At 38.7% G+C, this 144,179-nt stretch overlaps 1 protein-coding gene and 1 long non-coding RNA gene across 5 annotated transcripts; one reads left to right on the top strand and one right to left on the bottom strand.

Moving 5' to 3' along the window:
• Positions 1-25,978: 25,978 nt before the first annotated feature.
• On the bottom strand, positions 25,979-78,946 carry LOC125282944 (uncharacterized). The gene is made up of 3 exons (XR_007190411.2): positions 78,861-78,946; positions 60,606-60,739; positions 25,979-28,049 (listed from the first exon to the last, which is right to left on the bottom strand). It is a non-coding gene; the product is annotated as an uncharacterized LOC125282944 (long non-coding RNA).
• A 15,561-nt stretch (positions 78,947-94,507) lies between these two features.
• On the top strand, positions 94,508-115,527 carry MBIP (MAP3K12 binding inhibitory protein 1). Of its 4 annotated transcripts, none has more exons than XM_026513615.4 (9): positions 94,508-94,728; positions 98,415-98,534; positions 100,318-100,542; positions 100,628-100,724; positions 103,233-103,298; positions 103,537-103,689; positions 107,655-107,752; positions 113,410-113,448; positions 114,918-115,527. In XM_026513615.4, exons 1-9 carry the CDS (start codon positions 94,600-94,602, stop codon positions 115,023-115,025), a joined length of 1,035 nt encoding a protein of 344 aa, XP_026369400.1. In that variant the 5' UTR covers positions 94,508-94,599; the 3' UTR covers positions 115,026-115,527. The 4 variants fall into 4 exon arrangements, with proteins under 4 accessions (XP_026369400.1, XP_026369401.1, XP_026369404.1 ...); XM_026513616.4 differs by having other exon boundaries at positions 94,519-94,728; positions 114,921-115,527; XM_026513619.4 differs by lacking the exon at positions 107,655-107,752 and having other exon boundaries at positions 94,519-94,728.
• Positions 115,528-144,179: the final 28,652 nt, after the last annotated feature.

The raw sequence follows: 144,179 nt of genomic DNA, 5'->3' as shown, positions 1-144,179 counted from the left end.
ACACGTATCGCCAGGTTAGTTCAGATCTATTTTAAAAGTAATATAAAGTAGTTACAGAGACTGGGAAAAGCAGGCCACTCAAGTTTTCTGTCTTACGACTCAGAGACCCAAGGTTACCATAAGGAAGTGAGACAGTCATCCAAGTCAGTGGGAATCCCTATCCTGGGCAATGAGAAACTGCAGGTGGGGAGAGCTGCTGGTGGCATGCCGACCTACTCTGGGAGTGCTGGGAAACATGGTCCTTTACACCAACAACTCCGTGTGGGGCTTCAGCCTAGGAGAATATGGACCGAATTGCAGCCCTTAATGTAGATAGAAGCTGGGGGACAAGGCTTATTCACAGTCTCCACAAGCAAAGAAGAAGACTCATGTGACACTTAAAAGAAGGCAAGGAGATTGTAGTAGTCAGGGTTCTCCAGAGGAAAAGAATCAATAGGAACGAATATAGATATTATATATAGTCATATAGATATTATATATATACACACACATATATAATATATATATTACTGAAAGTACAAAATATTCTCAAGTTAAATTGCTTTAAAACTTTTAAAGAAGGTAATTAATTTAAAAAACCTATATGATTAATCTTTTTTAACATGGGTCATCACCATAATATAATCACGCTTTATTGTGAATGTCTCAAAAATCTTATCTTTTGGCTTCAAGTTGCAAGAGAAGGACATACATACATATTCCAGTTGAGAACCCTAACATGGGGTTGGAGGGATACCTAATGAGTTTCTGCACATCGAAAGCACACGAGGCACATTATAATTCCTTTTTTTAAAAATGATGAACTTTTTCTTAAAGTTTATGCAGTTTGAAGAACTTTGGGTTTATGGGTTGATAAGATATTTCAAAGGAAATTTTAGCATGTTTGAAAATATACTAATTCTCTTTAGTAAACAGAGAAATCAGAAAGTTCAGCACAGGAGTGAAGTATTAGGTTTTTTTATATGTACAGACACGCACACTTTCACTTTTGTTTTTAGATGTAAATTACTGGGAGAAGGGATCTTCTCATGCTCAAAAAACTAAGAGCTTCGATTTTTTAAAAAAGCCATTAATTTTAGTTTCTTTCAAGGTCCAGAGGATATTTTACAGACTGCCGTTGAGATCAGATAGTCTCCAAAGAAATCAATCCAATTTCAATAGAAGAGCTATGCTGTGTTGGGATTTTTCATATAATCCAATTGCTAAATGATATCAGGGCGACTTTGATTTAAAAGGAGAAACAGAGACAACTCACTGTTCTCAATCCTCCACATTCTCGCAAGATCAGCTGACCAAAAATGCTTCCCTAAAGAAAAAGAATGCATTTTTCCAAACTAAAGGAAAATCACCATTAATGAAATAACATCTATACTGATCTAGGATGCTATTTATTTGATAACATCAAACACAGTGCTAATGCCGTAAGTGAAAACCACAAGAGTAAGGATGAAGCATACGAAACTTATTTCTGCATTGTTCCTGAAATGTGACTCAACTCCTGAGACCTACACGTGCTTCTTCAGCCTCTTTTTTTTTTTTTAATGATTTTATTTATTTACTTGACAGAGAGAGAGACAGCCAGCGAGAGAGGGAATACAAGCAGGGGGAGTGGGAGAGGAAGAATCAGGCTCCCAGCGGAGCAAGGAGCCCAATGCGGGGCTCCATGCAGAGCTTGATCCCAGGACTCTGGGATCACGCTCTGGGTCTAAGGCAGATGCTTAATGACTGAGCCACCCAGGCGCCCCCAACTTCTCCAGCCTCTTGACTTAGAGGAACCCATAACGATACTCTCCAGATTCGGCAGGTAGCAAGAGAACCACAGTCATGATTAGAGAGGGCCATCAGTAAATTTAAATCTAAGAATGTGCTTCTATTGCAAAGGCAGGGGAAGTGCAATCTTATTATTACAAATCCTCCTAAACAAAAAGTTTAGAGTTCAATCTAGCAGATGCAACCAAATCTTTTATTGACAAGTTACACTGGTTTACAAGATACACAAGAAAAAAAAAGAAATGGGTTTCTATTCTCAAGTTTCTCACTTGTAATTTCCATTAAATATTCTTCACCTCCTTCACCTACCTGTCCTTCCTTGCCCACTCCAATGTATTTTATCAGTCGTCATGAAAAAGCACTTTCTAGAAGCCTCTTAATGATGGCTGTGATTTGTAATTTTGAAAATGTCTAGATCGGGTGTCACAAATTGGATTTTCTGGAACACCAGTCCTTTATGATGTTAATTGGTGTTCCATGAGAAAGGGTTCAATGTGAGACCCAGGATGGGCAAAAGGCATCTCTCAAAATCCTGACAGATGCGGTAGCTGAAGGAACGACTTGGAAGGGTCTCATGCTGCCTTTTGCTTAAACCCATCTTGCCCATGGACCAAAGCTAGGATGTAACTACCTGGTGTAAAAAGTAAATTTGCCATATTTTTGTCTCCTTTAATTTGTGTGTCAGTAGTAAAAACTATATAAACAACATATGTTAATTATACACAATAGAAAATATAGGTACATTCTTAGAATAAAACCCCTATATTTAACACCTAGAAATAACTACTTAAAAATTTTTTGTCTATGTTATTCTTGTTTTTTCCTAAGCACATATTCACACATGTGCACACACACGTGCACACACATGCATTTTTAAAAATGTAATCATGTCAGGTCTGTGATTTTACAATTTAAATTTGATCATTCATTTGTTCAAACATTCGTAAACATTTTACAATATCTTCAATGACTATATAGTATTCCATCTACAACTGTCCCATAATATATAAACTTATCTCTGATCGTTAGATATTTATGACCTTTGAAAGTTTCAGTAGCTTGAAAAAAAGTCATCAAGTTAATGAATCTAAGAAATAGGTTATAGAAAAGTTCAAAATTAAAAAGAGGAAAACTGTTTTCTCCCTCTTTTCTGCCCTGTGATACCAAAAATATGTAACTAAAAAATCAGAAATACAGGACATTATTATTTATAACTTATGCCCCATCTGGGTGCAGAAAGAAGTATAATAAAAGATCTATATCTTCCATTATTACTTTTAAAGTAAAAGCAATCAACGTACACTCTGCCTATCAATACCACGGTGTTCCCCCCCTCCCCCTTCATTTTTCCTTTTTTTAAATTTTAAATTCAATTAATTAACATATAATGTATTGTTAATTTCAGAGGTAGAGGTCAGTGATTCATCAGTCTTACATAATACCCATTGCTCTCCTTAATTAATGTCCATCACCCAGTTACCCCATCCCCCCCCTCCACCTCCTCTCCAACAACCCTTAGTTTGTTTCCTATGATTAAGAGTCTCTTATGGTTTGTCTCCCTCTCTGGTTTCGTTTGTTTCATTTTTTCCTCTCTTCCCTTATGATCCTCTGTTTTGTTTCTTAAATTCCACATATCAGTGAGATCATATGATAATTGTCTTTCTCTGATTGACTTACTTTGCTTAGCATAATCCCCTCTAGTTCCATGGTATTATGGATACCATGTTTTGAAAGCACCTATATACTAGACAAATAGCATTTAGTAAGTGTTGGCACAATTTCCACTTGAACATTAAGTCAAGTTTTCATCAATAACCAGTGGTTATCAGGTTTGCATAATAATATAAATAATAATCTACGATGTGAAAAAGCAATGAAGTTAAGAAAGTATAGTTAAGCACTGTTTGTTACCAGGTATCCATAATTGTGTTTGCCACACAGTCACAGGTCCCTGTGAAATACACTCTCTGCAGTGACTGCCCAGCCTGTAGGTCTGATAACACATCCAAATGGCCCAATCACTTACCAGAAATGCCTACGTTGCCAGTGACAGTCAAGCCAACCTTCTTATCAATCTGATCTAACTAAGGTTTCCAAAAGGAAAAAGTGCTTTGTAATACTTACCAAAAGCAAAGAAGCTTAATATTTTAAACTTTCTGAAACAGTGAATATAGCTCATAGACTGAAACTAGTCACCATTTCCCATCCTCCTTTACTTCCTTTGTGGATGATAAGAAATCCTGGATCCCAATTTGGAGGAACCCACTACTACGTCAACCCACTGCTTGGCATTCCAGATCTTTTACAAACTGGCTCTGCACCACCTTCTGAGCCTATGTCTTACTCTCTTCCCTTCTACTCTTGATCTTGACCTGGTCGGTCTATTCAAAACACAGCGGTTAGAGAGATCCCTATTGGATATGTAAGTTAAACTGCCATTCTTCTGTTCAACACCCACCAGTGGCCCCCTCATCTGACTTGCAGTAAAAGCCAAAGGCCTTACAACCCCCTTTAAGGCACAGCTCCCCATTATCACTTTGAACTCATCTGCTCCTACTCTCTACATTGCTCATTCCACGTTAGCCACGCTAGCCTCCTCCCTCCTGCTTCCTAAGTTTCTGGCTTCTTCTGCCTCAGGATCTTTAGAAGTATTCCCTCTGTTTGGATTGTTCTTCTCCCAGGTGTACACATGGCTTGCTCCCTCAGCCCCTCAGGTCTCTACATAGAGAATATCTTTTCAATGAGGCCTTCTCTGGCCACCCTTCCTATAGTAGATGGAAAAAATAAGGCCACAGTAGTTTGTAGCTCCTCACATCAAGAGCTGGAATCTGTCTCCCCATGCCTTGAATCTGAGTTGGCCTTGTGACTAACCTGGAACCACAGGATGTTGAGGAACTGATGCTGGTGAGTTTCAGAGCCTAGGCCTCCACAAACTTTGCAGGCCCAGCTTCTCTGTCTTGGGAGGCCCCCACTGCCATGTATAGAAGCCCAGGCTAAACAGTGAAGGATGAGAGCCCACGTCAAGGGAGAGGGCTGACAGGCAGCCTGCATCACAGCCCAGACACGTGAGCGAGACAATTTTAGACATTCTAGCCCCAGATAAGCTGCCAGAGAACCCTGTCACATGAGTGACCCCGGGCAAGATCAGCAGAAGAACCTCCCAGTTGAGCTCAGACCTGATGGTTGACCCACTGAATTGTGAAAAATAACAAATGCTTCTTGTTTTAAGCCACTAAGTTGGGGGGGGGGTTGTTATATAATAATAATAAATAAGTGAAGTACTACTTAAGATTTTAATACCTTCCCAGATACTACTTGTAATTATTTGTATGTCTGCCTCTATTAACTAGAATATAGGCTGTATGAAGGCAGGGTTTGGTTTTTTTTTTCTATTTGTTCACTTTTGTATCTCCACTGCCTAGTACAGTGCCAGTCAATAGTCTCTCCCTAAATATTTGTTGTTGTTTTTTTTTTTTAAGATTTTATTTATTTATTTAACACAGATAGAGACAGCCAACGAGAGAGGGAACACAAGCAGGGGAAGTGGGAGAGGAAGAAGCAGGCTCATAGCGGAGGAGCCTGATGTGGGGCTCCATCCCATAACACCGGGATCACGCCCTGAGCCAAAGGCAGACGCTTAACCGCTGTGCCACCCAGGCGCCCCACTCTCCCTAAATATTTGTTAAATGAATGAATGAATAATTGGATAAATGGATGAATTAAATATAGATTTGGAAAGGGCCTTACATATCCTCCAATAGAGTTTTGTTTTGGTTTGTTTTTCTAAAATAAGAAATCTGAAGCCTAGAGATTCAGTGACAATGTCAGGACTGGAATCTGGAATCTAGTATGAAAAATAAAGCTCTATTTTTTTCACTACATTTTTGTGTATTAAGCTCCTCTGTGTATTAAGTGGAACTACTAGGACTGCAAGTGACAGAAACCAGCTCAATCTAGCTTTTTTATTTTTAAAGGATAGATTTATGAATTCATGAAACTAGCAAGCCCAGAGGTATATCTAACTTCAGATGTAGCTGGATCCAGGGGCTCCAATGACATCTTCGAAGCTCTGTCATTTTCTCTCCACTTCTTGGGCAGAGTCTACCTGCTACCAGATTAATAACTCCAGAGGGGAAAGATGGTCTTCCCTGACAGTGATTCCAGACAACTCCCAAGGTCATGTCTGGGACCCATTCCTGAACTGATCACTGGACCTGGGGCATGGCTAACCTCTTTACAGGCCAGGCCTGGGTTATGGGCCTATCCCTTTGGATGGAGTTGAAAGTAGGGTCAACCCTATCTTCATCAGATGGAATGGGTTTCCCTGGGCAAGAAGGGTTCTGTGACCAGGAGAGTGGAGGTAATGTGTTCCAAACATGATTAAACTCTACATGTCCACTTACATTCTATTAGTAGTTATACGTAACTAACGCTAGAGAAATCCTCCCAGATAATAGAAAAGACAGATCCCATTGATTTTCCCTTATAAAGAAGGACTTCCTTTAAAAAGACATAGATATTATTGATTTTCCCTTATGAAGCAAGAGACATTTCACGTTGGATGGGAAAGCAGATAGAAGCGATTGCCAAGCTTGCTTTGGTTCTCTTGCCTGGCTCCAACCGGTTTTCTGCATGGCACATTTAGAATTTAAAGACGGGGGTGGGGAGGAGGCCACCGTGTTTGCACTCCACATCAAATAAGCCTCCATAGCAACATCTACAACCTGGAATCAAAGTGAAGTGTTTCAGAAAACCTTGCCTTGAGGAGAGAAATGGTGGGGAAAGGCACTCCATTTTATCAGGAAAAATCATCATGTTTAACAAAGATTTTGAGAACAAGCTAAAATGAGCATATACAATGTCCATTATAGGGCAGAACTGAGATGAGAGAAGGGAATCAATATGCCTCAGCAATGCTTAAGAGATGTTTTTCATCTGGAAAATGATCTTAGGACCACTTTTGCTATTTTGAAATCCAGCCCAAGCACTTGTGAGAAGATGACCTTTTATATATTGCATTTTGCAGAGAACTATATATAGTTGGATACAATATCTTGACCTAAAGGGGAAAAATGAAATAGAGAGAAAAATGGTGTTTCCGGGTTTTCAACCAAAAAGCAGTGCATAGCAGAAGAGAGGGAGCAGAGGCTGCAAACTTCGCCCTGAAGAGCACGCTGGCTGAAATGTCATTATCTGAAGGATTCTAGACATCTGCATTATTTTGCATGAGCCTCGCTCAGCAAGTAACTTAGGGCAGGGAATGGAAAGCATTGTTTTTTCATTTCTTAAAACCATCTTGTCTCCAATTCTTGGCTTCGCACATTTTTGGGTGGGGGCGGGGAGGTGCTACAGAGGAGAAAAGGTCACTGATTTCCAAAAGGTTAAAGATTCATTTTTTCCTTTAAAGAATAACATTTCAGCTTGATATTATTTTAGTATTTACCACTCTGTATTGTCTTAGACCTCATCTTGGCAAAGGGCTCCTAAACAACCGCCACTTTCAGCATTGCTGCCAAAAGGCGCCTTTTCACAATAAAGCATGCTGTGCTTTGGCAGGAAATCAATAAAGTGAAAATCTGTTCTCATCATCCATACATTTACCATCACAATCAACAATCAAAGGCAAGACCTGGGTTCTTTATCCACAGGCTCCAGCCTCCCAATTTTCTGCTATGAAAGGCAGCATAAATTAGAACCCTTGGTTCCTGTTAGCTGGGCTTAATGGGTATGATTTATGAACCATTAAATGAGGTTATGTAAATTGATCCTTAGCAAAATGCTAGCGCCCAGGTGACAGGTGCAGCGTGCTCGTCCACAAGGGTTCTGCACAAATCAGATTTCAGTGACATTCAGTTTGAGGAAAGAGAAATATGTTGTCAACAAGGAAGTGATTTAAATAGTGCCCTGGGTTTGTCAGCAATTATGCCTTTCTTCTTAATTGCTGCAAACTATATAAATTCTAATAGGAAATAAATTAGTAATTTACCAGTTAATGACAAGGGGTATAAAGGAGAAGAGCTTATATTTTAAAAGCCATATTACCAGTGAGGCCATACACTTGGGTGATTTCACTTATGCTGTTAAAGTTGAAGAGATGCTCTAGAGCAGGAGTATAAACTTTGACACATGACAACTAAAATTACATTCATTGCAACAGAAAAGAAAACAGGATCCACATATAAAATGCCCTTGCAGAGCTGCTTCATGTGTTCCATAGAAATGGAGATGTCACCAGGGTTTCTCTTTTTCATCATTAACGCTCTAACTTGAAACTAATGGCCTTTTTAACCCAGGTGCAAAAAAAACTTGCTTTATCTTTAAAAACTTTCTGGAAACCTGGCATCTGATCAACTAACTCAAAAACACACAACTATCACTGTATTATGAGAGTGAAGGTGAGTGACGTGGCTCGCGTGGCAGGGCTTTTAGCTCGTCTGCCTTGTTTAGACAATAGGTAGCAGTAACATACTTTCCGCTCTACTCTGCAGTGAAAGATACAGGCTTGGTGTGTAACGATGATCCCCTTGCTGTGAGTCTGCAAACTGACGGCCTGGTTAAAAAAAAAAAAAAAAAAAAAAAAAGAGCCCAGGGGAGCATATACAAATTAATTTCACTAGCTTTGAAAATGAAAAAAAAAAAAAATCTCAAATCCATTCCTCCTCTTGGGCTTGCTGCCCGTCATCAAGCATGTGGTGGCCTCTGAGAAAGGTTTCTCCCGGGAAAGTGAGTTCAATATTATCCCCGGCTTTTGTCTGGGGCTATTATTGTGCCTGTTTCCGTGAGGCTGACCTCGTAAGAGGACACATATGGACGTGATAGTAATGTTCCCTGGTCTTTGGCTGAGCCTATTAGAGGTCCCAACAGGGAGTCTCTACCACTCTTTTTGATAGTCATTTCTGCTTCACGAGTGCAGTTGTTTATGGACAGGGGAGATGATTTGAACCACTGTGTGCCAAATGAGAGAGTGACGACGGGGCAAAGGTCACACTTTTAAAGGGGGCTGTAACTGTGGCCCTCTAGGAGAGGCTCTCCCTAGTAAAGAATAATATCAAGACGTCCTTTGTGAACTTGGAAAAGAGGTCTGACAGGCCACAAGTGAAGAATTACATGACCATTGATGCCTGCAGATGACTTTAGTGCTGCTGGGTAAAAATAATTTGGGGATGGGGAAGGGTTATGAAAAGTAGTTTTATACCTAGCACAGGAGAAAACACTTGGTGACCCATGCGGCAGTAAAGGCCCGCCAGCTGTTTCAAATACTCACACCACAATTTAAGCACGTGGCTATGAGCAAGTTCCTTTGGCTTCTAAGGTTTCGGATAACAACGCTTTCTCATAGGATTCTGTTGTGAAGATGAAATACAATAATGCACAGAAAGTACCTAGAGTAAGTCAGTAAGTGCTCGACATATGATAGTTTGGGACTGATGGTGTATGTATAGACATGGAGGTGGAGGGAGAGAGAGAGAGAGAGAGAGAATATTCTTTCAGATTTCTCTGCTCTAGAGCCTTGAGCTACCCACTCTCTAAATGTCTGACCATGTAAACATGCCCTTCAATGCCAGGTCACATGTTCCTCTCACCAACACCAACCAAGCCTCCCCTACCATATCCCCCATTTGGTCCTCCCTTGCCTCCTATCCTGCACGTTTGCAGAAATGGCATGTTGATTCAAAGAATTGCTTCTGAATCAGGTAGTTGGTGTTTACCTCCCAACTTCCCTACTCAGCTCTGTGACCTCAGACAAGTTATTTCATCAGTCTGGACCTCAGATTTCTTCCCTGTAAAATGGAGATAAAAAAATAGTACCTACCAGGGCGCCTGGGTGGCACAGCGGTTAAGCGTCTGCCTTTGGCTCAGGGCGTGATCCTGGCGTTATGGGATCGAGCCCCACATCAGGCTCTTCTGCTGTGAGCCTGCTTCTTCCTCTCCCACTCCCCATGCTTGTGTTCCCTCTCTCGCTGGCTGTCTCTATCTCTGTCGAATAAATAAATAAAAATCTTTAAAAAAAAAAATAGTACCTACCGCATGGGGTCGTTCTGAAGATTGAGCGAGTTAATATACGTGATGTGCCAAGCACAGAACGTGCCACATAAGTGCCAAGTGCAATTATTATTATTACTATTATTATGATGGTGTCCTCTGCTTCTCTTGTCTCTATTTTCAAATATTCAGTTGCCTGCACAGAAGAGAGCACTAAAATATACTGAGACCAAAACAAATGCCAGGCACTTTCCATGCACTGCTAAGATCTAAAATGTGCATCTTACTACCATTCAATAAAGTGGAAGCTTGGTGAGGCTAAATCACTTGTCAGGAATGGAAGGAAAAAAAGTAGGGAGCTGCATTCAGACCCAGGTTCATCTGACCCCAAGCTCATGCTCTTTTCACCGTCCCTTACAGGTCCAAGACAAAACACCCACATGGGATGCATGGGAACAAATGGGCAGGAATACCGCTAGCAGGACTTTGCCTTGTTACATGAAAGAGCACGTGGCTCTGTCTGCCACCCCCTTTGAGTTTTAGTTTTCTCACCTATAAGAACAGGTGCTACACTGGAGGGTTCCGAACCATGCTCCCCCAAGCCCTTGAATTTCTTCGAGATTGCTTAGGCGCTATTGCATAGGGACGGCGTCGCAATTCGAACTGCACCCTTCATGAGCCGCTCATCCCATCTAAACAGAGTAAGCACCGAGACTCTGGAGAAGATGTAAGACAATATCAAGATCCTTTTCAGCTCTGCTATTCTGAGTATCTTTTCAATTTATAAAGAGTGAAAAATACCCCCCATCTGTACTGAAATAACATTCATTTCAATTAACATTCTCTGGTTCTATGACATGCAAAACACCGGGTTGGATGTTGAATAAACAACCTCCCTTTCCCCCCCAAATTGTCTTCTAAGAACTCCTGGCTCTAGGTTGAGTGCACTCTCAAGAGGCATTTCTTTCACGAATTGTGTTTTCAATTCACTTAAAATCCAGAATGTGAAATGTTCCCCTAAATATGTTAACCCTTGTATTTTAGACCCCCATTTCCCTCAAGAATATTTTTATCCCTTCCCTTCCTCTGTGTTTTATCGGTGTACTTTACCTGGGGGAACACAGCCCTGTGTCCTGAAGAGCCTAACACGTTGCTAATTTTTCAGTAATGATGATAATAAAATGAACAACCACTGATCTTTGGGTGGCAGACTCCAAGCATTGCCAATATTTTTTCTGTTTGCAGTCAGGCACCAGTCCTTGGAGGTCCCCCCACCCTTACTAGTCCCAAAAGGTTATTCTACAAGGCATCACTTGCTAATTGAATTAGCCTCCCCCTTTGTGTTTTGATTCAATGGAGATTACCTCAGGGAATTCAGCCAGCTCCTCTGTGACTTTGTTCCTTGGAGGCTAATTCTTCCCCAGTGGCTCCAGAAACTATTACCCCCACCAGCCCCAGTTATTTTTTGGAAGGGATCAACAAGGAATGTGGATTGCAGCAAATACTGCTGCAGGGAGGACAGAAGGCAAATGAAGAGCTGGCTTTAAAATGATGACCGCAAGAAAAAGTTTCCAGTTATCCCACAAGGCCGTGAGTGAGGCTCATCTTCTCTTAGGAAAACTTCTTTTTAAGAATGCCACGGTATTTGGGAAAAGTGTTATATTGCATTAGTACTCAGCTTTAAGAAAACCCAGGAGACTTATCTTATTATGGATTAAAGAATTTAGGGATTCTGAAAGAGCCTGATAATCCCAGAATATCAGTGAACACTTCTGTCTGTAAGAAAAAAAATGGGCAACCTTGACTGGCTATTGCAGAAATGTGTGTGTGTGTGTGTATGTGTGTGTGCGTGTGCGTGTGTGCACCTGTTTTGTGTGAGACCATTTCGGCCTTCCCATCTAAGCCAGGGGCTCACAGCTCCAGCTATGTGCCGAAGCATCTGGGGAACCTTAAAAAAAAGGTGACTTCGGTATAGATAAATTCAGGCTGCCTTCTTCAAGATTTGGATTCTGGCGAGAGCCCTGGCAGCCCCTATCTTTGGGAAGCTCCCCAGCAGATTAGGAAGCCCAACTGGGCTCAGAATCACTAGTCGAAACAAAAACAGGTCCTGGAGGCCATCACCATGATATCTCTGGCTCCACTCGTGGTCTTGTGCCCTGCTAAGCGTCAGTCTGCCCCGTGCCACACGGTAGTGACCAGGTGCCAGACAGACTGACTGCATGTATAGAATACGGTCATCACTTCCTTGGGTCTGTAAATTCACTGCTCGGGGTTTATTTCTAAAATAATGTTATTTTTGGCTGAAACACTGCTAACTCCAGCAAAGGGAGAGCACTGACTTAATTAATGCAATTGATCTCTTTATTGAGGTCATTTATCCCCTCTGGATAAATGTCCTGCTTTTGCAGGGTTACAGACTACCAGCAGTCATCTTCAGCAAACCTCAGGCCCTATAAAAACATTTTATCTGACCTAATGGATGACACTGAGAAGCCACAGTGTTTTGTTTTGTTTTTAAATCATGAACTATTTTTTTAAAAGCTTTTATTTATTTGTTTGAGAGAGAGAGAGCATAAGTGGGGAGCAGAGGGAGAGGGAGAAACAGACTCCCTCCTGAGCAGGAGGCAGATCCCAGGACACTGAGATCATGACCTGAGCTGGAGGCAGATGCTTAACCAACTGAGCCACCCAGGTGCCCCAATCATGAACTATTTTTTGAGGCAAGAGATCAATAGACTGCATCAAAAAAAATTTTTTTTTTACTTCACCAGTTGATGCCTACTATAACAGACCACAAAGCTAATCCTGTAGTTTAGTCCCAAATCAGCCAACTCGTTTTAGGGTCAGACAACAAAGCTTCTGGGCTACAGATGCAACCCCTAAACTGGTGCTCTCCCATAAACACACAGTCTTTCAAAGCTCTTCGACTCTTTGGGCATGGTTATCAGAATAGGTTTCTTTAAACCCTTTGCATAATGCCGCTTCTCTCTCAAGACCTTCCAGGGCCTTCCTGGCGTCAATCAAGTTAAATCTAGACTAGTCATCCAGCCAGGCCAGATTCTAACCCCACGGTGCCTGCCGTGTGTTTATTGCTCCTCAACACAGATCTCTCCTGTTCCTCACCGGGACAAGAAGAGCTACAGAACTCTTATTCATGCTTAATGTTGGACGATACCCGCCCCCCCACACACACCGGGGCCTTTCTGCCTTGAAACTGGGTGGTTGTGGCCCGCAGTGTATCTGTGCAGCGTATTTCCAGAGTCTGTTTTGACTCCAACCCAGAAACAGCTGCTCTGTGCCATGACAGCATGAACCTCCACCCCCGCCTCTTCCCACTTTGACCTTGGCAATGTCCATTTTGGCCCGAAGAAGTCCCCTGCCCCCATTTGAGCCCTCCTCTAAAGCATGGCTCAAACTCCTACCTTTGAGGAAACGTCTCTATGATTAACTTCGTTCCTGCCTACAACCGTTCACATTAACTTTACGTGGCCCTAGATGGTGGTCTGTCCCATCTTCCCATCACTAATTGGATTGTCACTCCTACAGAGCAAGCATTTTGTTTTGTAACTTCTATATCCCTCTAAGTCCCTCTGAAGTTTGATGAAAATAAGCCAGAAGAGCTGGTGCTCTTGTGAGGGAAGTGGCCCACAAGCCCTGAGTAGGATGAGCAATTGGATGCTTTCTGTCAGCTTCTGGATGCTCTCGGGAGCTGTGAGAACGTAGCCCTGTCCCTCTCTGCAACGGAGCAGAGAAAGACAAGGCACATGGGTCCGATGCTGGTGGTGGTGGAAGGGCCTTCAGCTGCATGGCTCCGGCTCTTCCCCTCCTTGGGCCTCACTTCAGGGAGGCTCCATCCACTCTTTCCCCTCCCTGACTTCCTTGTAGCCTCTTTGGTTACTTAACCAAATGTACTTACCATATTTGGAAAGAGAAAGAAAGAAGACCCCCCCCCCCCCAGGGGCATACATACAAAGTGAGCTTCATTGGACTTGGGATCTCAGCTCATTTGACTTGTCACACCCCTGAATTTGACAGGATTCAGGCTTCTCTCATTCAGCACAGGTTTCATAGCAGCTTTTTATAGGATCAGACTTTTCCATAAGCCCCGGCTAAAAACCTACTTCGGTTGGCTTGGGAATCCTGTTTACACCAGCCACAATTTTTAATCCTCTCTACTGCCTTCTCGGAAAAGAGAGGTATATTGCTCCCTACCCCAACCCTTCATGCTGAGCTTGCAGGACCTTGGGGTCTTAGTAATGTTAACACTACTTTCCCCAAGGAGCTTGCTCACACTGCTATTTACGAGTATTCCAAACTCAATAAACCTTCATGGTACTGTGGAAAGTGGGTACGTGATTCCCTCGTTTTACAGAAGGGAAAGGGAGGAATGAATGACCATCGGACACTTGCTGGGGCCAGAGGGGAAAGTAATAATATGCCTTTTGGCTCTCATACCTTCTACATCTCAGCCTTGATTTTAAAACCAAATTAATCTGTGAAATCATCTCAAACCAATATTCAAATACCCTACTACATGCACTCCACTCATTATATGCTAAAAAATAAGAGGATTGTGTTCCATTTTTGTGACTTGACTTAAAAAACATTTTTAATAAACGAGGTCCACTTTTCTGTCATTTCGAATTCAATCAGGAACATTGGGAAGCTGTGACTTTTAAGGAAATCATCAACAGCTCTCAGTAAGTTACAAAAATTTTTGATGCGAACATTTCTCAACCTTGCCATCCTTTCTCTATTAACTCTCCCTCCTTGTCCCCCTTTTTAAACGTGTAGGCCGTTAATGTAAATGTAAATGTTACTGTTAATGTAAAAAAAGTCAGGATATAGAGCAGGACGTGGGGAAAATGCCTGTCTTCCAAGCCACTCAGACAAGGCTTCCCTAGGCTGGGTGTTAAACACCCCCAAATGAAGTCCATGGAGCCTCATAAGGCCCCCTTAGCTCATGGAACCAATCATATAGTCCAACAGTTCCCCTGAGACCTGGCTGCTGCCTCACAGCTCTTAATGTTGGTACGGAAGGGGATGAAAGAGAGGGCAACATCTTTCTTTTCTCCTTCCTGATAATGAAGAATAACTACTTTCATGACTTCCCCTTGTTCTGTCTTCATATTTCTACGTAATACTATTCACATCAGACACCATTCTCAAACACACTGCAAATATCCTCATGCAATTTTCCATGGTTTCTGAGATACTGCTTCCTAGTTACAGGGCCATAAGGACCCTGCCTTTGCGGGTCACACACAGACTCCCTGCCGGTCTTTACCCCAACTGACCCTCCTCACCACAGTTCCTGCCCACAAGAAATAGATCTGCGTAAATACATTTGCTCTTTCGGGGTAACTGGTGTGAGAATGTACCAATGTGCCCTTTCAAGCAAGTCTCTTTGTAAGAGAAAACAACAACAAGCGTATCTAGAAGATGCAACGACAAAAAATCTGAACAAATACTTCATTTAAATCTCTTGTACACTGGAGGGGATGGCTGAGGCTGAGAGAACAAAGGTCTTGTGAATTAAGGGGAAAAAAATCCCTTTTGCCCAGTAGTTTCCTAGGATATTGCCATTATGGTGTTTTAAACCTGGCCACAATTTTGAGCCTGGGCTGGCTGGGAAGTGTAGCGGGCAAAGCCACACGTGGGCGGCACAGAGACATTTCTTCCCCAGAAAGCCAATGCCCACTTGTCAGGAATTGTGAGCTGGAGCGTTTTGTTGGGAGAATCAAACTCTTTGACTGACAGTATCACATTACTTTCAGCCTTCCCAGGGAATGCCATTCAGGTCACTGAGAACACTATCAATGTTAAATTTATTGATTATATTTATTAAATGTAGGAGAATTTAAAAGGATATTGACTTCTAATGGACCGAATGCTGGTAGAATCAGCTAGGGTTTACTTTTAGGAGCTTATAAACAAAATCAGGGAAAAATATGGATAAGTTCTAGAAAAAAGTTTTGTTTTGTTTTCTTTTTAAATGAGGATATACATAGTGTGGAAATAGTAACAAGTCTTCCTAATGCACATAAAAATTGCCTTCTGGCAAACCACATTGCAACCGAAGACTCTGGAAACAATGTAATCTCTCACTCCCAGCTTCATCTGACTTTTCTACCTTCTGTTACCCGTTTTCCTCTGCTTCCATATTTTCCTTTTGATCTGATTGCACTGTATACATATATCACCTCAAATTCTTTCTTGTAACAAGTAGGGTGTACATGAAATAAACAGAGTTCATACCGTTGATGACTTTAGGACGAGCCTAAGAGGCTTTAAGAATATTTCAGTAGGGGGGCGCCTGGGTGGCTCAGTCGTTAAGCGTCTGCCTTCAGTTCAGGGCGTGATCCTGGAGTCCTGGGATCGAGCCCCGCATCCGGCTCCTCTGCTGGGAGCCTGTTTCTTCCTCTCCCACTTCCCCTGCTTGTGTTCCCTCTCTCCCTGGCTGTCTGTCTCTCTGTCAAATAAATAAATAAATAAAATCTTAAAAAAAAAAAAAAGAATATTTCAGTAGGAATATCTCTTACAAGCCCCTCTGGAATTTAACAGTGAAGTGGTTTCCCACCTCAGTGAAGAGAAGCAGGCTTCTCAGATCATGTGAGTAAACCCAAGGCAGCTACTATATTACATTCTGCTTTGGTCTTTTCTGCATATGCTAAACAGCAAAGTGTCAGGCATGAGGTACTTGTGGACAAATGAATCACTAATTTGCATTTGATTACTTCATGACATTTCTGCTCAGAACTATAAACATTTCTTATTATTTTAAGGTTTGGTCTCAAGAAATCTACAGGCATATGAGTTAAAAAAAAAACATATGTGAGTATACAAATATGTTGTCATGTTGCTGCAAACCAGTTGCTTTAGGAGGGGCCTGGTTACATACAAATTTTAGTGGAAGGAAGAGGATAGAAAGCATTATTTCACTGTAGCAGCATTTTAAGCATCTTCGATCCATTTCCCCACCTTTGGATCCTCTCTTGTAAAAGGTTGTCATCAAAGGCGAACGTCATCCATTTTTTTTCTCTGTGCTTAGCTTGGAAATGGGATCTTAGGAAGCTGGATTTATTTCTCTTCCTTATACTGCCTGCAAACTCCAAGCAGACTTTGCTAATGGTAAGACATTCTAGGCATACTATTATTCTGTCTTGGGGTTTACTTAAGGAGGGTGGTCTTCTGATACATCTGTAACCACCTTGAATAAGCGCCTAGACAGAGCCATCATTCTGAATATTCTAATGGCAAGTTACGCAGTACTCTATCCATGCATGCAAAAAGAGTTTTAAAAGATGAGTCCATTATAGGACAGTTTGAGATCCTCAGCCAAAAAATAGTTGATGATGATGTCGACCACACCAACAGCAGTCATCAAAGGCACCCGAACTGCCTTCCTGGAGGTCTGAAGTAAGAGCAGTGACTGGAATTAGGCACACAGTGCCTAAGGAGCATGTGCATGACAGAGAAGTTCTCAGACACAGGCTTTGAGAGGCTTCATCACAGGAACTGACGTTTAAGCTGAGGCTTCAAAGGTGAGGGAGGACTGACTGAGGAATGGGGAGGGGAAGGATGTTCCAGTTAGCAGGACAGAGAGAGAAGTCTTGGACACAAAAAAGCGTGGGGCATTCAAGGAACCACAAAAGAGTCAGTGCAGAATGAGAAGAACAGTGGGAGCAGGGGATGCGGGTAGAGGCCTCAGTGTGGAGGTTCTTGTAAATTGTGTACGAATTAAGATGTTTGAACACTGAAGGATAATGGGAAATCATGAAGCTCTTTAATGACTGAATCGTATTTATATTGTAGAAAGGGCATTCATCCACCTAGATGGGGTGTCTTGTTCTTACTTCCACACATTTGCTGTATGTCCTTGAGGGTAGAGGGGCGCTGACTCTGCCGGTGGTTTTGGGGAATGACTCAGCTACACTGGCATTCTAGATTCTCAGAAATCCTCTCCATCTGCCCAGCCTGCTCTTCCTCCTCTCTTGGTTGGCTCATTCTTATCTTTGCAGTCTTAGCTTGGCCGTCACCTCCTCAAAGGGGTCCTCCCTGACAACCTCTTATACTTAAAAAGCTCCTTCCGCTCTATTCTCTAGTTTAGGTTTTTGCTTGCTTCTCTATATATCTCATCACAATTTGCAAATTGGGGTTATCTTGAGGATTTTTTTTTTTTGCCTTTATCCCACTAATTTAAAAACTCCATAGCACTGGAATATTATACCTTGCCTGTGTTATCACTGAGGTATCCACAGCACCTCCCTGGGAACTGGAGTGCAGGGAGACTAGTCAGGGAGCTGCTGCAGGCATTCAGGTGAGAGATACCGGTGGTCTGGACTAGGATAAGGGCACGGACTAACTCTAGCAATATTTATGAAATAGACAAAACAAGTCAACAATTGATTGGAGAGTTTGAAAGAAAAAGATTAAGAATGATGCCCAGGTTTCAGGGACTCTGAGAGTTCTAGGTGCCCAAAAGGATTTAAAAAAAAAAAATCAATGGTTACTAATGGAAATCATATAATAAACAATCTCAGGAAAATGCTCCATAGCTATATAAGGGTTTTACAGCTATTATTTATAGCCAAACTAAAACAGCGGGTAGTACACAGGGAAAAAGCATTGATTTATAGCCTGCAGAAGGATTTCAAAGTGTTGTGATAAAAAGTGAGTGATAAATGGTTTTTAGAAGTATAGTGATCCCTTAGTGACTAAGATTGCTGAACTTAAATGATAATCTTCAGTTACAAAATAGTGTAAAAGTAGGTTTATGATTTCAGTAATACTGTATCAGTAGAATTGAGTAAAGTTTTAGAATAATACTAATGAATATGATATATCTATGTGTACAACTATAAACACCAATAAAAATGTCTCTGTAAATGGTGCCTGGGTGACATAGTCGGTTGAGCATCGGGCTCTTGGTTTCAACCCAGATTGTGATCTCAGGGTCGTGAGATCAAGCCCCGTGTCAGGCTCTGCACTGGGCATGGAGCCTGCTTGGGATTCTCCCTCTCCCTCTGCCCTTCCTCCCCCCACATACTCGCTCTCTCTCTCTCTAAAATAAGTAAATAAATTTTTAAAAAATGCCTTCTGTGATATTTTCAAGTCTTGGAAAAGGAAATAATAATAACTTAATAGATATATATGGCAACAATCAGTTTACAAACCACTTACTACATACATTATCTACTCTGACTATTGCATCCTCTTTATAGTAATTTGTGTAATGGGTTTTACTGACCCTATTTTAAAATTGGGGAACTAGGTTCATAGAGATGAAATGACTTGCATAATGTCATACAATTAATGAATCATTCAGTAGGACTTCAGGCAGGGCAGATACTAAAACATTTTACAGATGAGGAAAAGTGCTCCAGAAACACTTGCTATAGGGACTGTGATCAGTGGAAGCAAAGCTAGGAAACAGCTTTTCCCTTCAGCCTGCTCCTTCCTCTGTGGGTCAATACAGTGCAAAAAAGCAAGATCTGTCACATTGGGAGGCTCTCTGGAGGCAGGTCAGAGCCAAGTATTGCCTCGGACCCTGCTTTCTCTCTGTTCTTCTTCTCAGGGGTCCCCCGATACTATTACCAGTGCTGCTGAGGACTGGTGGGATAATGATGGAGAGGAGTCCAGGCCATGTGCTACCTGGGTGATGCCTCTGATCTCCCCATCTCTCTCATGTCCACACAGACTTTGACTCATCTCCTTTTCCTTGTGGCATCTCTACCCTATGACCTTTCAGCAATAGCAGCTCCTGACAAATGGCTCATTCTATTTGTATTTCTTATTCTAAATGAGAGAAACAGAGAATCTAATGAGCCTAATTCATCTTTTTTTTTTTTTTAAGATTTTATTTATTTACTTGAGAGGGAGTGAGAGGGAGAGAGAGAGCACAAGCAGGGGGAGGGGCAGAGGGAGAGGGAGAAGCAGACTCCATGCTGAGCAGGGAGCTGGAGCCAGACAGCACCCAGGACTCTGGGATCAAGACCTGAACCAAAGGCAGATGCTTAACTGACTGAGCCACCCAGGAGCCCCCTAATTCACCTTTTTAAATGAGGACATACATGGATTACTGGTCTGCGGGTGGGCTGCCCGTGTACCACGTGCTGCCCCTGGGCCATCAGCTGTGAGGTGATCACAGGATCTATGAATGGCAGAGCTTTGGGGAGGGCAGTTTTCCTCAAAGTGGGATGTAGGCATGGCAGGTATTTTGAGGCTTGGTCAGCCTAGAATTGTCCAAAGGGGAGATACTTACAGTAAGTACCACCTAACTTTACAGGGATGAAGGGTCACTGTGGTTGGCAGAGGCTAGGAAACTTCAGAGGGAGAAAGGAGTTTGAGTTGGATCTTGAGGTGTAGACTTTTGACTGGCCTAGTAAGGAGAGGGCTGAAGGGAGGGTGCTGTGGACGGAGGAAATAGCAAGTGCAAAGGCAGAGGTCTGGCTTGAGAGAACACAGCACGCACAGGGCGAGCAAATCATTCCGTACGGCTGCAAGGCCAAGTCTGTGGAGGAGCATCATGGGAGATGGGGCTGGAAAGGAAGGTACGGTGGGACCTGTGATTCTCAGCTAAATGCCGTATTACTCCATCAGGAGCGTTAGGAGATGTGAAGGGTCTTTTTTTGTTTTTGGGTTTTGGTTGTCAGGTGACTAGAGATTGCTACTGGCTTTTAGTGGGTGGGACTAGGAAGAAGAAGGGCAATTCTGCACAGAAGAGAAAACTCTTGTGCCCTGCTGTCAACAGGCTCTACTGGGAAACACGAGGCTAGACTGTGAAGACCCTTCAAAGCCATGCCACTGAATTTAGATTTTAGTTTCGTTTAGAAAGTTGGTGATGAGAATAAGAAGCTGGAGTGCCTTCCAGGTTGAGCATTTGGGTGGGAGGTGGTTCCAACAATTGAGGCTGGGATTGTGGGGAGAGGGGTGCAGCTGTGAAACATGGTAGCAGAGATGAGCTCTCACACCGTACATGTCACATATGGAGTCAGCTGAGATGCACTGTGTAGCTCGGGAGAGAGGCTGGAGGAGAAATGTTGATTTGGAAGTCCTCAGAGGAGTAGGGGTAGGTGACATCCTGGGCACGGGTGAGGTCATTCCAGAGTAAGCGTGAATTTTGGATTGTTCAAGGTCAATTTTTAATTTCAGGCAGATTTTTCTGCTTCTTATTCAGTGTGTTCACAGGAAATACCAATTAAAATTAATTTCAACCTAAGTAAAACATAATTAGGAAGATAAATTTGCTGCCAAAAGTATAATGAACTCCAGAATGAAATGTAAAATTGATTTTAGCTCACTTATCTGATATGTTTAAATGATGCTTTATCTTTCTTGATTGTACAAAACCTAGTAAGTTAGGGCAGGAAATACTTTAGAAATTTCAAGGAGATTAGGAACAGAAAGAAACAAAACAAAACAGAAGTGAGGTGTTGCTCTTCCTTCTTAGGGCTCTCTTCCATTTTGCCTGGGTGATTTGCACCGTCAGTGTCTTTGGTCCCTCATTTAGCTGATGGTCTTCTGACATACTACAGAGGGAAGTCTCCACTTGGTTAGAAGTCGGGAGTATACCAGGACACAAACTTCATTTCTCCTTCCTCTGGCCATGAAGCATGGCTGCTCAGATAGAAGGGGCTGCATTGTATCATTTTTTAATGATCTAGTGATTTAAATCTTAGGTTTCAGTAAAGAAAATCAAGTGGCCTGAATTACTGGCACATTAACCTATAAAGAATAGTCATTGGTTAAGATCATCGAGAGATGTTATTTTCAATAACAGCAGCCGTGTGTTTCTCACCACTCTAGAAGCACTTAGAAGTTCTTGGGAAGAAATCCATTACTGCAGTTCAGACTAACTTAGATTTTCAGATTGATTTCCACTGAATTGATTCAGATTGTATCCACTGGGTTTAACTAGACTGGAGCCATGACCGTTTCCTAGGACAATATTTGGCCTGCCTTTGGGTCCTCCTTGCAGAAGGTGTGGGCACAAGACTGATTAGGAGCTTTTACTTTCCTTAGATGATCTGTTATTCAACTGACTATCACAGCAAAAGGTCCATTTTTAATTGACAGCACAGAATATTTGCACTCCCAAATTCTCGCCAGAGGGAATAAAATGGAACACTCTGTGGATAGATTCTTATCAAGAACTTGGTTCTCAGAAACAATTTTCACATAGGGTTGCCTCAAGACACACAGTCCATAATTTTCCCGGATGACTATTTCCTAAAGTGTTAGTTTAAAATTTCCCTGAAATGTAAACAGATACTAATTTAAGGGGATTGAATTATTTTGGTAAAACTCTGAATTAGACAAAGTTTCTTTACTCAAGGACTTCTTAGAGCATTTACTATATGTCAATGTGCATGCAAATATCCTAAAAGACAAATCTGATATGAATATGCAACAGTTCCCAAATACACTTGGCCACACAAATCTTTGTTTTAGATCATATCATAGGGAATAGTCATGTTCCTCAGAACACCTCTTGTTTTAGATATTCTAAATTTTATCCTTGGATCAAGCCAGGTCATCAGAATTCTGGGCACTTAGTTAAATTACCCTGGTCTCCCCGTCATAGAATTACTTTAAATTTAAGGTATGTGGTTAACCTATATTGAAGGACATTATAAAAAGAGCCCTACAGCATTCACTATTACATCTAATATAGAGATACCCTGGGACACATTGTCTATAACCCAGGCAGTAATTCTTTGTGAGAATCCATGGAGACATTTCTCTAAGTCAACACAGGAATAAGCTGGGTTTTACCTGAGCAACTTTTCTTTTTAAATTCAATAGGCACTATAAATTTTGTAACCGATTTTTTTTCTTTGCTTTGACTGCTAGGAAGCTCATGACGCAACCTGCAGCCCACCTCTAACAGGGCTACACCACTATATGGTAGGCACTTGGTACAAATTTCATCTTGGTTGACATATGATTCCTTTCTCATACTTTCCACTTATTTGCTTTCCAAATTTAAAAACCTGGTTTATTCATTCTTTCAACTAATTTCTTTAGCCTCTTCTGTGGGACAAGCCTGGGTCTTGGTTCTGGAAATTAAATGGTAAAAAAGATATATATGGTCTTTACTCTCCAAATCTTATAGCCTAGAGTTGAATACAGACTAGCAAATATACAACATGCCATATCCAGGGTGATAAGGACTTGATGAGGAAGTACAAAGGGATACCTAAACCCTGGGGAGAGGGGTGCCTGGGTAGTGCAGTCGGTTAAGCGGTTGACTTTTGGTTTCGGCTCAGGTCGTGATCTCAGGGTTGCGGGATCAAGCCCTGTTTTGAGCTCCATGCTCAGCCCCAAGTCTGCTTAAGGCTCTCTCTCCCTCTGCCCCTCCCTGCTCTCTCTCTCAAATAAATAAAAATAAATCTTAAAAAAATAAAAATAAACCCTGTGGAGAAATCAGGAACACTATTAAAACTGCTATCTAAAGCCATCAGAAATAAGTTTCTTCAAGCGCATTGGCCTACAGATTGCTTTGGACCTCTCCCCTTTATCTTCCTGTTTAGCACCTTGGTGGTCATCCCATAACCTGTGCCACAGTCAAGCTTGGCATTGCTATGTTGGTTCCTCCTGTTTGGGTGCTTGGGCTCTCATTTTCTGGTAGAAGAGTCCACAAAGTTCCACAGTTAAACATACCTGGCCTTGGACATTCTGTGTTTCCCACAACACACCATCTTATCCAATTAACTAGACAGGGAGAGGGCATAAGGAGGGAGGAGAAGGGCAAGAGGACACACACTTTGGGCATACCTGCATTCAGGGGGAAGAAAGAAGAATAGCTAAAGAAGGATCAAGATGATTTGCTGTCAGAGAGACAGGAAGCCTAGAGGGGTTCAGGGTCCTGGAAGCCTTGGGAGGAGAGGATTTTTAATGCTTCCATTGCTAGAGAGAAGTCGGAAATGTTAAAGACTGCTATGTAGCCTTGGATTTGGTGATGCAACAGGTAATGACAACCCCCAAAGAACAATTTAGGCTACATGGTAAAGGACTCAAAGAGTAAGGATTATATAACCCAATGTGACTGTGAGTGGTGAGGCAATGAAAACAAGTACAGACTTGCTTCTGGACAATTTGGGGAGTAGAGGGAAAGTGAGAGATAGGGTGGTACCTTAAGGGAATAGCAGGGTCAGGAGAAGGTTGATGCTTTTTGAATGACCGAATGCTTCACTTATATACATCTCTCATCACAAAAGACTGATGAATGTAGCTATGCCACGGTTGCTGGGCACTGGGATAATGCATACAGTCAACATTCTGAAATGCTTCTTAAAAGAGCACTTGAATCATAACCTAAATTTTTAGGAGGGGCAGTGATTTCTTATCCACCATATCTTGATCAAACGTCAGATAGCCTTAACCTAATATTTGAAAAGTGAATAGTTTAAACTCATTCGTTGAGTTGTTCTTTTGCAGTGGGGTAATAGCCAAACAGCGACAACCAAACAGAGGATTTTGCAAGCAGAGCACTTCTGCTGGCAGGAGAGCCCAGGGTGGCAGCTGTTCTGGATGAAAGACATGGGTTTGAGATTGAGAGAACAGAGGGAAGGCTTGAAGGGTGAGGATGAAGATGGTCCCCAAAGTCTCCTCAGATGAAGTATATAACATAGACTAGTACTTTAGGTAAAAGGACAGTGGAGCAAAAAACACCCTGTGACTTACACACACACACACACACACACACACACACACGCACGCACACACACACACACATACACAAACACCTCTGTACTACTGGTCTACCTCCATGTGTGCCTGCTGAGCCTCAAGCTTGCCCACACTCTGAGATCATTCTTCTTCCGGGGAGAAAGCAGACAAGAAGCCCCTGAACTGTTTCCCCAGATTATTTGTCTCAGTCTAAGGGTCTGCTGCCCAGATGGTTCCTGAACCTTTTTGCCTTCTCATTTAGTCCTTCATTTCTGAGTCCGGGCTTCCTCTCATTCCCCACTATTGATGCTTGCCCTACAGGGACTTGTTTCCTTCACTACTCATCCTTGGGGCCTCTCCTCACCCTGCCTACTTCACCCATCACCCCTGTCCTACCTGCCTTTCCAAGAACCAGTGCTGGCTCATTGGGCCAGCAATAAATCAATAATAATGTCAGCTGACTAGTGTTTACTATGTGCCAGGCATAGTTCTAAATACTTCATATGAATTATTTCATTTTATCATCTTAACAACTCTTTGAGGTGATAGGTTTGCAGATGAGGAAACAGAAACACCAAGTTTAAGCAATTTGTCCAGGTCACACATCTAGGAAGTTTCAGAGTGGAGAGTCTGGCTTCAGAGCCCATGTTCTTAACCATTATATTACATTGCCTCATCCATAAGATTAGATGAAAAGGACCAGAAACACAGACAATTTTTCTATACCATGAGAGATGAGAAGCCTAGGCAGATGCTGGGTATCAGAAACATAGAAATCCAGACCTAGAATCTGGGTAGCAGGTCCAAAGCTTCACTAGACAGAAAGAAGCTCCACACCATCATAGGTCAAAAGGAACCTTCCTTCAGAAAAGCCCTGCCCAGATATGGCTGAATGAGGCAGGGGAGGAATGGAGAATGGAAGAATGGGGAATGGGGAGGAATGAAGAATGAGGCAACATCTCAAGGGGTAGGAAAACAGTGATTACGGCTGTATCTGCCTGGTCCAGTGGTTCCCAGTGTCTTTCTTGGATACACATTAGAAGCTCTGTTGTGGATTGAATGATGTCCTTCCCAAAAGATGTTAAAGTCCTAGCCCCCCGTACCTGTGCATATGACCTTATTTGGAAATAGGGTTTTTGCATATCAGACAGACACGTGAACAGGAAGAACTCCATGTGAAGATGAAGGCAGAGGTTGGGCTGATGCATCTACAAGCCAAGGAAAACCAAAGATGGCCAGAAGTACACCAGAAGCTAAGAGAGGCATGGAACAGTTTCTCCTTCATAGCCCTCAGAAGGAACCAATCCTGCTGACACCTTAATATTGGACTTCTAGCCTCACGAACTGTAAGACAATAACTTGCAGTTATTTGAGCCATCCCGCATGTGATACTTTGTTATGATAGCCTTAGTTAACTAATGCCAAGATCTCAATTTCATGGAACTTTCCATGAGATATCTGGGCTATGGTTCACGCTTATAAGTCATAAGGCTCTCTCAGGGACCCCTCTTTCCCATGACAGAAACCCTGTAATAAGGGCGCCTGGGTGGCACAGCGGTTAAGCGTCTGCCTTCGGCTCAGGGCGTGATCCCGGCGTTCTGGGATCGAGCCCCACATCAGGCTCCTCCGCTATGAGCCTGCTTCCTCCTCTCCTACTCCCCCTGCTTGTGTTCCCTCTCTCGCTGGCTGTCTCTATCTCTGTCAAATAAATAAATAAAATCTTAAAAAAAAAAAAAAGAAACCCTGTAATAAACGAGAAGGGAAGGGAGAAGGAAGGAGATTTGTAAGGAACTGAAGCCTTCCAGAAGACAGGTGCACATTAAGGCAGTAATTTAAGGCTTAACGTGAACTCAACTGGTACTCTGCCCAGTTTCAGCTGGTAGATCCTGTCATCTGTCCCCAGCAACACACACCTGCAACACCCTCATCTGAAGAAATAAACACACACTGCTTACAAATCAGCATGTATCCACATCCTGCCCTGCAGAGTAGGATGGGCTGTGTATCATTCTAGAGAACATGCCTTATCTTCATGTATACCTCCACCTCCCAAACTGGACTTTTCAAGACATACAGAGAAGTGGAAAGTACATTTACATCTCTAGGAATTAGCAGCCATGGAAAAACCCCGTGAAATAAAAGTAAGAAAGGCCAGTGCTTTATTTTAAAAATCTCTACGCCACTTGCATGGCTACGCTTGTAAAGATGGGAGATTTTTTTATACAAGTGACTTGCATTCTGACCTCTCTAGTTCCACACTCTTCTAGGACATTGAAGTATGCTAACCCCTACAGGGTTAGCCTTAGCAGAACACAATTCAACTCTTCTTAGTAGAAAAATGTATCCATGCCATCGGTGTGTGAGTGTGTGCCATTATGTGGGAATCTGAGAAAGAAAAAAAAAAAAGGGGACATCGGGATCTATAAGCATATTGGTATCCTTTAAGAGTTTTAGAAGTCTTTGGATGCCTGGGTGGCTTGGTTGGTTAAGCGTCTGCTTTCAGCTCAGGTCATGATCCCAGGGTCCTGGGATGTAGTCCCGAATCAGGCTCTCTGCTCAGCAGGGAGTCTGCTTCGCCCTCTCCCTCTGCTGCTCCCCCCGCTGGTGTTCTTGTTCTTGCTCTCTGTCTCTCCCTCTCGAATAATAAAATCTTTTTAAAAAATCTTTTTAAAAAAGAAGTCTCACTGGGTGCTGCTGTCATAACCACTTTCTGAGGTCTGTGTGGATTCTGGGCACAATGATGTGAAAGCCAGCAATGCTGAAACTCCCAGCCTGTGCGGTCACACGCTGATAAGCTTCGTCAGAGTCCAGGTTAAGTCATCAGCTGTGCCTGACAGTCAAATTAAGCTGGAGTCTGGTTTTCTCTGGGACATAAGAAATAATCCTGGATATGGTCTAGTCAAAAGGTATCTAGACTTTCCTTTCTTTTAGTCAAAAAAAAAAAGTGCCACCAACATATATGGACAATATTAATATTCAGAACCTGTGTTTCTTCTAGTGGAAAGAAGACTGCTAGAAAATCAGGAGGCCTGAATCCTTGTCCTGGATGTAATGCCATGGGCAATTCCAGTTCTCTGGGACTCTTTCTTCATTTGTAAAACTTGGACTTGTACCCAGTAACTTCAAAAGTAATCTCCAATTTTAAAATCCCACAGTTTTGTCTCTAATTCCAAAATATTCATATGATTGAACAAATAATGTGTGATTTTTTTTAGCACATCCTCAAGTATCATTTCAGAAATCAGAAAGAACAAAATTATTGTTGTCACAATGGAAAACACTCCACTTCTTCCTATCATCACTTTGTGACTTAATTTAGATCATGAACATCTTATTATAAATTATCTAAGTGACTAAAATATTGAATAAAAATTCTAATAACAGTAATACAATGACAAAACATTTTTCAATATCCATACTAATCAAATAAACATCTGTTTGGCAGCTATCAGTGGATGTGAATTGGGAGTAGAAGGAGAGGGGAGAGAGCTTACTTACCCGGGTTGGGGTCAATTCTTTGTTTCAATTGTTCTTATAATTTCAGTAGAACTTTTGTAATATTCCTGTCCAGAACTGCTATGTCATTTTCTTGGGTATTGCCAAAATGGCTGCCTTGCTCCATCCTGGAAGAGAAAATGTTTTACCAAAGTTCAAAATATCCATTTTTATCTGCAAAGTCTATGGCAGTATCTTCTCTACCATCATCATCACGATTAATACTGAAAATTAAATGTGCAACATTCAATATTTTCAGTGCTGTAAGCTATAGAAGTTTTACCTTATTACAAAGAGGGGAACACAATATGGCTCTGATTACCTGCTTCCTGCATGGGAGAGCCAAGGCTTTCAGTGAATGGACTTTGTGCTGACGAGCTCTTAAAAGGTTGTATGCTTGGCCCTCAGCCTTTGAGCATGGTGAACATTTGCCATGGATAGCAGCCCTGAAAATCCGAGGGCCCACAACAAAAGGATATTTCCCCCTTCTACAGGGTCGAACTAGGCTGCATACTTCCCGATCAGCCCTGACACCACACACGAGTTCCTTTCATAGTATGGCATGCATAAAGCCTATCATTATCAGCGGCAGGTAGTGGCCACCTGCTCATGGAATACACAGAACTGGAAAAAAATGTGGAAGAATCTGTAGCAAGAATTCTCTTTTTGAATTAGCCCTGAGAGGCCCTGACTCCGAGAGTTTGAGAATAGATATGGCTTTTAATCAGCCTCCTTGCGCTTACTGAACTGTCAATTTCAGAGTCAGAAGGTAATCATACACAGACAATTATGGCTTCAAGAACTTTCCCGACACATTCAGCCAGAGCGTAGCTCCATCGGATTTCATACTACCGTATTCTCTGGGCTAACCGCATTCTCCTTTCAGAGCTATGATGCATGTGTTGATATTCAGTTAGGTGTCTGATTATGTAGCAGATGCTATTGTGTGCTGCCCAGATCCCCTTTGTAAATCAAAGTTTTCTCTCAGCTACCAAGAGTGTTTTCTGCTGAAGACCCATAACAGAGTCCCTCCCCAGGAATTGCCTTTAGCCCAGGGGAGCTGTCTCACACAGGTTGCACCCCCTTCCTGTGGTAGCCCAAATCCAAAGATGGGTCTAGGCAGGAAGAGAAGACCCACTCCTTTATCTCAATTCTGGAAAGCTCAGAAAAGCCACCTCAGCTCAACTGAAGTCTCTGTTGTGACTGAATTAAATTCAGCCTCTCCTTTTGCCCCATCCTGCCTCCCTCATTCCCTTAAATCTTAAAATACTTTCTGGATGAAATCACATCTGCTACAAGAGTGATATGACAGAAACCAAACTGCCATTTATCCTTTTTTCAGGATGCTAGGGAGATGGATCTGAATACAGAGAAGGCCTAATGTCATGGCCAATCCACTCCCATCTTGGGGTGAGGGGTTAGGGGTGTCAACCCTCGGTCATCTCCAAGCCAAAGAAAACTGAGGAAACCAGTCACTTCTAGAGATAGCCTTGGGGATTTATTCTACCTTAGGACATGCTCAAGAATATTTGGAACGTAACAAATTAAGGTCAGCAGAGTTCTCAGATTCCCTGAGAACCGATCCTAGCTTCCTTAAGTCACTTGTATTACGAACTATGTGGGAGTAGGCTAGGGTAGGTTATCCATTCTCCAAGACTTGGGTTAGGAACGTGAATGAGGGCACAGCTGCTTACTTAACTGACCTCTATTTTATGCTATTAAGTAGAGATTGAGTTGATGTCAACTAAACTGTGCCCCAAAAGGTTCTGTTGTCTTTTCAGGACTCAACAAATCACACTGAAATGGCTTCTTGCTCCTCTTAGAGTTAAAGGGATTCTGTATGGCAATCTTTTCCTATTACTACTAAACATCTATTGAGTTTTAGTTGTATGAGAGAGAAAGTCCCTGACCCCTAGCATGTGTAGTGCAAGAAACAGGACATATAAAGCTCTATCAGTACTTTCCGCTACCAGCTGATTGCTTTCAGACCATTGCCAAATTGCCCGTAATGCTGGGTGTTTTGGATTACCAGATTTATGTGAAATACTCATTGACCTGAACATTCCTCTGGAACAGGTCCTTTGTCTTTCTGTTCTTTCTCAAAACTATTTTATTCATTTATTATGTTTTATGATTGTTTACCAACTATTATTGCAAAACACCCTCTCCTGCCCATCAGGAAGGTTACTTGTATTTCTTTTTTAAAAGTCACTCATCTATTTTTTAAATTGGTTATATAGTAATATGGGTCAAACATCAAAAAGTACAAAAAATATATAGTAAAATCTCCTGCCCCTATTTCTTAGCTGCCCAGTCAAAATCTTCATTTCACCTCAAAACTACCAAAACGAGTCAGTTCTTCTATCCTTTTGACATGGTAACATATCATATCCACTTCTCTGCACTTTGCCTTTTTCATCTAATAATACAACATAGAGCTCTTTCCTGAGTTACTGAACATTTGATAAAAATTATGTTCTTTAAGAGTAAGACTATGTACTGAGGGACCTTCAGGAATTACTGGGACCTTTCAAAGATGGCATAGTAAGGAAAAATTAGGAAGTTTCTTGGGTTTGCGTCAGATGCAAATGCAGTTTGGCATCTTACTTAGTAGAGATTGAGTAGGAATACTGAAGAGGAAGAAAAAAGATAACAGCGAATCAGCCAAGGACACAGCATGAAAAAAAAAAAAAAAGGAAATGAGGCATCCAGAGTGAACTGTGCCCATGGCTAGTATGGAAGCCACATAGTTTGAGTTAAGAGCAAGATACTTGACCAGGGCCTAGTTGGCCTATAGGGCAAAGGTAAGGTCACAGCCTCTGTGTAGCTCTAGACCAACACGAGACAGAAAGGAAGAAGGGAATGTTCAGATTACCCCAGATGCAAGGAGTTAGTAATGCTGGATCTCTACTCAGAGAGGGTGGGATCAAAGCACATACATAAACTTGGAAATCAGAGTTAAGCACTTTTAGGCAAATTACTTGATTTCCCCTAATCTAAGTTTTCTTATCTGTGAAATGAGAATAAGAATAATAACCATTTACAGGGTTATCCTAGAGCTGAAACAGGGTAATGTGGCACTGTTTGAAATGTAAATTATTCTTAGAACATTTTCAGTGGGAGTTGCATTGCCCCTTTAGTGCTTTAATTTGAAAGAATTATTTCACTGCCATGACTAAATATAGAAATTTCTAAAGAACATATTTTCTTTCTTTTTTTTTTAAATTTATTCATTTGAGAGACAGAGAGTGCATGAACAGGGAAAGGGCAGAGGGAGAGGGAGAGAGAGAATCTCAAACAGACTCCCCACTGAGCGTGGAGCCTGCCTCGGGGCTTGATCTCATGACCCGGAGATCCCGATGTGAGCTGAAACCAAGAGTCAGACATTCAACCAACTGAGCCACCCAGGTGCTCCCCAAAGAACGTATTTTCAAAAAATTATGTGTTAGGGTTTTTCATTGATAATTGTTTTAATTTACAATATTCGAGGTCTGTTGAACTTTCATAAAGTGAGTACAATATTTGCATTAAACTATCTGCTACAATAATGAATGACTATAAAATTCTGTAAACTATGAAGATTACATCAACATAAAAGAAAACCATGGCAACACATCTATGATGTTTTTCAGTTAACATAGGAATTACCAGATAAATATGTTAAACTCTTGTGCAATAGCAAGAGTTGATTCCTATGGGCAGTATGATTTATTGTTTATTTTTTTAACAAATTCCTCCTCAGTAATTTATAATGGCTTTGAATAATGTGTATCAAACAAGAAGCATTGGAAACTGAGTCGTCTCTAGGATGATACACATGTTTCAAGTGGCACTGAAAGCCGCACTGACGGATATGTGATAATAAACATATGTGTTATGAATATGCTAATGACTCTGTGTTCATTTAATGAGAAATAAAAGTAATTTATGGATGGATACCTTTAAAAAAACTAAAATAAACAGGGTGATGTATAAAAAGTGCTTAGCACAGTGCCTGGCTCACAGTAATGGGTCAATAAATTTGCACTTGTATTATAAGTATTAAGGTGAAAAAGGGAGAAGACAATTTCCTGGAAGCCAGAGAGGAGACACCGACCGTCAGGTGAAAAAAGTTTCTGCCTCAGCTGGTGTGGTGACGTCAGGGCCTTGGGTGAGGAGGCCCCTTCTTCAAGGGCTAAAAACCAGGAGGCACCACGAGGTGATGGAGTGAGCACAGCCTGAGGGCCAGGCACAAAGGATCTTACTTGACCCGTGAGATGGAGGTCACCAACAAGAGACAACCAGGTCTTCCTTGGACTGAGAGGTAGAGGATAACTTTAAAAATGGGATGCCTGGAAGAAGCAAGATTTTTTGCTTACACTAGACTGCTTAAAGCTGTTTGAAAATCTAATTTAAGAACTAATAGATGCAAATACTGATGTAATAGGGAAAAATGCTATTTTTAATACACACCCCCACTATCTCCGAAAGGCAGGTATCTGCTGTGGGCTTTAATAGGTGTGGGCATGGAAGTCTGGAGAAAGAAGCAGAGGGAGGACTGAACCGTTCTGTACAATAAAGGGAGGAAGCTTATGATGTTAAGGCACATGGGGAAGAAAGGACCTCAGGGAACAAATGAGTCTGATCAAGACTTATAAGTAAGTTTACCCTTCCCTAATAGCCCTACAAAATCTTCCATGAAATCAACATTGTTCATTGTTCCCCCTTTCGTGCTCTCTCTCTCTCAAATAAATAAATAAAATCTTTAAAAAAAAAACACCTGGAAATATACACCCTAAACTATTAACAGTATTTGGTGGGGGGAGGGAGGTGATTGTGGGAGACTTTCACTTTTTAAACTATATATTTGTGTAATACTCAATCGTTTAGCCTGAGTATGTACATGTATTACTTTTGTAATTAGAAAACGAGAAAAAAAGAGGAGGGAAATACTACCTCTGCATTCTGAAGAAAATGTCAATAAAAGGGGATTATAAAATGTTTTTTTTTTTTTAAGATTTTATTTATTTATTTGACAGAGATAGAGACAGCCAGAGAGAGAGGGAACACAAGTAGGGGGAGTGGGAGAGGAAGAAGCAGGCTCATAGCGGAGGAGCCTGATGTGGGGCTCGATCCCAGATCGCCGGGATCACGCCCTGAGCCGAAGGCAGACGCTTAACCGCTGTGCCACCCAGGCGCCCCGGATTATAAAATGTTTTAGGCAGGGGCTACATTCAGAAGTAGTTAGTGTACACTGGGAGTCTAATGCTCCTTTGGAGAGCATACGGATCCTGGCATATTGTGAAAGAATCAGGCCTGTCAGTTTAGAGCCATACCCATGTTATGACTACTCCACAAACTCTGGTTTCATACTGTACCTATATATGCAATCCACACATATTACAGACAGACTACAGGTATTCCTTCCAGTTAGGACACAGCCAGTGGTATGTGATTTAGGGATCCCTGGGAAGGCCTCCCTGCAACAGCTGCCTTACTAGCTTGTCAGGATACCAGAAATTTCATTATTAAGGAGTTTCATTTCTTTAGATTAAGGAATTCTCTGATATTAAAATTCTGCACTAAGGGTCCCTCTTATGTGTTCCTTCAGCACGCTGGATGCCTCTGCAAGAGAGTGTATATAGATTTTAATTGTCTGTTTTCTATTCCCACAAGACTCAGCTCCTCCCAGAAAGAACTGTTTTGATAGCTCTGTTCCCCACTGCATTCCACAAGGCCAGACACACAGAGGGTCTCAGTACATTCACCAACTGAATGAACGCTTCTAGAGAGATTCACATGAATACTGAATACTAGGAATATTCATATGAATACCGAACCTGTCGTTCCTACTCCAACTATTGTGAAGTTAAATTGAGGAGATAAATGTGAAGGCATTTTGTAAACTATGAACCATTATACAAAATGCACATCACCATCATCATCATCATTACTACTATTATTATCGGAATGTAAGGGTTTTTTCACAGAAAATTTCCAGGGGGTGTACTGCTATGGGTGGAGGGATAATATGGAGTCTTCTCCACCTGCCAATGGCAAAAATTCCTGACCCGTCCTCCATCTGCTTGCGTTCCGAAGAGTTCAACTTCTTGCAGGAAGGAGGACTGCAGTGAAAAGTAACTAAAAAGGAAATGTTTCACTTCTGTAAAAATAGGCAAGAGTGAATGGAGGGCAAGGGTTATATGGGAGTAAGATACAGGAAAATACATAAAGCATGCTCGGAGAGCCTCAGATAGCACTTTTCATCTCTTCCAGAATCTTTGGTCAATGATACATTTTGACATGAGATGGAGTTCTTTGGCCCAGGGCTTTCACCCTTGTGAAAGGCATGGCTTTGCTCTCTAGGTTGCAAAGAAAATGTTTTAAAACTGGGATTTTTTTCACGAGTTTCCCAGGAAACCATTTTGGTTCTGATGCTAATTTGGGTACCTGACTGTTTAATTGAAAATGAGTTGGGGGAAAGCAGGGAGCAGAGGGAAAGACTGCTTTGGGTTCCTGCCCAGCAAGAGGGGGCCAGGCAGGGAGTGCCAAGTCAATGGCTGGCCCCACCCCACACTTAGTGCCAGGCTTCTTAACTGAGGTCACCACAGTATGGGGCAAGGAGGTGGAGATTCATTTTCTTTTCTTAGTGCTGACCTGAGAGACTGAGTAGAGGTTGAGCCCAGCACTCACTGAGGTTGAGTTAGAGGGAGCCAGCAGACAGGCCCGAGCAAGACAAACAGCTCATGTCTTGGAAGTGTTCTAAGTTTCCTGCTTAAGACATTTTTTAAATCTCCTCCCTCAGATGGAATGATGTCCCTAGAGGGTGTGGATACCTGGAGCTTACCTCTACCAAGGCATCTACAAATGAACTGTATTTACATTTCTGCGGCTTTTTCTTTTGGTGACTAGAGCCTCCGTAATGATGGCATTAGAGGGTGTGGCTTTGCACACCAAAGAATGCAGCCTTCTTACTTAATGCCTTTAATGTTCCCTAGAGAAGTAGTGTATCTGGACACTTCAGCTCCAAATGCCTGGTAGAGAAGGAGGCTTGTTAGCTGCTGACAGTCTTGAAGCTTCTTTGCTGGCTGTGTACAGCCAGCATGCCAGACCTTCATAGTCAGACCTGCACTCACAGCTCTGTGCAGTGATTGAGGCCAAGGTTAACAGTCTTGGTAAAAACCATTCCAGTGCCATGTAACCACCAAGGATGAACCCTGACCTAGACTGCATCTTTTCTCATGGGCAAAAATGCTCACATACACCTCTCATCTTGAATCGTGCTGTCCAATACAGTAACCACTAGGCACATGTGGCTATGGAGCACTGGAGATATGCTAGTCTGGTTTGTGACGTGTTAAGCGTAAAATACACACTGGAATTTTGAAGACTTTGTATGAGAAAAGAATATAAACCATCTCAATAGTTTTTGATGTGGATTATATGTTGACACGACAATATTTTGGATAGACTGCGTTCAATAAAAATAAGTCAGAATTAATTTCGCTTGTTTCTTGTTACTCTTTTTACTATGGCTAATAGAAAAATTCAAATTACATAACGCTCACATTATATCTTGATTGGACAGTGCTGGTCAGAGTGAGTACCGTTAACACTCATTCATTCCCTCCGTCAATGCTTACTGAGCACTCTAATGTGCTGAAATAAATAAGACCCAGGCTTTGCTCTCAGCAGCTCCCATATGGGACAAGGGCCGGTATTTACAAAGCAATAGCCTGGGGCGAGTGCTAGAACAGACTACCATGCACCATACTGTGGGAGCCCCAAGGAAAGACAGACACTCTCATGGGGAGCATAATCAAGGAAGGCTTCAAGGAGGAGGTGAGTTTTAGGATACACAGGGGTTTTAGCAGTTGGAGGAAAAGAAGGCAATGATGTATCAAGAGGCACAGATATGGGACATGCCTGGCATGTTTCAACAAAACACAAGTCGTTCTTTTGGGTGCAGCTTTTAGGACACATGGGGAGTGACTGGTGGAGACAAGGCTGAGAAAAAAGGCCAAGGTTCCAGGTTCTGAAGGATCTCTCGTGCCACAAGGAGTTTGCACTGATACTAGATCAGGGGTTGTCTAACTGTAATGTGCCAAAGAATCACCTGGAGAGCTTTTTAAAGTTCCACACACCCAGAGACTTTGATCTTGATGAGTTAGGCCTCAGAATTAGCATTTTAAAATCAGCCTTCCAGATGATTCTAATTCAGACCCCACTTTGGAAAATGCTATTGCAGATAAGGGGGTCTAGTTAAGGAGTGACATCATCATGCCTGCATTGAAGGAAGATACTCTGAGAACAGAAGGCACATGAGTGGGGAAATTTCTCCTAGGGCTGTTTCAATTATCTAGGTAACAAGTGACCAGGGTGGGTAATGTAAATTCAAATGGAATGGGAGATGACTGCCAGAGACACTTAGATAGTCAAATTGTCAAGTCTTATTGACTAACTTGGTCCTTGCTTATACCCTTGTTTCTATCCCCTGTATCACACTGGAGCACTGGTTTTCTTGTTTGTTTATTCTCCCCCAAACATTTAAGAGCACAAATATCTTCTTAGGGAGACCTTCCAAAGCAAAGTTGATAAAGGATTCAGTTTCTGAGAGGGCCCTTGCTATTATAAAGGCATTTTTAGGGGATCTAAAGTAAACCTGCCTCTGACACCTTTTCTAAGTTTCCCCTGCTATTCCTGACCACAGCTGCAAGAAACAGATAGAACCAGAGTAGAGGTGTCCCCACCTTCCCACAGCTTCTTGGCTGCCTTGATTTTTTTTAAATGTTTTTTTATTATATTATGTTAGTCACCATACGTACATCCCTGTTTTCTGATGTAAATAAAGTTCCATGATTCATTAGTTGCGTATAACACCCAGTGCACTACCCATCACCAGTCCATCCCATTCCCCCACCCCTCTCCCCTCTGAAGCCCTCAGTTTGTTTCTCAGAGTCCATAATCTCTCATGCTTCATTCCCCCTTCTGATTACCCCCCTTTCTTTATCCCTTTCTTTCCTTACCGATCTTCCTAGTTCTTATGTTCCATAGATGAGAGAAATCATATGATAATTGTCTTTCTCTGCTTGACTTATTTCACTTAGCATTATCTCCTCCAGTGCCGTCCATGTTGCAGCAAATGTTGAGAAATCGTTCTTTCTGGAAGCTGAGTAATATTCCATTGTATATATGGACCACAACTTCTTAATCCAGTCATCTGTTGAAGGGCATCTCGGTTCCTTCCACGATTTAGCTATTGTAGACAATGTTGCTATGAACATTGGGGGGCATATGGCCCTTCTCTTCACTACGTCTGTATCTTTGGAGTAAACACCCAGTAGTGCAATGGCTGGGTCATAGGGTAGCTCAACTTTTAACTTTTTAAGGGACCTCCACACTGTTTTCCAGAGTGGCTGTACCAACTTGCATTCCCACCAACAATGTAGGAGGGATCCCCTTTCTCCACATCCTCTCCAGCAATTGTTGTTTCTTGCCTTGCCAATTTTTGCCATTCTAACTGGCGTAAGGTGGTATCTCAGTGTGGTTTTGATTTGAACTTCCCTGATGGCTAATGATTTTGAACATTTTTTCATGTGTCTGTTAGCCATTTGTATGTCATCATTGGAAAAGTGTCTGTTCATATCTTCTGCCCACTTTATGATTTGTTTATTTGTTTCTCACGTATTGAGTTTGAGAAGTTCTTTGTAGATCTTGGATACCAGTCTTTTATGTGTAGCATCATTTGCAAATATATTCTCCCATTCCATGGGCTGCCTCTTCAGTTTTTTTGAGTGTTTCCTTGGCTGTGCAGAAGCTTTTTATCTTGATGAAGTCCCACAAGTTCATTTTATCTTTTGTTTCTCTTGCCTTTGGAGATGTGTCATGAAAAAGGTTGCTTTGGCCGATGTCGTAGAGGTTGCTGCCTATGTTCTCCTCTAGGATTTTGATGGATTCCTGTCTCACATCGAGGTCTTCCATCCATTTGGAGTTTATCTTTGTGTATGGTGTGAGAGAGTGGTCAAGTTTCATTCTTTTGCATGTAGCTGTCCAATTTTCCCAGCACCATTTATTGAAGAGACTTTTTTCCACCGGATGTTTTTTCCTGCTTTATCAAAGATTAGCTGCCCAAAGAGCTGAGGGTCCATTTCTGGGCTCTCTATTCTGTTCCATTGGTCTATGTGTCTGTTTTTGTGCCAGTACCATGCTGTTTTTGTGATCACAGCTTTGTAGTACAGCTCGAAATCCGGCATTGTGATGCCCCAGCTCTGTTTTTCCCTTTCAACAGTTCCTTGGCGATTCGGGGCCTTTTCTGGTTCCATACAAATTTAAGGACTATTTGTTCCTGTTCTTTGAAAAATGTCCTCGGTATTTTGATCGGGATAGCATTGAAAGTGTAGATTGCTCTGGGTAGCATGGACATTTTAACTATGTTAATTCTTCCAATCCATGAGCATGGAATATTTTTCCATCTTTTTGTGTCTTCCTCAATGTCTTTCAAGAGTGATTTATAGTTTCTAGAATATAGGTCCTTTACGTCTCTGGTTAAGTTAATTCCAAGGTAACGTATGGTTTTTGGTGCTATTGTAAATGGGATGGATTCCCTAATTTCTCTTTCTTTGGTCTCATTATTCGTGTATAGAAATGCAACTAATTTCTGAGCATTGATTTTGTATCTCGCCACATTATTGAATTGCTCTATAACTTCTAATAGTTTGGGAGTGGATTCTTTTGGGTTTTCCATATAGAGTATCATGTCATCTGTGAAGAGAGACAGTTTGACTTCTTCTTTGCCGATTTGGATACCTTTTATCCCTTTTTGTTGTCTGATTGCTGTTGCAAGGACTTCTAGTACTATGTTGAATAACAATGGCGAGAGTGGGCATCCTTGTCGTGTTCCTGATCTTAAGGGAAAGGCTTCCAGCTTTTCCCCATTGAGAATGATATTTGCTGTAGGCTTTTCATAGATGGTTTTTATGAGACTGAGGAATGCACCCTCTATTCCTACACTCTGAAGGGTTTTAATCAGGAAAGGATGCTGTATTTTGTCAAATGTTTTTTCTGCATCTATTGAGAGAATCATATGATTTTTGAATTTTTCTTTCTGGATAAAATCTAAGACACTGATAGATTTGCGAATGTTGAACCACCCTTGCATCCCAGGGATTAATCCCACTTGGTCATGATGGATAATCCTTTTAATGTACTGTTGGATTCTATTAGCCAGGATCTTGTTGAGGATTTTGGCATCCATATTCATTAGGGAAATTGGTCTGTAATTCTCCTTTTTGATGGGGTCTTTGCCTGGTTTGGGGATCAAGGTAATATTGGCCTCATAGAATGAGTTTGGTAGCTTTCCTTCTGTTTCTATTTTTTGAAATAGCTTTAGGAGAATAGGTATTATTTCTTCTTTGAATGTTTGGTAGAATTCCCTAGGAAAACCATCCGGGCCTGGAGTTTTGTTTTTTGGAAGGTTGTTTATCACTGACTCAATCTCTTCATAATTGGCCTGTTTAAAAAATCAATTTCTTCCTGTTTCAGTCTTGGTAGTTTATAGGTTTCCAGGAAGGGCTCCATCTCTTCCAGATTGCTTAATTTATTGGCATAAAGCTGTTGATAAAAGTTTCTAATAATCCTTCCAATTTCATTGGTGTTGGTTGTGACCTCTCCTTTTTCATTCATAATTTTATTAATTTGGGTCCTTTCTCTATTCTTTTGGATAAGTCTTGCCAGTGGTCTGTCAATTTTATTAATTCTGTCAAAGAACTAGCTTCTAGTTCTGTTGATCTGCTCTACTGTACTCCTGGTTTCTAATTCATTGATTTCTGCTTTAATCTTGGTCAACTGCTTCCTCGTGCGTGGATTAGGCCTGTCCCTCTGTTGCTGTTCCAGCTTCTTGAGGTGAGAATATAAAAACTGCATTTTAGATTTTTCTATTCTTTTGAGTGAGGCTTGGATGGCTATGTATTTCCCCCTTAGGACTGCCTTTACAGTATCCCATAGGTTTTGGACCGTTGTGTTTTCATTCTCGTTGGTCTCCATAATTTGGTTAAATTGATTTTTGATTTCCTGGTTTATCAAATCATTCCTGAGCAGAATGGTTCTTAGTCTCCAAGTGTTTGAGTTTCTTCCAAATTTTTCCTTGTGGTTGAGTTCCAATTTCAGAGCGTTGTGGTCTGAGAATATGCAGGGAATAATTTCAGTCTTTTGGTATCAGTTGAGACCTGTTTTGTGACCCAGAACATGGTCTATTCTTGAGAATGTTCCATGGGCATTAGAATAGAATGAGTATTCTTTGGTTCTGGGGTGTAGTGTTCTATATATATCTATGAGGTCCAACTCGTCGAGTATGGCATTCAAAGCTCTTGTTTCTTTGCTGATTGCTTGCTTAGGTGGTCTGTCTATTGCTGATAGTGGAATGTTGAGGTACCCTACTATCAGTGTATTTTTATCTATATGTCTCTTTATTGTGGTTAAGAGTTGGCTTGTGTATCTTGCTGCTCCCCTGTTGGGGGCATATATAATTGTCATATCCACTTGTTGGATACATCCTTTAAGAATATTATAGTGCCCTTCTGTGTCTCTAACTATAGTCTTTAGTTTAAATCCAATCTGTCTGATATGAGAATTGCTACCACAGCTTTCTTTTGAGGTCCATTGGTGTGAAAGATGGTATTGCATCCCTTTACTTTCAGTCTGAATGTATCTTTAGGTTCAAAATGAGTCTCTTGTAGACAGCAAACGGATGGGTCCTGTCTTTTTATCCAATCTGCAACCCTGTGGCGTTTTATGGGAGCATTTAGGCCATTTACATTGAGACTGATTATTGAGAGATATGATTTTAATGATGCCATGTTGCCAGTAAAGTCTTTGTTTCTATAGATTGTGACTTTCTGTTCTGTATCACTCTTGGGGCCTTTTTACTTTTATAGAACCCCCCTTAATATCTCCTGTAGGGCTGGTTTCGTGGTTATGAAATTGGTCAATGGCGATTCTGGAAGGTCTTTATTTCTCCATCAATTCTGAATGACAGCCTTGCTGGATAAAGGATCCTTGGCTGCATGTTTTTCTCTGAAAGAGCTTTAAAAATGCCCCCCCCCCCAACCCTTTCTTTCATTCCAGGTCTGTGTAGACAGGTCTGACGTAATTCTGATACCTTTGCCTTGGTACGTGAGAAATTTCTTTGCCCTGGCCACTTTCAATACTGTATCCTTGGATCTAATATTTGCGAATTGCACTATGATGTGACGCGGTGTAGGTTTGTCGTGGTTGAGCTTGGGAGGGGTCCTCTCTGCCTCTTGGACATGAATGTTTGTTTCCCTTGCTAGATTAGGGAAGTTTTCAGCTACAATTTGTTCAAATATCTCTTCTAGACCTCTGTTTTTCTCCACCCCCTCAGGGATGCCGATGATTCTGACATTGGAACGTTTCATTGAGTCAGTAATTTCCCGTGACCTACATTCCTGAGCATGGATTTTTTTGAGTCCAGATTCCATTTTAGCTTCCTCTTCTACTAACCCATCCTCCAATTTGCTGATACGTTCTTCTGCCTCATTCACCCTGGCTGTCAGAGCCTCTAGTTTTGACTGCATTTGACTCATAGAATTTTTTTTTTTTTTTTATTTATTTATTTGACAGAGAGAGAGACAGCCAGCGAGAGAGGGAACACAAGCAGGGGGAGTGGGAGAGGAAGAAGCAGGCTCATAGCGGAGGAGCCTGATGTGGGACTCGATCCCGGAACGCCGGGATCACGCCCTGAGCCGAAGGCAGGCGCTTAACCGCTGTGCCACCCAGGCGCCCCGACTCATAGAATTTTTAATTTCTTCCAGATTCACTCTCATTTCCGCCCTTAGAGATTCTAAATTCTCATTAACATTTTCGTTAATACTTTTTTCAAGTCTACACATCATCTTGACCATTGTTACTCTGAATTCCATTTCTGATAATTTGGTTATATCCATATCCATTAGTTCTGTGGCAGAGGCCACAGACTCATTGTCTTTTCTTTGCTGGGGGGGATTTCTCCTTCTCGTCATTCTGATGAGGAGAGGTTGCAGGGTTGTCCAGAGCCCAAATTATTGACTGGGACCCAGGCCGTGTGCCCTTGTTTTATAGGGATCTTATGGATGTGGGCTTCTTGATTTTTCAGCCTGCCTTCTGGGGGAGGGGCCTGCCGCGCTGATACTCAGGCAACCCTGTTTGGGTAGAGTCTCCCTGTCCCCTGCGAGGGGGGATGGGGATGGGCACACTGTGAGCTGGTCTTTTCAGGCTTTTGTTCTCCGGCGGCTTTCCCTGGCAGTTTGCTGTGCCTCTTCTGAGAGTCAGAGCAGCAGTGGCCGAATCTCAGCCTCTGTCACAGAACAGAGGGATCGCGGACCATTCTCCACTGATGTTCTGGCCACTTTAACTCTGTTTCTGTTCATGCTGCTCAACCCTGCAGCATCCAGGGATGTGCGCCCCACACCCGGCGTCCCAGCCCTCACTTCCAGGGCCGGTGCTTCTCTGTCCTTTGTGTTTCTAACACCGCCAGCTGCCCCCGCGCGCTCCTGGAGCTCCTGGTCTCAGTCTGGATCCAATGAGCGCACCGGAGCTCCGGTTTTCAGTCTGGTGGCACGCGTTCCCCGGCTCACGGTCTCAGTCTTCCGATATCTGTGGGCGGTTTCACGGCTCCCCGCTTCGTACCTCAATACTCATCGCTGGAGATGTTCATTTGTAGAGATCCAGATGTATCTTCCTGCGTCTCAGCTGATTCCGTGGGTGTTCAGGATGGTCTGGTACCTATCCAACTCGACTCAGGGGACTGGCTGAAAAAGGGGTCCCCTACTCCTCTGCCATCTTAACTCCCTCCCCTTGATTCTTTTATATATATATATATATATATATATATATATATATATATATATATATATATATATATATGTTTTTAAAGATTTATTTATTTGACAGCCAGCCAGCAAGGGAGGGAACACAAGCAGGGGGAGTGGGAAAGGAAGAAGCAGGGTCCCAGCAGAAGAGCCCGATGTGGGGCTCGATGCCAGGACTCCAGGATCACGCCCTGAGCTGAAGGCAGACGCTTAATGACTGAGCCACCCTGGCGCCCCTGCCTTGATTCTTACCAAGTGAAAGAAAAGACCTGACCGACTTACATTTTTAATACAAGACGGAATAAAGACGATTGCCTACCCTATAAACGTAACAGCTTTTAATGTTTGTTCGTTTGTTTTGGAAACTCTGTATAACCCAATCATAGAAAGAGACAAGCTTATTAAGTGCTGGCATACAATATAAACGGCAAATGGACTATTATCAAGATAATATAACCTGAGTTTCAATGGGCTTCAACTAAGGATGGGCTGGTAATGCCCACACAAATCTTACCTGTTTTGTTTACCTGAAAATATACTTTTTATTCAGTATTTCCTTGAGAGGGCTGTCTTTAATCTCAATTTCTAAGAGAGTTGATTTTCTCCAAGCAATGGGCTCTAAGAATAAGGACATGAATTGGAGTTTTGAAGCTTAGTTATTTGGGGAGTTAAACTACATGTGTCTACTGTAAGTGATGCATCATTTAATGCCCTGATAAGCACAGTGAGGTCCACTTTCTCTGGTGCCCCTTTTTTGGCCCAGGAACCCAGTGTAGTTGGAACTTGCTTTTTTTCTGTATCTCTGGCTGCAGCAATTCCTGTCTGCATCTCTTGGAGTTTCTTTGCCCTCAAACAGGAATATAGTGGATTTCTCTATCCCTCCCAAGCGTGTGTTCTTGCTAGCATTCAGGCTGGAGTGCATGTACTCTCATACTGGGGAGTTTCTACCTAGTAGGCATTTGCAAAAGACAGAAAGGTAATTAATTTCCCAAAATAATGCTCAGTATACTTCTGTCCTCAGATTACTGGCACTCTGCCAGCTACCTTCTAGTCAATAATTAATTAATATCTCAGTGGCAACTGATGAAATTCAATATTCATTCTTATTAAAAACCCTAATAAACAAGTAAACCTTTAATAAGCTAGAAACAGAAGATGGGGTGCCTGGCTGGCTCAGTCAGTAGAGCATGAGACTCTTGATGTCAGGGTAATGAGTTCCAGCCCCATACTGGGCGTAGAGCTCACGAAAAAAAGACGAAGAAGAAAATGTTTATAAAATAATACAAAGCATTTATCTGAAAAGAACCGCACACATCAAACTTGGTAAAAAACATCGGAGGCCTTCCTTTTAAAAGGCACTCTTCTTTTTTTGCCATTCTAACTGGCGTAAGGCGGTATCTCAATGTGGTTTTGATTTGAATTTCCCTGATGGCTAATGATTTTGAACATTTTTTCATGTGTCAGTTAGCCATTTGTATGTCTTCATTGGAAAAGTGTCTGTTTATATCTTCTGCCCATTTTTTGATTTGATTATTTGTTTCCCGTCTATTGAGTTTGAGAAGTTTTTTGTAGATCTTGGAGACTAATCTTTTATCTGTAGTGTCATTTGCAAATATCTTCTCCCATTCCGTGGCCTGCCTCTTCATTTTTTTGACTGTTTCCTTGGCTGTGCAGAAGCTTTTTATCTTGACAAGGCAGGAAACAACAAATGTTGGAAAGGATGTGGAGAAAGGGTATGCCTCTTACATTGTTGGTGGGAATGCAAGTTGGTACAGCCACTTTGGAAAACAGTGTGGAGGTCCCTTAAAAAGTTAAAAATTGAGCTACCTTATGATCCAGCAATTGCACTACTGGGTATTTACCCCAAAGATACAGATGTAGTGAAGAGAAGGGCCATATGCACCCCAATGTTCATAGCAGCATTGTCCACAATAGCTAAATTGTGGAAGGAGCCAAGATGCCCTTCAACAGATGACTGGATTAAGAAGATGTGGTCCATATATACAATGGAATATTACTTAGCCATCAAAAAGAACGATTTCACAACATTTGCAGCAACATGGACAGGACTGGAGGAGATAATGCTAAGCAAAATAAGGCAAGCAGAGAAAGAGAATTATCATATAGTTTCACTCATTTATGGAACATAAGAAGTAGTAGGAAGATTGGTAGGAGAAGAAAGGGAAGAAGGAAGGGGGGGTTAACAGAAGGGGGAATGAACCATGAGAGACTATGGACTGTGGGAAACAAACTGAGGGCTTTAGAGGGGGGGGGGATTGGGATAGGCCCATGATGGGTATTAAGGAGGGCATGTATTGCATGGTGCACTGGGTGTTATACGCAAGTAATCAATCATGGAACTTTACATCAAAAACTTGGGATGTACTCTATGGTGACTAATGTAACATAATAAAAAATTATTATAAAAAATAAAAAAATAAAAAATAAAAGGCACTCTTCTGGGGTGCCTGGGTGGCTCCATTAGTTAAGCACCCGACTCTTGATTTCGGCTCAGGTCATCTCAGGGTCGTAAGAGCTAGCCCTGAGTCCGGCTCTGCACTGGGCATGGGGCCACCTTAAGTTTCTCCCTCTCCCTGTGCCCCTCCCAATCTCCCTCTCTAAGAAAATTAATTAATTAACTAAAAAAAGCAATCAGACTAGTAAAATTGAGTAAAAGTAACAGATAAACAATAAAGACATAAAATCAATCATTTTCTAGTAAAATTTCAAAAATATAATAGAGAAAAACTCATACACAATAGCCTTCCTCCCACATGTGTAAATGTACATCACAATCTATATCAAAGAAAACTACAGAATGTTACTGAAGTACACAAAATGAAAATTTGGATAATTGGAGAGAAATATCAGGTTTCTAGAGAGGAAAACTTCATGTTGTAAAGATATCACCACTCTGTAAATTACCCTATAAGTTTAATGCAATTTTAATAAACATTCAAATCATCATTTTTGGAGATTAGGGGATTTATAAGTTCACTTTGAATTTTATCTGGAAGAATAAATGGGTGATAATCATCAAGTAGTTCTAAGGAAGAATAATACCTACATTGAAAAAGAACAATAACTTCATAGTTTCACAATAGCAGGGTATGGATACCAAAAGAGACACGTGGATCTTCAGCACTGAATGGGAAGTCCAAAAACAGACTCATGTGTGGGTGCCTGGTTGGCTCAGTACGTTAAGGGTCTGCCTTCAGCTCAGGTCATGATCCCGGGGTCCTGGGATCGAGCCCCACATCGAGCCCCTTGCTCAGGGGGGAGTCTGTTTGTCCCTCTGCTCTTCCCTCTTGCTTGCTCTCTCTTGCTCTCTCCCAAATAAACAAAGAAAATCTTAAACTACAACAGACCCATGTGTATACTGGTATACTAGAAATTATAGTATGACCAGAGGCATTTCAAGTTAGCAAGGAAATGATGGCCTATTCGATTAAAAATACTAGATAATTAATTGTAACTTTTGAAAAAATGAAATTAGAGTCCAACTTCATATCATCCCTAAAATAAATGCCAAATGGATTAAAGATTCCAGTATAAAAGTACTGAAAGCTTGCATTATTTGAAGTATATATGTTTTCCTCCTCCATTTATTTAGTAACTGACATCACAGATGGCATGTGCTAGATGCTGCAGCGTACTGCCTGGATTCCTCCTTCTAGGGCCCAGGCACTGTTCCCTCCGCTTTCAGAGGTGTTGACTGCTAATGGCTCTCAGCTACATTCTTTGTGTGAAATGCCCTCAGCTCAGTAGCTCTCAACTGGGGACATAATTGTCCCCAGGAGATATTTGGCAATTTGGGAGGCATCTTGATTGGGGGGTGGGTGAGGAGGAATTTAGTAGGGAGAGGCCAAGGATGCTTGCTAACTGTCCTAAAATACAGGACAGCCTCTCTCTCCCAGCAAGGAATTATCCAGTCCAAAATCGCAATAGAACCACGGTGGAGAAATCCCGACTTAGCCAGAGGAAGCTGTCTTGTCCAATGTGACACCGCCTCCCAAGTGCAGTGGTACAAAAACCTGGCCCCTGTGCCTCAATTTGGGATCACTCAGAAGGACCATCCCAGAAACAGCACTTTCTATGGGACTGCCTGAGGTTTCAACTGCAACTATATTCATGGCAGTTCAATTTGTCCTTCTGCCTATTTCTGCTTCCTGAACTTTTTACGGGTGTTATTTCAAGAAATTCCTCCAGTAAACATCTTGCAAGCAAATCTATGTCTCGGTTTGGTTCTCAGGAACCTGACCTAAGACAGGTGGCATAGGAATGATCCTAGGAAATGGATTATAAAATAGGACTGTGAAGCTGGCTTCTGCACTGCCCAACTGGTGGACCCCACAACTGGTGGTAAGGGGAGAACGGATAAGCCCCGGCACGCCATGTCAATGCAGTTATTAGAACTCTTACAGGTAGTGAACCAGACGAGACGCCAGTAGAAGGGAACGTACTGACTCGTACAATACCTCAGGTGTTTGAGATGACCAGGAAAAGTACTCATAAGGACTAGGGAACTGATTGACTGTTGATGGGTATTATCAATATGTATTTGACAAAGACAATGAAAGGCAAAGGGATAACTAACCAGCAATTTAAGGTGAAGTGTGAAAGTCACAGGGCCTCCATGGCTGTATACAGTTTTTCACTTCCTACAGCTACGGGGTCTCACATAACACTGCCTTGGACCAAGACTGTCTACAGTGAAGGAGAGATATCAGTAAGCAAATACCACACCATCCGTAAGATGCTGTCCTTAGAGAGTACAATAAAACAATAGGCAGAGCAGCCTTCTCACGGCTGGCTGAAGTCAGTTTCTTTTGAGGCCAGCGTAGCCTCGATGCCCTGCAACTATGGGGCAGCATCCCCTAGGACATGGTATATACCAGAAATCAATCATCATCATGTAGTTTTATGTCCTTAATGGATAGAAAATATTGAACTGGGAATGAAGAAATAAAACTAGGGGGTGGTTCTGCTGCCCAACACTCCCAGTGATCTGCTCTGGTTCTATGAAAATACGAGTCCTAATTCCTAGAGGGGAAATACTTCTACCAGGGGACACAATAAGAGCCGCTTCAAACTTGAAGCAATAGCTTCTGCTTGGTCACTTTAGGCATCTCATGCCAAGAGACCAGTAAGCAAAGAAAATCACCATCCTAACAAAGACAATTGACCTTAGCCATTAGGAGAACAGAGCTGCTATTATACAATGGGATTAGAGGTTTGTTACTCAGATGAGCCAACAGAGTTTGTTTTTGTATTCTCCTGCCCAATTTGGACAATAAGAAGACATATGCAGTAGCCATGGTCTAAAAAGTGCATGGTGACCAGAAGCTCATACCCCTCAGGGCTGAGGGTCTAAATTAACCTGCCATTAAAGTGATTAGACCAGCAGAGGTGCTACCCAAGGGTAAAGGAAATCTAGAATGGGTAATACAGGAGGAAGAGACGAGTATCAGATATGGTCCTTGAGACCAGTGACAGCAGCAAGGGTTGTCATTTTTTTCTACTAATATTCCCCTTGGAAGTATAGCCAAGAAGCAACACCAACCAGAAACCTGGAGAAGCTGTTTCCAGATGGAGTGAACTTATTGTAAAAAGCAAATGGCTCCAAGAAGCACACAGCTGAGACTACTATGGATGTCCTAGTGTATTACTGAGATTTCTCCCTTCAGGACCAAGATACTCATTCCCCACCTCCCCCCACCTCACCCTCAGCTGCTGGGAGTGTTGCCTGGCGAAGGCTCAAGGCTGAGTCTCTTTCTGGAAGTTTCCCTGGGCCAAAGATAGCTGCCTCATCCAAGGCTATGCTCCCTCCATGGGGGGAGCCTGCATCCAATGACTAGTCAATGCAGGGACTAAAAGCCAGATTCCCTTGCTTCAATTTGGGACAACTCTTAAAGATTATCCTCATCCCAGAGCATCCCAGAGGATTAGCCGAGACCTCTATTACAATTGCATTCACAGCTCAACTTCCTCCTCTGCCAAGCCTTGCTTCTCTCACTTCCTCATACTCCCCCCCAAAAGTCTCTTGCATACAATCTCCAATTCAGAGTCTGTTTCTAGAGAAACTGACTTTAGGCAGCATTGAAGGCACTTACATGATAACAGGGTGTTTTCTTCCAGACTTAGACTTGCCGACTATATGTTCCAAGATTACAGTATTTTACTTTCCATTTATTTAGTTAAGCTTCTCATCACCCACCACATTATGTTACACTCAACAGGTACTGAACAGATGATACACAATGAGTTAGCTACCTCATTAGTCAACTCTGTTTGGTTCTCAATGGGATGTATGGAATCTATGCATTTTCCTGGAATATTTCTGGAAATCTCCATTTTCCTTCAAATAACTCTAAAAGTTTCAGTTTTATAGAAGCTTTCAAAAGTTAGACAGAAAGCACTGTTAACATGAAGGGAAGGAGAAGAGGATACTTCTTTTTTTCCTCTTCTTCCAGCTTAACCACTTACAAGAAAGCTTTAAAGAAAGCAGAGAGTCAATCTCATAACTGAGAAAACAATTGTAAATGAAAAGGTAAGCATATTTGTTATCTGGAACAGAGAAAGAGTAGGTATTTTATAATCCTTCCTACCACACTTATTAAACCATGGAAATTATTGAGATACCTCAAATTTGACAGACATATCTCTCCAAAATTTATTCTGACCCATAATCAAGACTGATTTAAGTTTCCTCACAGATATGGTATCGTGCTGAGGGCTGAACTATGTGAGTCAAGCAAGTCTAAGTGTAGTTACCAGGAAAATCCAAGGGTAAAAATGCAGTCAGTGAAAATCGCTCCTTCCTATTTACTCACACCAGACTTGCATCTAGGCTCGGGTCTAGACTAGCACTGTGTATCAGCCCTGCCAAAAGCCAGCGGCTGGCCCCGCTGCTGCCCTCACCAAGTCTGCAAATCAGCGACAGGTGATCTCCACAGGCTTCTAACAGGATATCAGGTCACACACAGTACTTTACTCAGAAAAACTCACTTATGTATCTCATCGCTGATCAAATTCAAGTACTTCATATTTACAGTTTAAAAGCCTAAAATGGGTTAGTTTATCATAGCCAAGCTTCATGACACTGATGCATGTGCTTGTACCGAGTGGCTATGAGCTTGGTGCTCTTTGATTTAGGTGCAGGAAGCTTTTATTTTTGAATCTCTGCCTACTCATGGCAATACATCAAACAATCAGTTTTAATATCTTTAGGGTTAAGTGCACTCATGTAATTTAGAATTAAATGATTTTTATTAAGCACTTTTATAGACTATCTACATGCTATACAACTACACTGATTAAGGATCATGGTGACTGGTAAAACAGCAGCCCCTATGAATTAGGGGGGCATTAGTGAAATGCATTTTCTGAATGCATTCAGTACTAAGTAACTCAAATGTCACATGAGAGTCCGAATGAAAATTTCCCTCCACAAAGCAAATGCAGAGATGAACCCAGTGGGCTATATTAGATTCTAATAGTGACATATCAGTGGTGTGTGGTTCTGCTTCTCCTGTCCCGTATTCTTCCCCTGCTCCACTCTCACTTCAGCCTCACCCCTCTCATCTTCTAAGTTTAGTTGATTATTTCTCTTTGAGGCTGCTAGGAATGGGGCTGGAAGTGGGGTAGTAGTCAACCTACCCAGGCCCCCAGCCCCTTGTAAAAAATTTGCAGGAGAGCAGCTCACCAGCAGAGGGCAGCATAAATCTTTTGCCATGCACATGCTCAGAGAGGCTCTGGACTTCACTCTCCTCTAGAGGGAAACTGGGACCTGGGGTTGTCTGGTAGGTGCCACAGGGTCATCATGTGATTCTTTGAGCTGTTGAATCCAATCACATTTCCAGTTCATGGCTACTTGAACAAAACTACTGAAAGCTTCTCTTGCCTGTTTCAATTGGGCATCGTTGCGGAGGTCATGGGGGAGACACCCGGGTTTACTCTACAATTCTCTGAAGAATAACAGAATTTCATTTTTGACTCCTAGTTTTTTGTTTGTTTTCTCTTTGTTTTTGTTTCTGGGGTATATATGTGTGTGGACGGGGAGAGCTTCCTCCTGAAAAAGGCAAACCACACAAATTCTTGAAAGAGAAATTCAACTAGTGGCTATATAAACTGGCAAACCTTTTTCCTTACCTCCATCAGAAGGATATTGAGTCAAAGGGATCTTATTAGATATTATTGGAACTTATTCTTCCAACTAGCTCAAGAGGTTGCTTTTGTAAAGCTGTCAGGTCTCAGTTATAAGAGGAAAATGTTTCTCAGCACAGGGATAGTAAGCGTTGATGGTAGCAGTGGTCCCTGAAGATCAAGACCAAAGCAGGCTAATAGGAGGAATATTCTTTCCTTTATGGAGAATGAGTCTGATAAGGCGAATGATTGTTGTTACACTTCGCATTTACTTTACGAGTGACACATCTTTCACCAGTGGGGAAGATTATACTCTCATTACGTTCTCTTCAGGGAATGACAATATTCCTCTGGATGCTACGGACCGTGTAAACTTCAGCTCATACCTAGATCAAACCTGAGGCCTTGCTTGAATGTGGAAGTGCTGGAAGGAGCCAGAAGAAGCTTCCGCCTGAGGGCTGAGGGATAGTTGCTCCCAGAGAGAGCAGTGGGGATCACTGAACTGGGAGTCTTGAAGAAAGGTTTGAGATGGGGGCTGGGGTAGGGAAACCAGAGCAGGGAGAGGGAACTAGATTGGGAGGACACCTAGAAGGGAGCAGCTTAGAGGGCTGGGGAGGCACTATCCTTCCGTACTCCTAATTCTGGAAGACCATGGCCTTTGGTTGGTACAGGGAACATCTAAATTAAACTTTCATTTCTCCCTACAACACCATTTAGAGAACTGCCTGACTCTTCGTTAAAAACTTTGTTTTTCTGTATTATAGCCTGAAGGGCTTGCTTCATGAAGGCTGATAGGCTTGGGGCAACAAAAAAACTAAACCCTTGAAAGCTTTCAGGGCTAAAGGGCAGGAGGAACACTGTCTCTCTTCTGTGGATTGCTTTTGATGATCAGAGGCACAGAGACCAATGACTCAAGACGGTCACAAGCGTGAGAGGCGCCAAGATGAATCTTTCTCAATTCTCTGCTGTTCCCCGCTTACAACTTTTTTGGGGTCATTCAAAAAGTTAAATTCATATTTTGTTTCTGACTTTCCTTTCAACTCAACCACTTCTCCCCTTAGGGTTTGCCTTTTTGGGATAGGTGCCCCTTCTCTGCACTTCCATACCCCATACTCACACTTGTCATAGCATTTATCAACAGTATGGAAATTTCCTTTCTAGACTGTGAGCTGCATGAGGGCAGGGATACTGTCGGTTTTTTCATGGTTCTAGCCCTAGTGCATATCGTTGGTAACCAAGAACTACAGGTTAGATAAATGTGTGAGTAGATTTACCTGCCTCATCACATTTAATCCTTACAACTTCTATTACCACCCATTTAACAGACTTGAAAACCAAGGCTGAGACAGCTATATAAATTTCTTAAGATTACCCAGCAAGTATATAATACGGGAGGAGGTGGTATTTGAATTGAATTGGGCCTTGAAGGGTAGGTAGAATTTCAGCAGATCAAGATGGAAAAGGGACCTTCTAAGAGGAGGTAAGCACATGAATATAAGTACGGAAACAGCCAAACACAGAGCATATTTGGGGACTGGTTATGATTCACTTTGGGTTGCAAAAAGGTATGTGCAGTGGCATAGTGGAAGATAAAGCCTGAACTGGAGGTTGGAGTAACAGCACAGTCACAATATGAGTAGATAACATTGAGCACTGAATACATGCCAGCACAATTCCAAGCACGTATATGTAAAAATGTATTTGTAAATAGTTAATACATGCCCACGGTAAAAAAAAAAAAAATTTAGAGAAACCAGAGGGTAGAGTGAAGAGTAAGACTCTCTCCTCTGCTTGTATCTTCCTCTACCTCATTTCCCCTCTCCTGAGGCACCCACCGGTAGTGGTTTTTTGGTATATCTTTCTACAGATTCCTATTCTGTGCTTATGGAAATATATGGATATACTTTTTTACATAGTCAGGTACTACTCTACTTTTCTACTCCCTTTTTTTCACATTTAATGCATTAGAGATCAACTCATATTATGGAACTGCCTCATTCTTTTTAACTGCCTCTTAATATTCCATTATATGGACGTGCTGTCACCTATTTAACCAATTCCTTCCTAATAGACATTTAGGATGGTGCAAATCTTCGGCTGTTACAATCAACTACATTAAATATCCTTATATGTTTTGCTTTGAACTCATGTGTGAATATATTTGATATTCACACATATGGCAAATTCCTAGAAGCAGTATTGATGCATTAAAAGGAACATACACTTGAACTTTGCACGGATATTATAAAATTGCTCTCCAAAGAAGTTATACTACCTTATACTCTTACCGACATGTTTTATCAAACTTTTTGATCTTTACCAATTCAATAGGTCAAAAATGGATTTTCATTATTGTTTCTAATTTGTATTTTCTCCTACTATGAATAAGATGAGCATTACTCGATATACTTTAAATATAATGAAATCTCATTTTGTAAAAATATAAGACTTATAAAGTAAATATAAATTTAAATATTTATTTAAATTAATTAAAATGTAATATAAAGTTTAAATATAATATTTTATAAAAATAAGCATTACTTGATATATTTTTCCTTTTTTCTGTAATTGTGTTCATTTTCTATTTTTGAAATGTTGCTTTGTGGTCTTTTTTATTGATTTGTATGGCCTCTTTATATATTAGGGGAAATTAGCCCCTTAGTATTACATGTCTTACAAATATTTTTTCTCTAAATTTGTCATTATTCTTTTGATACTGTCCACGGTATATTTTTTTAATGTTTTATTTCAGAAAATTCAAACACATACAAAAATAAAGAGAATAGATTAATAAATTTGTATGGACTAAATACCCAGCATTATCAATATACATACAAACTTAATTCATTTATTACCATGCCTCCCTCTATCACCTCTCTTCCTCTGCCCTGCTGGATTATTTTAGAATAAAATATATCATTTTATGTTATTTTTTATCTATGATAATTATAGTCCTGCAGGGACTTTAGTTTTTGTGTAGTCAAACTTACTAGTATTTCATTCTGTGGTTCTGCTATTTAGATCACCAGGAACCCCCTGAGAATATATATAGTCATGACGGACTTCTGAAGTGAATATTTTAAGATGAGTAAAACCAAGCCACAGAGAAGTTAGGGTTCCTTGCCTAAGGGGACATAGCTTCTAAAGGGTAGGAGTTGGGACTAAATCCTGGCAACCTAAACCAGCGTTCCTTCTCCTGACCATCACACCATGCCCCGGCCCAGCGAAGGTTCACTGGCCATGCTGAGCGAGATACAGACCTCACACTGGCATTCCTGTTCACTCATGGCTAAACCTTCATGACAGTCACATGTGGGCAGTCTGCTCCACATTGGCAGCTTCCACATGAGCTTTCTAAGGCAATGCACTTTGCAGGGGAGGTGGGTGTCACAGATCCCCCTTGAGAATCTCATGAAAAAAAGTTCCAGGACCCTGGTCATAGGAAGCATGCATTTTTACACACATAGGCACAAACACACGTGCACGTGCGCATTCGTGCGTGTGTGTGTGTGTGTGTGTGTGTGTACGTGCGCACACAAAACCACGCACCAGCTGTAAGCACAGCCTCCAGGGATCTGCTTATCTTCATTCTGTCATCTCTGCATTAGGCAAGGAAACAGGCTCTTAATTACCATGAATCTGGATTGGATACTTACCAAGGTTTTTTGCCATTCAGTTCCCTAGAGAACAGTGCAGTTTGATTATATTTGTATTTATGGGCAGGTGAGGATGACCTATTTAATCAATACATCTAAAGGCTAAGAGGTAAGCTATATTATTCAGACTCAGTAACAAAGCTTATGCTAATTTAACCTGACATGTAGCATGTTAGGTTAATATGATTTGGATTACATGTATCATTTTTAGAAATTGATGTTTTTGTTGCTGGTTTCTCCTGACATTTTTGAACTATAATATGGAATGTAATACTCCTCCAACAAAGAAGGTAATTCTCACTAGTGAAGGTAATTAATGGTTATTTGATCATATTACAGCATAGAAATGATGTTTTTGCTACACAATAGGTTTTCTAATTGGTGATCCAAGGATGACCATGTTCATTTTCTGCCGATAGAGATTTCCTACTGTGCACGGCATTATCTCTTAATACTGTGATAGCGGCAAATGATGGTCATAGCCAGTAAGAAAATTATAATCAACAATCATTATAAAAGACCTAATAATGCTAATTTACGTGTAGGATGAGTCATCTAATTAATTAAATAGGACCTTGCTGCCAGTCTCCTACTGGAGCATACCGTGTTACAGGTGTTTGATAGAGCTGCACAAAGCCAAGGGAAGGTAAATGAATACATGCTGACCCCACTACTGCGTGTGATGTTTATAGTTATGAAAGCATGAGCAAAAGCAACTGCTTTACTCAAAGGAAGAACCAAACAACCAAATTTTAAATATTGTTATTCTGCTTCTATTTTATGACAAAAAAACTTTGCCGGCTTATTTCCTAGCTTTACAACTTCCAAAAATGTCTTTAAATCTTGATTTGATTTCTGAACTTCAAAATGCTCTCACAAGTTGATTACCCTTTGGATTTTCTTAAAGAAAATAATAAAATCACTGCCATCTGTTGACAACTACCACTATCTCCCTCTCTTTAACTACTCTTAGTTGCAGTACTTGTATCCAATTTATAAAACTTGTATGCTCATGGAGGCCATAAACAAAAATGGGCTGCTACTTTAATTAGCTTGTCTAGCTGGTGGTCCTACATAGCTGGGGATTCAGAAGTCCCAGTTACTTCTCCCCTTTCAGCCTTTGTTATTTCACACTAATAGGTTTTTGTATTTTTAGTCTGTCTTCATGTAAGAAGTACCCTGTCCCTTCAGTGCATTTAGCTGCTTTTCCCTAGGCCTTGCCAGATGTCCTGATTCTTTTTTTTTTTTTTTTTTTTTTGACAGGGGTAGGGGGAGGACGAGCATTGGGACAACCAAAACATCACATATGTCTCATTTCAATGCGACATAATTGCTCAGGAAGAACATCTATCTTTACCAATAATGTGAAATATTCCTTTCTAACTGCCAGACTGGAATAACTAATTTTAAGTGTTTTTGTACTATAGAGTTGGAATGGTTTCTTTTCTTAAAAAAAAAAAAGGCATTGAACATGATTACAATAAAAGCTATCTAATGACTAAATGGAAATTCAACATTTTCTTAAAGAGTTTACAAAACCACAATAGAGTTTCTTTCCATCAATTCAGATATTCATAGGTCATCCAGTCTGGCCTTCTGTCACAGTGCACCTATAATTCCTTATTTTTAAATATTAATTAACTTTTAAACATAAGTCTTTTAGCTCTGGATACAGTACTGCCTATATGAAGGAAATAACATACTGAGGTAAAGAATGGTGTTTCTTGGAATAGGTATTGTTTGCCAAGCTGTACCCAAGAGCCCTACAGAAAGTAGAAAAAGACATTATAGAAGAGTGAGCAGACATTTTTACAAGGTCACTTCATTCAGACTGGAAAGTGGCCAGCACAATGTCATTATTTACAACAGGATCTGGGAACACTTGAGGAAATTACAGACCATTTAGTTTTGATTCCATTGTGGGGGGCAAAGTCTTAGGAAGTATTTTAGGAGATTAAATGGGGAACACTGAGAAAAGCACAGCTTGATTAAAGATAGCCAATGCAGTCTCCGGAATGAAAAAGTCATGCTTCGATAATTTTTTGACTTCTTTAAGGAAGTAAATGCCAAGAAAAGCAAATGAATGCTTCAAAATTCTGTATTCTAAATTTCCAGGAGTTGTTTATTAAAGTTTTGCTTGACAAGTTAGCACAAAGAAGTGGTTCTTAAAATTGGAGAAATGCAGAGACAAAGATTGATAGTGCATTAAACTGTTTTTAAAGTGAAAAGAAATCAGGCAAATATACCTTAGGACCAAAAGAATTTTACTGGAACAAGGACAATATAATAGTCTAAGTCGACTCCACTGTATTTACTACCAACATCAGCAGCATATTGTTTTGGCATTTATTACATAGTTGTGCAGAATTTTTCCTAAGACAGTGGGAAAACATGAAAACCCCTTTCAGGAATATACAGTCTAACAGAGACAACACTGATTCAGATAAGTAGACAAAAAACTAGAAAAACATGTAATGAAAATTTAATAAGGTTGACTCTTAGATTGCTAGTAGTGAGGAAAACATGTTGGTTTTTATAATTCAGGACAAGCATTCATAGAGTTTCTCTTTGGGCAGCAGAGGGAAAGTTACCATGAAAAGATGTTTGATGGAAGGGTAAATCTTATAACCATCAAAGGAACAAGCACACCAGGACTTTTTCTGGGTGTGAGAGGGATCCTGGAACCATCTGGGAGGTCATCCAGGTTGCCCAGTCTAAAAAGAAAGTAGGAAGGAGATAGTCCCAGAAAGGTAGTATACAACTATACATGAATAGGGAGCTAACAGAAAATGAACAAGAAAGAGACCAAAAATAAGAAAATGACATTAGGGTACTGGACTATGCACCCTTAAGTCCTTTTCAAATCTAAAATACTGTGATTTCCTAGGAGACACACTGCGGGTTTAGTAAGGACACGGCTTCAGAGAATCTCTTCTAGTTAGCAAAGGTTTCCTGGAAAAAGTGATCTAGAGATGTACAACATTCTCTACAAGGCAAGCCAGATAAAAATAAAAGGGGAAAAGAGTTCACTATACAGCTGATGTTTATTGAGGGCTATGTCCTAGATACTATGCTAAGCATTTAACATACATTATCATTTACTTTAATCTTCTCTAAAATTCTAATAGTTGTATATTGTAATTATTTTCATTGTACATTTTGGGAAACTAAATAAGATTCACATAGCCAGTAAATGAAAGGTACTAGAGCCAGTTATTTTAAAACACTACATGAAAGTGTCCCAGTTCACCTGATCATAAGGTTTAATGAGAGGTGTTTGGTATAAAAACAGATGTTCTAGCCCCTCCCCTGAAGTTTTTAGGAAGTAGATTCTAGAATAGCGCCTGAGAATAAAATTTTTTTACAAACACCCTGAGTCAGTTTTATGATCAGTCGTATTTGAGAAACTGTGCTCTGATACCATAATGTTTCTTAGAGAACTAGGTTTACTATTTTCCAAAGCCTAGAAAGTGCTGGAAGCTGGAAGGCTGTGTGACAGAAGGTACAGGATATCTACCCTTAACAAAGGCTGGAGTCCTAGAGCCCCCACAGCAGCATTAATCTGAGACTGTAGTCATATATTTGCCTGTAAGACACACTCACCCTCCTGGCTCCATCCCATGTAAGCACACTCTCCCTGGCTCAAAACAGGTCCTCTTATAAACCGCAGTTCAGAGAAATCCTGCACTCTTTTAAAAATGCTTACACGAAGTAAAAACACAAGAAAAATAGAACCATGTGAAATTATCGAGGAAGGGATCCTTTCTGACCAAAAGCAGGGAAAAACGAATATGCAATAGAACAGAAAAGATCTTAAAATATTTAATTTTAGGGAGAGTGGAATTGGTTAATACTTTGACCCCAGTTATTTCTCTTCTTTGTTGTCTTTGTTAACTGAATACTGAAATGGATAAAAGGTCTTTTTTTGAATGAACAATGAACACGCTATAATATGCAATCTATCTTCTTGATACAAGAACTCTGAGAAGATTGCACAATTAATTAAATGCATCAAACTTCAAAGAACTGCTAAGGTATCAACACACTCTTCAAGGGATCCACGGGGAAACTCCCAATTACACGTTCAAACAAACACACCCATAGCAGACTAGGGCTTATTAGTGTTCATACTTCAATCAATTCAACAAACATTTATTGAGCCCCTACTATGTGTCAGTCACTAGGATTATGCTCTATGGGGAACACAAAGATGAATACAATAGCCTCTATCTTAAAGAAACTTGTGATCAAATAAATGGGATAAAATGTAGACAAATTAATATAAACTGTAAATATGATGAAAAACTATAAATAAGTGTTCAAGGAGCTCAGATCTCTTCCAGGCTCTGAAAAGTCCTCAGGGAGGAGAAGACAGTAGAGCTAAGACTAGAAGGACGGGCAAAATTTGTAAAGAGAGCTTATAAAATTCTCTTTTTTGTACCTCAATGTTCTCATCTGTAAAATAGGGATAACAATAGTTCTCACAGGTTATTCTGAAATAATGATTACAGGGTCAACCCAATTTCACGGATAGTTCAGAAGTAATACTTACCTGTCAAGGAATGTACCCTTGCCACTGCCTATTATTAATGCATTGTTTAGATTTCCAGGGTCACTTTCAAAACACTTCAGAGTGGTAAAGCATAAGCCTTAGAGCAGAAAGGTTACCTTTGCAAACATCACAAAAGTGTACCATAAGAAGGAGTGCACTTTATAGCTGTGTACCAATCACTGGCTATTTGTATATTGGCTGCTATGTTGAAGTGAACTAGTTAGGTAAGTTCTTCTCTATGAGTAAAGGATAAAGAACATATTATCCTCTTGACTTGTTCAACAAAATGCCTCTCACATCTCTCTTGACTTTTCTGGTTCTACAACCTACCTCATCCTTCACTACTAGAATATTAGATCATTTCTTCCAAATGATCTCTTGATATCTAAGCTTTCCTCTTCTGTGCTTTTATGTGAACCACTATCAGACTAACTTTCCTAACACAGTGCTCTGTTCACATCACTGCTTAAAAGTCCAGCAGAGGCTCTCTCCTGCTGTCCAGAGAGAATCCAGACTCCATGGACTGCCATTCTGGACTCCTTGCAACCTGGACCCAACACACTTAAGTCCAGTGTTAAGTCCCACAACACTCCTATGTCTGTGGCTTTGCTTATACATCTCTCACTGACGAAAGCACTTAATCCTCATTTTTATATATCAAAATAGAAACCATCCTTCAGTGCTCAGCTCAACTCTGAACCTCCCCCAAAATTCTGCACATACTGCTTGATACTGCACAATTTCAGTACATGGCTATAGTAAAAATAGCTACTTACAATTCTTTAAAATAGCCAAATTATGGAAACAGCCCAAATGTCCATTGACGGATGAATGGAAAAAGGAAATGTGTACACACACACACACACACACACACACACACTGGAATATTACTCAGCCATAAAAAAAGAATGAAATCTTGCCATTTGCAATGACATGGATGGAGCTAGAGAGTATCAGGCTAAGTGAAATAAGTCAACCAGGAGAAAAACAAATCCCATATGATTTCACTCATATGTGGAATTTAAGAAACAAAACAAAGAAGCATAGGGGAAAAAAGAGAGAGAAAGAGAAAGACCAAGAAACTCTTAACTATAGAGAACAAACTGATGCTTACTAGAGGGCATGTGGGTGAGGGGATGGGTGAACTAGGTGATGGGGATTAAGGAGTGCACTTGTCATCATCATGAGCACCAGGTGATTAAAATAACAACTTTTTTAAAAATGGAAAAATGGATCCAAAGTTATCTAGCTTGGACAACTGGGTGTTAGATGATGAGATATGAATACAGAGGGGAAGAAAGGTTTGGAAGTAGAACCAAAGATAGTAAATACCATTTTCAACATGTTGAGATCAAGGTGTTTTCTTCACTTTGCCTAACAAGATTGATTATTTTTCTACTTAATTAAAGAAAGGAAGCATTGGCTTCCTTGGGCCTTTCCCCTAATGGGTAGGGAAGGGGATAAAACAGTTTTTTGGCACCTGCTTACCTTTGCTTTTATTGTGGGAGTGATTTGCTGTGACTCCTTGAAGAAGGAAGAAGGAATGGCCTCTAGTGCTCAAATTCTCATTCTGTAACTCACTGGATAACTTTGGGCCTGCCACCAAGCCTCAGTTTACATATCTGAAATGCAAATCATGTAAGTAAAAGTGCTTTATAAGTTGTAAAACACCTTTACATTAGAGCCTGCATAGTATATCCATTAAGAGTATCAGCTGAGTCCAGCTTATTGTGTAACCTTGAGCAAATTACTCTTTGTGCCTCAGTTTCTTCATCTCTTAATAGGGGTAATGACAATACCTACTTCAGGGAGTTCTTGAAAAGACAGAACGGTGTAATGCATGTAAAGAATTTAAACAGCACCTAAAACATAGTGGTTAATAAATGTTAAATAATAATATTATTACTAAATATTTGTATAATTGAACAAATTATTGAGTGCATAAAATAAGCAAAGCTCTGCCCAGGAAACAATATTCTATTATTGAAACATATTACAAGTAGCTAATTTTTTAAAGTTTTTATTTAAATTCCAGTTAGTTAACATACAATGTAATAATATTAGTTTCAGCTGTACAATTTAGTGATTCAGCACTTCCATACATCACCCAGCGCTCATCACAAGTGCACTCCTTGATCCCTACCATCTATTTAACCCATCCCCTCAGCCACCTCTCCTCTGGTAACCCTCAGTTTGTTCTCTATAGTTAAGAGTCTGTTTAATGTTTATTTCCTACCATATTTTCTCCTACTTAACTGCAAAGTAATCATCAAAATCAGGAAAATAACACTGACACGCTGCTACTGCCTAGTTTTCCGACCCTGTTCAAGTTTTCCAAAGAATCGTCTAAAGGATCCAGGTCAGAATCATGCAGTGCAAGGGTGCCTAGCTGGCTCAGTCAGTGGAACATATGACTATTGATCTCAGGTTGTGAGTTCAAGCCCCACATTGGGTGTAGAGATTACTCAGAAAAAAAAAAAGAATCATGTATTTAGTTGTCTAACACATTAATATGCTTTAATCCAAAAGTTTCTTAGTCTTTAATTGACTTTCATAACTATACTAGTTTTATACACTGTATCACAATTGCTACAAACTTAGCAGTTTAAAACAATACACATATAATTTAAAAGTTCCTATAGATCAGGAATCCAGGCCTGGCTTAGCTGGGTTCTATGCTTCAGGGTCTCAACGGGCTGAACTATATTTTTCAGCTGATGCTGCAGTCTCATCAGAGGCTATACTGGGAAAATACCTGCTTCCACACTCCCTCAGGTTGTTAGCAGAATTCATTTTCTTGCTGCTTCAGGACTGAGGCTTTAGTTTCTTACTGGAAGCCACCTTTAGCTCCCAGAGGCAGTCCACAGTTCCTGCCATGTGAACTTCTCCAACATGGCCACTTACTTCACGGCAGCTTACCTCAAGGACAGTAAGTGGGAGTGTCTCTGGCACCTCTGCTAATAAGATGGAGTCTTATATACATCATATATAATTATGGAGTGACATCCCATCGCCTCTGCCATATTGTATTGGTTAAAAGCAAGTCACAAGTCCTGCTCAAACAGAAGGGGAGGACATTATACAAAGTGTGAACACCAAAGGACAGGGATCTTTGCATGTGTGGGGTGGTCACCTTAGGTTCTGTCCACTTGACACTTTTGAAAATTACTTTGTATGATTTTCTTCATTTTGAGGTTTTATAAGAGGTTCTTCAATTTGGATTCGTTTGATGTTTCCTTATGATTCCACCATGATTAGATAAAGAATCTTTTTCTAGAATATCAGAGAGATGTTGAAGTCTTCACATTGCTTGGTGTCTCATGATTTCCATTTGCCCTATTATTGATATTCATATCGATAATTAGAATTAAGTGGTATCTGCCATGAGATCCTCACTATACTCTTTCCCCTTATGTAATTAGTAAGTGTTTTGTGGAAAGATGCTTTAAAAATATGTAACTATCCCCTTCCTCATCTTACTTTCAACCGATTTAGGTATTTAATAACTAAATTTAAAAATTTACTTATTTAATCAGTATGGAATTATGGTTTACTATTTAATTCAGTGTGCTATAAATAATTACTAAAAATATTTATTTTGGTGCCCATTTGTCCCAGATTTAGCTAGTGGAAGTTCCTTCAAGTTGGCTTATGTGTTCTTTTAACATGATACCATCATTCTTAGAGTACTTCCTTACTTTCTGACATAATAAGATATCCAGGCTCATGCACTTTCCTTGCCCTAGTGGTGATATCAGCCATTACTCCAAAGAGCCCTTTACCAGTGCTCTTCGTGCAGATTCAAATTACTGTCTGGGATTACTTGCTCTCAGCCTGAAGAACTTCCTTTAGTATTTCTTGTTAGGTGGGTCTGCTGGCAACAAATTCTCTCAGTTTTTGTTTATTTGGGAGTCTTAAGTTTGCCTTTCGTTTTTGAAAGATAGCATTGCTGGATACAGAATTCTTGGTTGAACTTTTTTTTGTTTTTAATCTTTGAGTACTTTAAATATTTTAACCCACTGCCTTCTGGCCTTCATTGTTTCTGCTGAAAAGTCAGCTTATAATGTTACTGAGGTTCCCTATACCTGACTAATTTCTTTTATCTTGCTGCTTTCAAGATTTTTCCTTGTCTTTGATTTTCATCATTTTTACTATGTTGTGTCTGTGGTTTTCCTCAGTTTATCCTATTTGGATTTTGTTGAGCTTTCTGAATATGCAGGTTATTGTTTTTCAATATATTTGAGAAGTTTTCAGCCATTACTTCTTTGAATATCTTTTTTCCTTATTCTCCTTTCCTTCTGATACTTCCATTACTTGTATATTGGTGTATCTAATGGTGTTCCATATCTCTGAGGCTCTGTTCATTTTTCTTCATTCTTTTCTTTCTCTGTTCTTCAGCTTGTATGATCCCTATCAATCTATCTTCAAGTTCACTAATTCTTTCTTTCGCTAATTCAAATCTGTTGAGACCCTCTAGTGAGTATTTTATTTCAGTTATTGTACTTTGCAACTTCAGAATTTCCATTTAGTTCATTTTTATAATTCCTCTTTATTGATATTTCATATCTGATGTAACATTGTCATCATACCTTCCTTTGATTCTTTAATCATTCTTTCCTTTAGTTCTGTGAATATATATATATAGACTACCTTGAAATATTCTTCTATTAATATTTATAAAAATATTTTAAAAATATTAATGGTTTTTATAATTTGACATCTGGTTGCTCTCACAGGTAGTTTATGGTGACTGCTTTTCCCCCCTGATGTATGAATCATATTCTATTTTTTTGTATGCCTCATAATTTTTTATTGGAAACTGAACATTTTGGATAATATATTGTAGCAGCTCTGGTTACTGCTACTCCCTCCCACACAGTGAGCTTGTTATTTCATTATTTGTTTACTGATAGGCTGGATTATTTGAATGAGGTCTATTTTTCTCCCACATTGTTACACTGCTGATGTGTTCTTCAAGGAGGCACAACTTTGGGACTACTCATATTTGCTCTCTCTCGGACCACACCCACCTGTTAAACTCCACTAATTGCAGGCTGATTGCCCTATTGTTTTCAATAATGCCATAAGGGATTAATTCCTGTATAAACAAATCTAATCAAATTGTGGCTCTTTTGAAGGAATAGTTTTTGATGTCAGCATTTAATATTTGTTCTGACCCCAGGAAGTTTCCTCCCAGCTGTCTTATTCTCCTTTCTCTCCTGCAAACTAACCAGCCTCAGTCTTGGCTATATCTTCATTAGATTCATAAATCAAATTTCTTCCCAACTACAACTAAATCTACTCTTTTTAACAGCATTCTTAGGCTTAGTTTTCCCACTCTCTGTTGCAAATGAAGACAGTTACTTTGGGAAGAGATTAGGAGGTATATGGTTCATGGCCTGCCTCTTTCTTAAGACAAACTCTCTAAGTCAGGATTCAGGAGCTGAGAGTAGGGACAAGGTCCTCTTAACTTGCTTCTTCTGGTGGGGAACTACCATGTCAGGAGCTGGGGGAAGAGTTATCAGGACCCCAGGACTTCTAGTATGCTACTCCCAAGGTAGAGCCTCTGGACTACAAGCAGGGATGGGGCAGAAGGTATCCCCTACCTCTTGTTGCTCTCACTCAGGATTTAGCCTGGGCAACAGGCAGTTGGGGACAAGGTGAGAAATGCTAGGGTCCTGCTAGTCTAGAAGAAAGCCCTCTAGCTGGGAGCTCGGAGGGTGAGGGTAAGGAATCGGCCTGCCTGATCTGGGAGGGGAAAGAGAAGGAGTGGTTCAAATACCATAGACTTGCCTTTCGCACCGAGTTGTTTTTCTTTTTTTTACCTAGATTTTCTTCAGCGGATTTTTTTTTTTAATTTGCCATTTCCCTTAGGATCATTTCCAGAAGTTATGAATGATCTATTTTTGTTTGTTGTTTGTAATTTTGACCAGTTTTTAAAAATAATTTTGACTGGAGAGCAAGTCAGAAGTACTCCTCATGTTGTCATGCCAGCAATTAATCTCACAGCATTTTAAAAATTTTAAACTAAATTTTTAATTTAACTATGTCGTTTTTGTGTAGTCATGACCCACAACCCATATACATTTCAGATTTTCTACATATCAGAGTTCTATTATATTATCTGTGATTGCAACTTTTCCCAGACCTCTGCATTGTCTGTTCTCTGCCTAGAACTCCCTTTCTCCAGATATTTGCAAGGCTTACTCCCTCTCCTTCAGATGATTGCTCAAGAATCATCTTTCTAGCAAGGCTTTCTTTTGTCATCCTATTTAACACTGAATTCTCCCCTCCAAAACTGGCATGCTTATCCCCTTTTGCATTTTTTTTTCTTTTTTGGTCAGAGACTTTATTTTTTTTATTTTTATTATTTTTTTAGAGAGGGAGAGAGAGAATCTCAAGCAGGTTCCATGCCCAGCACAGAGCCTGTCTCAGGGCCAGATCTCACAACCCAGAGATCATGACCTAAGCCAAAATCAAGAGTCAGATGCTTAACCAACTGAACCACTCAGGCGCCCTCGGAGACTTTATTTTTCAATTTCTTTTGTTCACTGCTGAATCCTTAGCACCTTAAAGTGTCCTGCACATAGTAGGCACTAAAAAAGAAAGTTGTTAAAACAATATTCTTAATATCTTACATGTATTACTCATCTAATGCAGATCAATGATTGTAAACTGTGATAATAATTGACAGCTAATAATAATGCTTCCTACTCTCCAGACATGGAAACTGAGATACAGAGAATGAATACAATGAGGCCGTGGTAAAGGCAGGATTTGAACCCATGCCACATGACTATTAGATTAAAGTTCCATTCAGTCTCATTCTCCTCACTCGCAGATACTGGTTTCCTTTCCAGAGCACTAACTCAACTAATTCCAGTTAACATGTTAAAAAGACATTAGTTAATACTAGTTAGGATTAAGCTTCCATAATATTCACATTTTAATGATGAAATCTTAAAAAAATCAAATAACTTCAGAGTTTTTTTCAGTAATATCTACAAAAGGAGGTAGAGAGAATTATTTCTTCAAAAAAAGAAATTTGATTGGTGCTTCTCAAACAAGGAGTGTCATATCTGCCCTGTTTATGAGTATCCAGCAACAGGAACTAAATTAAATGAGGTATAACAGCTGTGAAATGTATAGTTAATACACACTCTTAGTTTCTAGTGATCATGTTAATGCAGCTGGGTGTTATATCAACCAATCTCAATATAAATGATCAAAAACCCAATATGAAAAGGATCCCCATAAGGCTAAATTGGAAGAGAAACTTAAAAAGATGTATTAAAATCAACATTCTCGTATTTAGCAAAATGAAGAAACAGGACTTACTGTTACTACTCTCCTACTTAACAGAAATAAAAATTGTAAGATAAACTAAACCATTATAAGAATGTAAGATTATAAACCACAAATTAAATAATAAATATTATCAATGAGTATATATTGATAGTGCAATTATAGATGATTTAAATTTTTTCTGTATTTTCTATATATTCAAAATAAATGTATCCTTTTTGGAATCAGCAAAAAAAGTTGATTAAATGTTAGAAAACACTAAAGAAGCTTGTGTTCATAAGGAGAAGCATTAATTGCTAAACATGTAACTAAACCTATTTATCTCCATGTTGTGTTTTTCTGTGTGCAAGGGATAATACGGACGTTTCTACATATGTAAATACTTTAACAATTTATAGATTCATTCTATACAGGTACAGTTAAGATCTACTACTTCTGAAACATACTATATAAATAATACAAATGGATGACTATACTTTATATTTTAAAAAATTTTTATTTTATTTAAATTCAATTAATTAACATATAGTATATTAGTTTCAGAGGCAGAGTTAGAGCTTCATAAGTTGCATATAACACCCAGCACTCATCACATCATGTGCCCTCCTTAATGTCCATCACCCAGTTACCCCTTCCCCCCACCCACCTCTGCTCCAGCAATCCTCAGTTTGTTTCCCATAGTTAAGAGTCTCTTATGGTTTGTCTCCCTTTCTGATTTCACCTTATTTTTTTTATGTAAAGACTTCTTGTTATAAAGTGTTAGTCTTTGCTACCAGAAGTGGCAGTAGAGTAGAGGTTAAGAGCTCAAACTCTGGGACCACACAGCTCAGCTGCAAACCTCAGCTCCATCACTTAGTAGCTGTGGGACAGTGAATAAGCTACTTATAAGCCTCTGTGGCTCAGTCTCTTTATCCATAAAATGGAGGCAATACTAACTTCTGTTTTATAGGGTTGTGGTAAGGATTAAATATGTCAAGCACTTAGAACAATGCTCAGATATATAAATATTTGCTATTATGATCATTACCAAGTTGGCAGCCTCTTCAAGGTAGGGGAGCTATTTTATTTACTCCTCTGTAGTACTTACTATTATTCCTTGCATTTAGAAAAAAAATCAATAAATGACTCTAGAATGAATGACAGGTTTAATTAATCTGAGAACTGAAATTAAAATGCTTGTTACATAGCTGCTAAAACAAAAATTAGAAGGTTTCATGGACTGTCATGTGTGAACTCTCAATATTTCTCTTTGGTTCCCTAGTAAGAGCTCTGAGAAGAGGAACCCAGTTCTAATTTTTAACTGTAAACTCTAGAGATTTTACAGGATACAAAAATAGGAAATTTAGAATGTTAGCCAGGACTGTATATGAAAATAACAGAACCCCAATTCTAAGTAATTCATGTAAAAGAAGAAAAGAAGATGCAGGTAGCTTATTTAGCCATAACACAGGGAGAGGTGTTGAAACTGGCTTTTGGGATATCTAGAATCAGATGGGTCCGTCTGTCTGTCCAGCTGTTTCTGGATGTATTCTCTCTTGGTCTCTCTTCTCACTTTGCCTCTTATTCTATTTCCCTCTTCTATGTTGGCTTTGTTCTCTTCCACTGCAGGCAGTTTCTGTGTAGGATAGGTGACATGGCTGCCAACAGTCCTAAACACACAACCTCAGATCTTCTCAGAGAGAAGAGAAATATTACCCAACATCTCCCATTACAAAACATGCCATGGAAGGCTTTCTTGGGCCCTGTTTAGGTATTGTGCCCATCCCTAGAGAGAAGGATTATATAAAACAGGCACTGGTCTCCCGACGCCAGGGTGTTATTGTTATTTGCTTGTTTATTCAGAGTGTTAGGATTACTTTAGTGAATTCTTTATTCCTCCAGTGTTTTTTTTTTTCTTTTAAAGATTTTATTTATTTATTCGACAGAGAGAGACAGCCAGCGAGAGAGGGAACACAAGCAGGGGGAGTTGGAGAGGAAGAAGCAGGCTCATAGCGGAAGAGCCTGATGTGGGACTCGATCCCGTAACGCCAGGATCACGCCCTGAGCCGAAGGCAGACGATTAACCGCTGTGCCACCCAGGCGCCCCTATTCCTCCAGTGTTAAGCCTCTGATTTTATACCTTAGGGTATGCCTATAGTTACTTTTCCATGAAGACACCTAGCTGTTAAAACCACTACTGTCTAGAGGTAGAAAAGAAGTGGTTTCCTCAAAACCATATAGACAGATAGCCCAGACAGACTTTAGGAATGCCAAGTATCAGGCAACTATCTCAACTTGTGTCTACCATGTGAAATAATTTAAGGGACTATATGAAATTATGGAATGCATTACTAAGGTAGGACATAGACACTAAACTGAAAATATTCCAAAGCAGGAATATCTTAGCTCTCTCTATGAGGGTTACATGCAGTATTAATGTGATCAGCTAACCTCTCCCACTTCTTTAAGTTCAATGATTATAGTTATGGTACTCTACCTGGAAAAAGGTAAAGCCCAACAATATTTCCAAGATCATTTACTATCCCTAATTTTCTATTAAAGCAAAATGTACATTATTTTACTATCAATACAAAATGTAGAAATTAGTGCCTTAAATCTCTCTCTCTAGTTCTTGTGAGTCTTCCTGGATTAGCCTGGGGGAAGATGAGGAAGGCCTGGAATAATTACTATGTGAAGCATGGTAAGAACTGATGTACCAAAAGATTTTTAAGCCACAGTGAACTCAAGCCCAAGGCTTCCCTAGACTGGCTCACTAACACCACAGTAACCAAACACTGCCCACAAGAGGCAAAAAGAGCCATTGTAGACAACTGGACTGAAGGAAAAAGCAGCTCAGCTACAACAGCAGGGCATGCACATCACATGTAGGAGACAACCCTGAAGTGCCAGGTTCTGATGAACATGGAACACTGCATGGCAGGGAACTATAGGACCTCTTCCTCATAAGGCCATTACTTTCAAGTATAGGAGATGTAGCTGTCTTTCCTAACACAGAGAAACAGACCTAAGGAGATGGAGGAATATTTCCCAAATGAAAGAACAAGACAAAATCATAGCAAGAGACTTAAGCAAAATGGAGATAAGCAATACACGTGATACAGAATTTAAAGTAATGATCATAAAGATCTCACTGGACTTGAGAAAAGAGTGGAGTACATCAGTGAGACCCTTAACAATGAGATAAAAAAGATGAGATGAAGAACATAAAAATGAAATAAAAAATACACTAGATAAAATAAATGGTAGACCAGAAGTAGCAGAAGAACAAACCAGTGACCTGGAGGACAGAGGAAAGGAAAGTCATCAAACCGAGCAGATGAGAGAAAAAAATAATTATGGAAAATGAGAACAGACTTAAGGAACTCAGCAACACCATCAAGTATAATAGTATTCACAATATAGGGATCCCAGAAGAAGAGAAAGAAAAGGGAGCAGAAAACTTATCTGAAGAAATAATAGATGAAAATTTCCCTAATCTGGGGAAGGAAATAGAAATCTAGATCCAGGAGGTATAGAGATCCACCCCCCCCCCAAATCAACCCAAGGAGGTCCACACCAAGACACATTGTAATTTAGATGGCAAAAAGTAGTGACAAAGAGAGAATTTTAAAAGCAGCAAAAGAAAAGAAAGCAGTTACATAGAAGGGGAAACCCTATAAGGTGATCAGCTGATTTTTCAACAGAAACTTTGCAGGCCAGAGGAGAGTAGCATGATATATTCAAAGTGCTGAAAGGAAAAAATCTGCAGCCAAGAACACTCTATCTAGCAAGGTTATCATTCAGAATAGAGGGAGAGATGAAGAGTTTCTCAGATAAACAAAAGTTAAAGGAATTCATGACCACTAAATCAGCCCTATAAGATATGTTAAAGGGAACTCGTCGAGTGGAAAGGAAAGACCGACCATAAGTAAGGGTAAGGAAAGTAGGAAGCACAAAAGCAATAAAAATAAGCGTATCTGAAAATCAGTCAAGGGACTCAAAAAATAAAAGGATGGAAAGTATGACACCATATACCTAAAACGTGGGGAGGAGAGGAGTAAAGAATAGTTTCAAGCTTAAGCAATCACCAACTTAATACTGACTGCTATATGCAGAAGATGTTATACACAAACCGAATGGTAACCACAAATCAAAAGCCAGTAATGGAGATGCAAAAAAAATAAAGAGAAAGGAATCCAAGTATATTACTAAAGAAAGCCAACTAATCATGAGAGATCAAGAGAAGAAAGGAATAGAGAAGAACTATAAAAACAACTGTAAAACAAGTAACAACATGGCAATAAATACATACCTATCAGTAATTACTTTGAATGTAAATGGACTCAATGCTCCGATCAAAAGACACAGGGTGATGGAATGCATAAAAAAACAAGAGCCATCTATATGCTGCCTACAAGAGATTCATTTCAGACCTAAAGACACATGTAGATTGAAGTGACCAGATGGAGAAGTATTTTTCATGCAAGTGGAAGTGAAAAGAAAGCAGGGGTAACAATACTTATAATTGACAAAATAGACTTTAAAACTAAGAATGGAAATAATCTAAATGTATAGTAATAGCAAATTTAAAAAGAAAGTACAGCATATCCATGCATTAGAATATTATATAATCAGTAAAAATTGTGTTATGGAAGAATATACAATAATATAAATACTCTTAGTATATCATAAGGTTTCTTTTAAAAGATGGTTATAAAATATTTAAATCCCCTTATTTAAAATTCCATTATTTAAAATGTACATATACATTTTATATGTATATAAATGCAGAATGAAGAGTAAACATGATACAAACCAAAATACTAATAATGTTATCAGAGTCACTGTAGTAGAATTATGAATTATTTTCTTTTCTGTATCTTATATGTGTTTTCTAAATTTTCTATAATAAAGAAATATTATTACATTTATGTAAGAAAAATAAATAAAATTATTATTCACTTACTTAAGTTAATATTGAGGCTTAAGTATTAAAAACACTTGAACATTATTGAGGACGGTGAGAAACAACTGCCATTGGCAGATTACTTGTTCTCCCTCTTTCTTATCTTAGATTTTACTGAGGGGCTTAACAGTGCTTTGCTCCTGCCAGTGTTCATTCATTGATTGAATCAATGTTAAATGAATATTAAACTCCTGAAGTCCTCCCTAATTGCTGACAGCACCCTACAGAATTTGCTGTGAGATGTACGTAAACTGTAACCTGCCAAAATGAGACCCCAAAGCTGATTTGGGAGATATAATTAAGGACAACTGCCTTTGCTTTGTTAGCTCTGAATTAGGTTTCAAATAAACAGTGTTGATCCCAGAATGGAATGTGCGTAAAGAGTTTACATTTGTCTTATCTTATTTGGTATTTTATAATAAGATTTTAATAGGGTTACTGCAATAGGTTGGACAAACTGTAAAACACCTAAAAGAATGGAGCTGTGTGGAACAATTGTCATGATTTCAAAGTGACATCCCTTTTGCCTAGTCCATTGTCTAATTGTATTTCAGATGCTGACATATTGTCTAACTTAGATTTATTTTTCATCCGTTGGGTAAGCACAGGAGCCCTTATCTTCAGGCATGCTTTTGCCCTATCACTTTAGTAATTTGAATCACCCACACAAGTTCAAGGAAAGTACTGCGAACATAACAAGTCCTTATCCAAGTCCAGTGTATTTTTGTTCACCTAGTTTACTGCCTTACCATCTGCCCTTCACTTCTGAAGGACTTGCAATAAAGCAGGAGCCAAAGTAAAAGCAGATACCCCACTGCTATCTATTTAACTTTCATTAAGTGGGTTGGTGCAGTGCTCAGGCGCCTTCTCAAAACCAGCCCATCATCTAAGAGTATTTACATAAGACTCTTTGCATTATATTCCGACCTCTGCAACATTAGTATTAACTACTGACATCTGCCAAGTCTGACTGGTAAGTGCTTTACAGTATCAATTCATCCCAAGCAAAAAGCATTTCTGAGTGCTGCAGTGCTCTTGTTAATGCCAATAAGAAGTATCAAGGCTCATATGACACCTAGCAGAAATTAGTACCCACATTCAAAGAAAAGTCTTTGTTATTTCCCAGAGTATTATGTGGACTTTATTGAGATGACTGCATCTGACACCTGCTGTAATATAAAATGCAGCTATAATTAGCCAACTGATGCTCACTGCAGTTTAGGTCGAATCCCTTCTGTGGGAATTATGCTTTAAAATATTCAGAACTCCAAGTGGCTCTCATTACATTTAATTTTAACTTAGAATTAGGTGGTCTAGAAAAAAAATTTAGGATTGTAATAGCCCCCTGCTGAATGCCACACAGCAACGTGAAAACCCATAGGGTTTTTTCCCCCCTCTAAATAAAAAAAAAAAAAAAATGAGAACAGCAGACTACACTAGAGCCTTCAATTGAAGTCTGGCTTTGCTTAATTGTACTTTTTGCACTCATCAGTCTCTCCTCTTCAGAGCAAGCTACAAAAATTGCCTGAATAGCCAAAGAAAAGTTTCCCACAGTCACTGGCCACAGAAAAACACTATTGTCCTTCCTCACAGTTTGATGGACAACATTTCTATAAATGGGTAGCCAGCCTGTCAATGGTACCCTTGCTGAAAAGGCAAAAGAAGAGAACAGATTCTGCCAATATCTGACAAAGCATGTTAACACATAATCAGGCATTCACTAGTCAGGCAGCTGCCCCTGGGACCTTCATCACACAGGTGCCTTTAAGCCATTTCCTATTCACAGATAAAGGAAACAAGCAGGAGATACCTGGGAAAGGAGCAGTCTATTATGGCTTGCCAAATGTCCATCTTCTAGGCTGTGTGTATAAAAGTAGAAAGAAGAAAAAGGAAACTGTGGTTTCAATGGAAAAACTGTAAAACAGCAGAACATTTACAAAACCTATCATTTAAGCTGTGCTGTTTTCCCCCTTTTGTTTTCTCTTTATCTTTTTGAGGAGGGTTGGATGGGTTTGTTTGTTTGTTTGTATGGCATAGAGCACTCACGTCTAATAACAAAGGCCTATTTTCCTCAGTGGTTTGTCAAATGCATTTGTCCAAACGTCCCTTCACATACAGGCTGAAATACTCACCTGGTCTAATTGAGTAACAAAGAATTTACTTTGTCACCTTAAGTGATTTTTTTTTCTACACATACCCACACCCACACACATACCCCCCCACACACACTCACACACACACATACACACTCCATTTTAAGATCTGTGATCAGTGATGTCAAAGTGGTAATGGGGTAGATAATTCTCTGGTAAAGCAGAAACTCTGGACTATCTCTTGAGGGCCACCACAATGAATATTCATGAGAATGTTTACCATTGTTCATTTCTTCATAACTGCCAATCGAAGAACATTAGTATCACACTGCTCTGATCGGCCCAGTTAGAGAAAGTATCAGCCTTTAATACTCCATTAAGCCAAAGGCCTTAATACTCCATCAGCCTATATATAGGGCATTTTCAATTTAAAATGTCATAAGACAATTTCAGGTTGAAATTTCATGATTACCACCTTAAGGCTGTTAAATATGAATTTCTATTTTATTTCTTCATTTTCATTTTATTTGTTCCCATACTCTCAGATCTCCTCTACTCAATGTATGGTACAGATATGGGAAAGAACCAGGAGTACAATTTGGGAAGTGATTAAATCCTCAGGGACCTTAGACTGGCTAAATGTGGTCCTTGCGATATAGTTTGAAGATACGACACGCTTATAACCATATCTTTTCCTCTAAAAGGCAAGGTACTACACAACTACTGAGGAACAACAAAGTCGACACAGTGACATAAACCAAATGCCATGAATTAAAGTACTGCTTTTTCATCCAACTTCTTGAGCGCTCCTTATTTTATAGAGCTTCCTCACCTGAAGAATTGGAGTGCACTGCTCACCACAGTTTTGGGGAGTAGTCACTGATGAAAGTTTCTGCCTTGGTAGGAAAAGAGAACATCTGCTAACTGTAACAAACCCATCAAGGATCATGAACACTTTAGAAATATAACATTGCATTCTCTGACCTAAAATTTATTTTCTTCCTTATTTCTTCTTTTTACTTATTTCTTGAATAAAAATAATATTGTGAGGTAAATTTTAGTTAATAAATCATTAATAAATTAGGATTTATTGATTTTGTAATTTTTACAAATATATGAAGACAGGAAATTTTCCTTAAATTTAACTCAATCCAATAATATTTAGTATTTGCTTATATATAATCATTGCCATTACTGCTACCATACCTATTACATGCTAGGTACTTTATATATGTTTCATCGTTTAATGACAACTCTGACAATTATTATTGCCATTTTATTTATGTATTTAAAAAAAATTTTTAAGTAAACTCTACCCACATATGGGGCTCGAATTCACAAGCCAAGATCAAGAGTCGCATGCTCTACCAACTGAGCCAGCCAGGTGCCCCTATTATTGCCATTTTATAGTTGGGGAAATTGAGGCTCTAGAAGATAGAGTAGTTTAACCTTCTCTACTTCTCTATCAAGTTGCAGACCTTGGATATGTCTCCTTCCAAATGCCATGGTCTTCCTATGAAACCATGGTGCATATTTTTATTAATAGGACAAAATGAATTTTTATTTTTCATGATTTGAAAACACAATATGCTCTCTTATTAGGTAACATATGTCCATATTTATATTTTATGATATATATGTGGGTTTCTTAATCATTGTAACATAAATTAAATCAACCTCTTCTCTTCAGGTAGAATAACCAAAACTTTTTTGGATAATTGAATTAGGGTTTCTTTTTCTTTTTCTTTTTTTTTTTTTAAGATTTTATTTATTTATTTGACAGAGATAGAGACAGCCAGCGAGAGAGGGAACACAAGCAGGGGGAGTGGGAGAGGAAGAAGCAGGCTCATAGCGGAGGAGCCTGACGTGGGGCTCGATCCCAGAATGCCGGGATCACGCCCTGAGCCGAAGGCAGACGCTTAACTGCTGTGCCGGGCGCCCCTAGGGTTTATTTTTCTTAAAACTATTTCTAGGGAAAGCATTTCCATCAGTGACCAAATTAATACCTGAAAATTTTAACCAAAGACTACTTTTATCTCATAAGCATGGTCTATCTCACCAACCAAACTGAAACTCCTTAAGGTCTAAAAGGAACCCAGTCTTCAGCTTTCTCAAAAAAAATTTGTAACAAAACATAACCTCTTAGGAATTTCTTCTTCAGGTGTATCCTTAAAACTCCTATAACTTACAACACTCTTATTCTGGCTTTGGTTGAATCCACAGTTCTTACTATTTCTGATCAGGTCAAATATAAATGTTTTAGCCTGGTGTTCAACTTCACAGAAAACTAACCCTAATGTGCCACTTCAACTTTTAATATTACCTTTTACTCCATTTGAGCAAATCTCATCGCTGCTTCTTCTTTGCTCATTCCCATTTCTGACTTCTTAGTTGCTGTGTTTCTTATTAAAATACCTTCTTTCCTTCTTTCAACCTAAACCTAATATTTCATGTCCATCTAATGGTATACCTTCTTCAAGGAAATTTTAACTCACTCAACACTGATCTGTCACTTAATTTCATCTACCCTTTCGATTTTATTATGTGGTCTACCACCATCTACTGGAATGATATGATAGTCTGTCTCATCCTACAATTGTTTAATAGAGCCTAGACCCATGCTTCCTACCAAATTATAGCCTCCTTGGGGGCAAAAGAAGACCATGAATCCATAAACAAATGAGAGAAGAATAAAACAGTTTCCCTTAATGCTCCATATAACATTCTCTTATATTTCATCCTTGAAGAAAGTTATCATCCATTGATATCCTTCTAGTTCTGCAACTAGAAAAGGAAGAAACACTCAAATCTGGCATGAAGAGAGAATGAGTTAAAAGAGTCGCCATCTCCAATCTTTTCTAGGTGGACGTGGAACTCATTAGTGCACAAAATATTTCTGGCTTTTCTCCTTCTGAGCACATGAGGGGATTATCATTCTTAAACCCATTTGAAGTTAGCATGGCCATATCCTTTGCATTAGTCAATTAATATGATCAGAAGTAAAAAATACCACTTTTAGGGAGAAGCTTTAATATTTTGTGCTATTTTCCATTTTACTTTTTCCTTCCTGCAGTAATTGTGAAAGAATGGAGGTAGACCCCCTTCCTCAGCCAGGGTCTCTAAATGAGGATATCGTACAGCAGAGTCCCCAACCAACTAATGATGTACATGTAACAGGAGCAAGAAACAAACTTGTTTTAAGATCTAAGGTTTATCATTGCAGCGTAGCCTAAACTGCCTGATGTAATAGCTTTCTTAGGTCAATATGGGACTCAGAATGTGAAGATGTAAGAAGACTGTAAAACGGAATGACTAAATTAAAGCATCTTAAAATACAATCCATAAATATATAAGATAAGGTATTTCATTTTTTAATCTGGTGAGTGAAGAATCAAGCTCAAAAGATCCTCCAAACATCTTATTGAAATGTTTACAATTTCTTTTCTTTCTCCTCTTTGATATCCATCGTACTTTCAAACTCTGTACTTTATTTGAAATTTTGAAATTTTATACTGACCATAGACTCCACTAAAAATCTTAACCATCACAAAATTTAGTGTTAGATTTCTTTAACTTTTATATGTGCAATATTTCTGATTGAATATTAAAATATCATTTGTGTCCTTGCAGCTATAGCTACAAAATGATATGCATATTTGGGGCATTATTTTGCTATTGGTATTGTCCAGGCAGTCAAAATAAGGAATCACAGATCTAGCTTTGTTCATCTACATAAAATTTCTTTTATCTGGCAAGAGAAACAAAAGATAAAATGAATTTATGGGACTTTATCAAGATTAAAAGTTTCTGCACAGCCAAGGAAACAGAAAAACTAAGAGGCAGCCCACGGAATGGGAGAATATATTTGCAAATGACACTACAGATAAAGGACTGGTATCCAAGATCTACAAAGAACTTCTCAAACTCAATACACGAGAAACAAATAAACAAATCAAAAAACGGGCAGAAGATATGAACAGACACTTTTCCAATGAAGACATACAAATGGCTAACAGACACATGAAAAAATGTTCAAAATCATTGGCTATCAAGGAAATTCAAATCAAAACCACACTGAGATACCACCTAATGCCAGTTAGAATGGCAAAAATAGACAAGGCAAGAAACAACAATTGTTGGAGAGGATGTGGAGAAAGGGGATCCCTCCTACATTGTTGGTGGGAATGCAAGTTGGTACAGCCACTCTGGAAAACAGTGTGGAGGTCCCTTAAAAAGTTAAAAGTTGAGCTACCCTATGATCCAGCCATTGCACTACTGGGTGTTTACCCCAAAGATACAGACATAGTGAAGAGAAGGGCCATATGCACCCCAATGTTCATAGCAGCAATGTCCACAATAGCTAAATCGTGGAAGGAGCCGAGATGCCCTTCAACAGATGACTGGATTAAGAAGTTGTGGTCCATATATACAATGGAATATTACTCAGCCATCAGAAAGAACGAGTTCTCAACATTTGCTACAACATGGACGGCACTGGAGGAGATAATGCTAAGTGAAATAAGTCAAGCAGAGAAAGATAACTATCATATGATTTCTTTCATCTATGGAACATAAGAACTAGGATGATCGGTAGGGGAAGAAAGGAATAAAGAAAGGGGGGGTAATCAGAAGGGGGAATGAAACATGAGAGACTATGGACTATGAGAAACAAACTGAGGGCCTCAGAGGGGAGGGGGGTGGGGGAATGGGATAGACCGGTGATGGGTAGTAAGGAGGGCACGTATTGCATGGTGCACTGGGTGTTATACGCAACTAATGAATCATCGAGCCTTACATTGGAAACCAGGGATGTACTGTATGGTGACTAACATAATAAAAAATCATTAATAAAAAAATAAAAATAAATAAATAAAAGTTTCTTTTATCTAGTTATGGCATAAATACACACTTTAAAAATCTTATTGTTTTCTTAGATTTGTTTCAAAAAGGAATATATAGCTTAAGCTTCAAATATGAAATATGAGAACCTACTGAGTATGCTTGCTTTGTTTTTACTTTTATTCTTTTTTACACACTAATACGCTGACAGATACATTCCCCTATGACTACATTCTTCACCACACATAAGTACTATATAGTTATGAATAATGAAATTTAAAAAGCACAATGAAAGAGCAGCACAACTGTTTTTTTATTTCTCACTCTTGAGGACTCACTGCAATATTTCCTGCTCCATATTAAGTCTGAGAGCTTCTGAGAAGTATTCTTAGAATTCGGATCTTTTGGAAAGAATAATGATTCAATTAGAGTTTTTTAAATCATGATGATTACTTTATGATAATGATCTTATATGGCTAAGACGTTGCACTTATATCGCACTTAGATGCAGCATTTCATTTTAGCAAATTCCAAGAATCATCCATGACTTTATTATTGTACCTGATTTTTACAAGTTCTTTATCCAAGAACCTCTTCATTCTCAATTGAAATGAGGATGCTATTTGATAAAATGCAGTGAAAACCAGTACCAGCTGAAAAACATGACAAAAGGAAGACTATCAGAACCATTTGAAAGCAAACCAGAAATTCCCATTTGTAGTCTTAAAAATCCACCTTGGAATTGGTTCAGAAACCAGTCTTTCAGAGGTGACTTACAATTCCCTTTAAGTTTCATTGGAGAAATCTAGACTTCAGTAACACATATGACATAAGGCATTAGTTTCCTCCCACAATAAAGGCAGGGAACCCCGGCTATGCCATCATCACCATTTCTAATAACATCCTGCTAGCTAAAAACTGAAACTAGCCAAATTGCTGACAACTTCACTCATTGGAGTGGCAAGACTTGGACAGAAATAGCATTTAAAATAAATTATTAGAGTGATTAAAGAAAAAAATTTTTTTTTTTGTAAAAAGATCAACCATTTTTTTCTTTTGCCATCCACGTTTAAGGTATTCAATTTACCAATGCTCATTCAACCAGTATCTACTGAACCCTGACTATGTTAGAAAAATGAAACCCACGGCATTGCATAGAAGTAGAAGGCAGGTTAGGATATATGTTTTGGGAGCAGCGCGGACAACGCTGGCCCCCTCAAGAAAGCTTCCAGTTACAGGGGCTAGGGAAAGCTTAGTGTGAGAGATGGGTCTTAAAAAATAGGTGAGACTGTAGTTGGTGTAGATGAGAATAATAAAACAGACAAAATAAATGAGAGGACACTAGAGGTGACAAGGAAATGAGTACACTGTACTAACTGCAGAGCACTTAAGCAAAGGGGAAGTATGAAAATGGGATGTTATAGTCAGCAGGGTCAGAATTTTAGTTGTTGAGGGGCGCCTGGGTAGTGCAGTCGTTAAGCGTGTGCCTTTGGCTCAGGGCGTGATCCTGGCGTTTCGGGATCGAGTCCCACATCGGGCTCCTCGGCTGGGAGCCTGCTTCTTCCTCTCCCTCGCCCCTGCTGTGTTCCCTCTCTCACTGGCTGTCTCTCTGTCACATAAATAAATAAAATCTTTAAAAAAAAAAAGAATTTTAGTTGATGATGGTGATGGGTTTGGGGGGGGTATGTTTCAATATAGCGAAGTTGTCCTCCTTTGAGGGAGTCAGATCACTTTCACAGAGGAAGAAGAAAGGAATGGTATGAGACTCTAGCCCTGGAAATTAAAAAAAAACAACAACCAAAAAAACGCCTCTTTCTTTGAGATAGGAAACCATCCTTCCTTACTAAGAAAGAACATTCAAGGTCACAATATCTAATGTGCGCTTCCTTTCTTTCCTTCTCCTCTATCTAAAGTTTCTCAGTCTCTAAACCTATCTTTTCATCAGCACATACATTCATTTTAACATTTATCGAGCACCTACTATGTGCCAGGAATAAGCACAAGAGCCTGCCACATGGTTGATACTCAAAGTTTGCTGCTTTAAAGTAGAGAAAAGGAAAATTAAAGAGCACTAGTTATCTGTAAATTTCTCAGTAAAGTAGGATGGAAATTATCTGGTGAGTATGGAAAGGGTAAGTAGTGAATTAGATGTGTGAGCAGAAAGATCTGAAGCACCTGCTGAGAGAAGTGTGCTGGGGAATAAATGGGAGATCAATATCAAGATTGTGAAGCAGCAATGAGAACCAGCTGGAGTAGATTAGATTGATTTCGCATTGGGCCAGAGGAACAGATAGTGGTATGACTTTCTCCAAGAATACTATTTGAACAAAATTCTCTACAGAACAGGAAAAGGATCAGTGAAACATATAGGGGTAGGGTGGTGACTAAAGGTCAGGATTGGCATGGCAGAAAGACAGGGGTTAAAAAATGCAAAATGGAGTTTCTCACTCCCTTTTAGCAAGCCCTCTCTCCTCCAAATAATGTGGTGTTACATGACATTTCTCTCATATTCTTAATCCATAAAAAATGAATTAGAATTATATTCTAAACTCTCCTATTCTAAAATCACATTCTAACATGACTTCTGAAATAGTTGTATAATTAGTAAACCTGTTTTAGAATTGTTTTATTTATATCAGAATGTCCACAGAAGTGTCCTCTTATGATAAACTTCTATCCTTTTCATAAAACTATACAAATATTAAATGCAAGATGTTATAGGGGCACCTGGGTGGCACAGCGGTTAAGCGTCTGCCTTCGGCTCAGGGCGTGATCCCGGCGTTCCGGGATCGAGCCCCACATCAGGCTCTTCCGCTATGAGCCTGCTTCTTCCTCTCCCACTCCCCCTGCTTGTGTTTCCTCTCCCGCTGGCTGTCTCTATCTCTGTCAGATAAATAAATAAAATCTTTAAAAAAAAAAATGCAAGATGTTATAAAATTGATATTAAATAAATAACATTTACTTTTCCATTGTGAGATTTTGGAAATCCCATACCATAAGCCTTATACATTATTTTTAAAAAAATCAATGGGAGATCCTTTCTGAAGACATTAAATCTACACAAATTAAAGAACAGCCTCTACTGATTTAGCTGTGATCACATTCATTTATGCTGCTCGTTAGCTAGTCAGAATTTATATATTCCATATGTCTGCATATCTGAAATGATCATAAGAAAATATAGCACAACAGCCCTAGCTTATTCAAAAATGATATGACTGAATACATCACAATTCTAAAACTCTACTGCAGAATTAATATTTTTTATTTTAAATCAATCTTCTGACACCTGGATCTTCCTCAGTTTAGATGGGTTCCTAGTCTTAGATGAAAAGAAGCTGACTGATTCTTGTCAAGTCTTCCCTTTCAGAAGTCAGGTAAAGTCAAAATAAGCTATTATGTAGCAGTCAGGAAAATACTACGTTAGAGGGTAAGAACTCAAAAGCTCTTCAGCATATATACAGTATCTTTTCCTTTGGGAACCCTAAAATTCTCAGGATAGGGCTGGGTACACACCTGACACTCAAATACTTGTGTGACTAGAATCCATACAACCTAAGTATGGATCTGTATCTGGCCTGTTCATGGCTGGATCTCCACTGTCTACCAAAGCATCAGACACAGAACTGGTACTAAAGAGGAAGGAAGCCAGAAAGCCCCAAAGTAGTTCAATTGTAAGTAATAACATTCTCCTAGGCAGTATCTTGAAAGGGTCAGGCACTGAACAAAATATCTGCATTTTAACAACTGTCTTAATAATAGCACATGTTATTAAACACCAAAGGACTTTTGAAACTACTCACATTAAAAAAAGTTAGAAAATTGCATTCAAATTATAGTCTACATATGAAATCACTTGCAGTTAATGTGTTGCTTAATAAGCATACATTTGTTCCTGTAAACTTGGTATTTTCTTTGTCCGTGATTTAACTAACTCACCTTTTAAAGAAAGTTGCAGATTTTAAATCTCAGCAGTTTTATCTTTTCTTCTCTCTCTCTCTTTTTTTTTTAAGGGAGATACTGCTGCTGCCTGGGTAAAGAGCAGGAAGTAAAACCAGCTTAAAGGGTTTTGTTTATTATTATCACAGTCATAGTTCAAAGCAATAACAAAAAATATCATATAGTTTATTATCCTTAGGGAGATTTTCCAAGTGTTTTGGAACCCCATTTGTATTGACAAAAATAAATTAGACAAAATTGGCCGAAAAGAGAGCTCTCCATATGAAGAGTTCAAAAGATGAATTATATTACTCTTCAGTTATTGATAATAACAATAATTTAGCTTACTACTTCAGTTTATAGTTTACAACATGCTTTCACGTACTCTATCTCAATTGATTTGAACAACTTCTAAGTTAAGTCATGCAGCTAATACTAGACCATTGATTTTTTTTCCTATTTCCTTGATTTTTCAAGCAATTCAGTCATTGTAGAAAATTATAGGAACAATTGTCAGGAAAGTATACAGAAAAAGATCACTCTAAACCAATCACAGTTAATATTCTAGTGAATTTCCTTTCAGTCTTTTTTCTGTGCATTATTCCAGTATTTGAGTTAACAATCTTTACAATTTATTATCCTACATTTTTCTTTTGACATTATAACAAGCATGTTCCCATTCTGTTTGAGTCTTTAAGTATCATGTGAGTAAATTCACAAGACACTTCAACTTTTTAAACATGTACAAATAGAAAAGTATTTTGGAAAAAAAAAAGAAAGGTATTTTGGATATCCTTATGCTCAAAACTTTGTTTGTTTTGGAATAATTTCTCAGAACAGATACAAGATTACATTTACCAAATACTAGAAGCAGCCACAGGATCAGAAGGGATTTGATTTTATGTAGTTGATGTTACTGCCTTTGAGAACAATTCTATTTTTATAATTCCTAAAAATCTATAAAAAATTTTCCTTGCATCTCCCTTAAATGTTAAAGACAGAAGCCCTCAAATCAATCTTCATTTTCTCTTCTCATTATGTTCTATGGTGAAGAAAGAAAACAGTTAGTTGCTAACTTAGTATAATAAGATATTTAAAGAATATCATCAATTTTAATTATCATTCTCTTTTCAAACAGATAAAGAAGTTAAGATAATAATCACTAACTTTACTGAGAACTCACTATGTGCATAGCACAGTGTGCTAGCATTTTATATGCATTAATTTAATAAAGATAATTACACAACTGAGAAAAGAAATGAAGAGTAATCACTTCAACAACTAGGTGTGGTGAGCCAATTTATCAACACAGGAAGTAGGTTTAGGCTTCCCTTAAATAAATGTAGAATATAAGAAAAACTGCTGCTAGTCAACCAGATATGCCAAGAGACAAGAGACACTTTCTGATCTTGAGGGCTATTACAGAATCTCCAATTAGGGAAGGACAAAAATGGAAGAAGAAAACAATTGGGAGAAGGAATGAATGACATGTGCACTTTTAATTTCTTTCTTTTTAAAGTAACAGATAGCTGAAGATAGGAGTAAGGATGGGAATATTAACAAGAATCAAAGAACAGAATATAGACAAACGATGAGAAAAGTGATTTAAAAAAAGTAGGCTTATTGTTTGTGCTACTACTGTTCTGTGAATTTTTTTATATTACCTAATTTCATCCGACTCTATGAAGTCAGTGGGATTATCCCCACACAATCCAAGGGAGAAACTGACCATCAAATGCTTGACAGAATACAGAAATCTGGGTTAGAAATTTTTTTTTAAGATTTTATTTATTTATTTGACAGAGAGACAGCCAGTGAGAGAGGGAACACAAGCAGGGGGAGTGGGAGAGGAAGAAGCAGGCTACCACGCTGGGAGCCCGATGCAGGGCTCGATTCCAGAACCCTGGGATCACGCCCTGGGCCGAAGGCAAACGCTTAACAACTGAGCCATTCAGGCGCCCCTCATTTAGTATTTATTTTATTTTATTTTATTTTATTTTATTTTATTTTTTTTTAAAAGATTTTATTTATTTATTCGACAGAGATAGAGACAGCCAGCGAGAGAGGGAACACAAGCAGGGGGAGTGGGAGAGGAAGAAGCAGGCTCATAGCAGAGGAGCCTGATGTGGGGCTCGATCCCACAAGGCCGGGATCACGCCCTGAGCCGAAGGCAGGCGCCCAACCACTGTGCCACCCAGGCGCCCCTCATTTAGTATTTCTAACCCAGGGGCGCCTGGCTGTTTCTCTGTCAAGTAAATAAATAAAATCTTAAAAAAAAAAAAAAGAAATATTAAATAAATACATTTAATATTTTCAAGGAGATAAAAGAAGAAATCAACAAATAAAAATAGATGATAAAATGCACACAATAACCTAGTAGTTAAGAAAAATAACCAGTCAGACATCTTAGAAATAAAAACTGTATTTTATATTTAAAAAACTCAGAAAATGGGCCTAGTAGCGGACAAATACAGATGAAAAGTAAATTAATGGAAGTTAAGTAAGGAAGATGGAACTGAGGAAAGCTCCCAGCACTAAAATAAAATAAAAACATGACATATAAAAAAAATGACATTAGATTACATATTTTCAGGAGGGAAAAGTAGAGAGAATGGGAGATGGGCAATATCTTAAAATAAAATGACTAACAATTTGGCAGAATTCTTTTTAAAAGAGCCATGTGTACAGACTGAAAATATTTATCAAATGCTGATCAAAATTAAGTTTAAGAAACTCATATCTAAATTCATAGTGAAACTTGTTTGCTTTTTTTAAAGATTTTATTTATTTATTCGACAGAGAGAGAGACAGCTAGCGAGAGAGGGAACACAAGCAGGGGGAGTGGGAGAGGAAGAAGCAGGCTCCCAGCGGAGGAGCCTGACGTGGGGCTCGATCCCAGGACCCTGGGATCAGGCCCTGAGCCGAAGGCAGATCCTTAACAACTGAGCCACCCAGGTGCCCCCATAGTGAAACTTGTGAAAAGTATATTATCAAGCTTCCAAAGAGAAAATACGAATACCATAAAAGATGAGAAGATATTGTCATTATATTTCTCATCAGTAACATTAGTACTAGGGATAAAACAAAATCCAGAAAAATACTTTCAAGGTACTGAGGAAAAATAATAACAAAAAAAACCCTTTGAACCTAGAAACCTTTGACAAGTCAAACTATCACTCAGGAGTGATGACAAAATAAAGATTTTTCAGACATAGGAGAATATAGAAAGTTTGACACCCACAGATCTCTGCTTTCAGGTGTTTGGAGAAGTGGACTTGTAATTGTAGTTCTTGAAACAAACAGAACCACTCTTTAAGGGGTTTTAAATCAGTCGGAGAATGAACTTTTAAGAACAGTAGAAAATTAGAGGTCGTGCCATTGTCAGGGACATCTGGGAATCGTCTGTGCTTTGCCCAACACCCTCTCCCTACAATGAAAATGTAGCCCTGCTGGTACAAATTTGGCTTTCTCAGTTCTGAAGGGTGTTACCTGTGCCAAGTGTCACAACTGCTGCATGACCCATAAGGGAATCAAAAGGCTAATAAAAGCAGTGACAGACCTCTACATGTGATTAAGATGGAGTAATAGGGTCCAGATTTATCCTCCCTCTTAAACAACTAGGGGAAGAAAAAGCTAAAACAAACAAACAAAAAAGCGCAACTGTTTTTAGATATTGGATAATAGGAAGTATACGACTATGATCCTTGAGAGAAAGGAAATGAACAAGTTGAGCCCAATAACTACAACAGTTTCAGGCCTATAAACAGTTTCCAGTCCGCAGGTGGACTGGCTTTAAGCTTTGTCTTGGCATATTTAGAGCAGCCTTAGGCCAGGGCTAAATTAGCCCCACAACAAAGGTGGTACCCATTCTGAGTGTTCTAGTTAATGTTCTTTGTATTGCAAGAGGTTTTCACTCTTTTTGGTGAAAACAAGCTATTCTTACCCCTATCCCTCTATGAACACTAGGAACTGTTTTGCCTATTAGTTTCCAGCCTTGAGTACTTTCCTCTCAGATGTACCTGAATCAATACTCAACCAAACACACAAGGAGACCCCTCTGCAGATCTCCAGAACTCCCTCTGCAGAGCTGCCTTTCCTCTGGTACTGTTTTCCACTGGCTTTCACTGCCTTGACTCCCTAAACTCTGTTTGTTGTCTCCTCAACCCAGCCAAGCCTCAAAAGCATCTAACCGATTACATGTCACTTAACTGTATATCAAAATAAAACCCTATTTAAATGAATGCTTCAAAATCCGTAAAGCAACAATGTAAAATTTATAATGTCTGGCAATCAAAAAATCAGGAAAATATGACCCACAACCATAAGAAAAATAAATCAGTAGAAACAGACCCAGAAGTAAGAGATGATGTAAATAACAAAGATATTTAAAATAGCTAATATAAATATACTCTATATGTTTAAGAAAATGTGAGGAAACATGACCATTATGAAGAGATATATGGAAGATATAACAACTCAAATGGAACTTTTAGAGAAGTACAATATAAAACATGAAAAGTACACTGGAAGGTATTAACAAATAAAACACTTCAGAAGATAATACCAGTGAACTTGAAGACAGCAATAGAAATTATCCAAAATGACGCACCAAGAGAAAAAGACTGGAAAAGAAATGAATAGACTTCTGGGATAACACCAGGTGGCCTAACAGATATATAACTGGAGTCCCAAAAGGAAAATAGAGACAGGAGGTGACAGAAAAAAATATTTGAAGAATAAAAGGTTAAAATTTCTAAAATTGATGCAAACTACAAACCCACAGATCCAGGAAGCTCAATGAACTCCAAGTGAAATAAAGATAAAAGAAAACTATACCAAGGCACAGCATAAACAAAATTGCTGAAAACCAGCTACAAAAAGAAAAATGTTAAAAGCAGCCAAAGGAAAAAAGACACATATACAGCAGACTTCTCAATAAAGTAAGTAAAAAAAATAATAGAAACACATCTTTAAAGTGCTAAAAGAAAAAAAAATTCAGAAGATTTCTTTGCCCAGCAAATATACTAAAAATTAAAAGCAAAATAATTTTTCAGAAAAACAAAAACTGAAGAGAAGTCATTACCAACAGATCTTTCCTCAGGAAAAGTTAAAGGGAGCTCTTCAAGCAAACAGGAAATGATAGCAGATGAAAATCTGGATTCACACAACGGAATGAAGAACACCAGAAAGGATGAATATGTGGGTTAATATAAAATACATTTTTTTGGTTTCTTTAAAAGATAAATGACTGTGCAAGTTTCAATAATAATTTTTTGTTGAAGCATAACACATGTAGATTTTCCTGACTATTCTTGTCTATTTTTCCATATTAACTTTAAAATGAACTTTACAGATCCAGAAAAAAATATTTTTGATATTTTTATTGGAATTGTATTAACTTTATACATTCATATGGGAAGAACTGTCAACCTTATGATATTTAAACCTTAGCCAAGAATGCAGATCTTTTAATTTGTTCAAGTCTACTTTGTGTTTCGCAGAAGCATTTTACAGTTTTCTTCATATAGATTTTGTACATTTATTGGGAAACTTAAATCTGAAATATTAAGAACTGACTTGTGAAAATGAATTAAAAATGAAGACTATCTCTGAAATTAAATTACAGGACAAGGGGAAAAGTGGGATTGAATTTGTAAAGCTTGATTTACATGACTTTTCAAGGAAAAAACATTTTTAATATAAGGTAATAAGCATTCATAAAAATAAATAAGGTGATTAATAATTATAATAAAAGAGGAAATGTAAAATGTGCCTTTCTTCCCTTGAATGAGCTATTTTCTTTTAGTTGGTGTATCTTCTACTAAAATTAGCAACCCACATACTGTTTTTCTATATTTTTTTACCAACTACTGGGAGAAGGGTGTTGAAGTCTCCAAATGTAATTGTGGGCTTATATCCTTCTCCTTTCAGTCCTATCAGTTTTTGCTGATAGTATGAAATATTTTGGAAAAATTGTTGGTACACAAACAGTACTACTAAGTCTTCTTGGGGAACTGACCCTTTTAACACTACATACTGCTCTTATGATACCTACATTGTCTGGTATTACAATAGTTGTTCCAGCTTTATTTTTACTGGTACTTGCATAGTATATTTTTCCATCTTTTTTTCTTTTTAAAAGATTTTTATTTATTTGACAGAGAGGGAGCAAGAGAGGGAACACAAGCAGAGGGAGTGGGAGAGGGAGAAGCAGGCTTCCCACTGAGCAGGGAGCCCGATACGGGGCTTGATCCCAGAACGCTGGGATCATGACCCGAGCTGAAGGCAGATGCCCAACAACTGAGCCACCCAGGCGCCCCTCCATCTTTTAACCTTTAACCTAGCTCTGTCTTTATATTTAAAGTGAGTTTCTAAAACAAAAATAAAATAAGTTTCTGCCAATCAGCATATAAATAGATCTTAATTTTTTAAGATTATTTATTTATTTATTAGAGAGAGAGTGAGAGAGCGCACATGAGCAAGGGGAGGGGCAAATGGGCCCACATGGGGCTCAATTCCAGGACCCCAAGATCATGACCTGAGCTGAAGGCAGCCACTTAACTGACTGAGCCACCCAGCTGCCCCAATAGATTTTAGTTTTTAATCAACCTGTCAATTTGTGTTTAGATCATTTAAATATAATGTAATTATTAATATGGTTGGATTAACATCTATTACCTCGTTAGTATTTTCTATTTGCCCCATCTCTTTTTTGTTTCTTCTTTTTTGTCTTTTTTTTTTTTAAGATTTTATTTATTTATTTGATAGAGATAGAGACAGCCAGTGAGAAAGGGAACACAAGCAGGGGGAGTGGCAGAGGAAGAAGCAGGCTCCCAGTGGAGGAGCCTGATGTGGGGCTTGATCCTAGGACTCTGGGATCATGTCCTGAGCCGAAGGCAGACGCTTAACAAGTGAGCCACCCAGGTGCCCCATTTTTGTCTTTTTTGAATTGTTTTTATGATTCCTTCATATTTCCATTATTAGCTTATTAATTATATTTCTTTAAAAATATTTTAGTGGTTGCCTTAGGGCTTATAATTTACATCTTTAATTTATCGCAGTCTATTTCAAATATTATACTGATCCATGCACAAGGTAGAAACCTTACAGTGTACACTTAAAATTCCTCCTTCCCAATTTTTGTGCTGTTGTCACACATTCCTTTTATATATGCTATAAATCCACAATAAATTTGCCACTATTCTTGTTTTAGTTAACTATCTTTAGAACAAGTAAAAATAAGGAAAAATTATCCTTTTTTTTTTTTTTAAGTAGGCTCCACACCCAGTGTGGAGCCCAACATGGGCTCTGAGATCAAGACCTGAGCTGAAATCAAGATAGTAACTGACTTAGCCACCTAGACACCCCAGAAACGAATGTCTTTTATATATCATTTTAGTTTAACTATTTCTTAAGATCTTTATTTCATCATGTAGATACAACTTTCTTTCTGGTATCATGGTCCTTTTGCCTGAAAGACTTCCTTTAACATTTCTTATAGTGCAGGTCTGCTGATAATCAAATATCTTTGTTTTGCTTACATAAAAAATCGTCATTTCTCCTTCATATTTGAAATGGAGGTGTGGAACCTAATTTCCCTCCTCTTGAATATGGGCCAAACATCTTAACTTGCTACTGACAAACCGAATCAGATGGCAGTTGACGGTGTGTGACTTGAAACACTAGGTCCTAAAAGGCACTATGGCTTCTGCCTTGCTGGCTTTCTCCACAGTGGGTGACAGACCACCAAGGAAAGCCACTCCTAAATTTCTGACCCACAGAAACTAGGAGACAAGAAATGTTTGTTATTTTAAGCCACTAAATTTGGGGGTAATTTGTTACACAGCACTATACAACTACTACTGGAGTTCTCTAGGTTTCTTGGATCCATCATTTGATGCTTTCATCATTTTTGGAAATTTCTCAGCCATCATCTCTCGAAATGTTTCTTCTGCCCCAATCTGTCTCTATTCTCCTTTAGGGATCCCAGTTGCTGTGTTAGACTGCATGGTGTTGTTCTGCGGTGATTGGTTGCTCTCTTTGCAGTTTTGAACACTTGCCAAATTAGCCTCGTCGCGTCCCCTCACCTCTTAAGACACCAATCCCAGCTGAGCACCACCCCCTTCTCTGAGGGATTCCACAGAATCCCTAAATTTATTCCTAAATTTTAATAATTCCAAACTCTTCCCTTTGTTCCCCCAGCCCTAGAGGGGTTAGCTGCTTCTTGAATTTGCTAAATTTGTGATATATTATTGTTTCCTTATTATCTTTTGAGTTAATAATTTACCCTAATAACAATTTTTATTAACATTTTCTGTTCAAATAACAGGTATGGTTTCTATTTTCTAACTAAACCCTGACTGACTCAGAAGTTGGTATGGAGAGTCCCAGCAAACAAATTCTCAAAGATGTGATTCTGGGATTTGTTTAGCTGTGTCCTTGGACTTGACTGTAGTGTGAGCTCCTTGCTAATAGAAAGTGGAATGTTGTGATCCATTTCATGACATGGTAACACAATTAGTCAATATTATTCCAACTTATTTGGCCATGGAAACTTTTGTTAAAGAAGCACCTTACAGGACTAGTATTCAGCAGAACAAACTTTGGGAAATGCTGGCTTAGCCATACTTCTCTCTTCAATGTATCCTCCCTAAACACATTACGCATTTTCAAGTTGCTGCTCATGCTTTATCTAAATTGAGAAATTTATACTCATCATTTGAGTATAAATCAATCCATGTTATACATCAAGTGTTTAGAGCTTTTCCTGACACTGAATCTAAACACCTCCCCACAGGAACTAACTGGTTTTATTGCCTTATACATACTTCTAAAATGATCATTCTCACATCATATCATAGTTGTTTGTTTACATATATGCCTAGCACTAAAACTGGAGCTCTTTGAGAGTCCTTGTCTGAATCCTCTTTTCATCTCTCATGCTGGTCAGAGTGTCTGGCATACAGAAGGTACAATTAATTGGTATGGCTATCATTCATGAGAATAGTTATGGAGGCTAGCTATATTTATTCAGTAAGAAAAATTTGAGCACTCTGAATTTGGTATTATTCCAGAAGAGGATAAACAGACATGTTTTGTTATTTGAAATGAATTTGTGTATCATTTTTACTATGTGTTACAATTTCCCCTCAAGAGTAGAAACTTGGTTTTTTTTTCCATTTTGCTTATCTGTTTACCCTAGACAGGCAAATAAATTCAGCTCAACAAGCATATACTGAGTAGTTGCTGTATGCCAGGTACTATAGCAAACCTTAAGTACATGAACATGATGCATATAAATGCTCACAGTTCAATGGAGAGACAGACTCAGAGTCAAGGAAATGTCAGTATCAATATGATAAGTACAATAATGGAAAGTATATACAAGCTGTAGGAGTAGTTTAGCAGAAAAGATAAACTCTCTATGAGAAGAATTAAGGAAAGACTTCCCAGAGATTTCTGAGCTGGAGTTTGAAGAAGGAATAGGAGTTTTACAAGCTGACCAGAGGCAAGGGCATAAAAAAACAAAACAAAACAAACATGGAGGCAAAAAATAGTAAAGTTTTGAAGAACTAAGAGCAGTTTCAGGAGCATTGAGCACCAGATGGTTTGTGGCAGAAAATGAGGCTGGAAATTTAGGGAAACACCAGATCATGAGAAGAGCCTAAGACGCCATTCTAAGGAACTTACACTTATCTGTCAGGTGATGAGGAACCAAAGAACATAGATAACATTTATTTTTCCTTTGTTGAATTAGTTAAAATTTGTACTATATACATTGAACAAACATCTGTTGAGCACTATTAATACTGCAGGCATTTTCCTGGGCACTGGATTATTTAGTGGAGTTGTGCCTTTAAGACTCTTCATAAAGGACATTTTTATTGATAAGATAGATAGCCCAGATTTCATTTATACATTCTATCTTCTCAATTGATTCTTTTTTTTTAAGATTTATTTATTTATTTGACAGAGAGAGACAGCCAGAGAGAGAGGGAACAGAAGCAGGGGGAGTGGGAGAGGAAGAAGCAGGCTCCCAGCGGAGGTGCCTGATGTGGGGCTCGATTCCATAACGCTGGGATCACGCCCTGAGCCGAAGGCAGACGCTTAACGACTGAGCCACCCAGGCGCCCCTCTCAGTTGATTCTTATCACAAACTTGTAGGACAGTATTTCTAATTCTGTTGGTAATGCTAAGACCAACACTTTGAATCATTTCTGCCAGGCAACAGATTTTTCAGGAACCCACTTTATAAACGATAATTAGTCTTCTGTAAGGGGAAAATTATTTCCTTTATTCCCTTTCTAAATATCATAGCTTTCATCATATTTTTGTTATACATTACTATCTACATATTTCTATTTAAAGTTAGCCCAAGGAAATCCACATCTTTTCAGCCTCGAACTCTTCTATTTAAAATAAATAGAAGAAAATAAGTTTTCCCAAATGAAGGTAATAAGAATCAGGAAGGAGTAAGAAAGGTCCCTGGAAAGTAGAAATAATGCCCAAAAGAGTTAAATTCCAAGTATTATTTCAGGAAGCAATACTAAGATATAAGTGGAAGTCTGGATATTGAAACACAGAATTACACAGAGAACTTATATAAAAATCAAATGTCCATCGTTTCTGTTATAGAGGTTCAAGGGAACAAGTAAAACTTGAAATTTCAAAATCAGTGATGGCATAGGCAGGATTGAGCAGTACCTTATTAAAGATGGTATTCTTATAATATACAAAGCATGTCCCCAACTGTTTCCTACCAGTGTCCTGAATATTGGTAAAAAAAACAAAAACAAAAAAAATCCTTCACACCTAGATAAAAACAAATGATCTGAAACTGGTTGCTAATTTGTTACAAAAAAAATTCTATTTACCCTGTTATAATTATTTTCCTCTAAAAAAAGAACCAGAGGCAAAGAAAATATGCTAGCACTGCAAAGAATCATGAATTTTAGTTAGATCTGGAGACAACTGCCTTGAATGAGAAGGTTGCTCAATTTGAGACTATATATTGTGAAATCTTTTTCTGGATGTTTCTAGACATAGGTGGGATTATAAATTGTGTATCTTGCTGTGAGCAAGGGAATAGACAAGATTTCTCAAGATCCTGTAAAGCCTGGTGATCTGTGGAAATGAAAGCCTAATTAAGAGGCTCCCTAGGGACAGGTCAAAGGAGTTCTTTTATCCCTACTGCCCCTATTCCAGTTCCTTGATGCCTATTCTGCTCCTTTTATTCAGCCTACTCTAAAACTACAGAATACATATTGTGCAAGTTTCCACCTTTGCTTCCTCTACTGTAAATGCATTAGACTATTTGAGTTAAGAATTTTAAAAACCCTGTCCCTTATCTATAAACTGATGGGTTTTGTTTTTGAATAGAGCTTACCATTCGAAATTCTTCTACAATTGTTTTTTTTTTTAATTGGACAACAAAACTTTTTAATGTTAGACTCTGACAATAAAAGTCCTTCGAATATCTTTTAATAAATCTGATGAATAATACGTTATCAAATTTCACTTCGGATTTATGTCTTCCTTCTAATTTCAAAGATTGTGTTGCATGCAATTACTTACTTGGGTTAAACTGTTAGAATCGTATTGAGAGTGTCTCACTTCTTTGAAAGCTTTAGGGTGAGTGTCTCTACAGTATCACCCAGAAATAGCAACTGATGCACGTTTTAAAACTTGACATAATTATTTTGCAGATTTAAAGTAATTAATGTCATTCCCTCGATAGTACACGAGAATAGTACAGCATTTTATTGTTCTTTCATATCCTCCGCTCCCTCGCATGAAAAATTAGTGACGTTAATTTGTGTAAGTTTTAAACAACCAGGTAGAGGTGAAAATGTTCTAAGTATGACAATTCTATGTGAAAGAGTTCTCCAAAATTTAGAAGCAGGTGTGAGCACTGCTGCATCCACGACCAGTAATCTTTCTCCAGACCACTGAACAGCGCTATGCTAAAATTTTAATTTTTAACTTAAAATTTTAACTTCTCAAAACTCTAACATTTAACTGTAAGTTTCTTCTTACCAACGCTCATAAGCAACATCCAAAAATCAAGATAAGCTTCAGATGCTAACCCTCAGTAGACCACCGCCCCAATCACCATCCCAAATACATTACGCAGCCTCGCTCAAGTCAGTAATTACTCGCTCTTGGTCCTTGGCGTGACGATTAGCTGCACCTGATTGGTGCACCGGCTTGTCAGTCACAACGAGGGGTGGGTCCTCAAAGGCCCGGTGTAAATGAGACGTTGTGTTTTTACGTCATCTGCCAGCGACGAAAGCGCGCGGGGGAGGGGGGGGAGGTTCGTGAGCACAACTTGGTGGTGGCGGGGGTGGCCTGCAAAGGTGTCATGGCTGCTGCCGTTGAGCTTAGTCGCTCGAGCAGTGGTGACAGGAATCTGGAGCGGAGCTGCAGCCCCAATCTCTCCCAAGAGGTGCTCTGCGAAATCTTTCGCTCTCTGCATAGCCTGATGGGACAAGTGAGTGGTGATCTGTGGGAGTAGGGGTATGGGAACTATCCGGCCCCTCCCCCCTTTTTTCCTTTAGCGGAGGCGGGGGGCTGCGTAGGGCTGCTGGGGACCGGGACAGAGTAGCTGAGGCCTTAGGAGTCCGAGCCCAGCCGTCTGCGGTCGGAGTGAGGAGGCCGTATGGGCTTAGTTCAGGATGGGCTGCAGATCAGATTTCCTTGCAACTCTTCTCCCCAAGAGTGAGAGAGCGTAGTGTAAGTGAGAAACGCGGCTCCGAGAAGAACATGCTTGGAGAGAATGTATAAAAAGCTTTGTGAGTTTGGAAGGTGCCTGGCGCTCACCATCCCTTTTCCTGCAGTGAATTTATTATAGAAATTGATAGGTTAGTACGGCCTGAGAGTTTTGGAAAAGCTCTCTCCGCCCTTTTTGGGTGATTTGCTTTTAGAAATCACTTGGTTTATTTCTTTTTTTCCTCCTGGTCGTTGGGTGCATCTCTTACCCTTTAAAATGGTGAGGAAAATAAAAGGAATTAATGTAAATACTTCCTGCATAAAGTTCGATGAGTTATCCATGATTGATACAGTTTGCATCAGAACTGTTGTTTAATCGTCATTTAATTAATTTAACTGGCTGATAAATAGCTTCTGCAGAAATGTCATAATAAATTGGATTTCAATAAAAGTACTCCTTACACTCTATTCCAATCAAGTCACTATTTCGTTTCATGAAGTAAAATGCAAAGCATACTATAAATGAGAAACAACTTGAAAATAAGTTTGTTTGCTTTTAAAAAGGAAATCTTTTCTCTTGTGTCTTAGAATATTTTCCAGCTCTAAAAGTTTGTTATGGGGTTGGTACTAGTGCATGCAGTAGGCACAGCAGACTTTTATGTCAAAGATAATGTTAACTTCCTTTATGAAAGCAGAACATTTGTCTGATTTGTAAAAAAATTATTTTTAAAAGCCCTGGGTGGATGGAGAATAGATTTTTTAAAAGGTTATTTCAGTATTTTAAAAAATCCTAATATGTTTGTTGTGACTTTAAAAAAAGCATTATTCTAAGTTAAAATTTTGTTTGGTGTAACAGAACAATTATTAATAGAATCTGCTAAAAGTTGTAACTTTTGAACTCAGTTGTTTGCCACAGACTTATTAAAATTTTTTAAAGACCTGGGGACATTAATATTTTAGTGTTATCACCCAAGACCTGTAATGGTTTAACAGTTCAAGAACGTTTTATGTCCTGGACATTGGAATTTTAAGATTTATTTGTATTTTAATGTCAAGATGAAAAAAATTTATGCTCACCTATAATTTACTGAAGTTTTATTTTCAGTGGTGAGATATTTTTTAAAGTAACATTAAGAAATAATTTAAACATTTCTTTTGAAATATATTGTATACTGAATTTTTAAAACTCATTTACAAATTTTAATACGTATTTTGTGATTAAAGTTTACTTATGTCACCTGTCAAAAATGTTTAAATATTTGGAAAGTTTACATGACACAGTGAAGGAAAAAATCTGTACAAGTGTCAAAAAATTAAATCATTGTCTCATCAATTAAATACTAACCGTTTTGATATTACTCTTTATATTCGAGATGTATTGTTTAAAGATAAGAATGAAAGCCATAGTACTTATAAAATTGCCCCTGGAGGAAATCACTATTTACTTTTGCAACAAGTTTACAGGATGTTTTTTTAAAATGTACATTTCAAAAAAAAAATTAAGTTTCAATATGCCTAATTTCATTCTGCATAGTTATTATATAGTTGGCTCTCCTCAATAGGAAACATAAAATTGAATGTTAAAAAGTATCCCAGATTTCAAATTTCTTGGTTTTAACTTTATTGCTTGCCTCTGTATGGCTCATTTTACTAAGCTGAAGCATTATTTATTGTTATCTTGGAATTTCATATTTAAGTTTTTACTGAAAATGCATATTTAAATAGTCCATATTAATGTCAGACTAATTTTCTGAGTGAATGGTTTACAATTACAAGTATAAAGGGTAAAAATACATAGAACTCATATTACTAACAGGGAATTTGTTGAATAAATAGTTGAATATATTGGGATAATTTTAAAGTTAATTTGTATCATTATTATGTGGTTTTCTTTAAAAAACCAAGTATCTTTAATTGTGCTTGAAAGGCTTACATAATTATGTTAAATTGAAAGAATATGATCACAACATTAAGATTTATTTTCTGTAAGTTATTATTTTCTCTGGAAAATTTGATGCTTTATTTTGGTTGAGGATTTGTGTTATCCCTAAACTCTATTCATAAATTTGTTATCAACTGATTTTAACAGTCTTAGAGAAGTACAGTAATAGTTTACTTCCATACATAACATAAGTTGTTGTCTAATGAAATTTTTATGGGCATTAATATAAACTAAGATTAATGCAGTAATCGTAACGTAAAACCTTAGTGATTATAAACTAATCTTTGCCACTGCAGCCTATTCAAAACTTCCTATTTCTTTATACTTATATGATATGGACTTTAAATGTTTCTTGTGTCATGCAAAAGGGTGGTAAATTTTTGTCGTATAGTATTCATTCAATATAATGCCTTTTATGGTAACTTTGGATCTCTGGTTCTTTGTACAGTGATTCATCTTTTTGTTTTATTAAAATCACAACTCATAACATCTATATTTGAACTAATGTAATACTTGCCTATATTTTGTAGAAAACATGACTTGTAATAAATGATTTCTGAAAAAACAATAAACTTAATTCTACCATGCAGCATATCTTTATAGTATGCTATAAACACATGTCCCTAGAAAAGTTTATGGAGGTTCACTTTTATTCACTTGAAAGCCTAGAGATGGAGGCTTTCCCTTTAAAATTTTCACTGATTTTGGTATTAATTTTATATTTGGGTTCTTAGTAGTTTTCTGTATAATATTATTTTAAGAGGTCACACATAGCCAACTTGTAAGAAATTTTATATGACAAGCCCTCACACAGTATTAGCAAATACTATTTAGCAAAAGATCTGGCCATTCCATTCAGTCTCTGACCATTTATTTCATTATTGTGTAAGAGTGTTTTTCACTTTCAGATTTCCACAGCTAGATTATAGTTTTTTATTTGAAGTAGATAAACATATTGCTATTTATCCCTGGACTTTATAATGTGTTTGAATAATGTTGATTTTTAAATTATTTTAAAATTGGTTAAAGTTGAAAATGATAAAAATGTGATTCAGAAAACATCAGAATACTGATACATGTCAGTTATATCTTTGTGTATGTATTTAACAAAAAGAAATGTTTATATCAGAACTTTCATAAATGTGCCTCCCCTTCTGTTTAATGGTCTGAGCTAGAAGTACTGAATAGGGCAAGCCTATCTTGGCCCTCATCCAAAGGCTTTAGATAACGAAGTATCAAAAAGCCTCATCTTTCCATCTTTCGTGGATGGTTTCACCTGTAAGATGGTCCCATTACACAGACCCAAGAACAGAATTAGAATGAGATGTCATTGCGTTTTTTCTATGAAAATTACACCTTTCTTGGCCTTTTAAAATGGTAACTAGAGCATTTTAATGTATCATTAAAAATCTGGTAACTTTTTGAGCTAAATAGGCATGTTACTCTAAAGAAATATTTTTGTGACATCCCATATACACAGCTTAATCGTGTAATTTTTGTGATGTTGCTGGTTTGCCCTTTTGAAGCTTAACCTCAGAGATGATGTGGTGAAAATTACAATCGATTGGAACAAGCTCCAGAGCCTCTCGGCATTCCAGCCCGCTTTGCTCTTTAGTGCACTTGAGCAACATGTTTTATATTTACAGGTAAATTTCTTGTTAAAAATGTTAAGTCAGTATTGAGAATAGAAATTAACTGTAGTTAAATTATGAGCTAGAGTATTTGTCAGTTCTGTCTTAGCACTGTATTAATAGTGTTATCAATAAGAGGTTACTTCAGCCTCTAACAGATTAGATGCAAATCTGTTAATTTATGTAGTGATCTGGACAGTCTCAGAATATAGTCCAATAGGCCGATGTGGCTATGAAGATTGAATGAATGCAATTCTATTCAATTCTAGACTTGCACTGAAAATTCAATACAGTTGCATCTATGGTGGGTTATAATTAAGCAATAAGACACGGCAGGTGTGTGTCATGCTATGATAATGATTCCATGCCTTGGGTGAGTTTGGAGGCTCATGGAGTGCTTTCAGTGGTTCAAGAAGTGGCATTATCCCAGCACGACACATCCTGGAGTGTCTATTGCAATTAAACAGTTTCAGCATAGTTTTTAAAAAGAAAGTAATTTCTGTGACATTAATGTCTCATCTTAGTAAGTAGCCAGTCACTATTTTATTTTTTCTTCTTCTTAACAGTTTGAAATAATTCATCCTCTATATTAGAAGTCAACATTGAATTATTTATAATAGTACTGCTATGTTTTTTAATATTTCAGTTCAATAACTGAACAGTATTATGACCTTGCTGGTTTCCAATTGAACATCTCTGCAATTATAATTGTTGTAAGTTTGCAGTTTATCTCTAATCAAAGTATAAAATACGAAGTGTCAAAAGGTAAGTGGAAGAACTGTCTGGATTGGTCCTTTTACAGCTATTAAGATGTTACAAGGTTTCAGAAGAGTACTTGGTATAGTAAACAACAGAAGCAAAATTATAGGTATGAAAAAATAACTGGAACATTGACAAGTATGGGTGTGTTTTGATTAATGGAATAAACATTAATTTTCAGCCCTCTGTTCAGTGACTTTATGGGAAATTTTAACTCTGTTTCATGTTGAAATAGTTAACCCTAATATTAAAGGACAGAAATAATGAGCGATAGAACTCAATTGAGGCCTGATTAATGGGGGGGGGGGATGAGTAGTATAATTTACATTATACAATGGGGTTGTTTTTTTGTTTTTTTTTTTTTAACCCCCTCTAATATAGTGATAGGCATAGATGTCTTTTCAACTGTGGATCTTGGTAGGTTTTGGGTTTTTTTTCTTGTTCATTTTCTTTTTAAAAATTTAATTTCATGACCCAAGAAGTTATCTTGCCATGTCAGGAAAGCCTGAGTGTTCACTCAGCATAACACCTATGTATTTCATGTCTATGCTCTCTCATTCACTTTGGCCAACTGCAGTTTCAAGTGGAGAATCTCCAGTGATACAGTGATAATGCAGGGCTTTGCTGAGTGAGAGCACTGGCTCTCATGTTAAGGAGGAAAAATACTAAGCCTTAGTGTTCTGAGGAGGCATTTGAATGACATGTTAATTAAGTGGCATTGGTGCCAGAGGCTGAGGCTTTGATTTGGCACAAAATAAAAGATGAGTGACAGAATGATTCCCTCAAAGAAAATTTTAAATTTCCTCAGGTTTTCTTTTTTTTTTTTTTTAACAGATTTATACCAAATGATAATGGTCACAATAGCAGAGAACAGCAAACACATGTGATCAGATCTATGTATCCTGATATGCCAACTTTTTACATGTAGTCAACTGATATTAAATACTGCATTTATTTAGCAGAAGTTTATATAAATGTTAAATGTGTAATTAATTTTGATTAGTTTAAACCGCTGCAGATGGAATTGTGTTCTTCTCAGCCTTTTTTAGCAAAACTTCAGCCTCTGATTAAAGAGGAGAATACAGCTGTTGTTGGAGAGATAGAAAAAACAGAAACGGGGAACAAGAATGAAGTAAATGCCAAATTTCCCATTAGTGACCTACAGGAGGAAGAAAAGCACAAAGATTGTGATTTAGGAGATGTGAAAAAGACACAGATCCATTTTGATCCAGAAGTAGTTCAAATAAAGGCTGGAAAAGCAGAAGTAAGGAGGTTTTATTTGGGGGGGGGGAGTGTTATTTTAAGTCTTATGCTCGAATTGTTAAAACATGCGTACTTATTGTTTATAGATTGACAGACGAATATCTGCGTTTATTGAAAGAAAGCAAGCTGAAATCAATGAAAACAACGTCAGGGAATTTTGCAATGTTATTGATTGTAATCAAGGTAACTACCTGGAAGAAGTTAATTTTCATAGGATTTTAAGCACAGTTTTTAGAGTTGCTCTGATTTTTCATTTGTTTTTAAAAATGAATAACATTAAATCACAACTTATTTCACAGGTTTATTTAGAAACTAAGCCAGCAGAAATTCTGTTTAATAAGACTACATTGCAAAAATGGGTTTCATTTTAGTTATGCAAAAATCAGATAAATGCGGACATAAAAGGACTAATGTTTACCACAGGTGAAGATTCTTTTTTAAAGTGCCTTTGGGAAATAAAGATGAAGTATGGGTGGCAGCATTTTTCAGTCTCACTAATAAGAAGGAACTAAGCTATATAAATTTCGAACCTGTAAATGTACTTTTGAATTTATGTTAATATATAAGTGAACTTAGTAAAGTTGATACTCCTCAAGAGGGAGCAGTTTTCTCACTACTCCTGAGCTTTTTGAAATGTTTTCTGTCACGATAAAGGCAATCTGTCATCAAGACTGTGGTGTCTTATGCTTTTTTCCTTTCTCTCATAGTGTATACATTTGCTGTTTTTCATCAGATTTTCCTTTTCCTCTCTACTTGATGCTATAGTGTACAGATCTGCAGGTATGCTGCAGAATACAAAATATTGCAGAGCACTAGCATAGATCTTACTCAGGCATCATAGTAATAATCAGAACAAGTAGTTCTTAGAAAAAATTATGGAGAAGAGTTCCTAATTGGAATGAACATTTTTCTTCTTGCCTCTAACATCTCTTAGCTAATTATTATGAATACAGAATTGTCAGATGAACCTAGAATTGACTCATACATTGGTACACTGATTCTCTTAATAATGAAATAATACAGGCTCAAGTGGGTCCTAAATTCAGCCTGTTTTGCTATTAACATTATACATGCATATCTCTAGACTTCGTATATTTTCCTGTTAGCTTTTCAGAACAGGTACAGTAGTGGCACAGTCTCAGGTACTACAATCCATCCACCTGCAAGTAACCCATGAGAAAGGGTTTGTTGAGGGAGCAAGCACATGTGTCACTAATGTTATTCCTCTGTTCTCCCTGCTAACTCTATTATTATAAACCACCAGGGGATAGAAATTGACAAGAATTGAAATGCTCAGCAGGATTCCTTGGCCCATTCAATCCCTTGCTGGCTCAAAACAGTGCCAGCAAGAATTGCTGTGGAGAGTGACTAGCACTCATACATTCACTATCTTCACACCATGCTGAATTTCTCACTGATGGGTCAGTTAATCTATATACTTGGAATATAACTCTGGAAAGGAGGATAGCTTCTTTTTTTAACCCTTAGCCCCATGAAATGGTAGAAAGAGAATGGAGAAGTGATGGCCCTTTAAACGTATATTGAGGTGTCTCAAAAAGGAAAGAAAAAGAAAATGATTCTGTTTAGTATCCATATATAAAAGATGAATTTGGAATTGTAGTCACACAATTTGATTTGTCGGCAGAACTATTAAGGAAACTTAGACTGAAAAAATATGATTTGTAATATGTTAGTGTATTCCTTTCATACCTGTCAATCTGATATAAGTATAAACAATAGATTTTTTTAAAAATCAGATTCCACAGGGAAAAAAGAATTTTCTTTCAGTATCTCTTTTACCATCTGTTTTTTATTATAAAATCAGGGGAATTTTTCAGGAAATTTACTGCAATGCATGGTTTTACTTAATGTCATTTTAAATATTTTAATTTTTAAAACATTTTTACATTATGTTAACATTATTCCAGTTTTCCCCCAGGTTTGTAATTTATTTGTTGATACCTAATTTTGGAAAAAATTATACTTCTCAACTTAGAAGAAAATTGGAACAAATTTTTACAACTTATTTTTTCCTAAAACTGCATTTTTTGAAAAGAGCGGTCTGGAAAGAGACAGGTGGCTTTTGTGATTAGAGATTTTTTAAATGAGCATTGGAAACCTAGGTAAAATGGAAACGTATGTGTTATTCTTGATGTTTCAAGATCTTTTTTGTGTGGAGTTCTGAAATAAAAATGTGTTAAATGTATAATTAGTCATCTTTATTAGATGATCCCTAATGTGGTCAATAAGTAATATTAAAATGCTGAATTTTTTAAAAAAGGTATTTCACTAAAAGTAATGAGTTCTATTTATTTCTATGATGAAATAAAGGGAATGATGTCTCTTTGGCTTAGAATTTAAATGCTATCTATAAAATATATTTTCTCCAAAGACCCAGATGGTTTGGGGGGATATTGGTATTTATCAAAAATTATATTAAATTATGCCACTGAGGCTAAGGACTTTTCTATATGTAAATCTGAAAATTAGATAAGATTAGATTATAAATTCTAGAGGGGAAAGTTCACTATATTTTATCCTGTATGAGATGGCAATTTAATTACTATTATTTAAAATGATAATTCTCTTATCCAGTAGTATGTTAATATGAATTATTAGAAGTTTATCAAAATCTCATACATTTGAAGTTAAGAATATATTTAAACTTATACTCATCTCAATTCTTCTTAGAAAACAGTTGTGCAAGAACTGATGCCATTTTTACTCCTTACCCAGGATTTAAAAGTCATGTAAAAGGTAAGTATCCACTGCATACCTTCATCATTGACAGAAGCTTTTCCTAGATTAGAAGCAAAATGAAATAGAAATCACTTTCTATCTAAATTTTGTTTATTTTAAAACAAAAAGTCTTGCCTTCGTACTTGGGTTGATGGTCAGATGATCTTTATAAAAAGAATATAAAGTACTGTTAGGGAGATAGAATTTCTGACTTTTAAGCCTATTAAATTTATATTTGAAATGTTTCTTAACTTAGTTTCTAGAGTCGTGAATACATATGGACCACAGACTAGACCTGAAGGAATTCAAGGGTCAGGTCATAAACCTAACAGCTTGCTCCGAGATTGTGGTAATCAGGCTGTTGAAGAACGGCTACAAAATATTGAGGCTCATTTGCGATTGCAGACAGGTAAGCAGAGTGCTGGGCGGTGCCCCATAAATGTACCTTTGCGAGTAGTTAAACTCCAGTTTATTTAGTCACAGAATTTTCATTGAGCACCTGCCATGTATAAAACATTGTTCTGATTGGAATGAAAATGAACAAGCATAGTCCTACTCCCAAAGAATCTACAGTTCATGTGTTTATGCTCTTCTTCCTCCTCTTGCACTTCTCACCGACTTGAGATTGTTAGTAGAATGGGAATAGATTCCAAATAGATCCTGACATTCTTGGTTGATTAAGTCACAGCTGAAAATTAACAGTCTTTTACCTGCCTCCACTTTCATAACTTAACCATGACTGTGTGTCATTCTTATCATCCACGGTGCTAGGTACAAAGTATTGCTAAGTGTGATCTTAGTCCTCAAGGATCTTTTCAGTCAGGGTAAGCACAGAAACCACTAAATGCCATAAGGGAAGTGAACATTTATTGAGTAATACTAAGTGCCAGTCACTCTTGAAGTATTATACATGTCAACTCACTTAATATTTAACAGTACCCTTGTGAGTTGTTGGTACTGTTATTGTCAGATAAACTGAGTTCAGAGAGCTCAAGCAACATGCCCAAAGTAGTAATGATAAGTAGAAATCGAACCGCAGTTTTAAAAAACCTCAAACCTTAACTGGCTGCAAAGCCTGAGTCTCCCTCCCCATTTAGTCACCAGATCCTGTTGATTCTGTCTTCTAAATATCTCTCAGGTCTACCCACTTCTGTCTGCTTCCACAGCTACTACTCTAGTTGAAGTCACTGTGTTCTCTGCCTCGGACTGATGGATATTAGCTGGTTGCTTTGCCACTAGATTTCTTCTTCGAGACCAGTTCTGTACCAGTGGCCAAATTGCTTTTCCTGAAGTTCTGATCTTGCTGATATTGCTACTCCCCAGCTAAAAATTCTTTCATGGTTTCCTGTTACCCTTATATGCATACCAAACTTAGTATTTATTCATTCATTCCACAAATAGGTATTAAGTTCCTACAGTAAGCCAGGTGCTATTCTAGGCACTGAGAATACATGTGAACAGAAATTCTAATACATAAATTATATGCTACACAAGAAAAGCTACAGATAAAAGCAGCTTGACCAAGAGAAGAGAAAGGAGCTTGGGATGGGAGGGGATTGTAATTTTAAGTAGCATGATCTACATCTATAGTTCCAGCCCCATCTCTGGGCTTCTCAACTCTCCCTCATTTTGCTGTTCTAGGGCCTTCACCAAGGCTTTCTCTTCTGCCCATGCTTTCCCCTCCTGATCCCAGGCTGCTATGGACTCCCCTTTTCATGGAGTCTCAATAGCACCTAGTATTCCCTGCCCTCCTTTAGAGCAGTTATCTCAGTTGTGTGTGTTTAGTATCTGTTTCCCTTGCTAGATATAAGTGTCTGGCACAATTTCTGTGCCAGAAATTGTTCATTTCACCTTTTCAGATCATATGCAAAGTACAGTGGGTACACAAAGTTAGTGTTCAGCTCTCTCAGGGGAGGTCAAGAGATGGTACCCCTGGTGAAGTGACATTTGCGCCCTTGAAGGATTAGTAGGAATCTGTCAGCAGGCAGGAGCAAATTATTCCAAAAATAGGAAACACCATCTGCAAAAAGCACTGAGGCACACAAATCCAGTTAGGGAATTTTTGAGTCCTGCCTAGCTGGAGTACTTGCTGGGTGGAAGCAGAAGATGAGACTGAGTAAAACTTTGAGGGTAATAAGAGATTAGCATTAAAAATTAATCCCCTCCCCCATAATTAAATGGATTTAAAACAAAACAACTGTATACAAGGATTGACTGGCTTATTAAGTCTAATAGTATCAGGGTACCTGCGTGGCTCCTCGGTTAAGCATCTGACTCTTGATTTTGGCTCAGGTCATGATCTCAGGGTCGTGAGACTCAGCCCCATCAGGTTCTGCACACTGGGCATGGAGCCTGCTTGGGATTCCCCCCCCCCCCCGCTTTTTCTCTCTGCCCCTCTGCTCCCCTAGTTTACGTGCGCTCTCTCTCTAAAAAAAAAAAGTCTAATAGTATCAAGTAGTTAATTATGAAAAATATCTGTTGAATTCCAGCTATGTGCCAAGGGCTATTGTAGACACAAGGGATACTGAAATGATACAGTTGCAGTCCCTAGCTTCAAGAACTTTATTATCTGGAAGAAAGACTAATACTGAAGTGGAATGTTATGGGGCTATGAAGGAAGGGTATGGTGGGGCGCAAGGAGCCTCCATGTGAAGAGATTTCAGGCAGTGCCTCACTGATTCAGTGAAGCTTGAACTGGCTCTTGAAAGATACAGAGGTGAGCCATAGGGCATTCTAGGTAAAGGGGGCAGCAAGAGCAAAGTCAATTGGATAAGTTACTCATTTTACCTTACTCAAGAGCAAGAATGACCCAGATCCCAAGACAAAAAACATTCTCAAAAAAGAAACCTGTTCCTAGAGTTTCTGTATTTAACAAGCTGATACTTTTGAAATGAAAATTTGCCTATATGCTTTAATTGCATAATGATTATCTAATTATGTAGTCATTCAGTCAGTAAATATTGAGCACCTGTGTAGTTTGTGTGCGCTGATGGTTCCGAGGTTTGTGCAGTGCACAAGCTGCACAGCCATACCCAATGAACAAAACAATATTATGCCCTCCTGGAGCTTACATTAAAGTGGAGCGATGGGCAATAAATAAACAAAATATATGGACTGTCAGGTAATAGTAACGGTTTGGAAAAAAAATAAGAGAAAGGATAGGGATTGCAGTGGGGGGGGGGGGAGGTTTTAACATTGGTATTTTTTAAAGGGTAGTCAGAGAGGCCTTGCTGATAGGCTAACTTTTGAGCCCAGACCTGAAGTTGGTGAAAGCAAGCCTTGTGAATATGGAGGTAGAGGAACCACAGGTGAGAGTACTTGGCCCCCTTGAATAACAGAAAAAAGGAATCAAGTGGCTAGAACTATAAGGGTGTGGAGAGACTGTCCAAATTGTGTAGGATCTTGGATACTACTGTAAAGGCTCTGGTTTTTAATCTGAGTGAGATGCAAAAGTACTAGAAGGTTTTGAGCAGAGAAAGGACACTATCTGACTTTTACATTTTAAAAGGGGTCACAGCTGTGTTGAGAATAGACTGTGGGAGCAAGGCAGAAACAAGGAGACCAATTGGGAGGTTGTAGTATCTATAGAGAGATGGTGGGGGTCTAGACAGAATGGTCACATTGAGGTGCTGAGAAATAAAGAGGATTTGGTATATAATCATAACCCTGAAATTTGAGTAACCTTGATTTATCTTCCCCTCCACAGAAAGTTTGTTAAGAATTATGATAAAGCTCCTCTTTAATATTCTTTTAGGTGAAAGGAGGGAATGTGGCATGTAAGGAGTAATATAAATTGAAGTGATAAAGATACACTGCAGTCACTGAATTGAACTATTAGGTGTCCCTGTGCATTTTTCTCCTCCCAAGTAACTATCCAGATCTATCAGAAGTACAAATTATTCTATACAGGAATTCTTCAGTAGCTCGTAATGAATTTAACATAAAATAAAACTGGCAAAATAGGAAGCATAAATGGGACTTGAGGAGAGGTACAATAGAATAATATACCCCACAGTGTACAATGAAATGAAATGTGAGCTGAGGATTTCATTTTGTTTTACTCTTATTCATTATCTTCTCAAGCTTAAATATTCCCCATTCCTCTGCATAAGCATCTTCTTTGCATGTTTTGTTTTGTTTTTGTTTTTGTTTTGAGAGAGAGCAGTGGGAGGGGCAGAGGGAGAGGGAATCCTGAAGCAGACTCCCCGGTGAGCAGGGGTTTGATCATAGGACCCTGAGATCACGACCTGAGACAAAATCAAGAGTCGGCTTAACTGACTGCACCATCCAGGCACCCCTGCATGGTATTTTAAGAATAAAATTTGTAAGAAGAATTATTCAGTAGTATCTCAGAATTTTTTTTAATGTATTTAGGTGGTCCAGTGCCAAGAGACATTTATCAGAGAATTAAAAAACTTGAGGATAAAATCCTTGAACTGGAAGGAATCTCTCCTGAATATTTTCAATCTGTAGTAAGTATAAGTGTCTTTAAAAATATATATATATATTGTTTATTTTACGATGCTTCATCATATAACAGTTCACTCATTTATCTGCTATAGGCGAAACACCGTTTTAATAATTCAACGATGATCACAGTCCTATGTAGGGAGTTACCTAGTTTTTTAAAAAATTGTAATTCCAAATATTGTATTATATATAGACTCCATAATTTTTTTAAAAGGGGTACTTTTATCATTATCACCCAAATTGTCAAACTTGAACCATTTCCATGGCATAATAAATCAGCCTAGGTAGTTGTCAATCCTGTCACTATGAACATGCTACCTTGTAGAACAAAGGCTTCCTCTCGGACCTGCTCTGTCAGTTATCCTTTCTGTCTCTTTAATCCCTCGTTGTCCACAGACTCCTTCCCTCAGCTCATACATGTTTGCATTTGTCCTCCATACTAACCAGACAAACACCTCAGTCTGCCACCCTATCTTTTTCTTTACCTTAACCACCGAACTTTTTGAAAGACTAGTCAATATTTGTCTAATTCCTCAACTCTAGCACTTATTTATTCATTCATTCTTACCCCCTTTTCCAAGGACATTAAGAAACAGTGTTGTGCTGATAAGTCTCTTTTGTCACATCAGCAGGTTTTAGGCAAGTGATCCTGAGCTCATTGTGTAATTTTCCTCAGTCTTTTGGGGCGATTATATATAACACCTGCCTTTTCTGAGGTTGGTTTTCTTTCTTTTTTTGGGGTTATTTTTAAATTTTATTTATTTTTGGTTTTCTTTTTTTTAAAGCAGCGCCATATTAGAAAGAACTAAATTATGTAAAAGTGAACAAAATTTTTTAATTTGCTAAATTTTTAGTGAAAATTTTACTAAAATCCTATCTGAAAAATTATGTAAAATAACTCATATTAGCATGAATCATTGTAAGTCACTGGTTAAAATATAATTAAAATTATTTTAGGTATAGCAGCAGTAAAAAATGGCAAATTGGGTATTAGAGTAAGATACACAAAAGAAGTATTTTCAGATGAAGGAGGCAGGTTACGTAACAAATGTGAGCAGTGAAACCCAAAGATCAAAAATTTAGAGAAAGAGTTTTAGTGATTTATTCCCCTCAAATGTAAAATGAGGTTTACTAAAGTTCTAAGGGCTAAAGCAAGGATTAAATGAGATAATACCAGTCAAGCACTTAGCACACTGCCTAGCACATGGTAAAACCTCAGTAACTATTAGCATTTATTTAGTTTCAGAAACTATGCATGAAGTAGCTGTATAAATGTGGATAAGTCACATATTTCCTCTGGCCTTCAGTTGTCTAATTAAGAAGATTTCTTGGTTGTACTAATTAAAAGGTCTTTCCAATTTTAGGATTATTCTTTGAATGTATCTTCTAGAAGACTTGATAAAGATTTTATGCTTTTTCCTATAACAGTCTACTGTATGTTGTTCCCATTCAAGCTGCCTTCATTAAGTAATCCCTAGGCAGGCTATTTTTCTAGTTCAATTTCATACTTTGTTAATATAGTCCTTGTTAACAATAGAATTGATCTTACAAGAGAGTATCATAGTATGAGATGCCTCCAGAGAGATCTTGCTCCTTCATTAATCTCTTTGATTTTGACTTATAAAGCTTAACATTTACCTGCTATTGAACTTGGTTAACAAAAGAACAGTCCTTCAAATCATAATCTTGTTTTGGGGGATCTCTTATACACAGCATAGAATGTTTAGAGTGTTTGGTTAAAGAGGTAGAATAGTAGGATTATAGAGGACCTTAAATGCTATACCCAGAAGTTCAAAGTATTTATAGTTTAAATGCTATTGAAAGCATTTGAGCAGGGAGGAACTTGTGCAAATTATTTAGAAGATTTATCTAAAACTGTTCTGGAAAGTAAATGAGAAGGGAGAGACTAATATTAAGGAGACAGTATTATACTAGCTTAGATGTGAAGTGAGATCCTGAACTAAGGACAAGAGAGTGAGAATAGAAAAGATTAATGCAAGAGATAGTAGGAAATAAAGTTGACAAATACTGATAATTGATTGGCTGTGGAAAGAAACAGTGAGCAAAGGTGAGTCTACTTTCTGATTGGAAAAATTATATACCATCATTGACAGAAATAAGAAAATCTGAGGGGGAGATATTTGGGGAGGAAATGTGAATTTAAAGTCCTATCAGGATATACAGATAGAAACATCAGGTAAGCTTTTCAAGGGTAGGACTTGTATAATTGGGAGAGTCTGTGCAGAGGTGATAGTTAAAACACAGAATGGGTAAGAACATTAAGACTATCAGAGACAACTTGGTGACTGCCTAACCAGCGGCCGGAAGCATTACAAATGTAAACAGAATTGGTCTGGATGTGTTAGGTTGCCATTCCTGTGATAAAACTAGTGCTTTAAAAAAATATTTCCAATTACACAATTGGAACAATATACATTTAATTAGACAATATTAAACAATATACATTAGAAGGATCACTTCTGGATTAGTATTGGAAATGACATGTCCAAGTTAATAGTGAGCCACAAGGAGGCACAAAACACTGAAAAGGTTGAAGCATTCAGATTAACTCTGTCCTCAAGGCCTATGAATAAATATGGCACAGGCCCAAAGGGAAGGAAGATCTCATACTCACTCACCCGTCCATAATAGAATGCATGTGCCGTCTGTAGGAGCTGCACTCCTTGCTTGCAGTAGATCCAGCACTAGGAATGTCCATGCACATGAGACGAGTTCTACACATACCCTGCAGAGGACACAGCATGTTATTTATCACTCTTAACCATCCTCATGCTGGGAGTACACGCAAGGCAATTACATATTTTTACATATCTTTCAAAGGTGTACAGAAAAGACTACATATGCTATGTAGTCTTCTAGCTTCTAAAGTTAGTAAGGGAAATTTGAGCCCATTAAATTTCTTAAGGATTGAATTTTTGTAGAAAATTCTGAACTCTGAAAAGATTTTAAATGAAATGTGTTTAATTCAGATTTACATGTAGGTGAATTCTAAACACAGGGAAGACTCATAGTTGAACAGAGATTCGTTACCATGGGTAACATTGAAGCTCAGCATATGAGAAGGGAAAAGCTAACAAGAAAAATATATAAATTGTATTTGGCTCACAGAACAAAAGTAGACTATGTGAAGTTCTTTTCAGTTACGAAACAGACACAAAACTCCAAAAAATGTATATAAAGCAGGAATTATAACAAAGATTAGTATTTTGTTGCACCTTTTAATATAATAGTTCTAAGATCTTTACTCTTCACATTCAACATGGAAAGATCTGAATGCGGTAATGTTTTAAAATTTTTAAGGACATCACCTAAATAAACCATTTAGAACATAGAATCCTTATGAGTATTTCCAAAGAATTACTTACTGATTTTAAATTATGACCCTTGAAACAGTAAATATAACATGCTTCACAAGTACATTTTTACAGCACTTTGTTCATTTTATAGCACTAATCACTTACAATCGTATGTTTACACATCTGTTTTTCACACTATTTTGAACCTCTGAAGGGAAGGAACTGTGTCTTGTTCATCTTTGAACATATAGACTGTAGTAGGCATTGAATAAATGTGTGAATGGAAGGGTTTGGCTGAGAATTCACTATTGGACTTTTGAAGGTGTGTTAACTTTGTTCCAAAGCACTGACTAGGTGGAATCTTTAGTCTATAATGGTAACTCCTGGTTGTAAAGTGTAGGGAGACGGGAGTCAACTGCATGTGCACAGGCCACGTATGTGTCCAAGGGCGTGGTGGGCCCGAAACATGAGGTGGCAACTGGATCTGGCTGGAAAATTAAATTGCAAACATATTTTGGAGGGCCTTGAAGGCCACACTAACCAGTTTGCAATTCCAGTGTCATCGGTGCACAGTTACGTTTTTGAGAAAGAGAAACCTATAAACTTAGGTTCCTATCTGGTGGCATTATGAAGTCTGAATTGGAGAGAGATTAGAATCAAGGAAGATAGTTTAGGAAACATCATTGTCCACACTGGGGAGAAATGAAGATCGAATCAGGGTGGTGGGATGGGACTCAAAGGGAAGAAATATTTAAGACACTACACCTAAAATAAGCCCCCAAAGACCCCATTTTACTCTTTTCAAGTTACTAAATCATTGATGTCCTTATTCTCCTCATTCAGATACTTCTCAGTTTGGCTTTGTGATATAATAGTAATCTGATTGTTCAGTGACGTGGAAACTATCAATATTTTATAGACTAAACTCTTAGGCAAACAAGAGGAAGTTGTTTTTGTTTTTTTTTTTACAGGGGGAATTATATTTTAATCAGGTGTGTAAAAAGGCATCTCTTGGAAAGGAAGAAGACTGAGGAGTCTTCTGACCAAAATTAAACATTAAGCCCTTACCTGACTATGGGCCCCATCACAGGTACCCAGCTTAGTTTGGCAAAGGAAGGAACCTGTTTATATAAGCACCTTTCCCTCCCCATATTTAATAATTCCAACACTTAATGATTTCCCACTTACTGTAACTACTGATAAGAGGCATAGCTTGAAATTCTTTGAAATACCTTTTGACACAAAGGGAAATGTGACTTTTATCTTCTCTTCTAAATCTCAGTGGTCAGAAATGTTCATGAGAAAATTTTGCTACCTACATTGACGGTTTCTTTGTCAAATGTACCAATATATTAATTTGCCATTCAAAAGTTTGTGGTTCTGTGAGGCTAAGAACAAAATCTAAAAAATATCATTTGGTCAGGGTTTAAAAGGCTCAGCAGCATGTCCATGAGAATGCTGTCAGTTTATGTTATAGACATTTAAACTCAAAGTGCCTTAAACAGTGTGGAAGTTATCTTATAAAGTAGGAAGTTCAGCATAGTACACTCTTCACGGTAATGGATTCACTGGCTAAATCATGGTTGTCATGGTTGTCAAAGAATTGGGCCCTAACCCTCAGTTCTGCGTGGTGTTGGCTTTTCCCCAGGCAGATGGCAAGACCGCTACTTTTAGGTGTCCTGTTCAGATACAGCAGCGTCCAGAGGAACTGCCTCCTTTGAGGGCTTTCTCTTAGAAGTGAGGAAATTTCCAGAAGCTCTCCCCCTAATCCCCAGCAGACCTCTTCTTACTCATTGGCTAGGATTGGGCCCATGCCCATTCCAGTCACTGACAAGACCAGTGGGGTACGACCAGCATCCCAGGAGTCACGTGGAGGAGCAGTGGATAGCTGTTTGCACAGATAGCCACAGTGATCATTAGAGTCAGTCAGCGGTCTGTGTGCATGTGGTGTCTTTTCACCCCTTGCCCTGGTACTCTAAATCGTCTTTTCCTCTGTCTAATGCTGCTTCACTTGGTTCAGCATCCTGGGATGAAAGGCTATAAAAAAAGGACACTAAAAAATCGCCAGAGCACCTCCTTCCATAATTACCCTCATTAGAAGCTGGGAAGGAGCCTGGGAAGAGCATGTTGCTTCAATGTTACTACTGTGTACTTCTAATATCATCGTTTGGAGGGTACCTTCCAAGATACAAGAAGGCAGATGTCAGTGGCAGCTAGTGCTTGCTGAGAGTTGTGGGCTTTGTTTCTGCCAGGGCTCTCCACATTTTGTTCAGTATTCTATAAAGGAAAATTGTTTAGATTTTAGAAGCATTGATTACTTACTTTTTTTACTTTTAATCTAGAGCTTTTCTGGAAAAAGAAGAAAAGTTCAACCACCTCAGGTAAGTTACTGCATTCTCATTGTGGCTTCTGAACTAGTTTGATTAGTTTTATACCTCTCTTATCAATAAAGTTCCTACTCTGGTTGCTTTTAGATCATACCCTGGGATTTAGGACTGAAAAAAAAGGGCAGCATAAATTTATGAACTTGAATTAAAGAAATAATTTTATTTCAAGGGCATGGAATGATTCAGATGGGCCAAATATAAAAGTGTCTATCTAGCTGTTAACTTGTAGCAAAATGTATCAGTTACAAAAAGCTGAAAAATAATAAATGATCAAGTAATTTAACCCACCCCCCTTTTTAAAAGATGTAGTTATTTGAGAGAGAGAGAGAGAGAGAGAGCAAGCACGAGGAGGAGCAGAAGGGAAGTTATAGAGAAGACACCGCCCCCTCCCCCTCTGAGCACAGAGCTCAGAGCCCTATACCCGTGGGGTTTGATCTCATGACCCTGAAATCACGACTTGAGCTGAAACCAAGAGTCTGATGTTTAACCGATTTGGGGGTCAAACTCAGGACCCCAAGGTCAAGAGCTGCATTCTCTACCTACTGAGCCAGCCAGGCGCCCCTCCCCCTCCCCGCTTTGCTGACACTACTAATTAGCAGCATCTAAATCCAAAAAGGGTATTTGGCAGAGGTTGACTTCAGCCCACCACTGTCCATAGTACTATATTAATTAGCTGAATCTTAATTAGTGAGGTTCTGGTAGCTGTTAATGGCAGTAATGTAAAATTAAAGTTGGAGAAAACTCTAGAATTTTTTGACTTTTTTTTTTCCTTTAAAGATTGTACTTCTTTATTTGACAGAGAGAACACAAGCAGGGGGAGCAGCAGGCAGGGGGGAGAAGGTTTAGAAAGCAGGCTCCCCAATGAGCAGAGAGCCCAACGCGGAGCTTCATCCCAGGACTCTGGGATCGTGATCTGAGCCGAAGGCAGAGGCTTAACCTAACCGACTGAGCCACCCAGGCGCCCCTTTGATTTATTTTTTAAGAGTAGCATACTACTTATTTTTTAATTGTAAAATTTTGAGTACATTTTTGAGAGCATCATTTTTTCCAAGAGAGGTAGTTGATTGCAGTTGACCCATCAAAAGAGAATTTCCAGCAGTTAAGCTAATCCTAAAGTTTAATTTTTTTACTGTTGATTATGAGAATAGTCAGTTAAAGAAAGTTTTTACAATCCTTTCTAAGTATAAGAGGTCCAGGAGAGCTTTGTCATTAAGAAAGAAAAAGAAAGAAAGAAAGAAATATTTAAGCCTTATTATTTTATGCCTTTAAATTTATGATATAGTCAACATATATAGTTCAATTTAAAAATTATGCTGACATATATAGTTCAATTTAAAAATTATTCTCATGAAGAAAAAAAAGACATTTACCATATTTTAAGTAGTTATAGTTCATTTAGCACTTTATCTGCATTAAGATACTTCAGAATCATATTCACCAATTTGTATTCTTGTTGTTTACAGCAGAACTATTCACTGGCTGAACTTGATGAAAAAATTAGTGCCCTCAAACAAGCCCTGCTCAGAAAATCAAGAGAAGCAGAATCCCTGGCTACTCACCACCTTCCGTGAAAAACTCCTCTTTCTTGTCATTTGACTTTTTTATATACGTGTAACTTACACTGCATTTAATTAAATGGATATGTATTCATCAATGTAGACTTCCCTCTGAAGTCAAGGCTTCTTTTCACGTTGAGTCCAGCCTACACAAAGTTATCGTCAGATATTCCAGTGAATTTTGAAATGGTTAAGGCATTAAAAACAGCATTGTCAGAATCTATTCCCTTCTGTTTTAAAGGAGGTATTTTGGAAATTGAAAAACTTAATTCGAAAGCACATCTTTTTATATGTGTGTGTACGTACCACAGAAAGGAAGATTTATTTTGAATAGTGATATTTAAAAGGACTTTATATTTGTAATATCACCGTTAACCAGTTTATTAGTTTAAATCTGTACTTTGTACATAAGAGGCATTCAACAAAAATTTATCAACTGAAATGAATTTTAAATGAATGTATACACTTTTTTTCAAATGTCAATTTTAATGTAAATAAACAGTAGATCCCACCTTTATTCCCTTTCTGACTGTTGTGTCCTTGAGCAAGTTAATCTCATTGTGTCTTAATTTCCATATCTGCAAAATGGGAGTGATAATAATAAAACCTATAGTTGTCATGAATAGGTGAGATCATGCATGCACAGCTTTTGAAACTGGCCCAAGGAAGTGCTGGGTAAACGTTAGCTATTATTACTGTATAAAACCAAATCTGTCTTTGAGTGTTTAGATGTTACAAACAGTCCCTTGAGAGAGAGCCTCACTTTTTTACAGTATCTTAGTTATGTTAGGCAGTATATGTATTTCCATAGTTGCAAATTAAACATTTAATAAGATGCAGCTACTATCAAAGAGCAGATATTTAGGTCAAGAATTGTTTGGCTGCAAGAAATCAGAAATCTACCTAAAATAGCCTGTAAACAGGAAGTTGTTAAAAAGAATCAGAAATCTGGAATTTAATTGCAGGAAGTATAGCTGGACATTGTGGTGTCTAGGAGGTCACCAACAGTTCGTCTCTTCCTCTGTGTCTGCAGTTGCCCCTGGCTGTTCCCATGTGTAGTTCTTTTTTTTTTTTTTTTTTTTTTTTTTTTTTTTTTTTTAAAGATTTTATTTATTTATGTGACAGAGAGACAGCCAGCGAGAGAGGGAACACAGCAGGGGAGTGGGAGAGGAAGAAGCAGGCTCATAGCGGAGGAGCCTGATGTGGGACTCGATCCCGGAACGCCGGGATCACGCCCTGAGCCGAAGGCAGACGCTTTAACGACTGCGCTACCCAGGCGCCCCCCATGTGTAGTTCTGTCTCTGTCCCCTACCTTCCTTCTTTTTTGCTCTCCCTCTTCCTCTGTGCCTCTTTCCCTCTTTCGTTCTTTTTCTCTTCCACCTAAGCATCTATGTGTCTGCTTTCTTCACTCTCTATGAACTGATTTCTCTGAAGGCCTCTTCATTGCTCCTCCTCCATACAGGGTGACATGTTGGCCCTGTCTCCATAGCCTTGGCATTCATGCCTTTGAGTTGCCATGGTGCAAACTCTGAACCCAACTCTGCAGAACCTCACAACTACACTGACTGCTGCTTACTTCTTGGTATCTCTTAGTTCAGCTCCTGAGACTGAAGCTCACTTAGCGTGATCAGTGGTCTCAGGCAGTTGTGACCAGGACGATGGGACAGGGGCGCCTCACAGAAGTATGCAGTATGCACACAACCTTGCACAACCATTTGCAGGAGCCTTGAAAGTGGAGTCACCTGGTAAAAAACGGGGCTTTGGAATCATTCCCAAGAAGTGGACGTGGACTAGGTTGATTCCACTAACATCTTAATCTCTACAGAACTCACCCTTCAAGATAGTCTTGCCTAACGTGATCCAGTATTACAGGTACGACTATAAGTGACTGCTCCTCACTCTCCATCTGGTTATCGTAATCACCATCCTGCCAGAATGACCTCCCCTGGGTTTACAGGCACATTTTACTACCATCACGCCAAAAATACAATAGGAAACATCAATAAAAATGATCAATTAGAAAAAGAGGTTGGGTAGGGAAGAAACCTAGAAAAAAGGATCCAATACTGGTCACTAGTTTGCCGCTAAATAAATGTCCTGAGTCTGTTTCCTGACCCCCTTGGCAGTAGAATAAGTTCCTAAATCATGTTTGACAGTCCCAGGATCTGTCCATTAGAAGGATTTCCTTTTCCCATTGTCCTTTAGGCCTTCTGAAGGACATAGAGTCCTCCGCTCTTACTAAAGTATTGTCTGGGGCCAGCATCCTTTATACTTGAGTCAGAGCCTCCAGAAGAGACTAGCAGTAAACACCATGTTGCTGTGAGTTGGTAGGTACTTGTTCAAAACTAAGGTTCTTCTGATAACTACCCCAGAATTTTAGTGAGCTTTCAGTCATTGTCTGAGTACATCCTTGACTAAAAGACAATGTCAGGAATTTCTGTAGGGGTAAGCTTGCTTCCTTAATTATCAGGCTACCTAAGGACCATTCCCTCAGGATTTTTGTTAATTCAGCTCTTCTCAGACCCATTGTTGTTAATGGCCCTGTCCTCAAGAGAATAATGGAGGAAAAGTGGAAAAAGGTTGCAGAACTGGAAGCACTTCTTCCAGTCTACCCTAAAAATCCCTTCCCTCCACAGATTACATTCCAGTCTAAGGAAGTGATTTACTAGGGGCTGGGAGTTAGCAGAGGTGATAGTAATCAACATGTTTATCCCACAGAAAAGGGCTGGGTTTCCCAAACTATTCTAGCTACTGCTAGATATGGTCAAGTGCTAGGCTCCTGAGCCCTGAGCTTTTCATGAGGAGTATCTGAACCTCATCTTCAACAGTCCCAGTAAAAAAGACTTCCCTTTATGGAACGATACAAATTCCTGCCTTTCCCTATCTGCTTTTAGCCAGACAACCTGGTATAGAAAACTTCACCACTGTATTTTAATCATGTCCACAGTGAATTAACCCACTCCTACATTTCAACAGTTGACAACTTTTAAATCCGAAGCTTTGCCTTTGTTGACATGTGGTTTGGGTCCCAAGAGATTTTAGACAATTGTTCAGCTATTTTGCCATCTCTTACCTCTACTCTACCAGTTTTCCATGGAACAGGGAATCCTTTCCGTCACTCCTGCCTTTACCCCATCCCGTCTGCCTTGACCCCACAGCTAGTTCCTCGTTTTCACTCACAGTCTGTTACTTGCAATCCCATTGCTGGCACTTATTTCTGTTTTAGGGATTTGTTGTTTTCAAGAAACCAACCCAACTCTAAGTAAAGGGGTGTTATAAAGAATGTGAGTAATTCAAATTGCAGGAAGTTCAGGTTTTGTCACAGTCTCTCCTCACTGGGTCATGTTGTCTAGATTCTGAATATCCACTTCATTCTGCTTGTAGCTTGACTTCTCTGAAAATGTCTTCTCTGTACTTCACAATCTAGTTTTACTTAAGACTTTGGGGTCTGTGGTGCTGCTAGCTCTGACCTATCTCTTTGGCTCCAGTACCCCACGTTTGTTTATTATGATTCAAAATCTGAAAAAAGAATTTATACTCAAAACTGTCTACCCCGACCAATTACCTGTGGCCTGAGTGTTAGGATTTCCAAGAACAAAAAGAGCCACATGCACCCAGTCCTTTGAGGAATGAGGGGCACTTCCAGCAAAGAAAGCATGGGCCGAAACTCTGCCCCTGTGATCCAGACTGATGAAAAGGTCTGTAATCTAGACCTTTATAAAGTTTTTAGTTCTCTAAGAAATATTTTTTTTTCCCATGACTTTATCTGAGATACTACATGGATCCACTGAACAAAATTTTAACTATGGGTTTCTTTTTTTTGAGCAGTTCTAACTTTATATTGATATTTCATGACTTTTAGTCTTAATAGTCTCCAAGGGATAAAGAGAAAATGTGCTTTTTAAAAACAGAAAATGTATAACTTTCAATTCCCATATAGGTCCACTGGATCCTTTTATAACTCTAAGATACATTATGGGATCCCAGTGATTTAATTCTTCCTACATCTTTTGAAATATTTTATTTCATCATCCCAGGAATTATTTAATCATTACTAATCAATTATTTCCAACTAGGCTTTAAAAGACTAAAATAGTAAGGAAATGAAAAAATGATGGAATCCCCTAGAAGAAGAATGTAATAGTATGTAATAGTAAAATAAATGATCATCCTTCAGTTTTCATATAGCATTGCCCAAAGTATTACATTATCTTTCAGGAAGATACAAAAATTTGGAGAGACACCATCTATAGAATTTGTTGTTTGGGGAGTGCCTGGGTGGCTCACTCGTTAAGTGTCTGCCTTCAGCTCAGGGTGTGATCCTGGGGTTCTGGGATCGAGCCCTATGTCGGGCTCCCTGCTCCACTGGGAGCCTGCTTCTTCCTCTTCCACTCCCCCAGCTTGTGTTCCCTCTCTCACTGGCTGTCTCTCTCTGTCAAATAAATAAATAAAATCTTAAAAAAAAAAAAAAAAAAGAAATTTGTTGTTTTGGGTTTTTTTTTAAAAGGCTTTTGATGATTATAGTTAATAGTTTAGAATTCTTTGTTTTGACTACAGTGGGAAGTACAAGGAAATTAACAGAAGAATTTCCACAATTATTAAAGAAATCAGAAGGTGAAAGCAAAGAGACAAAGGGCAGTACTTGGGACCCTAATGATGCTGATGAGATTGACCATGCAAGCAAAATCTCAACCCATGAAGTCCAGGCTGTATATTCTATTTTCTATTCTCTTTTTTTTAATTATTTTTATTATTTTTTTTATTATGTTCATAGACTGTATATTCTGAATCAGTTTTCTCAAACTTAAGGATGGATGAGTGAACCATATATTTCTAAGGACAATTAGAAAATCTGGTATTCTCATCCACTTATTCCACAGGATAGACTTCATCATGCAAATTTTACAAGGACCTGGACCATCTAATTTTGCTAAATGGGTGGTGTGGCTGTATTCTTTCACTTTGTATGATGTTTATGCACCAAAATATACTTGATATAGTTCCTATGTTGAAAAATGTTGAAGACAGCTATGTATACAAAGGTGATTGAAAGGAAATAAGTGATGTGGAAATAAAAAATTATAGGACTGGTCATTGTCACCGCTTATAAATCTTAAAATTAAAATGTTTTTAGGGATGCCTGGGTGGCTCAGTTGGTTGGGTGTCTGCCTTTGGCTCAGGTCATGATTCTAGCGTCCTGAAATCAAGTCCCTCATTGGGCTCCCTGCTCAGCGGGGAGCCTGCTTCTCCCTCTCCTCCTCTTTCTGCCCCTACCCCTGCTTGTGCTCTCTCTCTCTGACATAAATAAATAAAATCTTTTTAAAAATTAAAATGTTTTTCAATAATTGCCATCCTTTTTCAACAAAATCATGTCGTCAGTTTTGCATTTTCATGAAGCAAGTGCAAGAAGAATCAGAAGTAAAGATAAGCTTGAACCTAATAGAAATGTATTTGAAATCTGGAGTTACTATTTATAAGATGGATATGTTCCAGGTTCACACATGACAAGTGATGAGCAGCTGGTCACATTCAACTGACATTGCCTATTTCATATCAATATATGAATATATATATATATCACACACATATATCAAATAAATATATGTATTTGAATTTTAATAGGATTTATGAAATCATATGAAATTCGTATCAAATATATATATTATATAATCAAATAAATATACCTCTAAAATATGTGTGTGTATCTATATATGTATCTTCAAAGCCAAAATACATGAAATAAAATTGTGTTCACAAAGCTTAAATTCTTATTAAAGTTTCTAATTGAACTACCCCTTTATACTTGGTAAATTATTCATAAAATGAATTAAATATATATATATTTTTTAATTTTAAGATTTACTGGACCCAGATGGTAAATGGCAATGACTATTTTTCCTGGTATATTGAAAGTTAAGATGCATTTTTAAAATCTCAAGGTCTTTGTAAAATTCATGTATGCCTAACTAATTTTTTACAATAGTACCAAAGTAAAACAAACATAGACATAGGCAAGCTAAAATTACTTTCAAAGATTTAATTTTAAAAAATGGTTCCAAGAAATTCAAGACCTGTGACATCACTTCCTCACACACTTCTAAGAAACTTTAATCAAAAGGAATGAATAAAACAGAGAAAATCCCTAGACTGCAAAATGCTCACATGCTTCTGCTTTTTTAAAAAGTAATTTAAGTAGCTTGCAAACTGCTTTCTCTGTGTAAAAAGTTGGGATCATTTCAAAAACAATCCATCCTTATCGGACAAACTGCTTCAAATGCTCTTACCTCTTATAACGTGCAGCTCTTGGTAAGCACAGAACTGTCAGAGGAATTTATTACTGTGAGTACTATTTTTATGTCCTTAACTGGTCTTTATAGGATGACCTTTACGCTGCTATAAATCACTAGGAAACAATTTTTTTCCAAGTTATCTTAAAATTAAAAGCACGAATATGGATATAAGTTTAGATTATCAAACAGAAGGCGTTATAAGATTTTGTCACTCCAGAATTGTGGAATTAGCTCTTTTTTAAAAGTATGAACTATTTCAAACATATAGAAGAGTACAGACAATAATAAATAACAGACAACCACCCACTTTTAACAGATGTTAATACTTGCCATATATATTTCAAGTTTTTATTTTTTAAAGGAACAGACCAAGTACAGTTATAGCAAAACCCAATTGCCCCTTCCTCCTTCTTTCTCCTCCTTCTCTCTCCCCCTAGCCCCGTCCATTTTATCAGAGGGAACCATAATCCTGAAGTTTGTGTGCATCACTCTTATGCAATTTTTTACTATTGCTCTGTTTTTAACATATTACATCACTTGTATCATGCTTGGTACTTGCTACTCTTCACTGAACACTGTTTTTGAGTTTTAACCACACTGCTTTTGTAGCTATAGAAGTAGCCCATTTTAGCCTATTTTAAGTACGATTTAACATTTCAAATGTATAAATAAACTAGATTATTTCCTTTATTTGGGGGACCTCATAAGGGACACCTAAATTGTTTCTTCTCTTTTTATTTCTTGGATGGTACCCTGAACTTTGCAATGCAGCTTCTGGAGTGGTAGCTTTTCATGCACATAGCTTCCAGCCTCGGAAAACAAGCTACCCCAGAGATTAACTAGAATGTTATTTTTTAAAAGGGATGCAAATTATTTACAAATAAAAATATTACAGATAGAACTAGGCATATCTAGTGGTTGATAGAAAGTATAACCAAGCGTAAAATGTATGTTCGTGTTTAACTGTGACAATTCTGTTTCTTTCCTGTACCATCTCAGTTGATTTCAACATTTAGGGCTTAATAGCATGGGAAGTATGCTTTGAAATTCACTGCTGCTGAAGAACTTTAGCCTTCATGTGGCAGCCTATTAAATAGCTGCTATTCACTGCCTTTTTTTTTTCTTCTTGCTCTTGGAATCCTGATCTCAATAGAAAGACAAGCATAGATGAACTCTCATGCCAATTAACAAATCTGGAGAAAAAAATATGACTGATGCTTGAAAAGTCCTGGCCTCTGACCTTTATTTGCTTTTATAAGGTAAAGCTGGAAAAGGGAATTGAAAGGGCATTCTGTTCACCTTAGTCTGTTGCCTGAGGCTATCAGTCCAGTGTACCAAGATAGTAAAAACAACAACAAAAAAGGAATTATGGAAAATTTATTCTCTTAATATTTATTGAATAAGAAGCACTACAATGCGGCTGGATATACACAGATATATAGACGGAATCTTTGCCCTCAAGCCTTAGCTAATGTATGCCCTTATCCACAGCACTGACAACAGTCCTAGTTGCTTCTTTTCAAGAAAACTAGGGGTATCTGGAAATGCTCAAGAAGCATAACTAACATAATCAAGATAATCTTTTGTACACAAATTACAGAAAACTGCTACTCAACTGGCTTAAACAATGAAAAGGTTTATTATAACACATAAAGAAAAAAGTCAAGGTTGGTTAATTCACTAGTTCAGTAACTGTCACTAAAGACCAAGATTCTCCCCATCTTTCTGCTGTCACCTCCAAGCCTTCATGGTGGCAACATGGCTGCCACACTTCCAGGTGTCACATCTTCTGCAGCAGGACAGCAAAAAAAGCATTGTGGGACAATTTCTTGTCGGCATTTCTTCTCAAGTGTCTCTTTTCTTATGAGACACCCTCTTACATCTCATTGGCCAGAAGCATATCACCTGTGCCTTCCTAAACCAATCACTGGCAAGGGGAATTACATTTCCATACCTGGCTTAGACTACTTCAGCTCAATTAAAAATATCGAGCACCCACATGCCAAACGTTCTCTACTTTTAACTGAAAAGACAAACACAAACAAACCGAAGGACAAGTATTATATAAAGCTCAGGAATATACAGACAGTGATATAGATGCAAAATTTAAATCTCTGTGCTAATAAATTGATTGACTAATTTGTTTTTAGTGTTCCCATCAGGCTATACTAGCTATCTGCTACCGGGAGACAAGATCAATGTTGGGAGGTGCCTATTCCCCTAATAAAGTCTTCCTGATAAGTTCTTGCTCTCAGCAAAATAACTACAAATCTAAAATTTCACATGGGAAATGTAACAGAAATTAGCCATCACTCAGTATTTAAACTCTTGCTCATTTCATCAATGAAACTCCATTACTGAAAGAACACTATCTTATTTCAAGAAATACAAGTACGTCCCTGACTGTTTTATATTTTGCCAATAGCCAAATTTTATGTTTTATGTCGATGATTAGAAGGAATTCTTCTTGGATTAAATAATACTGCTGACAATAGGGAAATAATCCCTTGAATTTGTAGAGTACTTTATGCTTTCAAAGTGCTTTCTCATATGTTAATCTGAATTATATCTCATTCTTACTCTGGAAGGAGTAAACAGCTGCAAAATTAATTTCTCATTTTTTAAATGTGAGAACTGGGACATGTCAAAAGTTAAAGATTTGCCCAAAAGACTTCACAGCTAAGTAGCAAAATAATCAGGATTAAAACCAAATTACTTTAGTCCTAATCCAATGCTTTTGGAGCTATTTAACAAAGTTTCATGTAATTTAAAAGTATCTGATACTGTAAAAACCTATTTAAAAAACCATTTAAAAAAAGTTGGAATCTCTCTTGTGAATAAATTAAAACATAACACCTTCTTTTAGAGCTTATCTTCTCCAACCTAGACCCAGTTGCTAGGTCCCTGAAATCTCAGGACCTTAGATATATTAGGTTCAAAATGTTCCTTTTTTCAAATGGTCCTATCACCTCTCCTATTAGAAATTACTATGTATTTCATATAAACTCAGAATCCAGCAGGCCTTGGCCTAGACACTTGTGTGACTTTAAATTCTATTTATATCCTGATTCTGAAAGAGCCAAAGTCAAATTTAGAAAGAAGATTACAAACGAAAGGAAAGAAAAGAAAAGAAAGAAAAGGAAAGAAAGGAAAAAGAAAAAACGACAGGATTATCTAGAATGAGACCCTCAAGGACAAATGTGAGAAGAATCTCACTAGAAGGGACCTTGTGTAGGAAAAACAACTCTTCCCACTTTCCTGGATTTCAGGAGGATTAAAAAAATGAAAAAATGTTTTAAATCACCCTTACCTCAATCTTTGCAAAGTGATGGATAGGTGATAGGAAATGACCTTTTCCTAACAACAGCTAGCCCCCTCAAGGTCCTAGACCTTGCTTCCAAAATTCCTTAGAGACTTAGGCTATCCCAAACCCCATCCCAACTTGAAAGTATATAATCAGTGACCTGTCATCTGCCCCCCCTCCCCCGCCGCCCTGGTCCCGTACAGCTCTTTCTGCTCACGGGTCCTGTCCCAGTGCTTTAATAAAACCAACTTTTGCACAGAAGACACTTCAAGAATTCTTTTTTGACCATTTGCTCCAAACCCCAACATTTCCACATCACTTTCACCTCAGTTTGAGCCACCATCATGCTATTCTCCTAGATTACACCAAACTCTTCCTGCGGTCTCCTGCTTCCGACCCATGCCCCTCTGTTCTCTATTTACAGCAGCCAGAGTGATCCTTTAAAATAAGAAGTCGTTCACATTAGGTCTTTGCTGAAAACCCTACAATGGATTTTTACTTAGTTCACTAAAAAGAGAGAGCAAAATCTTTCCAAAGGCCTATAAGGTCCCATGATCTGCCCACTCCCTTCTTTCTCATCTCCTCCTCACTCCTCGGCCCCTTGCTGCCCGGAATGCACCCGCCATACGCCCACCTATCAGCATGGAACACTCTTCCCCTAGACTGCTGTCCCACATCCCCTTCATATCTTTGCTCAAATCTCACTCTTAATGAGTGTGGGGGGCGGGGCGGTTGTGCCAGCAAACCTACAAAGCACTGGTTACATCTGAATTTCAGAATTTCAGATAAGCAATGAATAGCATCTCAACATAAGTATGTCCCAAATACTGTATGGGACAACTGTATATTTAAAAAATTATTCATTGTTTATCTGAAATTTACATTTAACTGGAAATCCTGTGTTATGTTTTGTTTTTCTAAATCTAGCAACCCTACAATGAGTTCTACCCGACAAGTATATCATGTCTTCCCTCTCCCGACAGACTCCAGATTCCTCTCACCTGCTCTATTTTTTTTTTCTTTCCTCATAACATTCAGTTTCTTCTAACCAAGTACATAATTTACTTAAATATCACATATACTGTCTGTCTCCCTCCCCTGGAAAATCATCTCCATGTAAGCAGTTCCGAGATAAAGATTGAACTTGTGCTCAAAGAATTTTATTTTTCAGCATATTTCTTTTCTACTGTTTTGAAGAATTGAAAGTTTTTCATGCAAACACTTGGGGAAACTAGGCACTTCTCTCTCTCACTCTTAATATTCTTATACATCTAATGCATATACACATACGTTCATGTAACTGATTTCCACTTAAAGCTAACCCTTTGCTATAAACTATAGAAGTTTGTCCTCCAGAAAATACACCGGACATATAAATGACAGACAATTCCCATGGGGTTAAATTACCTTAAAAAACAAAATTTAAACACTATGGTATTTCCCAATTAGATCCTTTCTCTGAAAGCAGTCAAATATATGTATTTTTAACAAATAAACTTTTTTCTGCAACAGCAAGAAGACCATCTCTTGAATTCTACAGTTCAAGAAAAGCTCTAGAATATGTAACCACCTCATTCTTTGTTGACTCATTCATTTACTTATTCATTCAACACACTGTCCCTGTTTAGTCACCTTGTGCAGAGCACTGTGTCAGGCACTAGGGAGGGGAGAGTGGGAGAGATATTCTTGAGAGGGAAGAAGAGCCCATGTCCAAAGGGCCTGGTAAATCCATTTAAAGAGACACTGGGAGGGGTACGTGGGTGGCTCAGTGGTTAAGTGTCTGCCTTCGGCTCAGGGCATGATCCCAGAGTCCTGGGATCGAGCCCCGCATCAGGCTCTCTGCTCCGCTGGGAGCCTGCTTCTTCCTCTCCCATTCCCCCTGCTTGTGTTCCCTCTCTCACTTGCTATCTCTCTCTCTCTCAAATAAATAAATAAAATCTTTAAAAAAAGAGAGACAGTGGGAGGAGCAGGGGGATGGCCCCATCAGACTTGCACATTAGAAAAAATTACTCTAGCTTCTGGCCACAGAAGAGATTACTATGCTTAGGTACACTACACTTGATTAAGAAGTTATTCTTATAAACAGAGTCATAACCTTAACCTCTGGGCCTCAAAGTAAAAATTTCAGAAAAGGACCCCTTTGAAGAAACCACAGTAGATCTGTTTTAAATATCTTATCATGCTCTGTTTAAATGTAGTTTTTAAAGTTACTATATGCATAGCAAACATCTGCAATTTCATTCACTCCTATGAATTTCTACTAATGAATAGAAAAAAAAGGAAGAACTAGCATGAACTAACAATTGTTGAGTACCTCCTCAAACCACACAAAGGATAAAGGCCTTCTCATGCATTATTTCATTTAATCTTTACAATAAGCTGAGAGGTTACTGTATTATTATCCCTATTGGCAGATCAGGGATTTGAGACTCGGAAAGGTGAGTCCTGCCCTCCGTAAAAGGCAGAGTTGGTACCTTCCCTCACGCTCTCTCAAGCCCATGTTCTTGCCTTTACAAACAGCTGCAAATGTATTTACAGCACAGCCAAGTTAGGCAGTAGGCAGGTAGGGGAAAGGCTGAGGTAACCTTGAATAAAACAGAAAAAAGGCAGAAAATGGTCAGCTATAGTGAAGGCAAAAATTAACTGGAAAAATAAAATTGAAGAATTACCCTTTTTGATAAGAGCAAAAAAAGGCAATTTGCTTCCCAAATGGAGAGCTATAAAGCTATGAAGATTATCAACTTTGCAAGTTTTGGAATACCACAAGTACAACCACAAATATATTTTCTATTGAACTACAGAATTCAAGAGATGGCCTTCTTGCTGAGGTGCTAATATTAAAGATGAAACGCTACAGAAATGAAATCCACTTATTTGCCTGGCAAAGTAACACTCCTTGCTACAGGGAACAGAGGGGTCTCCTGTTCCCAAAAGAAACTTCATCCAGGTTTGTGTCAAAAATTCTAGAATAGCAACTATTTTTGGAGAGAGATCCAGTCACTCTGAAGCATCATTTCATGCCCTTTCAAAGACACAGGGTAATCCCAGGCCAGTTAGGCAGCCAATGGTCACCCACATACTGAGATTTGAGGAACACAGGCAATGTCTCCTTCCTGAAATTAGCTTCCCTATTACTTGGTAGAGATCTAGGATTAATGTGCATGGTTGTGTCATTACCCACTTACCTCATTAACTGCCCAATCACCTACCAAAAACTACAGGGAATGGAACACAGATTTGGTGCACTTTGACAGGGAGGGTGTAAGGGGAGAAGGCTGGCCCAGGGTAATACATCTCAAAGAGAAGTCTAGCTAGCCAGGAGCCAGGTGAATCTGCTGAGGTAAAGAAGACAAGGTCTGTATATTCAACATACCATGGAATGTTCTGTCCACAGTCACTACTCAGTGTTTCTTGAATAATTGTTGAAGTGTTGAAGTGTTATGAGAAGTAGGGATAAGGGGAGAGCCCTTATACTAATACCTATTTAACAAGTTTTCTACTGCCTCTATCTGAACAGGCAGACGACTGCTTAGTCAAAGTGATGATGCAGTGAAAGTTTTATACACACACACACGGGGCATGGTGTGAGCTATGTGTGAGCTTTTTTTCTTGTTAAAAAGAAACAACAGGTCCAAAATGAAATGGAGTCACTTGTGCTGCGCTCCACATCAGCAAACCAAGATTTAATACCTAACCTAATTACAATATCAGTCCCTCCCAGGAATGTGACCTTAAGATGGTCAGTCTGGAATTTCCTGGTCAGCACTAGTGAGGTAATCTGCCTAACAGACGCTTTTCATCTCCTAAAAGAAAATGACCTTGCCTGAGACAATCCCCTTTCCCCCCCTTCTGCCTATAAAAGCCTTCCATTTTATACAGCTCCTCAGAGCTCCTTTCTCCTTGCCAGATGAGATGCTGCCCGACTCATGAATCATTGAATAAAGCCAATTAGATCTTCAAATTTACTCATTTGAATTTTTTAATACTCTTCTAAATATGGGTAGATGTTTTTGTGTCCTTCTATTATTATCAACAAAGAAGCAAAGAAAAAAGATGGACGAGAAGGAGGCGGAGACAGGCAAGACCAAATTTAGTAATTCTCTTAGCCCCTGTCTGGCCTCTTCTTTGGGCTTATGGATAGAACCACTTAGGCAGGCAGGTCAAGGGCAAATCAGCACACCTTTGTTCCCGGGGTGGACTTTATTGAGGAATATATTTTTTTCTGAGAAACTTAGAGTCTAACTGGGATTAGCTACCTGGAAATGGAAGTGGAAAGTCTTTGAAAATTCTGATTCAATACACCAACAACCAGTACCCTGGATGAGAACAGGAGGAAAGAGAAACGTTCCCACCGCCAGAGCATTTTGCAGATAATTAAAGCCAAGACTGACTCGCAGCAGGATGATTTTAACATACCTGACACAGGGCTTGACTAGAGCTCTCTCAATGTCTCTTCCAGTGCAGTTATGCTATTAGCTTTCAGAATATCCTATGTGGGGGAAAACACTTTTCCTTGAGCTATTCCATTTTTCAATTACTAAAGAGCTTTGAGTTTAAAAGTTCACCAAAAAACCCATCATGTTCCCATCTCGGACATACCCCTTGTCTAATGGGTAGTAACGAGATCACCCTTTCAGATACTACCGTCCACATTACTTAAACATCAGGCTGCCCTATTTCACACTGGGAATAGGCTATGCAATAAATCTATATGATCTTTTCTTTATTGTCTGTCTCAGGAAGGGATGCAGGATTTTCTTCTTTGCTATAGGAACAGATTTCTCCTTTGCTATGTAGGAAGTGATTCACCTCTAGGAGGCTAATTTCTTATAGTTGAGTGCAGGATCTTAATAAATAAACCAAAAAGTGAAGTGCTATTTTGAACAGCCCTCACACCAGCAGGAAGAATCAGTGAATGAGGAACCATGGAAGACTGTTCACTACATACCCATTTACTCCAAAATATTATTTGGATCAGCATTGGATATTTTTTAATAAATTATAAGTGATTCTTCTTTCTGTATTAATTAAGAACGTACACTACTCCTCAAGTGTTTTAACTCCCCCAGTGCCAAGTTTAAGTCCTCTGGATTATTCCTGATGCACGAAGAGCTCTGAAAACATAACAATGGTAAGCAATAACCCAGGGTGATTAAGAAATCAAGATGTGTACAGATGCTGGTAAAAAAAAAAATGCAGAAAGATGGCAAATGGAAATTAGAAAGATTGCCCAGACATATTGTCAGAACACACTAAAAGTTTAAGGCTTCGAATATGCTAGATTTATATCACATCTCACTTTAGAAGAAACTGTGGGAGGGAGCAGGGTATGAAGCATACGAAAGATGCAAAGCTTTTACGATAGAGTAAATACTCAGAACAAGTTAGCATGAAACAAATGAAAAACAGGGACAAAAGATAGAGATGGAAAGAGAATAATTTTTCCGTGGTTGTTTTAAGTAGAAGTGCAGCACAGAAAGACATTTTTTGTCCAAGCCGGTAACATCTGATGAGGTATCTTAGGCATGTGTATTAGGGTTCTCCAGAGAAACAGAGCCAACAGGAGAAAGAGCCAGACAGGTAGGGACTTACTAGGAGGGACTGGCTCACATGATTATGGAGACTGAGGTCCAATGATCTGACCTCCGCAAGCTAGAGGCTTAGGAAAGTCAGTGGTGGTGTCCTCTCCAAATCCAAAAGACTGAGAACCAGGAGCACTGATGTCCAAGGGCAGGAGAAGATGGATTTCCCAGCTCAACAGAAAACAAATTCGCCCTTCCTCTATCTTTTAACTCTTCAATAGAATGGATGAAGCCACCAACAATGGTGAAGATGATCCTTACTATCAACCAATTTAAATGCTAATCTCTTTCAGAAACACCCTCACAGATACACCTAGAAATGTTTTACCAGCTATCTGGGTAAGCCTTAGCCCAGTCAAATTGACACAGAACTAACCATCGCAGTATTACTAACAGTATTACTATCAAGTTACACAGCCTAGTTTAATCAGTCAAGTAATCAAATCATTCTTCCTATGCCAACATAATACTCTCTTTCTGTAACACAGCCCCCCCCCCTTTTTTTTCCTATGTATAGGCTTTTCTCAGTTAGGAGAACTTGTAGTCAATGGCTTCCTCCAAAGGCATTCTGAGAAGATGGCCACTGGAATTTTTAGTCCAGATCCTGTAAACTGGAGGCTTCCCTGACAGGGGAGGGGGCAACCAACATGCAGTGATATTGAAGTGTCTCATCTTATGAGAAAAGAGAATTAGGACCCAAAATCTGTCCCTCAGGGCTCGCTAGTAATGATCTCTCCTCAACAGTCTCATGGCTAGAAAAGTAATCTCAGTAAATTTTACTTTTATGGAAGAAGAACAGCCTCAGAGAAGCTAAATGTTTCAGACTGCGCCTAACCTCATATTAACATGCAAGTTTCCTTCATTGATGGGTTTTTCACAGCAGTGATACATACTTTAAGACTTTCTTGACAATACCCAATTGGAAGCTTAAACAGTGTTTCCTTTCGCCTCTTTCAAGGTAAGCCCCTGCCCACAATTTCAGCGCTGATTTCTTTTTTCCCCTTCCTTCCCTCCCCCTCCTTCCTTCCTTTTACTTTTTTTTTTTAAGATTTTATTTATTTATTTGACAGAGAGAGAGACAGCCAGCGAGAGAGGGAACACAAGTAGGGGGAGTGGGAGAGGAAGAAGCAGGCTCCCAGTGGAGCAGGGAGCCTGACGTGGGGCTTGGTGAGCCAAAGGCAGATGCTTAACAACTGAGCCACCCAGGCGCCCCTCTTTTACTTTTTTATATATAGAGAGAGGTACAGTGGGACAGGGAGAGAGAATTTTTTTTTTTTTTAAGATTTTATTTATTCACAAGTGAGCGTGAGCAGGGGGGAAGGGCAGAGGGAGAGGGAGAAGCAGATTCCCTGCTGAGCAGAGAGCTCAATGTGGGGATCGATCCCAGGACCCTGGGATCAGGACCTGAGCTGAAGGCAGACACTTAACTGACTGAGCCACCCAGGTGCTCCGAGAGAGAATCTTAAGCAGGCTCCACACTCAGTGTGGAACCTAATGTGGGGCTTCATCTCACAACCCTGAGATCATGACCTGAACCAAAATCAAGAGTTGGATGCTTAACCGACTGAGCTACCCAGGCACCCCAGTGCTGATTTCTTTACACTAAATACATACTTTACTCCTTAGGCAGCCAATGTTTACTTTTATCTGGGCAACAGGATTTTTAGCTTGAGTTCTAAAGTGAAAAACAAATACAAGCTAATTTTATGGAGCAATATCTCCAGGAAGGAACAAACCATATCAGAACAATCCCCTTTGTAGACCTCCTATTAAACTATGCTGTGTCACAGACAAAATACTCATCATAACCTGGAAAAGAAGAGTATTGTTTCAAACCTATTATGTACAAATCACCTAATTTTTCAAGGTTAATGAGTGTAATTTACCCATCTTTGGTTACTAAAGGGGTTATATATGATGAACAAAACTTAAGAGTTCATCCATTTTATTTTTGTTGTTGATTCACCTACAGTTGTTTGGCTTTTATGTCCATGTAATTGATTTGTATAATTCTGTCCAAAGCAGATGGGCAACTGCTCATGACCACTTGCAAACCATTTAGATTAATTTTGTACTGATGTTTATTCAAGGCCAAATGGAGAGAACATAAAAGGTGTGATGTTCAACTTAACATAACAATATCATGAAAATCTATTTGGTCTCAGCAGTAAAATAGATTCTCTCTACCAATCAGTTTCATAAGTGCAAGTGAATTACTTCTGTCTGCGCGCCTGGTCTAGCTACCCAAATTAATTATGGCACAGTGTTCTACTCCTACAATATACTGCAAACTTTCCAAGAGCATAATAAAAGGTCGTCTCCAATGCTACATGATATTAAATTTCACACAGAAGACTTATACTTGTCCTCCCGCTTTCGAACCAGAGGATAAAAAATTATAATCATCTGTTAAAAATAAGTAAAGAGATACACACTTGATAATCCAGAGAGTCATAGTCTGCTAGAATAGTTCAGATAGTAGTGATTCTAATTTTTTTTAAACGATTTTATTTATTTATTTGACAGAGAGAGAGAGAGCCAGCGAGAGAGGAAGGGGAGTGGGAGAGGAAGAAGCAGGCTCCTAGCGCAGAAGGGAGCCCAATGTGGGGCTCGATCCCAGGACCCTGGGATCATGCCCTGAGCTGAAGGCAGACGCTTAACGACTGAGCCACCCAGGAGCCCCTCTAATTTTTTTCAATGAATAGATTTTTACCTACTTTAGTAATGTTGAACCTCACACCTTTATAGTCTTGCTTTGAATTATAATTAGTACCACTGAAATACCACAATGTCTGTTCAGAACATTTCACTGTTTTTTTTTCTAGAAATGGACTATACAGATTTATATATATATATATATTTTTTTTTTTTCTGTGTTTAGACTTGATATTTGGATAAATCTAAATAAGTTTAAGAGCCATGTTTATTAGGTAAATAGCAGGACACTTTTTTCTTTATGCTACTAGATGCTAATTAAAGGTGTTTCCCTAAAATCCAGATTAGTTAAAAATGTTTTGGAAGAACTGGGTGTTTTAATTTTTTCTCCTCAAATGGCAATAATCAACTCAGTCTATGAGACAGACCACAGATGTCAAGACACTTAAGATATGTGCACAAAAAGGCCAAGCTTGGAAATGTGAAATGTGTATACCTAAGTGATTGGGAGAAAAAGCGAATGATCTCTAATCTTCTGCTAAAGATCACTGTGCCTGAGATCTGTTAGAGATTCACCAGTATCATTTTGTTTCTCTGGGCATAAGGGAAGACTACATTTTTCAAACTTCTTGCAGTTAGGTAGGAACCATGCAACTGAAGGAATGCGGGTAGAAGTGATAATAAGCCACGGACATGATGTAAGCCATTCTCCATCCTGGCATAACCCTCTTCTCACCAGATTTTCTCTGTCAGTCCAAACATACATGGGGAAACTTAGGTCTACTTTAAAAATCAGATAGAATTTGAGTCTGACATTCTCTAAACCAGAAAGCCTTGGAATCCTTAAAGAATTAAAGTTGTTTAGGCCAGTCTAATAAAAGCTATGAGCATCACAATAAACTCCCGTTTTTTAAAGACTGTGTATCTTGAAAATTGAAACTTCTACTTATAATGCATTACTGAGTGTTAAGGATTAAGATACAATAACGTAAAGAGGTTTATAAAAACTCTACCAGATGTAATGCAATCTTTTTTTGATGACTGTGCAGACAAGTCAGAATTCTCAATGCTGTTCACCATTCTGCACATCAGTATTCTTTAAATAGTACTACTAATGCAGAAGGTAAGGGTGACTTGGCTGGATCTGGAGCAGCCCATGACATTTTCTAGGTTGTATTTTTAAACAAAACCCTGAAATGAAAGATTTTTCTTTTTTATTGCTTCTTTCTTTCTGTGACACTACCCAGACAAAAATACCTTGGTTATTTTAACTTTCCTATTTATTGCAGATGAATGGAAATTTATTAAATATATAATAATTCAATTTATTCATATCATAAGATCTATATTTATCCTTCTTGCAAATACCTGTTAGCTAGCCTCTTTCTCTAAGTGAAGGATTATTTAGCTTTATGGCAATATAAACAATGCCACGTTCTGTACATATTAATACTTAAAACCTCAATTTGAAAGGCTACAGGTTTTACAGGGCAAGAAAAGATGTTCAACAACTTCCTCTAAGGTGTACTTTAAGTCTCGCATTTAAGTATAAAAATTATTTTCTTTTATTCACTTGAGTATTTATAAATGCAAATCTTTTGAAGTGTTTTTCTTCTTGTATTTAATAATAGCTTCATCTTTTGCTTAGAACAATAAATTGCAATATTTATCAATTTTCTGTGAGGTTCCAATAACTTTACCTTACAAAATGCTAAAACCACAGTATAATGCTAACTCCACAATGAAATTATGTATTTTTGTAATCCTTTTCCTTTACATGAATAATTATTGGTTAAAGAATAGTTTCTTCCAAAGAAGGTTTTTGAATGGTACGGTCCATAATGCCACACGATAACCCAGAGGGTGAATGAGCTTGTCACTAAGGCATATAATCCTCCAGGCAAAGAAGAGGAAAATGTGTTAGGACATAATTAAATACTTACTTCTGGGGAAAATATAGGAAAAGAAACTTTATCTTTTGTCAAACACACTTTTGTTAACCCAGACTTTGCCAGATTTGCAGCATGTCAAAACTGGTCCTTTCCTTAGCCATTTAAGTACCAAGAATGCACACTCATTGTTCACGACTAGTTTCCGCTTGCTTGTGACAAAACAGCTAGTTGGAGAGTCAGCCTCGGTCAGTGTCTATTTAGGGCAAAATGTCAAAAAAGAATGTCCTGCATTTGGGGCTCAACAATAATGAACATGGCTAAATCTGAAAATTAACAAAAGAAAGTGAACAGCTTTTTAAATTCTGAAGAACATTAGATTCTGGTGTCCTTTTTGTTCTGATTGTTGTGGCTTAACATTCTGAAAAGACCACCTGTTGGGCAGCCATTTTGTGATTGTATTAAATGCAGCGATTGCATAAAAGAACACTTTCCAAAATAACCTGGCATTATTATTCACTTATTTTATAGTAAATCTGCATTCAAAACCTGCATTAAAATAGGAGGCTTTTCTCCTAAGTGAAATTTAAGCTATAAGTTTGATATAAATGCATACTCAACTGCAAATGCATGATTTTATGGTCAAATGCATTATACTTAAAAATGAGTTCAAGTAAACCTTTGATATGGCAATTAGAGAGTATGCTGAATGAAGTGAAACAGTCAAAAGTGGTGCACAGTAGACAGGGAATCCCAGAGGAAATGACACAAAACTGATAGCATATAATTATTAGACTGACACAGAGAGACATAATGTAGATGGAGAAAATTACTGTTGCCTATTAAGAGAATATGATATCCTCAGCAATCCTGAAAGCATATTTTACTGGAACAATACCTCCGAATTCATGAATAAAAGAAAAGCCATGGCCCAAACTCACAGGCTTTGCAATTCATTTATGCTAAAAATCCCTCCCGGAACATGGTGGAAATAAAAATATTATTGTTTAAGTCCGATTAATGAAAATGAAGGTTGATGCTGTAAGTGACAACTACGAAAATACAAGAAGAGAATATTGAGATGAAAAAAGAAACTGTTCCTAAGACAAAGAGATAATTTGCCATAACTTTCTAGTAAGTTTTTAAAAATACATGCTTTGATGTTAAATGACACTTAGATCAAAAAAATGACACTTGGATCAAAAAAGTCATAGCAGATGCATGAAAAATATTCTGATGCATGGCTCCATTTTTTGCTTTGTAAGTACTTTAGACTTGTGTGGTGGAGATCAGTTCTGAATTCCATGATTTTTAGGGCTACATGAGCCTGCAGAGTTAATGCGTTTTTCTGACTTTGGAAAACATAACTTTCAAAATGTTTTTTAAAATACTACATTAAATAGTTTCTAGGATTTCCTAAATATTTCACATTTCAATTTAATTCTGATTATAATCTTTTGCTTAAGATGAATTATTTCATTTATGTTAAATTTGCTCTATCTAATGACCTAAAGTAAGTTGGGTGGAATTAATGACTGTATTGTGACAAAAATAACATTCCTTTGTCACTGAGATACATCCAGAAAGTTTTTCCCTAAGTTTTTCAGTTTCCATTCACTGAAGGCTTTACCTCTATAAATGTTTTAAAAAATAAAGATTCACTTCTATGTTGTATTGAAAGTAAGTCTTGCCTTGGAAGAGAGAAAAATAAAAGTGCTCTCCTTAAGCCTTACTTCCAAGTGGAAAAGACCACTAAAATTTTCCAAGCTAAGTGTAAAAAATTTCTTTGTTGATTCATACAAAATATGTTGCCACATTTATCAATGCTTCAATAAGCTCCTCAGTTCACAGAGCCTCTTGTGTTATACAAACTCTGAATAATTAATCCAAGTATAAGTTTAAAAAAAATCCTCTCTGGGTAGATTTAAAGGAAAACTTTTTTTTTTCTGATAAATCATCATACCGGGATTTTACATCTTCTCTGACTTTATTTTATTTTTATTTATTTTAATGTTTTTTCTGACATTATATTATTTAAAAAACGTACAACTACCATATCCACAAGCAAACATACTCTCTGGTTTTTAAGAATATTACTTTTTTCCTTATGTTTCAGAGTGTTGTATAGAGAAATAAACATCAAAACATAAACTTGTGGAAGAATACAACAAAAAAGCAAATATTCACAAATAGGGAAGGTACTGTAAATGAGATAACTCTCCTTCATAAATTTGGGATTTTAATGGTGAGAAATTATAAATGTACCCAAATATCTTGGCCATCTATGTGTCTGGAAGAAAAGCTTAAGATACTAAATTTATCTGGCGATTTAAAATTTTAGTTCATCTCTCATAAGTTTAGCTTCCTAAAGATCTGTTTTCCTGACGTGACACTCAATGGGATACTCATCAGCTTCCCATAAGAAAAGCCGTATGAAAAAAATGACAGAGGACATCATGTCAATTTCAAATCATAACATAATCCAGTATTATTGGAAGTCAGTATTATTGGAAGTCAGTGACTTAGCAAGATACAATATTTTGTGGAGCTGTTCTCTGCCCAGACTACAATATGCTCTATTCTTCTAAGGAAAACAGTATCTTACAAACACCCTCAAAACAAAACACGAAACCATGTAATACATAATAAATAAATAGAAGAATTCTATTTGCTGAAAAGACTGAGTCCACGAATCTAGTTAATTAGAATCATGGACAGAAACTTGGGTGTATGTAGAAAACAGGTTAGGCTTCGGGAAAAAAAAAAAGGAGAGAGAGAGTGAGAGAAGTGTATCTTTACCAGAGTCACGTTACCTGGAACTGCAAGAGTTAATAAGAGGTAAGGAGGAGGTGAAGGGAAAGGAGAGATGAGGAAAATAAGAAAAACTGAGCAGGTGAAAGAAAAGATTCAATGGAAGGTATTGTTGGTCACAGCTAGGTGTCAGAAACAAAACTGGAAAAATGGGAACACTGGAAGGGAGATAAAAAAAAATGAATGTATACCACATAGTAAAAGAAAAGGAAAATAAGAAATAATAAAAAGGCTTTCAGGCGTTCCACAGAGCATATCTGTGAAAAAAATAAAGCAAGCAAGCAAGAAAAGAAACAGTGAAATTGAAATTTTCTCCAAAGGTATCTCATCTAGAAGGCTTCATTGTGCCTTCCCTTTCACATCAAGAATTTCATTTTGCATTCCCTTTGTCTGTCTACAGGCACATTTCTAGTTTATTCCATGGATTTCTTTTTCTTTAAAAAAATTCTTATTGGTTAAAAGAAAGGAATAAAAATCAGATCCTTGCCTAGTTTCTTTTGACCCAAGTTTTGGAAAGATGGGAATGTCTTAGTCATCAACTTCCGTATTTGCTCATTTTCTCTGCTGCACACATAACAAGCATCATTTTCATTGTCTTTAAGACACTCTCCTTATGATGCTAATACTAACAGACTCTCTCTTATGAATTTACCATTAATCAAGAAAGCTCCTTCTATATGTTTATGTAATCGAAGACAATAAGTTGAACTGCTCTTTTCAACCCTGGGGTTGTGGTTCTAATCTGAGGACACATTATATTTCCGGCCATCTGGGGTCGATCCAGGCTGCGGCGGGAAGTCTCAACCATCAGGAGGGGTGATTTATTCGGGCCACCCTAAACCTCTTCTTGAATAAACTCTAATTTCAGATTTGACTCTGAAACAATCTAAATCCTTCCCTGACTCTTTTGCTGGTTTTGGCCCAGGGCATGTAAGCTTATGGAATTTCGTCCATATTTACAGCTTGGGGCTGATTCTGACCTGAGCTAACCTGCAATCAGGAGGGACACCTGGCCAGTCACTTCCCTAAATTACAGCACTTGGGAGCAGAACTAAGACCTGGGCAACTGAATCGGATCACCAAGTGATTCTCATATTACTCAGGCAAGGAACATCAGTTTCTCTATAAATTCAAGGGCATCAAGTTATTTCTCACTTTACGAGCACATTACAAGCATATAGAGCCATTCTCTTCCACTGACCAACAGTACACAGCATTCGTTGAGGTCCCGTGGAATGAACAAACTACCATTCAGCTGATGATGCCAGACCCCATATACTGTGCCTCCTGCTTATGCCCATCCCCCACAAGTAACCTCAGGCGGCAGTCCTGATCCTGAGTTTCTCTCTGGTGCCCATGGCAACCCCATCTATTAATGCTGAAATGTTACTGCAGGTTTTTTTTTTTTTTTTCCTAGAACAGTTTTGAAATGAACTGTTGATGCTGCAGTTTTTGCACATCCTTCAACTTATGCAGAATTCACAGCCGGAACTTACCAGCCTGAATCCAATCAAGTCCTCTAAGACACACCATCTAAAAGCTGACTTATGCATTCTTACTGATTAAACCTGCCATTTAACAAAAGCGTTTTTGTATTTCAAAATTCTACTTTCCTCCTTTCACTACTTTTTCTTAATTGCTAGAGTAGAAAACTACTTTTGGGAGCCAACTCCCTTGGAAACTCTTATCTTAGATTTATGTGAACACACAGGCTATGTAAGCACACGCATACATGCAATACTTGGAAGGAATGAGCATTTTAAAGCTCATATTCTGTACCTAAAAAGTTCTATGTAGTTTCTTTTCAATTTACCATTTCTTTGGGTTACCATATTAACCAATTGATAGTAAGGACAGAACATTAAAAACCCTCTCTGCACCAAAATATTTCATAAATCACTTATTTGCAAATTCTTTATTATCAGTTTCTGAAAAAAATGACACAAACATCAGTTTCTGTGAAGAAACTTGCTAGTGCCCAAGTAACATTTGATATATTTGATAACATTTCCTGCTTTAACTTCTTTCCTCCCTGTAGCACCCTTCTTTAGGGTACTCTCACTTTCACTGGAAATTGTATATTAACTCCATTTTTCCATTCTTGCTTCTCTAATAATTATTCTTTTAGCTTTTTTTAAACCTTGTTTTAGGGGCACCTGGGTGGCTTAGTTGGTTAAGCATCTGCCTTCGGCTCACGTTGTGACCCCGGGATCCCGGGATAGAGCCCTGCATCAGGCTCCTTGCTCACCGGGAAATCAGCTTCTCCTTCTGCCTCCCTCCCACATGGCTTGTGCTCATTCTCTCTCTCTCAAATAAATAAATAAAATCTTTAAAAAAAAAAACCCGTGTTTTAAAATTATATTCATTTAAGGCATCTGTCTTTAATAGTTTAAAAACCCTAAAGCTCTTTTACTTGTATGTCACCTGTTAAGGGAATATCTTTTATAAACTGCAGTAGAATGCCAAGTTAGTTAGAAGAGCCAGAACTCTATACTGGAATCACCCACCTCTGAAATTCAGCCACTCCTTGGATAAACAGCAGCAGCTGTGAGAAAGCACAGTGCTGCTAACATTGCACACCTGGGTAAGGCAGGAAAGAAATGGAAATTCTCTACCTGAATTTTCAGGGTAGGATGGGGGAAAGGGGTGTTTAAAAGCTGGCATGCAATGATCCTACATGGGAATTTGAAACAAAAACTCAGGGTTATATCTTGCCTTATAATAAAAGATGGGTAAGGCCATTATTAGAGATAGGGTCTGCCAAGCCCCAGGCTAGGGCATGTCCTTCGGGTGGAGAAAAGGCTGCCTCCTACAGCATTATTGTGGGTACCAGCTGCAAGGTAAATTACATTCTCCCTGTGCAGACCCAAGCAGAACCTACCAGGAATACACGCAAGAGCTGGTGGGATGCAGCAGTTACAGGGAATCGGTTAGTCATTCCAAATGAAGAGGAGCAGAATTTCTGGCTGCTTTTAGGAAGGACTGGCATAGGCAGGAAGAAGTGAAACCTGACAGATTTGCTAAGCGAAGGCCAGGTAGTTTCAGTAAAAGATGGTCTTTTCCTGTGAAGTGCTCTATTAATTATCCATGTGGGCAGGAATTGTTTCTCTTGAGCTGTTACTGATACAGATATTCAAACAGTTAATGAAACTCCATCTGTATGGGAGCTTGCAAGTGAGAATGCAGGCTGAATTCATTAATTTCAGATGTGAGGCTTTCTTCTTTTCTTTTTTAAGCAAGGAGAAAACCCACAGTTTGAACAAACAGTATTTGTAAAGTTCTGAAAAGACATTGCTACTGGAAATGGGGAGAAAAAATGCTTTCGAGCAAACCCTACTGTGTTTAAAATGAAAAAACAATGGTAAAGGTTTCCATATGTAATTAAAATCTCATTCTGAAGTTAGCACTGTCACTGGCTTCCAAAGGACTCAATTAACAGGGAACTGCAAAGAATATGATATCTTTTTTGAGATGCTTTAAGAAATGCTCCTAAGTAGACAAGAGGTTGGATAGTAGCTTTTACTTCCAAATGATAAGCAATTGTGGTTCATTCCAGGGTAGAAGAAAAGGCTAAGAAAAGTAGGTTTATAATATGACAATCGCATTTTCAAGTGTGCATATTTATCATTAGACCTGTGCTAAAATTCAGGCTGAAAGTGACATCTAACTTTACTTAGCTCTGAAAATTACTTCTTTAAAAATAAATACAACCCCCCCCCCCCCTTCACCTAAGAAAAGGAAGGTTCTCACTCCACACACACTTGACCAATGTCTCCTTTTCCGGACAGAGACCTTCTTACAATTGAAGACTAAATGCACAGTCCTGGGGATCACCGAACCTTCCAAGAACTGGGTTTCCCAGGTGCCTGGGACACTATCAGAGCTTCATCTCAAAGTACTGACTGAGGCCTCCACTGGTGTATGGAGATGGTGTAGCAAGACGGGACAACTTCGGTCACTCTGCACGTTAGTGATGCTGACAACCAAGCCAGTCAGCCATGGGTGATTTGATTAAGCACTGTTTCAGATATCTGCCTCTTCTAGTTGCTGAAAATTGGGTCTGAGGAATTCAGCATCTGAAACAACCCACTGCATACCCTGATAGTGACAGACTCGGGCTCCCCCGCCCCGAAGAAAGTAGACTATGTGGACACTTGGGAAGAGGCAACAGCACTGCACACTCTTAGAGCGAATGTGCCAAAGCAGGGGCACCTGGAATGTCAAAATAATTAAATTATAAATACCAGCAAGCTATCTGTTAGCCTTTACCTGTGAGGACTAGGAAAGCTAAGCACTTTAATTTCTGGACTTTCCCTTTGATCACAGAAGCAGACCCTGGGAATTTTTCGATTCCTTCTTTTCTAGCAGGTTTTTTTTTTTTTTTTGGTCCTTAATGGAGATCTTGAACTGCAGAGCCGCCGTGTCAGAACTCAGATGGTTAACATTCACTTCTTGCTGTTTTATTGCATATTACTGTGCGCGCCTGAGCAGCGGGAGCAGATTCGGGCAATTACAATCAAGTCAGGGCACACGCCGCGGCGGAGCAACACGAGCATGATGAGGATACTGATGAGGCACTTATCGAAAACCCCACATCATCCACACTCATCAGCCACAACATGTCACCCCAAATGAGGCATCAGCTGCCTTCAAAAGGCTCATTGCACAGTGTTTACCGCTTCCCTCGGACCCACTTTTGATTTTACGGTCAGAGCTGGGTTCAAACAGCAGCTGTCTGGCAAAGACAGGTCTGTGGCTTCTAGCAGCTTCCCCCAGAATTCTGGGGCTTTGTCTGGGGAGCTTTGGGGAGCAGGGCCTGGCAAGGCGAGAGGACGCGGAAAGGCAGAGAAGTGTCCAGTTCCGTTTCTCTCAAAGAGGAATCTCTTTCCCAGAAGGGGCCCTTGATTAATTTCAAGCACTAGCACACAGTGGTGGCATAATGGGGGTGGGGGTAGGGAAGCAAAAGAAGGAGGCTTTCACAGATCTCCTTAAAATAGTAACAGGGTAGGTGGGACCTCTCAGGAAGACAGTAGTCCTAGAAAGGTCAATCCCTTTGGAAAAGACAGATCCAACCAGGAGAGCCATTCAAGTGGTAATTTTTAATTCTTTCATCATCAACTCATTCTTGGGTGGTTGGGGGTGGCATTTATTAGCAATTTAAAGGAAGACTATTTCAAAAACCCTGTTTTTCTGCTACAGAAGGAAGTAGATATATTCCTAGGAATACTTCAAACTATGCTGCTTTGGGCTAGTGGAACTTGCAGCTAAACACCTGGGGGAATCTATTTGTTTACTTTGAAAAAAAAAAAAGAATATGAAAAACCATTGCCATCTATTTTTGTCATTCCTGGCGGGGAGAGGGGATTAGACTGATACTTCTTTGCACATTTTTTTTTATGGTTGGACTGTCAATGCCATTTATTTTAAGGCTAAATGCTCTTAATTTTGTAAAAACATCCTACAGTAAAACACTTTCCAGTTAGATCTAGACTACTTGATCCAATACCAATAAAAGCCACACAGACTTTAAATTTTTCGCTCTTTTCAGCTGCACCACCCCCTCCAACCACGCCCTAGAAAGTGCCATCTCAACCATACAAACGGAATGAATGGCAGCATGTGACATCAAGCCTCACGTGAGGCAAGCATGGAGTAAGGGTGGGCTTCCTCTCGCCAAACAAGTTATCTGTCTTGTAGATAGTGCCACATCCAGAACATCATTCAGCAAGGGGCTAGGGGAGATTAGATAGGTTCAGACAGACAGTGTGGGCATGGGCCAGGCCACCAAGGCAGAGCCATAGACCCTGATAAAGGTCCAGGATCCTGGGGCTTAGGAACAAAGTACCTGTCAGTCTGAGGTGTGCCTTTCCATACCAGGACCTGGGGGTCATGAACTCTCTTTCTTTTCAGTTTAAGCACAACCATTTATAGTTTATTTGCTGATTTTTTAAAGTAAACTCTGTGCCCAAAGTGGGGCTCGAACTCACGACCCTGAGATCAGGAATTGCATGGTGACTCAAGAGTTGAATTGACTGAGGCAGCCAGGCACTTCTATTTGCATTATTTTTATATGTGATTCTAAAGCAGTTGGCATTAGGCTTTTAATGGTATTTTAACATCTTTACAAAAAGTGTGGAGCCAAACTAAATGCTTTGGTAGAATTCTGAGTTTGAATAACTGTGATAATTATGATAAATTAATTTACTTTTTCTGGTAAGTGATTTTACTCTTCAAAATTAAACCAGAAGTTGCCAGAAATTTCAGAAAGGGGCTCCTTCACCTCTCTTCTGTCTCAGACGTTGTGTTGGTTTTCTTTTTTACTAGGTCCCTTTCTTTTCTAAACCTTCTTAAACTTTCATGTCTCTTACCTGATGATATTCCAGATTGGCCCTTTCTGCCCAAATTCTACTATAGGTTCTAGGGACATTTCCTAAATTTAAGCCCACAGGTTTGTATCACATGCTTGGATTCAAGGGAAAACACCATGACACGGTCTAGGATGGTGGCCACAAAGCTTAGAGTGGCACTAGGCTTTGTTAACTCCAGAGGAGCTGAAGCAAGCATGTGCCTACTTTTCCCTTTGTCATCTTAGACACCTCAGTGCCTCCAGTAAGAAAGAGGAGACTTGATGCCCCAAG

The sequence above is a fragment of the Ursus arctos genome, unplaced genomic scaffold (assembly GCF_023065955.2).
Source record: "Ursus arctos isolate Adak ecotype North America unplaced genomic scaffold, UrsArc2.0 scaffold_37, whole genome shotgun sequence".
NCBI lineage: Eukaryota > Metazoa > Chordata > Mammalia > Carnivora > Ursidae > Ursus > Ursus arctos.
This window is presented reverse-complemented; position numbering and strand designations above follow the sequence as displayed.

Coding starts and splice junctions, on each gene's coding strand:
- MBIP (XM_026513615.4), top strand. CDS start 94,600: ATGGCTGCTGCCGTTGAGCTTAGTCGCTCGAGCAGTGGTGACAGGAAT. Junction 94,729..98,414: donor TGCATAGCCTGATGGGACAA/GTGAGTGGTGAT, acceptor GCCCTTTTGAAG/CTTAACCTCAGAGATGATGT. Junction 103,690..107,654: donor TCATTTGCGATTGCAGACAG/GTAAGCAGAGTG, acceptor TAATGTATTTAG/GTGGTCCAGTGCCAAGAGAC.